The 144179-nt window shown below is 37.8% G+C and overlaps 1 protein-coding gene across 7 annotated transcripts; it reads left to right on the forward strand.

The window, feature by feature from the left end:
- The first annotated feature begins 32203 nt into the window (after positions 1-32203).
- fgfr2 (fibroblast growth factor receptor 2) lies at positions 32204-98605 on the forward strand. 7 transcript variants are annotated; one of them, XM_049481028.1, is made up of 18 exons: positions 32204-32928; positions 36208-36460; positions 48200-48466; positions 50316-50390; positions 55803-55972; positions 59301-59424; positions 67085-67275; positions 67756-67894; positions 71552-71754; positions 74459-74598; positions 77225-77346; positions 79693-79803; positions 81622-81812; positions 82456-82578; positions 85576-85646; positions 91962-92099; positions 94066-94171; positions 96804-98605. In XM_049481028.1, exons 2-18 carry the CDS (start codon positions 36280-36282, stop codon positions 96966-96968), a joined length of 2517 nt encoding a protein of 838 aa, XP_049336985.1. In that variant the 5' UTR covers positions 32204-32928; positions 36208-36279; the 3' UTR covers positions 96969-98605. The 7 variants fall into 7 exon arrangements, with proteins under 7 accessions (XP_049336985.1, XP_049336986.1, XP_049336984.1 ...); XM_049481029.1 differs by having other exon boundaries at positions 71552-71748; XM_049481027.1 differs by lacking the exon at positions 67756-67894 and adding an exon at positions 68640-68784 and having other exon boundaries at positions 32205-32928.
- Positions 98606-144179: the final 45574 nt, after the last annotated feature.

Genomic DNA, 144179 nt, shown 5'->3' on the forward strand with positions numbered 1-144179 from the left:
TTGTTGTAATATTTATCTATGTGTCGGTCAGCCGGCGGCGGGCTGGGGGAGGCCTTTTGCAATCATTTAGTCCCATGTGGGCGATGATATAATCACTATTACAAACTGTACAGCAGACAAAACTTTCATTGTTTTTTACTTTTACCAGACATGGATATACTTTAGAGTAGTCAGAGGTGAAATGAGTTTTGATGGGAGCCATGATGCTCCTGAAAGCATCCCACCCAGGAGGGAAAAAAAAACAATGCCCACCCACTCTGAAAACTGATTGGCTGACTCATGAGAATTTATCTGACTTGTGAGCAACAGGGAACCATAACTGATATGCAGTTGACGCCCACAACTTCCGGGAGAATCGGGAAGTCTGCTATATTAGATAAGTGGTGGCTCAGCAGTTGGAGCACCAGATTATTAATGACAGGGTTTGAGCTGGATTCCTGGGTTTGGGAAGCTTGGGCTCATAAGTGCCCTGGTTCTGCAGTACTAGCTGCCCTCCTTTTTTGATAGTGCCAGCCAGGGTGGGATGCCAGACATTGCGCAGAGTAAACTGCATCATTTATTTGCATAAAATGGGTGTGTCCCCCACCCCTAACTCACCATCAGTTTGTAGTCTTGTTAACAAGGGCTGTCTTCCATTGGGTAGTTGTTTTTTTTATATATAATGTTTGAATGCCAGGCTATTGTGTTGTTGGGTATAAGAGCAAGTTGCAATTGTCCTTACTGAAAAGTGTGAAGTGAAATATGCCAATAAATGATGCCAAGTTATGCCATTTTCTACTAAGAAACAAAAACTCTATTCTAACCTTGCCTTCTTTTTGTGTCTGTGTGCTGAACACAGTCAACAAGACTACACACTGATGGTGGGTTTGTGGTGAGGGACACATCCATTATGTAAATAAATGATTCCAGAAACCAACAGTTATATAACCTTTGGTTACTTTAACTGTAGTAATGTAATTAGCTATTATGTAAAAAAGTCAGTAAAATCAACTAAATTGAGTAAATAAAACCGTATGTTAAGTACACTTACTTAAGACACTCACCATCAGTGTGTAGTGATTCTCCCTGGGCTACCTTAGAAATAAATCAAGTTCCCCTTTAGTTGTAATAACTTGATGTTTTAATTTATGCTAACTTAAGTTTTCATTACCCATTACTTAACTTTTTAAGGCAACCAGTTTTCTCAAATGTTTACAGTAAGTTAATTCAACTTATCCAGGCTTACAGTGTAGTAGACATAAATTAAACATAACATATATGTCTTACTTACTTACATTTTTTATGGTAACCAGTTTCCCAAATTCTAAGAAGTCAACAACAACTTCTATCTCTCTTCTATCTCTCTTCTATTACAGTGTATGGTATATATGGAAATCTTTGTTTTTGTCCTAAACAGTTCTGCCAGGTTATGCACAGCCACACTAATGTTGCTAACACAACCTAACTAGACAACTAAAACACTTCTAGGAAAGCTACGACAGTTAACAGATGTCTGCACTGGATAGTATCACCCTGAATAAGGGGGGCAGAGGCAGGACCAGCCTACTCACCCAGTGAGAGAGAGCCTTATTATTCTGTCTAACACTCAAACTTCTGATTTCTTGACCATGGTGCTAACACTTATGGCACTTTCCTAAAGGATGAGGAAATTCCTCCAGGTTTATCTGTAGATGTGTGCATGTGTTTTGTTTGAAGCAATAAAATCATTTTAGTACTGATGGGTTTGGATCAATAGAATAGAGTCTAAATCAAGAGTAAATTTTAAGGATTCACAAATTCTGAAAGGTTTACATTTATATTTCCACACTCCCACCACTTATTTACAAGGCTTAGCTGTGCATCCTGCATTTCAGTGTTTACTGTTGAATCAGTAATATAAAAAATAGATCAACATGTAATTATACTTCAGATTAAAGGAGAAGTAAGACAATTCAAAGTTAGTTCTTAAACTTGACTTTTGTTGTAGGGAAAATTAGTATTTGATACAGTTTTTCCCACCTACAACAAAAAATGGAGATGTCTATTATTTTTGTCATAGGTACACTTCAACTATGAAAGATGCTGTAGAAACATATAACATATTAAATATTCGGTAAATAAATCTTTATTTCCAATTACAGAGTTCATACTTTTTTTGGCACACACTGCAGCTGGGATTTTGGCTCGCTCCTCAATACAGAGCTTCTCCAGATCATTCTGGTTTTGTGGCTGTCGCTGTACAACATTAAATATCAGCTCAATTCAAAGGCTAGGCCACTCCAGAACCTTGAAATGCTTCTTACGGAGGAACTCCTTAGCTGCCGGGCTGTGTGTTTTGGGTCATTGTCATGCTGGGAGACCCAGCCATGACCCATTAATAATGCTGTTAATGAGGGAATGATGCGATGCATGGCCAAATCCATCCTCCATTCATTGTGGTGAAGTCGTCCGGTACCATTGATGCTTCCACCCCCATGCTTCACGGTTGAGACGGTTTCCTTGGAATTATACTCATTCTTCTTTCTCCAAACATAGTGCATGGAGTTGATATAAAAAGCTCTATTTTAGTCTCATCTGACCACATGACCATCACCCATGTCTCCTCAGGATCATCCAGATTGTCATTGGTGTACTTCGAATGGACCTGGATATGTGCTGGCATGAGCAGGGGGATCTTGCATGCCCTGCAGGATTTTAATGCACTATGGATTAGTGTTTTACTAACATTAATCTTTGAGACTGTGGTTCTAGTTCTCTTAAGGTCATTGACCAGGTCCTCCTGTGTAGTTCTGGGCTGATTCCTGACTTTTCTTAGACTCATTTTTACCCAACAAGGCAAGAACTTGCATGAAGCCCAGGACTGAGGAAGATTGTCAGTCATCTTGTGTTTCTTCTTCTCTTTTCTAATAACTGCCCCTACAGTTGTTTGCTTGTTCTTCAGCCCATCATTTAGCCCATCCCAGTCTTGTTGCAGGTCTTCAGTTTAGTCTCTGGTGTCTCAAGACAGCTCTGTGAGGTGTCTGTTATACAGGTAATGAGTTGAAACAGGTGTAATTAATATAGATAACTAGTACAGGATAGGAGAGCTTCTTAAAGAAAAATGAACAGATCTGTGAGAGCTAGATTTCTTGCTGGTTTGTAGGTGATTATGTATTTATTTTTATGCAATAAAACGATTTTCTGCATTTTATTCTTATTTCCTGTATCAAATACGTATTTCCCCAATTATATGTAATTTTTGAAGTGATCTTTTGAGCAAAATATAATACAAATCATGATGATGATTACACAAATAAGACTGTAATAAATAAATAAATAAGTATTACATTGTAAAATTTCAACACTGATTTATAAATAAAGTTAAAGTTTTTTTTTAACTTAACATTAATCAACGTTTGAACATAATTTCAGCAGTATTGCACTGTTAAAGGCCGGTCATGTGACGGCTGGGAGATGTAATTGAGCTGAGATGTGCTGGACTGTGATGATGTAGGACAGTTTCTGGTGAATAGTAAGTCCTGTCTCTTGTTTTGGATCCTCTGCTACACTGGTGGTTCAGCAGGTGGACGTTCCTCTGAGATATTTCATTAGTTAAAGCAGGAAGAGCTTTAAGGCATGTTCACATAAATCTCTCCCTCATACCAAATCACACACAGTCAGAGCAGGCAGAGACATGCAGCATTCTACCTTTCCCACAAACACACTGCACTACAAACCAGAGAGAGATGGGGTCTGTGTATATGTGCATATATGTGGCATGTATGGAATAAATTTCAAGAATAAATAAACATTATAAAAAAGAGGGGCTATCGATCAATAGAGGATGTTAAGGAACTCTAAGCTAAGTTAAGTTTATTTTGTAATGGGAAATTAGTCTGGCAGAAAAGATACAAGGCCATTTTATTCTCTATTAAAAAAACAAAAACACAAGCTATTGTTGCCTGAATAAGCAATAGTTAGTCAGTAGTTTTATTAAGGGACTAATAAACAAATAGTAGAAATCTTCTTTATGTGTTGAACTAATTAATCACACAATTTACTTTGATTATTAAGAATAATGAAATTAATTCATTAACACAATAACTTAATGTATATAAAATTCCAATATATAAGAAGTTTAAATTTAAAGTAAAATGATAAATAAGATCATCACTATGGGATTTTTATGGGATCATATATCAAAACACATTTTCGATAAACACGCACTGTACATCCCCCCCCCCCCCCCCCCCCACACACAAACACATTTATATTACATACAGTATGTTTGGCCAAGGGCTAATAAACATTGCTTCATTTGTAAATTTGAAACTAAACAAATTTTCTACTCATATATTGAGTTTAATTTATTTTCTTTTACATTTTATTAAAAAACTAATAAAAAAAGAGTAGCACTTTTTGAAAGAAATGTAACATAAGAAAGGTAAAGGGCAAATATTAACCATGTAAGCTGTTTATATTGCTTGCAATTTAGGTGAAGCAAGCATGTGTAAAGCATTTTAATGTAAAATTGCTTAATTTTGCTGAATTAAATACAAGTAACAAAGTAAACGAGTAACAAAAATATGAACACCACACAAGGGTTAACTCGTGGATAGCTTATAGCCAAACAGATTGTATTTTTTTATTCTCTTTAACTCAAAATCTTTTAATAAAGAGTAATAAGGAAACTATGGTTTAATCACAAAAATGTAACGTGTAATATTGGCACTGCTGTGCTTATCTACAACCGCAGCACAGCAGTGCCAATATTACACATTATAACACGACCCTTAAGTGTATTATTGCTTAAGTACTAGCTGGATTGTTCAAAAAGTAAAAAAAACTGCAAAATATGAAAACATGAAAGAGATGTGCGCGAGAGAGAGAGACAGAGAGAGATGGATCTTTAAGCAAGCCATCAAATGTGCACCATATTGCTTGATTTAGAGCATGTCAGTGTGCCATTCCCTTTACTTTGATGGATTTAATTTTTAACAGCGCATCACTTCTGCATGTCTCAGCAAAGGAATGTGACCTGCTATCAGATATATTCACAAGCACCTTTGCTATTTAAATGACGCAGGGTGAAAATAAGCTGTTGGCAAGGTGTAAGATAGCAATGAGCATCGCGATGAGCCTTGTGCAGGGTTTACATCACTACATACCACTAAAAACTGCTAAAAACTATTAATACACCAGCAGGCTCTGTTGAAAAAGTGAATTACAGCAGAAACTTGGCACCAAACTTATCGTATTTTTCACACTATAAGGCACACTTCAAATGTATTAATTTTCCCAAAAATCAATAGTGTGTCTTATGTATGAATTTTATCAGTCAGGTTGTAAGGAGCAGTATAGCCACTCTGCTGGTGTACAGCTTTATAAAGAAATTTCATTGATGTTCTCAGTGACCGAGGCTGTAGCGGTATAAGCATTAGCCACTAACTGCAGGACTAGCTCTTTTTGAGTGAGTATATTGTACTTTAGTCTGCGTGTTTACTGTGTTAAAACAAGCACAATGGGATGAACCGCTAGCTGATAGCACCCTGGCTTACTGGAACACTCAGGGTCCTCAGTGTAGCGCTGTCAGGTGGCATTTACTAGCACTAAGTGCTGCTAACTGCGGATAGCTCTGTTGCTAACTGTGCTGTTGAAAATATTGGAAAACTAAGCTTACTGTAAATAAACGGAAGCACTTTACTCAACCAAACAAACAGTTTTTAGGAGAGAAATCTGTGTAGATTACTGTGTCACACCCTTGTTCCTTACTATTGTCGCTTAAAGTGCTCCTTATAGTCTGTAAAATACGATAGAAACGTAGTTAATTTGTGCCAAAAAAAATAATTACATGAACATGATAATGTTGACATCACTATAAAAAGACAAACAAAACCTTTAAAAAGTAGCCTATTAAAATAGTTAGCATGCACAGTAGGAGCACTAATAATGCTTCAGAGAAGCTTCTGTTTTTACAATGGACATTAGAGCTGCAACAATTACTCGATATAATCGAGTAGATTATTTAAATTTGTCGACTACAAATTATATCGTCCACTCTTCATTAATTTGTAAGAGTCCTGCATTACACAAAGTGCTGGGGACAGAAGCGCAATGGGAGATGGGTAAATGTCTCACTCACACAGTTTACACTTAACTTAGATATTTAATCACAAATATCAGTTTTTTCCATATTTAAACAACATCCAGTTATTTAAATGCCTTTTAAATCTCATGTTCAGCTGTTTTTATTGTTTTTAGAGATGGAGAACATGGCAGAAATAATCGTTGACTAATCGACTAATCGAAAAAATAATCATCAGATTAGTCGACTACCAAAATAATCATTAGTTGTAGCTCTACTGGACACACTATTCTTTTTATTTATGGCTGTATCTCACGTCCAGCCCGGTGGAGGTAAATATGCTGTGTTTTTCAGCACCTCCAGTAAATGCTGTGTGAGTGGTTTGGACAGGGTGAAGAATGTGTAGATGAAGTGCAGGAGCAGGCCGGACCCCCGGGGTCAGGGTCAGGGGGTTCGGGTTACAGTCTTTAAGTGACATCTCTCTCCCTCGCTGAGCTTTACGCTCGCAGTCACGGTCCCAACATCTGACCCCATTTCTCTCCGCCGCACAGAGAAACACACACTGCATTTCAGCATCTCTGTCTTATTTAAGCTGGACCTGAACTCTAACACACACACACACACACACACACCAACTCACACACTCACACTCAAATTCCCAGTGAAAGCACTGTTGAAAGCACTGTTACGCAGTAAACAAATGGTCAGCTGTGGGTCATGCATAGTCGGTTGTGTAAGTGTAAGAGCTAATCAGAAGAATGTACAGTACCATTGCATATTAATATTGAAGTCATCCAGACTATGAAGGAACACATAATGAATCATGTAGAAACTTAAAAGTGTTAAACAAACCAAAATACTCTTATCTGTTGTGCTGTTAACTTGCAGTTTCTGAGGCTGGTAACTCTGATGAACTATATCCTGTGCAACAGAGGAAACTCTTGCTCTTCCTTTCCTGGGGCGCTCCTGATGAGAGCCAGTTTCTTCAGTATGAGTATACTTTCAAAGTTTTTGAAATGTTTCAGACTGACTGATCTTCATTTCTTAAAATACTTTTTCTTTACTTAGTTGAGCACTTCTTGCCATAATATGAGTTAGAACATAGAGCTATTCACTGTACCAACTCTACCTCTTCACTACTTTACAACTGATGCTCTCAAACACATTAAGAGACAAGAAATTCAAGTAATTAACTCTTGTTTATATTCAGCACAGCTGTTAACTGAAAATCTAAATTCCAGGTGACTTTACTGACTGAGAAAATCCAGCTGTCATCTAAACAAGAGGTGCTAGTTTGAAGAATCCAAAATATAAAACATATTCTAATTTGTTAAAGTCTTTTTTCTATTTTTTTTTATATGTTTTCTTCATAGTTTGGATGATTTTATTAATCTACAATGCAGAACATTTTAAAATAATGAAAAACCACTGGAGTGGTGAATTTAAGCTGTGTTCAATCTTTTGACTGGTACATTCATATATAAAGAGACTAAACCAGTAAACATACTAAAATATACACTACTGTGTATTTTTAATATAATTAAAATGCATTAGTTATCAAAAAGAATGGCTCAACTGTGCACTGTTTCCCAACTGTTGCTGGAAGTGTTTGATAAGATCGTTATTTTTCTATTTTAGTGCAGAACCACAAAAAAAGATTTGATAGGCCAAGAAAACAATAGAAGTGATGGAGTGGCTGCAGAGTGAGGACTTTCAAGTGATGTCATGGAGAACATAATTAACAGATATAAATAGCACTGAGAATTTGTGGGAGTGTGTTGGGAATTGCATACGGGAAAAAATCCAACAACTATTGGGAGTAGATTGCACTCGTGCATGTGTGTTCAGCAATTTATTTAGATAATTTAATTTCGGAATAAATACAGTATATGAAAGGATATCTGTAGTGTGAAGTTATAGTTTTGGTGTTTTTTTTTTTTTTAGAGGATTTTAGTTTTTTTTTTCCTGGCAATGAACATGACTAAAAACAATGTGAATTTGTTTATGTAACAATTCAATAAAAAAATCTAATTAAAATCAAAATAAATGAAATGTCTCTTTCTTCCTATTGTGCCCATTTAAACAGTTTTGCTACTTATATGTCTTTGCTACTTCTAAACAGTACCAGTCCAAATTTTGGATGCATCTTCTCATTCCAAGTTTTGGTTTATTTCTTTATTTAATGTATTTCTACATTGTAGATTAATTTCACAGCGTGAAGGAAAAGCAGCAGCTATTGTTCAACACCTCCAGAAACTCCTTCAAGCTGCTGAGAAAACTGTTCCAGGTGACTCTCCCTCATGAACACACTGAGATTAAAATGAATACCGAATAATTGTCATGCAATACTTTACTGTACTAATTAGGGCAATATTAAAATATAAAAATAAAAAGGTATATTTGTGTGGTAGTAATGATGTTACTGAGGGGCTCTCTGGCCAGTGTTGAGCAGGGGTACTCCACAGGCAGACTCTGAGACTCTGGTCTGGTTCATAAATTTAAGTGAAGTGTATTGCAGATCAAGTCAAATATATCGGTACCACTTTAAAATAAGACTACCTTTATAAAATGTTTATAAATGGTTAGTAATTAGGTTGTAAATGCCTTAAAAATCATTAATAATCAGTTATTGTTAAACTTTAGAGCTTGTCAGATACTCAACGTACTTTGTCTCCTCCGTCTTACTCAACTTGCTTCTCCATCTCCATCTCCATATATTGATCAGTCAACATCAGTTTAACCATTTAACTCCCAAGTTTAATCATTCCACCACTGACTCTTTTAGTCATTTATAAACAACAGGTCATTGTTGTCCTTTCTACATATGTGTTATAAAAGATTATTAATGTAATTTGTAAGGCATTTACAACCTAATTACTAACCATTAATAAACTAATTGTAAACCATTTATAAACCCTTTATAAAGGTAGTCTTATTTTAAAGTGGTAACAATATATCTAAACTTGACTTTCCAAACTACATTTAATCTTTTCTAAACGTTCTACTACTCTTCAGTTTAAAAGAAACAATGCCTAAACAAATGTCCATATACTGTTAATTATTTAAACTATAGGTAATTAATATTTCCACTAAGATAAAGGCTGCAGATCGAGGGAATAATTGACATATGGAACTGTGGTAAACTGAGATGCTGCTGCTGTTATCCACTACAACCAACTGCACACAATCACTCAGGTGTGCTGCTGGTGGAGTGGGTGGATGCCAGTGTTATTGGATGCCCTCTTGTCTATGTTAGTTAAGTTTGGCTGTTATATTTAGATCTGCTAGAGTTACCCCATTGAAAACCTCTGGAATATAATCAAGAGGAAGATGAATGATCACAACCATCAAACCAAACTGAACTGTTTGATTTTTTGCACCATGAATGACATAAAGTATAAAACATATTCTGGCTTGTTTAACTTTTTTAAAATTACAGAGTAATTCTATATATGTTTCTGTTTTGCTTTAATATAGTCTTCAATATTAAATTTACAATGTAAAAAAGTGTAAAAAGAAAAAGAAAACACATTGAATGAGAAGAAGTGTGTTCTAACCTTTTACCGGTGCTGTGTAACTTAACATATATTAAACTATTCTATAAAATATTCTGTTTTCACACAAATACAAATATACTCTTTATTTACCATAGGAACAACTTTTTCCTAGAGCTATTTTGAGCAGATTCAGACTTTACGAAATCTACAATGAAATTATGCTTGATTGAATCATGGTAATAAGTTTTCTGAAAGTTTTCACAAATTTAACTTTCATTAAATTAATTTAGACTCTCAGAGGAGCCGTGTGTGCGCAGGTCATTCTAAAGTGATCTTTAGACCATTTCTGTGAAGTAATAAAGTGAGTGAGTGGAGTTAGAAATTTAATTTCACAGTAAATCAGTCATGAACAGCATGACTTAGATTTAATCTTGGCTTGTGCTCCTGCATGGGGGACCTGGTAACAAAGCATGGTAAAAAAACTTCTCAATGTTTTACAGTTTTTCTCCATTGGTTTGGCTCATTTCTTGAAACTGAGATGACATTCTCAAAATAACATGGACAAATTCCCAAACTAACTTGCAGTTTCTCATAACAGAATGGCATTTCTCATTGCTTTCATCACATTTCAAATGCTTTGTACATGTCTCAAGCACTTAGTACATCTTTGCAAATGGTTTTGTACAAGTAGCCTACACTTAACACAATCATCCTACATTTAGTACATTTTCCAAAAGAATGCATCTTGTTGATCTATCTTAATTGGTTAGTTCTCAGTGTAATGGTTGTTCTCTTCAAAACATGTCAGCACAATTTCATCATATAAGTCATCATCTGCAGAATAGTCTGCTCAATTCTCAAAATGAATTAAGAAATTGTAATACAATACAGAACACATATTTTGGAACATTTCATAAATTCATTACAATCAGGTGAGTAGGTAACAGATGAAAGCAGGTTTTGACGAAAATGAGTGTCCCACATTACTGGTGACCAATCCATCAGTTTGTTGTCTATTATTTTGAATGCTGGCATTGCTCTATATACAGTGGATATAAAAAGTCTTCACACCCCTGTTCAAATGCCAGGTTTTTGTGTTGTAAAAAAATTAAAGCAAGACAAATAATTTCATAACTTTTTTCACATTTAATGTGACCTATAACCTGTACAATGCAATTGAAAAACAAACATAAATCTTTACAGCGAAAAAATATAAAACAAAAAACTTAAAATCACCTGGTTAAATACATATAACTAATACTTTGTTGCAACATCTTTTGCATTTTTGAATCTTTTTTATTACAGCACTCAGTCTTTTTGGGTAGGAACCTATCAGCGTGACACATCTTGATGTGGAAAAATTTGCCCACTCTTCTATGCATAACTGCTCAAAATCTGACAAAATGTGAGGGCTTCTCCTGTGCCCAGCCCTCTTCAGATTACCCCACAGATGTTCAATGGGATTCAGGTCTGGATTCAGGCTGGGCCATTCCAAAGCCTTAATCTTATACCGCTGAAGCCATTCTTTTGTTGATTTAGATGTGTCCTTTGTGTCATTGTTGTGCTGAAAGATGAAGTTCCTTTTCATCTTCAGTTTTCTACCAGAGGCCGAAGGTTTTTGCCAATACTGACTGGTATTTGGAACTGTTCAAAATTCCGTCCACCCTGAATAAAGCCCCAGTTCCAGCTGAAGAAAAACAGCCCCAAAGTATGATGCTGCCACCACCATGCTTCACTGTAGGTATGCTGTTCTTTTGGTGACGAGCAGTGTTGCTTTTGCGCCTAATATACCTTTTGGAATTATGTCCAAAACGTTTAACCTTGGTTTCATTAAACCATAACACATTCTCCCACATGCGTTTGGTAGATATCAGATGAATTTTTGGAAAATTAAGTAGAGCTTAGATGTTTTCTGGATGTTTGTTTTGCACGGACATATGAAGAAGTCGGCAGATTGTTGTCACATGTACTACACAGCCAGTACTTGCCAGAAATTCTTGCAGCTCCTTCAGTGCTGCTGTCGGCCTCTTGGCAGCCTCCTTGACCAATTTTCTTCTTGTCTTATCATCAATTTTTGTCAAATGTCTTGTTCTTGGTAATGTCTTGTTGTGCCATGTTTTCTCCACTTGATGATGACAGTCTTCAAAGTGTTCCATGGTATATTTAATGACTTTTGTAGCCTTCACTTGACTGATATCTATGAATAATGAGATACCTCTGATGCTCTGGCATCTCTTTGTGGACCATGGCTTGTGCTGAAAGATGTGGCTACAAAAATATCAGGACAAGCCTACTAGAACAGTTAAACTTTATTTGGAGTTGATCAGAGGCACTTTAATTGTTGACAGGTGTGTGCTGACTCCAATTTAAAGTGAGTTTGAAGGTTATTGGTTAAATTTGAACACAGCAACACCCCTAGTTATAAAAGGGTGTGCACACTTATGCAACCTCAATATCTCAGTTGTTTATTTTTACTTCACCTCCCTGAAAGATTTCTGTTTGTTTTTCAATTGCATTGTACAGGTTATAGGTCACATTATAGGTAGAAATTATTTGTCTTATTGTAATTTTTTTTACATCACAAAAACCTACCATTTGAACAGGGGTGTGTAGACTTTTTCTATCCACTGTATACATCTTGGCCTGGTGCTAGTTCTTTGATGCTAGTCCTGTGATTATATAACGATGATATAGTCCTGTGGCGATCAGTGTAGAGGATGGCTCAGGCATTCTTCCATTGCTAAAGAACATATCAGATGCAATGTTGATGAGAATTTATGGCCAAACAGACTGCAGCGGATGGATGGCCAGGAAGGTGATGGAGAGAGGGGAGTGACATAGAGTAGTCAGAATGTTACTGTATTGCATTTGTGATGCTTGACTATTTTTTTACCTACTGTAATGTATTTTGTTTTGTTTTTGCAGGTTTTTGTCATTTGTATACATAGTATATTTGATACATTTTCCTTCATACATTTTCTTTCTACCTACAGTAATGTGTAAAAACGTACTTGTAAATAAAAATAGTTACAATTTCCTCAGCAGAAAGAGTGCAGTGTGTGTGGTGTGAACATTGTATTCCTTTAGCTAGACCTCTGCCATAAAGACAAAACATCTAAGCATTTTGACTTGCAGTACTTACACAATGCCAAAGGGACAATGCATTTTGGGGGCACTGATGATTTGTGTGAGAAAGGAAATCAGTTTTGACACGTGGGTAAACTGTTTTTGGAGCGATATGAGCAGTGATGAGGATCCATGTAGTTTTGCTGCACCGTCCAGTTTATTTTGACCGATGGACAAAATTAATGAAAATGTGCCAAAGCAATTGAGAAGGATCTATGCCATTTTTATGGTACTGACTATTTATATGGGAGAAAGACTTCATTTTGAAGCAAGAATGAACGTTTTGGGAGACATATGACATTTTGCTGGTTATCTGAAGTGTTGTGAAGAACTGTAAGTCTGTTTGGCCAATTTACCTTTTAGTTATAGGAATGTCATCTCAGTTTCAAGAAATGAGCCAAACCAATTGAGAAAAACTGTAATAGGAAACTGACACATATTGATTTTGTATTTTAATGCTTCAGTAAATATAGCTATTTTATTCAGCTCACGCTAATTATTGTTTCATTCAGCTTTTTATCCACTACTAGGGGTTTACCTGGAATTACTGAACAGATTGTAAAGAAATACCCCTGGACAGACCATCAGTCCTTCACCAGGTACCACACACACCCATTCACTCTCACACTCTCCCAGCTTGGGGCAATTTATCATTGCAGTTGTTGCAGTTCTCCTACTGTGTTTTTGTGGGAGGTGAGAGGAAACTGGAGTACCTAAAGGAAACCCATGCAGAGAACACCAAACCAAACCACGCTCCTCACAGACAGAGACTGGAGCAAATGTCCTTAAACTGTGGGACACTTATTACCTGCTGTTTGAAGTCAGGTAGATTCTGCATTGCTGGACTTATCGAGGTTTGAATTTTCAGTTTTTATTTCCAGGTATTTACACCTGGACCTGAACGATAGGATTACGGCTCTTACTTATAAATGCATGCATAAATAGATAGATAGATAGATAGATAGATAGATAGATAGATAGATAGATAGATAGATAGATAGATAGATAGATAGATAGATAGATAGATAGATAGATAGATAGATAGATAGATAGATAGATAGATAGATAGATAGATAGATAGATAGATAGATAGATAGATAGATAGATAGATAGATAGATAGATAGATAGATAGATAGATAGATAGATAGATAGATAGATAGATAGATAGATAGATAGATAGATAGATAGATAGATAGATAGATAGATAGATAGATAGATAGATAGATAGATAGATAGATAGATAGATAGATAGATAGATAGATAGATAGATAGATAGATAGATAGATAGATAGATAGATAGATAGATAGATAGATAGATAGATAGATAGATAGATAGATAGATAGATAGATAGATAGATAGATAGATAGATAGATAGATAGATAGATAGATAGATAGATAGATAGATAGATAGATAGATAGATAGATAGATAGATAGATAGATAGATAGATAGATAGATAGATAGATAGATAGATAGATAGATAGATAGATAGATAGATAGATAGATAGATAGATAGATAGATAGATAGATAGATAGATAGATAGATAGATAGATAGATAGATAGATAGATAGATAGATAGATAGATAGATAGATAGATAGATAGATAGATAGATAGATAGATAGATAGATAGATAGATAGATAGATAGATAGATAGATAGATAGATAGATAGATAGATAGATAGATAGATAGATAGATAGATAGATAGATAGATAGATAGATAGATAGATAGATAGATAGATAGATAGATAGATAGATAGATAGCAGAAAGCTGCCCACACAGGATGGTGGACTATTCTCGGTCCAGCAGTGACACTGAGGTGTTTAAGAACACATACATCCACTTATGCATCCCAAATAATATCTGCTCTGTGGTGGTTTGAAGAACAGGGCAAAAGACAGATAATAATAAAGTATGCAAACACAAAGTGCACTACAATTTGTCCTATATGCTCAATGGAGCTGTAAAATGGATAAAATTTGTAATGGGTGGATATGTTTGATTGGTGGAACACTGTAAACAATGACTAAAAATACAGCCACATTTCAACAGTATGATACTGTTCTTCTTAAAATATGGTAATACTGTGAATAATTTATTGTCAGTATTTTACTGTATTTAGTCAAATTCACAGTATTTTAGTGTTTTTAATAAAACAGTAAACTTCTAAAGTTGTCTTATTGAGGACCTCTTGACCAACTGTGTCACTGTGTGGTACGGCAACACTACCGCCTGCAGAGAGTGGTAAAGACTGCTGAGAAGATCATCAGGACTCATCAGCACTGCCCTCTCTGCAGAGTATCTACCACCAGAGAGTCTTCAGGAGAGCTGCCTCCATCCTCAAAGACTCTACCCACCTCCAGCATGGACTGTTCACTCTTATCAAACCTACCTCAGAAATACCCTGCACCTTACTCTCCACACTTTTCTCAGAGGCACGTGTTTACTTTACTACAAAAACGTTATGAATGCACTACTGAACTTTTTGCACTTTTTTCATATTTCACTGCTGTAGATAATCATGTGCTTACTTGTAAATAATATTCATAACACATACTGTTTTCATGTGCATATTTCCCTCCTGGATGTAAAAATTTAACACCAATTTAGTATTTATATTTAGTTAGTTTATTATTTATTGCTTTACTGTATATTTTCTTTTCACTTTTATCTTTATGCAGCATACTTGGCGAGGAGCAAAGAAAGAATTTCATTGTACGAGGAAACTTGTTTCCTACTGTGCACATGACAATAAACTCTTTAAATCTTGCAATGGTGGGCAGTGAGGCCCTTCTAACCCTTCAGAAAAGGGGTAACAATATGTAATACATAATGAGGAAATTTAATCAGGAAATATATATTATAGTAATTGTACATTTTAAGCATATATTTCATAAATATACTCAAATAAAAAACAGCAACTAATTCAAAGCATTAGTTTTGTTTTTGTGTTTTTTTAGTTGCAATAGGACGCATATCTGACTGACAGCGGTACTAACCAATCCAAACTGCTTTTAAAATGGCTTTAGCCCCCTTGTGTCTATGTCTTAACCAATCAGATTCATGATTTTCACTACGGGGTGGGGCCTAATACCCTATGGCTGTCTAACCCCTTCTCAGCATTCTGATGAAGGACCTATGCAGTGGTTAGTGGTAAAACGCAGCACATGCTGGCCTAATTCAATAGTTAGCTAACTATCATAGAATAGCGACTTCAAATGAGATAGATTTTGTGTCATATCATATTAAAAAGCCTTTTTTAAGGCTGCTCTTTAATGTGAAATTAATTCACTATAATAGGCCGCCTGACTGGTGAGTTTTTGTGTGTACTTAATGTTTTGGCTGACTTGGCGTACTGTAGGCATAGAAATGAGTGATCTTTGTTGAATGGCTGTATTTGTAGGAACATTAAGCATTAAAAAACTTTGTTGTGGCCTGTTGTACACGGTACTTTTGTCGTTTCTAGCTGTATTTGTGGGCTGTTAATGTGTATTAAGTTCATATAACTAAATCAAGACAGGGAATAGGTACAATGGTTGGACAATAAAACTGAAACTCCCGTAATTTCAGTGTGGGAGGTTTCATGGCTAAATTGGAGCAGCCTGGTGGTCAATCTTCATTAATTGTACATTGCACCAGTAAGAGCAGAGTGTGAAGGTTCAATTAGCAGGGCAAGAGCACAGATCTGCTCTAAATATTGCAATGCACACAACATTATGGGTGACATACCAGAGTTCAAAAGAGGACAAATTGTTGGTGCACGTCTTTGTGATGTATCAAGAGCCACGGTATCCAGGGTAATTTCAGCATACCACCAAGAAGGGCCAACCACATCCAACAGGATTAACTGTGGATGCAAGAGGAAGCTGTCTGAAAGGGATGTTCGGGTGCTAACCCTGATTGTATCCAAAAAACATAAAACCACGGCTGCTCAAATGACGGCAGAATTCAATATGCACCCTTCTGCCAGTATTTTACTGTAATTTTACACGAATTTTACAAGACTTTCAGCAAAAACCTGTGCTAGGACCTGAGCTCACATTCTGCTTATGCATGCAGCCCTCAACCCTTCTTCAGCCAGACTCCTTGAAGGCTTCACTCACCTCACAGACATGAAAGTAAGTCTCAGAGATAATAAAACATGAACAAAGCCGGGGGTCTGGAGAGCTGCTCATTAGCATCATAAAGGTCTGGAAGAGTTTATTAGAACAAGAGCAATTAAAGATCATGTAGAATATGTGGTGCTCCAGAGGGACAGGAACAGGAACGCATTGTGTCATTCTATACTTTACTATATTAATTAGGGCGATATAAAAATATAAATATAAAAAAGATATATTTGTGTAGAAAATAGAAGTTATGTTACTGAGGGTCTTTTTGGCCAGTGTAGAGCAGAGGTGCTCAACAGGCAGACTCTGAGACTCTGGTCTGGTTCTTAAATTTAAGTGAAGTGTATTGCGGACCAAGTATAAAATCTTTGAGAGAAAACAAAAAAACGTTTTAATCCATATAAACTTGACTTTCCCACCTACATTTAATCTACTTTCTACTACTCTCTATTTTAAAAGAAATGAATGTATGAACAGGTGTCCCAATACTTCCCAATAAGTCCATATACTGTTAATTATTTACTTTTGGAGGGAATTTGTACATATAATTAATAAAATAATAGAAACTGAAACCTTTTCTGGATATGTGTATGTCTTTTCTACTGCCTTTTCATTTTTTTAGTTTATTCCGCTGCTCTGAAATGGAAATGCAAAACCTTTTATGACAAACAGAAAGTTCAATTCTTCCTAGAATAAAACAAAAAACAACATAAAGCAATTATAAAACAATAAAGATGATTTTCATAACCTATCAGTCTTATCTTTAACAGGATGATCATGGGATGTAGGATGATATTTGGGGTTTGTTTAAAGATCTGTTTGCAGCAGAAATGCTGGAAATGTTTAACTCTGCTTCCTGCCGGTCCAGACGGAATGGATTCCTGGGTCCACGCTGTCAGCACTAATGCTTAACCTATTCACTGACCATTAGCAGACATACTGCACTTATCTTCTACTGATAGGCCTGAAAGACTGTCGGGTTTATGTCTGATTTCATACTTTTCCAGCAGATTTGCAAGTGCTTGTTTATGCAATGTGTCAGCTAAAGGCCAGAGTGCACCGACCAATCAGACAAACACCAACAAATATGAAGATTCTTATGCTCGCAGTGTCAATTTCTGAAAATGAACTGATAAACCATGTTAAAAACAAGTAGATACAGGGAAAACATTCAAGACTAGTCATTTGTGTTTGTTCATTTGTTCATGTTGTTTGTGTTTGTTCAGACATTGTACTTCCTTTACCTTTAGATATGCAGATATATATTTACTTCTAAAAAATGAAAAGTGCTTTAAATGTTTTTTTTGTTTGTTTTTAATGAATGATGCCATTCAAAAGGTGTGAAGAACCTTCAATTAATCTAAAATTATCTTAACTTTATGGTAACAAAAGTGGCACTTTAACAGCATCAATCAAAGCCCCCTTAAATTTAAAAGTGTAAATACATCTATCTTTAATAAACTCCTGAAGACAGAGCTCTTCAAAGAGCACTTACTCTCCTAACACCTCTAACACACTAACTACTTCTAACCTCATTTCCCTCTTCCCCTCCTTCACTCCTCTATCCTATTATTTCCCTTTGACCTCCTATAAGCCCTATCTAACGATGTTTTTATCTTAAACTTCTATTACTTTTGTACTTTACTATTGTAAGTCGCTTTGGACAAAAGCGTCTGCCAAATGTAATGTAATGTAACACTATATATAATTGCTATTGGTTATTTAGGACACTATATCAGCTTTAACAGCCAGCTCCTAAAACCCACATTCCAAACTTTCTTTTTTTGTGTAAATATTAACATTTGTTACACTTTAAAGCGACAGTTAGTTTGAACTCAAATAAATTAGGTCTGTTTATGTAAATTTGGGTATTTCCAAACATTACCCAAATACTTTGAGCAAGGTGAACATTTGTGGCCACATTTATATTCAGAGACCTTCAACCTAAATCAGCTCATTACTTACTAGCACAATTTATTAGCATCCCTATAGACTATTATTGGTAAACTTGTGTGTTGTAGGCTGTAAGAGCAAGCAACATTTTCTGAGCTGCTGACTCTGTGTTGGCTGTGTGCTCTATAATGTTTGCTAGCATTTTCATTCTAGATGATTTTATTATTAAAATGTAATTTTTAAGCATTTCAGATATATATATTTTACTCAAATGAAATCAAAATGTAGACTGAATACAAATCTATTTTATTTACCTAGCCATACAAGTGAAGAAGGATTAGTGGGGAAGCATATGATATAAAAAAAATATTGATTCATTTAACTTCGCTGAAAGTTTTAAGATTGATCAACAAATTACTCAAATTTAGTAAATTAAGTAAATGTAACTTATTAACTAATTAGGTTGTAAATGCCTTTAAAATCATTAATAATTAGTTATGTGGCTGTGGGTTCACTATTTGGCAAACAATAGGTCTATGTACATTTCTATGTATGTGTTATAACTGATTATTAATGATTGTTATGGCATTTACAACCTAATTAGTAACCATTAATAAACTAAACCCTTTGTAAATCCTTTATAAAGGTAGTCTTATTTTAAAGTGGTACCCACTTATTTTAGGATCCTGGCAGATCCTGGGAATTATTCATCAGTTGGAGGCCAAGCTGAAGAGAATTTCTTAACAGAGTGTCCCTTTATTTACAGCCTGGCTAGCAGCACTGCTTCTTCTATCATGCTGAGATAGCCTAAGAGATTTTTAACCTCTACTACCCACATTGCGTGAGCAGAGTGTATCGCTCACCCATTGCAGTTGACCAGCAATAATTTCCCAATCTTACGGCGGGAGTTCAAGACTGTGTGTCTTCCAGAAAGCCAGCACTGAGATAAAGTGTCTCCTGCCATTAGCCTGGAGCACAGCGGGTTGAGAAACAGCCTCCACATCACTGCAGGGTTTCAGGAAAATGCTGCGCTCTGGGTTTGCATCATGCATCTCAGAAACTCAGAAACACTGTAACCTTTCTCCTTTATTTTATTTCTTTAATACTCTGCCTTATTTATGCTTTTTTATCTTGGAGAGCTGGGATTTATCAGCAAAAAATATTAATTTATTAATCATCATAAGAATACTGTGCCTTTTGAGATATATACAGCTCTGGAAAAAATGAAGAGGCCACTTCAGTTTCTGAATCAGTTTCTCTGATTTTGCTATTTATAGGTATGTTTGAGTAAAATGAACTTTATTTTTTTATTCTATAAACTACGGACAACATTTCTCTCAAATTTGAAATAGAAATAGTGTCATTTAGAGCATTTATTTATATGCTGCTAATTGAACCTTCACACTCTGCTCTTACTGGTGCAATAATGTGCAATTAATGAAGATTGGACACCAGGCTGCTCCAATTTAGACATTAATTTATTTATATGGTCAAATTAACAAAAATGATGCAGCGCTTTTATACCTCAAATAAACAAGTTTATATTCATGACATTTTAAGAGTTCAGAAATCAATATTTGGTGGAATAATTTGTGAATTTTTATTCACAGTTTTTATGCATCTTGGCATGTTCTCCTCCACCAGTCTTACACACTGCTTTTGGATAACTTTACGCCACTTCTGGTGAAAACATTTTAAGCAGTTCAGCTTGGTGGACAGCTTTAGTGAAAACTGGCATTTAATGAAAACCTGGTCGACCCAGAGTTGCAAACTTTTTGAATTGTTGATGATGACCTTGTTCTGTTTCTATAGATACATTTACATTATTTTAATACATGTGCTGAGTTACTGAGTTTAACTGAGAGTGTTAATGGGTAAAATAAACAATAGTATAGTTCCATATTGAGAGTGAGAGTGTGTGTGTGTGCATGCACATGCATTACCATAAGAGAAAAAGAACATAAACTTCAGCATAAATAGAAGATAATCTACCCCCTGAACTCAACAGTAGGCGCTTCTGTGTTAGATCTCTAATTAAACCTGCTAACGTATCACTAGACTCTGTAAATTTTGACACATGATTAATATGCATAAAAAATGTATGATCTTCCAGATTAACTGCGTGCATTAACGCGTTAATATTGACAGCCCTATTAATTATACAATGAATTACATGGATGTCTGGTTCGTGTTCCGTAGCAACAGATGCAGTTCTGACCTTTTCTATTTGTTTTAAAGTTTAAAGTGTTTCTAATTGTAAGTTTAGAACTACACCAAAGTTTATGCTAAAAAATAAAATCTACATCATTTTATTTCTTTACAAATCTAAAAACTGAAACGTGTGTATTGCTTTGCTTTCTCTGTCCATGAGGAGCATCTAACTACAGGCATGCAAGTTATTTCAAGCGCCGGCCCAAACATTCATGGAATCTGGAGGCTTAACCCTCCAGCACTAACACACACACACACACACACACACACACTACCTGTAGCGTCAGAATGCAAGGTGTTCAGAAAGTCGCCCGGGTGGTTGTAAAGGTCAGAGCGCTAATGATGCTGTAAGGCTGCTGAGGGGAGGGGTCACCAGCTGACATTTAAAAACAAATCCCTCTAAAGTGACATTTACAGCCCATTTAAGACACAATCATCTGCCGGCATGGAACACATACAGGAGTTGGACAAAGAAACAGAAACACCTGGTTTTAGACCACAATAATTTATTGTTGTGACGGACAGTTCTGGTGGAAACAGGAGAGTTGAGGTCCACATTGAATTCTGCCGTGATTTGATCAGCTGTGGTTTTATGTTTTTTGGATACAATCCGGGTTAGCACCCGAACATCCCTTTCAGACAGCTTCCTTTTACAGCGTCCACAGTTAATCCTGTTGGATCTGGTTGGTCCTTCTTGGTGGTATGCTGACATAACCCTGGATACCGTGGCTCTTGATGTATCACAAAGACTTGCTGTCTTGGTCACAGATGCGCCAGCAAGACGTGCATCAACAATTTGTCCTCTTTTGAACTCTGGTATGTCACCCATAATGTTGTGTGCATTGCAATATTTAGAGCAGAACTGTGCTCTTACCCTGCTAATTGAACCTTTACACTCTGCTCTTACTGGTGCAATGTGCAATTAATGAAGATTGACCACCAGGCTGCTCCAATTTAGCCATGAAAGCTCCCACACTAAAATGACAGGTGTTTCAGCTTCATTGTCCAACCCCTGTATCTGTGGCCATGTCTATGGCCAGTTTATGGGCCTGTATCATTTTTGCAGGTTTTTCAGGAGAATTTTCATTTTGATAATCTCACATATCTCACTATAAATCTTACACCACTGAGGAACCATGAACTTATTGTTATGTTCACGAAAAAGGAGCTGACTTTTGTTTTGTGGTGATACATGATACATTAAGGCTAAGTTCATATTACAAGCTACATTGCTGAAATCCAATTTTTTGCTCAGATCAGATTTAGCTATTTTGATGGTTCACATTCACAAATGTAAGTGAGCTGTATCTGTGTTTAATGTGAACGAATCTGTCTCTGAAACGTCTCACATGTATATAAACGCTGCCTTCTTCACCAACAACAAAAAACTCATATTTGAGAGACGACTCGTAGCTTTATAAAGGGAAATGGATGTGTTTGTTAGCAGCTCATATGTGGAGCATTTCTTGCTGGAGTGGAGAAACAGCAAACAGCTGGTCTGAAGTACATGCTCAGGTCGAGGAGGTGAAAAAAGGCCAGGTGGTTTGCTTTTGCTGTTTTTGCAGCTATAGCTGAACAGCTGCACCAAGAGATGTGTGTGTACAAGCGAGAAGCACGTAGCGCTAATGCTAATGCGTAAAAGCAAAAAGACACATGAATTCCAATTTGACCGTTCACATTAATGTCTCATGTCCATGGATCAAATACATATCTGATTTAGGACCACATATGAAAGAGACTCAAATCTGATTTAAAGAAATCTGATTCGGCACGTTCACACAAAAAATCAGATCTGAGTCACATTGAGCAAAAAATCGAATTTGAGTCACTTCAGTCTGGTAATGTGAGTGTAGCTTATGGTACATTATGGAAAACAGAGATGTGCCAGTGACTGAACATTACCTAGACAAACATCAACAGTCAAACTTTCATTGCTATCTTGCCAGTGAACTGTCAAGAAGTGCATCCCCAACAATCTCAATCTCCTCTTGTTACGCACACATAGACACACAGCAGTGCACAAACCCATAGCATGTGCCTGTTGATGCTATGCAAACTTTTACATCAACAATAAACAGAATGAATGAGCGTGAATGAGCAGGTCAGTTTCCTCAACTGAGCAGCACTGGACACGTCTAGGTAGCTGCATCCCTGAAATAGCAATCCACCAAAGACAGAGCATACCTGGCTCTTAAAGGGAATGGCAAGTGGCACGATGGTTGGTTTATTATAAGTTGCACCCAAAACACACCCATGATGCATTTTGTGTGTTTTGAGCAGCACAGGTGTACATTTCCCGCTGTTGTGATAGCAAAGACACACTGACACAGTTGACGGTTGAATCAGAGTGCTAAAGGAGTCAAAGGGCCAGAGTCTGGGTTATTTTATTTATGGCAGTACTGACGCATGATTGGCTGATTAGGTAATTAAATGAATGAGTAGGTCTTTAGTCTTCCTAACTAAGTGCTTTCTCTCTCTGTTTCCCTTTTTGTTATGCTCTGTCGAAATTTCATGTCAATCATGTTTCAACATGCTGAAAGTTAAGAAAGCGCCAAAAGATAAAGATGATCAGCTCCGGTCCAAGAAGGTCCAGAAAGCTCCAAAGATCAATTTGTTCCTTTTACTCTCCAAGACAAATGAGGAACAGAGATTCATCCGCGTGCAAACAATCCCTTATGTTTAACAGTGATGTTGCAAAATATTTGGCTTCCAATCCACTATCAGCTTCCCTGAGATTTCACCTAAACTTCACCAAGCTGAAGCCATTTATAAAGAGTGGCCTGATCTTCACTGTGTTTCACTGAAGCCTCCTCTACACTTAATTTTCAACATGTAACACACACACACACACACATGCCATAATGTTATGGCTCATATTATAGAGCCTGGAGCATGAGTCCCAAACACACACACACACTAATTCACATTTGTTTAACATTCTGCACAGGATGCGACTCATCCATTTTAATTGTAACCTGGCAAAATGTTATTTTTATTATAAGAGAAGAATCCCTCAGGTGCTGAAGTAGAAAGACCACACTGATTATTATACAGTTCTAAAAAAAAAAATCTGAATCAGTTTCTCTGATTTTGCTATTTATAGGTATATGTTTGAGTAAAATGAATATTGTTGTTTTATTCTATAAACTACAGACAACACATTCTTTCAAATTCCAAATACAAATATTTTCGTTTAGAGCATTTATTTGCAGAAAATGAGAAAAGGCTGAAATAACAAAAAGATGAAGAGCTTTCAGGCCTCAAATAATGCAAAGAAAACAAGTTCATATTCATAAAGTTTTAAGAGTTCAGAAATCAATATTTGGTGGAATAACCCTGGTTTTTAATCACAGTTTTTATGCATCTTGTAATGTTCTCCTCCACCAGTCTTACACACTGATTTTGGATAACTTTATTGCAAAAATTCAAGCAGTTCACTATGGTTTGATGACAGTTCACAATGGTTTGTGATCATCCATCTTCCTCTTGATTACATTTCAGAGGTTTTCACTTTTGTAAAATCATATTTTTTTAGAGCTGTCTGTTGTGTTCTCTATTGTGAATAAAATATGGGTCTATGAGATTCACAAATCACTCCATTCTGTTTTTATTTACATTTATTTGCATTTTACACAGTGTCCCAACTATTTTGGGAATTGGGTTGTATCAATAATGCCCTTTCTGCCAGTTGTCTATTCACTATAGCTGTAAAAACGAGACCTACATAGCGCTTTATTGACTGCAGTGCAAGACTTATATATACCACAACCACTAATGCCACCACTAAAACACTTCTACTGGAAAATTCCCACTCCTCCTAAGTGAGCCAATCCACGAGTGGGGAACACATCCGACCACAGGTTCCTCAGCTCGGTTTACCATTCATATAAAGAGAGGGCCTTCATACCCAAAGACCCAAAGCTGGAAAAAAGAAATCCTCTCAATTTAACTCAAAGAACCACCAACACAGACAGAGGGTGAGACTTCTAGGACTGTAGATTATTTTAAGTAAGTAAGATAGAATGACCTTTGTGTATATTTATATCATTTTAAACCAAGAGTTAGATTCTACACAGCAAATTTCTGGTGTTCACAAATCTGGAGTTAAACAAAAATGTGTTAAATTGTGTGAATTTATTCTCCAACTTAAACTACAAGTTGAGTTGAGGGGAACTCTTTGGAGGTGTATCAGAGTATTTCAGAGTTTATTCCAAGGTGTTGAGGAGCATGACTGAACTCTCTAATTAGGCGTGTCCTCCAATCCCAGCTTCATTATATTTTATATGATGGTTGTTTGTCTAGCTGACATGTTGTTGGCTATACGAGCAAGTTACCATCTTCTGCACTGTGAAGTGTGACAAAGTGCTGGCAATACACTGAGAACTATAATGCTGGATTAAAGTTGCCATGCCATGAAAAAACATACACTGACATATTTTTTAAGTATTAAATTGTTTCTGTATATCAGTAAGGAAGCTTTTTGTTGTAATTTTTACTCCTAAATGTTCCAGGGTTTTAAAATATTTGTTTAATAACACAAAATTTGTTTGTATTAATTGTTAACACTGTGAAGGAGTTTATGTTAAAATGAACTCCAGCTGAGAGCTGTATTGTACTATAGATTGGATAAATATTTTAACTCCCACAACAGTTCAGATTTAACTCCTGAACAGTTAAAGTTAGAAAAGTGTTACTTTAATTCTGTCATAAAAAACTCTTAAAATGAGTTGATAGTAACTCTCAGGGAGTTTATTAAAAAAACAGAATTTGCTGTGTAACTGAAAATAAATCTTAAGAAAAACTAATACATTTAAATGTAACAGATTAGAGTAATTGTTTCAGGTTGTTCTAAAATATCTATTTTTCACCAAGTCCTGGTGTTATCACTAATACTGAAGATACAGATGATATTAAGATATTTTGTTATTAGTGCAGTTCTAGATGGCATTAAAAAAAAACAGTCTAAAATAGTTTATTCTTCACTCCAATCTGAAGCGAGCAGCTCAACCCACGACAACATTTTGCCATTTCCAGGGCTTTTGTTTTTTTTTTTAAGTCAAGCTGATCAAACAAATGGCCCAAATAAATCATAATCTGCTGTCGAGATTCAGATAAAGACAAATGGCTCACTGGTCTTGTGCCTCCCTGAGACATGGAGCTCCTCTAAACACCTAACCATTAACTAAACAGCAAAAAGACCTGTAATGACTTTTAAACCTGCTTTTAAACTCTCATCATGCAGATACTCAGAAGCAAAGATGATCTGCAAATCTTTAATTTTTTTAAAATATTTTAATTAACAAAAATCTCATCATTTAGAATGGATAATATATTTCTTAACCGATAAACAACAACATAAACATTATACAGCTCTGGAAGAAAAAAAAAAACACTTAAAAATGTTCAGTTTTACCTTTGATTTTACCAAAATTGAAAACCACTGGAATATAATCAAGAGGAAGATGGATGATCACAAGCCATTAAACCAAACTGAACTGCTTGAATATTTGCACCAGGAGTAAAGGCATAAAGTTATCCAAAAGCAGTGTGTAAGACTGGTGGAGGAGAACATGCCAAGATGCATAAAACTTTTTATGATTAAAGATCAGGGTTATTACACCAAATATTGATTTTTGAACTCTAAACTTTATGAATATGAACTTGTTTTCTCTGCACTATTTGTGTCTGAAAAGCTCTGCATCTTTTTTGTTATTTCAACCGTTTCTCATTTTCTGCAAATAAATGCTCGAAATGAAAATATATTTTAATTTGAAATTTGGGAGAAATGTTGTTTGTAGTTTATAGAATAAAACAATAATATTCATTTTACTCAAACATAAACCTATTCAGAAAGTGGTCTCTTATTTTTTCCAGAGCTGTATCTGTTTTAAGCTGTTATTTATTATTGAGACTCAGGGAATAAATACAATTACTTTGAGTTAAAAATAAATTACTTGTTATGAATAAAATTGATTTAATAGTTTCCTTAAATAAAGGTTTGTCGACAAATGCTTAGCTGTTTTTTTTTTCACTATACAAAACCATAAATGAACCTATGATAAGTGTTTTCTAAATTGTATATGTATTATTAATAATGAGAAAATTGATGCTTGTAAATTTGAAAATAAAACTTTCTCTCTGACTATTTTGCCTTTAAACATCTTGCATGTACCTGTTGCCATGCATAAATATTGCTGATGTATTTTAAAGGTGTGTTTGGGTCATTATTTTTTTAAGTGCTGTCCACAGAGTAGGGCCTTTCTACATCAAGTTCCTTTACACTCTATATAAATCTTCTATTTTACCACCTCCAAAGCATCCCCAGAACATCACGCTGCCTCCACCATGCTTGACAGATGTTATTAAGCATTGGTCATGCATCTTTTATTGTTCCTGCACCTGACAAATGTTCCTCTGTTTGATCCAAAGACCTCAAACTTGAACTCATCTGCTCATAACATCTTTTTTTTTCACCTTTTCATAAGCCATTTTTTCTTTATATTGACCAGTGTGATTCATGGTAATTCTGCCATGAAATCCAGCAAAAAAACTGATGCTGGTGTTTGACAGGTATTCGTTTAACGTGAAGGTCAGTGGACAACCTGTGAGGAGTCTTTATATTTATTTTCTTGCACAGTTGTGCATCGGGGTCTCCCACTGCATTTTTTTTTCCTTGTTAGAGCCAACTTTTACTACTTTTGAAAGGGATAAGTTACAGTATCAGCATAGTAAGATAGAGTAGTCTCAGTTTCTTTGCAAGCAAGCAACTGCTTTAGACACTTTAGATACTAAACTAACCTACAATGTTGTGCTTTCTTTTATGCTCCCTTATTAGTATAGCGTTTTTTTCTGGTTGTGAAACAAATGTGACCTTACCTTGCAGGCAATAACTATTCAAGCGTGTAAAACAGACATGCTCTTTGCTTCACTATTTATTGTGAATGATTGTTAAACTATTCAAATTTGCTATTAAATGTCTTTATTGATATTCTGTAGTACTGGTATTTGTGAGGTCCAGAAGGGTATTGCATTTCAATATTCCAGCCACAATCAGGAGAGCGGTGATCCACAGACAGAGACATAACCTGTCTCAGTTTCTACTCTCTGCAGGCCTTTGTGGCTCCCCTACAGAGCTCCTGCAGAGTCTGAGCCTGGGAAGACTAGCATGAAACCAGTGTAAATCAGGTTTGGACAGGCAACCAGGACGCTCCTGAAAGGCCCGTCCCCATCCCTTTTTTTTTTTTTTCACGCCCTCTAAACCTGTAGCTCTCCTCTCTTTTCACTCCCCACACCCTCCAACTCCCGTCCAAGCTGTCACCTTTTCTACTGAGTCTCTGATGGCTTTACTGGGCCGGGAAGGGGGAGAAAATGGAGGGGGGAGAAAAAGAAAATGAATGAAAGAGAGAGAGAGGGAGAGAGCGAGTGAGAACGGAGATGGACGGCTCCATTGACACAGCAGCCTCTCACTTTCTTTAACAGCCTTATTAGCCGTCCCTTACCAAGTGAAAGAGGACGTTTCTTTTCTGCAGGCTGAAAAAAGAAAAAGCAGGCAGGCTTTCTTAAAGGGGGAGAAGAAAAAGAAGAAGAAGAAGAAGAGAAAATAAGAGGTGAAAGCATATTAGCCACTGCTCCCTCCTCTCCCAAACCCACTACGTTTTTTTAGTAAAAAATTTTTTTGGAGGGGAAAGGGTGAGGGGTTTGTGGTGGGAGGGGGGTGGTCCTTGAAAAGGCCCTGTCCAATGGAAGAGACAGCTTGGAAAGAGAGAGAGCGAGAAAGAGAGAGAGAGAGAGAGAGAGAGAGAGAGAGAGAGAGAGAGAGAGAGAGAGAGCGCAGTAGGGGGGCCCCCTCTGTCTCTGACGTTTAGAGATCATTAATCAATCTGCCCCCACCTCAGCGTTAAAGCTTGGAGATAAGACCCCATGAAGAAACCCACAAGGCGCTGCACGTAGAGACTGTATGCTCTATGGAACATAAAATAAACTCATTCCAATCTTGGAGCAGATTTGGGCAAATGCATTGTATCCCCTTTTTTTGGCATTTTTCACTTAAGAACAAATAAAAATGATCCAAACTGAGTTTTACTCATATAGTACTATATACAGTACCAGTCTAAAATTTGGATAAATCTTATCATTCAATGTTTTACTTTTTACTTTTAATGTAGAAACTTAAAAGTATTAAACAAACCAAAATACTTTAGGTGCTCTTATCTGGGATGATGTTAAGTTACAGTTTCTGAGACTGATAACTCTGATGAACTTATCCTGTGCAACAGAAGTAACTCTTGCTTTTCCATTACAGGAGTGGTTCTGATGAGAGCCAGTTTCATCATAACGTTTTTGATGGTCTTTGTGACTGCACTTAATGATACTTTTACAGTAGTTAAGAAGTTCTTGCCATAATATGGATTAGAACGTTACTCAAATAGAGCTATTCACTGTATACCAACTCTACCTCTTTACAACTTCACAACTGATATACAGTATATTAGTCAATGGTTTCTCAGTCTTTCTTGGTTTCTCAATCTATTCCACTGACAGTAAAAACTATTTTTTTTTGCTTTTCTAAAGAACATTCTTTCTTCATTTGCAAGGTTCCCGCAACTCTGGTTAAAATTAAACAACACAATTTTAAGCGTGATTTCAACCCCAATTTCCAGTAGTGGTGAGTCTGTGCTAGTAGTCTCTAGTTTGTAGACTCTGGTATAGTGGGAGCTGACAGTTGGACTGTAAGTTGTGTAGTGTATGCCGGGCTGAGACTTTTAGTGCTGATTTTTAGTGTCAAAATCACATCGGACTTCAGTCTGACCAAAATCAAACATTTAATTTTCCAACCCGATTTTGGGAAAATGGCAAAAACAAAAAGCTTACAATAATTTAAAAGTTGCCATGAAGAAAGATGTTAAATTTACCCAGGTTTAATCTCTGCACACGTCAGCTACAAGTAACAAGAGAGATAATAGTAGACAGTACTATTGGTTCAGTTTGGGTCTGTTTTGCTGCTTTTTAAAAGAGTTTAAATGACCGACATTATGCATTAAGCAAACTGTGCATTTATTATATAGCTATAGTTTGATCACAAATGATCTCTCTATATATTTTTACTTACTTGGCCATTTTTTCACTTTGAACATTATAAAGTGCCATTACCAGCTCCCTGCAACCGATGCCTTCCCCTGAGGTTCAGAACCCCTGTGTTCCAGCCAGTCTTGTTTCAGCATGGCTGTCATGATTATTCTCAGTGACAGGCCCGTTGCAACAAGGCAAGCAAACAAATCTATTGCCTAGGGCCCCGAGCTGGCCTGGGGCCCCCAGATAACAACTGGTTGTGAATTAAATGCAAGGCAAACTATGTGAGCACCCCTTTAAATTCTGTGATGGTCAATGCAGGAAAGTAAAACAACACTGTTATTAGAATCCCCCTCAATGGAGCCCCTCCCACTAATTGCTGACAGTAGCCAGTCAGCCGTGCTTGTGATTCTTGCAGCTAGCAAAATATGAAACTTCAGTGATTATGAAGTGGAGTTATCCATCAAAAAAAGAGAAAGAGAAAACAAGCCATGTGATAAGAAAATAAGTGTTAAGTGATATTTAACACTGGATCAATGAGGCCCACACATACAAATGTTGTAAGGTAGATTAGCAACACAATATATGGATGATGTTTATGTTACCTACCAGCCTGGCAGTCAATGCTAGTAATGAACTAGAACAGCCAGTGCAACAAGTTAGTTGAAAGGGCTGATAATATGGTTACATACTGTAATGTTATATTAACAGGATAATGAAAATCTGTTTTAGATTCACTGTTTATAGTATAACATGACATTGCAATAAACATTACAATAGTTAAAGGAAAACTCCAGTGTAAAATTGACTTTTGGTGTAGTAAAACATGATAAAGCTCTTTGAAAGTTATTAATGCCTTGTTTTAAATGTCAGGGCTCTCCAGATTCTACCAATGAGGTGTGAAGCTACTATGAGCCTGGATAATGGTGTTAAAAGTGATTTATCTGCAGGGACAAAATATGCCCCATATCATTTATTCTAAAGCATGTTTGGACAAAGGAAATAAAATTACATGATCTCTGAAAGCTGCAAAAGAATAGAGGTGGCCTATTCAACAAAGGTTAGTACTCCTTATCACATTTTACTACACCAAAAGTCAATTTTACACCAGAGTTCTCCTTTAACTTTTTTAACATTTTAATCGTGATTACCTATCTACCAAATTTTGAGTTGTAATAACCTATGATAATTCTGTGCATCATATAACCAGACTGGAATAAGTTTAGTAGTATCCATACATGTCAGCTGTTCAATGCCTTCAAATTCTTAAACAGCAGAATGCTTAAACCTGTTCTAAAAGTAACATTAGAATGGGGTGTTTTTAAGTTGTATTTCTGCTAAGTGTAAACATCTGAAACTAATATTAACAGTTAATGTTCACATTTTTTTAAATATATTGGCTTTTACAGTTATTTTGCCCTTTTTTATACACTGCCTGGCCAAAAAAAAGTCACCACCCGGATTTAATTAAATGATGTGAGGTTGCTGCAGTTGGTCAGGTCTAGGTTCAGCAACAGTAGGTGCTGAAAGAATGAGGTCAGCTGACTACCTGAATATACTGAATATAGTCCCGGTTATTCCATCAATGGATTTTTAATTTCCTGATGGAACGGACATATTCCAAGATGCCATTTCCAGGATTCATGGTGCTGGAATTGTGAAAGAGTGATTCAGGGAGCATGAGATCATCATTTTCCCACATGGATTGAGAGAAAGTTCACCACAGAGTCCAGATCTTAACCTCACTGAGAATATTTGGGATGTGCTGGATGGAGAAGAGATGCTTTGTGCAGAGGTCAGACTCTACCATCCTCAATGCTGCTGCAAGATCTTGGTAAAAAATTAAAGCAACACTGGATTAAAATAAATCTTGTGACAGCTTGTGGAAAGCTTATTGGAACAATGCCACTCCAAATGCGTGCAGACTTTTAATTTGGTCAGGCAGTCTGTTAGTTGTTATGGGATAGAGGTGGGTTTACATGGTGGGGACCTGTTTTGCTTGGGGCCCCAAAATACTTTGAAACGGCGCAACTCAGTGAGCGAGCGGGGCTGCAGGTCCGAGCGCGCGCGGATGAGGGAGTCGCAGCAAAAATCAATGCGCGCGGTGTGCTCAGGCTGGCCAACAGGCGGCGTGCTTCTCGGGGAAAATAGTGCGTGTGGTGTGCTGCTGGTGCTGCTGCTCTGGGGGAGGGGTAGGTTCTCTCCCACTGGTGAAAAGTTCGAGTTTTTTTGCAGCAGCAGCAACAGGAGGAGGAGGAGGAGGTCTTCAGTGAGAGCAGAGCTGAGGGGTTTAGAGCAGAGCAGACCCGGGCAGAGCACCGCGGAGGAACCTCAGCTCAGCTCAGTGTCTGGACTCGCTCAGGACTGACTGGCGGAGGAGCGAGAAAAAACTGCAGTGAGGAAACGGATCGGGTTTCAGGGGGGAGTGACATTTCTTGAGGGGCTGGAGAGAAAGAGGGAGAGAGAGAAGGAGTGAGGGAGCTGCAAGAAGAAGGAGAAAAAGAAGAAGAGCCTGTAGCCTAAACCTGAGTGAGAAAAGCGTCTGAGAAAAGCAGCAGGAGACTGTCCGCGGACCGTGTCTAGCAGGATGTATACCCGGGCGAGGCGCTCCGTCTCCGGCTGCTAAAACTCCGCTTTACCCCCAGCCTTGGAGAACCGTGGGGGCTGTTGTTTTTTTTAGGAGGTGGAGGAAGACGAGAACGACTCTGCGGAGACGGACTTAACGGAGAAAGACAGAAAGTTCTGGGTGTTTATCGGTGTTTTACTGGAGTTTTACAGTGGATTTACTGGTTCGCTGCTGCTGGATACGGATCCGGGCTGGCAGTGATTTTGGAATAGTGAAGACTGGGCGATTCAGCGGAGTTTTTCTTATTTTTTTGAGGGGTTTGGAGCGGAGTTTGGATATATATCATCAGTCTGCCCATATGCCCCCGCCTGCCTGCGCTGTTTGTGCGGATCGGGATCCTCAAAACTTAGCGGTGAGTTTTCGGGCCGCAGAGTTATCGAGCAGCGCGCGGAGCGCAAACAGCGGCGGAGCCTGAGCGCCCGCGCGCCCGCATGTTTTTAGCGCAAGACGTGATTGAAACGTGGCTTGATGTGGACAACACGTCCCGGGCGCTCTGCCTGCCTGCTGTTTTAGTTAAGCCCAGCTACCCTAAACGTTTAATAAACGTTGATCGAATAAACGTTACAGTTTATATCTTTTAGTGTTAATGGAAATAAAATCAACATTTATCAACGTTTATTTAGCGAAAGGCTTTGAATAGTGCTATTAAGATAAACAAACGTTAAACAACCTGTTGACCCTAAATTATTGTTTAACATAATATGCCTGTTATGCATTTGTGTTCTCACTTTGACATCGAATCAACATTCATTTAGCGAAAAGCTTTCAATAGACGTTTTTTTTAGTTTTATTGCATTGTTTTTATTTTTAGTAATGTTTATAATGGAAATACAAACAGGTATTAAGTTATATAGTTAAAATCCTTTATTTTAACATTGAATCAACGTTTAATAGGCGAAAGGCTTTGAATGCTTGGGGAACTTTTACACTCACAACCCTGAAACAAAATGTGGGTTGTATTAAATCTACTTTAAGTGTTGACAATAAAAAGAAAAGCAAACTTTATCAAACATCAAATCAACGTTTATTTAGCGAACGGCTTTGAATAGTGAAATAAACTTTAAACAACCTCACTTTCGACATCGAATCAATGTTCATTTAACTTAAAAAGCTTAAAACAAAAAGCATTGAATACACTTTGATTTTTATGTGGGTTGTATTACGTGTTTTGATGTTTATGATAAAAAAGCAAAACAACCATTGTTTAACATTGAATCAATGTTTGTTTAGCTGAAGACTTAGGATAGTTGGGACACTTTTGCTCTCACACAACCCTGATAGCAAAAAAAAAAAATTGGGCTGCATGACATCTTATTTTAATATTGATGATACAAAGAAAAGCAACTTTTAGCTAAACAACCTTTATTTCACATCAAATCAACGTTTGTTTAGCTAAAGGCTTTGAATGGTCAGGACTACACTCACAGTGCTTACATGCGGCTAAAGGTGCACCTCACAAGTCATATCTATAATAATATTTATTATAATAGTAGGTTCATCATTATTATTATTATTTAAATGGCCCTCTCTGCACTGCAAGAGCAAAGAGTGTTAAAGTTGAATAAAAACAATGTTAAATCGATGTTGAATCAGAAAACGTTGTTTTTAGTGCATTAGAGGTTAACAAATAATAAAAGTTGATTCAAAAAGGGCGTTGTGTAGTTTGTGTTGGAATGTTTAGTAGCAATAATCTATAATCTTTTTCATTATGTTAAAAAGCAACTCTATTAAATTAAACAGAATTGAATGAATTTAGGTCAGAAAATAACAGTATAACCCAGTAAAACTTTGGTCAGACACAAGATTAAACATTATATTAGTGGGTGGAGACATTCATTCATCTCATTTAAACAGATTGCCCATTTACCGACACCTAAATGCATTGTTTGCATAAAAACAGGATCGTAAATCTGTGATTGTGAATGCACTGGCACTGAGTGATTGTAATGTGAAAGGGATGATGGTGATGAGCTTTAACGTCTTTAGATTATTTTCTTATAATTAAAAGCAGGAGAAAACTAGTCAATAGTTAGCTAGTGATTTAACGGCTTTGTTTTTTACGCAAATAAATTAAAAAGTACCTAAACTGTACATAAAAAAAAAAAAAGCAATGAGGGGTGTAGGGGTGGGTGATATGGCTCTAAAAAATAATCACAATACTTCAAAGCATTTTTGCAACAACAAATTTCAAGATTATACTACCTCAACACAAGAAATAATAAAGTTGTTAAAGTACATGCAGTAGAAATAAAAAAGTCTATACATTTTTATCTAATTGTAAACTTAGCAAGACACTTCTAATTTTGTATTAAATGATACCTAATAAAAATAAAGAAATCTACTACAAAGAAAGCCAATATAGTGCATGCATACAAACTGCAAACAAAAAATTTAAAGTAAATAGAATAAACTGCTTTCAAAATATCGCTATTATTTTTTTATCTTGTCAAAAATGGTTGTGATGTTATTGCATGTGATAAGATACAGTGAAATAAACTCACTGCATTTGCTAACTAATGTTGCCATGCAAAGAAATGCTAAATTTACGCAGATTTAATCTCTGCACACGTCAGCAACAGGTAATGAGAGAGATGATAATTAGCTATTAGTAGATATTAGTAGATAAAGAGCTTCTTTAAGCTATAGTAGGAAGCATAGTACAACACAGGACCCCTTCCCTTAATAACAACCAGTGTTGTTCAGTCATACATTCAGTTTGGGTCTATTCTGCTGCTTTGCTTGGTCTGTTTTCACTTAGTAAATATATTTAAACCCAATTTAAAATTCATATTTTAAATTTATTACATCTTTCAAAGTATTGCTAAACTGACATTATCAACAGGTAGTTTTAGTTTTTGCAATTAGATTTAGTTGAGTTTAGTTTAGTTTAGATGCAGATCAGACCTGTAAAGTAGTGAAACCTGTTGAATATTGTAGAACTATTCAAGTAGAATTATTACAATTGATGTTAATGGCAGTTTTAACTGTGCTATTAAATAATTTAATCACAATACTATTAATGTGTGAATTGCTAGGGGCTTTTCTGTAGGAATCTTAAAGTAAACTATTTGATATGAGGAAATACTTTAACTCACTAGCTATTACAACAGCGTTAATAGGTGAAATGTAGTAAAGTAGCTTGAAAAGTATTACTTTTAAGGAGTATTATTCTTCTTGTAAAGTACATTTTAAACTTTCTGAAAACGTGTCAAGTGCTGTGATACTGAAAACAACTGATCTGATTGACTGCGCGGTATTGTTTTCTTTTTTGTGAAGTGCGTGGGTGTAGGACAGTAGTAGTGCTGCTGGCTCTGTAGTATCAGTGCTGTGTGGTATGTGTGTGGCAGGGCTTGTTCGACAGCATTTTGACACATGGTTGGTAGCTCTCGCGCACTCTCGCATCACTCTCGCATACACACCTCCACTTGTTGATAGCATGATTTGAATGATAATGGGTTATCAGCTGTTAACAGGTAACTAACTGCAAGCTGAAGATACAGTGTACAGTGTGTTATAGAAGGTAGATTGAGTGTGTAGATATTAGAGTGTTGCGTGTTTTCATGCCTCTGTATGCCCACTCTCGTTTTGGCATGTTTGTGACCCGCCCCCTCCCTGTACTCTTGTGCCCCAGGTGATTGGAGGGGATTCCAGTGAGTGACGGGCCGAGACAGCCTGAAGTTCATGATTGGGTGGTGCTCCTCAGATGGGATCAGTGTCCAGGGGGAGGTGGAGGATAGGGGCATGGGGAGGCACGTCCGCCGCTGACGGGATGTCCGCCTGGCCGTGGCTTGTGGCCGTGCTCCTGCTGTTGACCCTGGCAACGGCATCCGTGGCACGGCCGCCCATCGTGGCTGGTGAAGAGGAGGAGGCCAGACTCAGTGACGGTGAGTAAACGGGAGAGATGGCATGGTGAACTTTACTGTTTAGAGGGGACTGTATGGAAGTGAAGTGTGCAGTGGAGTGGGGGTTTAAAAAACATAAGAAACCTGATATAATTATAGAAAAATTTGTAGAAGGCAGAATATGTTGTAAAAGTGCTCTGGTGAGAAGAGCATAATTGAAATTCCGAACACTTTTATTACTAGCTCCCTCTCTAAATCAGCTCTCATCAACTGTTCCTAGGAGTGAAGCTATTTTGTTTTTATTGGGGAAGCGTTAGGGAATGAAGGATTTCTTTCAGCAGAGCGTCTCGATGCAGAGACAGGCACAATGCCTCATTTGCAGACTTCAACATTTACCTTTTCACACGTATAAGCTAATGCATTTCACTCTGTTGGAACATAAGTTAAACCTCTTGGGTCTTCCAGAGGGGGTTTGGTTTGACACAGTTGACTAGACCTAGGTTTTTGTGAGCATATATTAAATGTTTCTGCAGAAGATCTTACAAAAACATCTGACAAGAAGTCTTACAAGAAGTCTTACAGGGCTTACACTGAGCAGATCTACCAACTTCTAAAAAATGTAAAAGTTAAAAAAGTATCGTTACATTTGACATCTTTGTATTATTGTTTTTCCTGCTTTTCAAGACTTTTTATGACATTCTAACGGCAGTCTAAAAGACGTTTTTTCTTTTGTGGCTCCACTCATGAGGTGTACTCGCACAGTTTAATGTTCTGAGCTGTGGACCACACACATACACATTAGCCTGCATGCAGTCGAAGCCCAAGTATCAGCATTTAGTTTAATGTAGAAGAAAATTCTGAGAAGAAAATGACAACATTCCTTTACTCTCTAAAATGAGCGAAGCTAAAATGAGTTGGCTCGTTTTGTTTTCTTGTGGGTTAAGAAACATTTATTCTTTATTTTTTTTACGTACTCCTCGCCTTGTACTTAGTGTGACTTGGTCAGAATCTGACTTTTTTTTTTTTTTTTTTTTTACTTTTTGTAAGTATGTAAGTATGCAGTATTTGTAACAGGTTTGTGTGTCACTGTTATTCTGAGTTCATCCTCAGCAGTGAGTTCTGGCCAGATGGTAATTGAAGCTGTGGTGCTAAATCCCTGGGGTTTTAATCACTATGTTAATTGTAAGTGGGCCTGACACGTTCTTTTTAGGATGCACCCCCATCATCACCACAGCCACCACTAGCCTATCTATGCAAATGCCCTTTTGCTCTTTAGGCTAATGGATTGTTTTTACATTTGTGTGGTGTTTTGTTTATTGCTAAACAAGTCAACAAGTCTGTTGCATCGAGTTACTAGAATTAGTTTGATGTCAAAAGTCAGAAATTAGAAAGATTAAAAAGGAAAGGTTTTTTTTTAAAGAAGATTTGTGGTTCTTTTCTCTCTCATCTTATGAGAGGAGATTATAGTTGGTCATGTGATGGAGGATTAAGTGGCTGGGGTGGGGAGTCATGTGGTGGGGATGTTTCGCTAAAAGGTAGAGCAGTCAGACAAAGGTGCCAGATCTCTTTCCATGCGCTGCCGATAACACTCGAGTAGTACAGTGCTTATAAAGTGTCTGAGTGTTGGCCTTAACAAGATAATCGTATCTGATTTAAAAGCACAAGGAGAAGTCTGGACTCAAAGGGGGCAAACAAAGGGGCATTGCTGTTTTCGACCATATGTAACGTAAACTGTCTACAGAACAGGGGTTACATGGCTAGAAAGTTACTCAAAAAAGTTGTTGACTAATCCATTATAGGGGTGGGTGATATGGCCCTAAGATAACATCACAATATTTCATGGTATGTTTGCGATAGCGATACTCTTGGCGATATGACAAAACACTGAATTAAAAAAAACATTAATAATACACTACTGCAACAAAATGAGAATTACATTTTATTAATCCATACAATATGACATGGCACACCTCTAACTGAGATATTAAAAAATACAATAATTTTATCAGATTTGTAACAGAAGTTATTGATCCAGAATGTGATAATACAAATAATATTAAGCACTCCAAATATCTCCATAAAATCCAGGATTAATGTAAAATAAATGATAATGTGCTGATATAATTTGTCTCTAGTAGATATTTAATGGGAAATGAGAACAGTGTGAATTTTTCTTTTGCTAAAAACAGCAGAAAAGTAGTAGTATGATAATTAGGGGTGGGTGATATGGCACGATATTTCTGGGTATAATATCGTTCAGGATATTCAAAAATGTTGGCGATATTATTGTGTACGATACGATATGGCACACCCCTAATCCATTAGTGGTAATTTCCATAGCTAGAGCAAAAAGAAACTCAGGAGGTTTCTAGTTTCTAGTTTAATTTTTTTGTGCGGCAAAGACAGCAGAAAGTGGCCAAATCTCTTTGACAATAAAGCAAATTCAAGCAAAACAAGTGAATTCATAGTTTGTCGTTTTTTTTTTTGTTTTTTTTTTTTTACTTCCATGCTTCATTTTGATCCGATGATGCATTGCACAATGAGTAGATGATGAGCTGTTTTTGTCACTCTCTGTCTGCATTCTTGCATTCACACTGTTCCCTACTGGTCGACCAGTTGATTAGTCTATGCAAGCCCTACTACTGAAGTTGAGTTGAAACATTATGTGTGGAAAGTGGGCGTAAACCTCACCTGTGGGGTGCCTTGGTTTTGTCATGATAGCTAAATCAGCCAGCTCACATGCACACACACCCACACACATTTACACACACACTCACACTGCTTGGGAAGAGACAGACTGGCTGTCCTTTCAGTTTAGTAATTAGCCCCTGGAGGTATGGCTTGATAGCCCCCACCCCTCTGCTCGCTGATGCCCTGTGGGGCTCAGCTCTGTCTCTGTGAATGGGTTGTAATTGTTGGAGATGACATATCAGCTCTGCCTTCTTGGAGCAGTGCAATCTCTTGCTACTTTTGTTTTCCCAGTGAGGGTGTAATTGTAGAGGTGGCGTGGTCCAGGTGAACAGGCATCGGTTTCACTGAAGGTCTACCTGATTGCTGCGTTCAGAGAGTCGTTGCGCTGTGCTGATTTTTTTTTTCTTTTTATATGAACATTTCAGTTTTTTTGGGAGTATTAACTGTTTCCCCCTTAAATTCTTTGGGCGAATGTGTTTAGAATCATGTTTTAGACATTGGGAGGCAGAAGAGGAAAACATGGAGGAAGTGTGGGAAAGCAAAAGTGTAAATGTGTAAATCTTACACATTCTGCTCTGCTATACACAGTCAGAGTCAGTGCTCTGCAGCCTCCTCTCTTCATTCCACTGGTTCGTTTGAGGTTTGTGGTTGAAACTGAAGGTTTTTTCCAAGTTTGCTGCAGAGCTGGAAAGTTTTGGGGTCACACTGGCTCTGCTCGGATCATTGTTATTTGGATTAAGCGATGTATTTATTGTAATTGGAGCTGCTGTGGCTGTTCTTCAGCGTCTGTTTGTCTTGTCCGTTCGGACAGAGAGCGAGACACAGTCAAACATGCTTTGTTTTGGTTTCAATTTTTTTAATGTAGATCCAAAGAACTTGTAGATCCAATTCTCCTGACTATTTCTTTCTGCTGATTTCTCTTCCTTCTTCGCCCTCTCTCTTTCTTTACCCCTAAAGCTCTGTCCTGCACTCCTCCCTATTGTGGAACCCGAATGCTCCTGTTGAAATTGAGAATGCTCAAAACCTGTAACACCAGTACTGTCGAGAGGAATGCATTAACAGCGAGACACGGCAGACTCTCCAGGCTGCAGGTTCTTCAGGTGTCTCGTAGTGAGGATGGAAGAGTGCGGGAACTATTCTCAGGAACTATGAGAAATCTAATGTATAAATCCCAAAGACCATGCAATTATTACACCATAGACCAATCTGCTTACTGTAGTAGAAGTGTTTGCCCATGTTCGTTCATTATGGCTGTCACGCTCTCCCACTATGCAAACTGAGGTCAGTACACATTCAGTACACAGTGCTGATCATTGTTCCTTAATGGCTGCTGTTTTAATTGCCAACGTTATTTTATGGTGCCAGCCGCTGTTCCCGATGCCATGTTGTCCTCTGTTTGAATTAGCAACTATAAGGCTCTGGACTTGTACGCGCCACCTGGATAATAAGATCCAATAAAACTCCTGTATCTGTTGATCTAGCATGACTAGCATATGCTGCTTTTGCAAGTTGTGGTCTTGCCAAAACAGGCTGAGAGGACAATTTAACAGCACATGACTTTATGATATAGTGACTTGCAATTCATTATTCAAGTATTCATACCCCTTGAATTTGTTTTTCAATTTTTTTTTCACCTCACAACCACAAACCTAAATGTATTTTATTGAGATTGTAAGTGATAGACCAACACAAAGTAGCACATAATTGTGAAGTGGAATGAAAATGATACATGGTTTTCAAAATGGTAATCAAATAAAAATCTGAAAAGTGTGACGTTCAAAAGTATTTAGCCTTTTTTTACTCTGAAACACCTGAAATCTGAAATAATCCCTAATTCAGTGCAATCAATTGCCATTAAATTAGTTACTGGGGTCCAGCTCTGCATAATTTAGTCTCAATACAAATACATTTCAGTGGTTTGTTAGAGAACAAACAGTATTATGAAGACCAAAAAACTCACCAAACAGGTCAGAAATAAAGTTGTGTAAAATTTAAAAGCAGGGTTATACAGCAAGCTTTAGGCATCCCAAGGAGCGCTGTTTAATCCAATCCTGCAAACCTACCAGTACATGGCCATCTACCCATACTGACAGATTGAGAATAGAGAGAACTGGTCAGCCAGGAGGTCCATGATCACTCTGGAGGAGCTGCAGAAATCCATAGCTCAGGTGGGAGAACATTTAAGTCATGGACTCCACAAATACAACCAGGTTTAGCTTGAGCCATTTTACTTAGAATAATGGGCAAAATATCAATTTGTTTATTAAAACAACTTGCACTAAGTATTGATGTAGTGGGGTTGTAAACTTTTACCCGACACACATTTTAGATTTTTATTTAATAAACATGTTAAAAACATGTATAATTTTTATTCCACTTCACAATTATGTGCTGCTTTGTGTTGGTTTATCACTTAAACCACTTAAAATAAAATATATTTAAGTTTGTGGTTGTAAAGTGAAAAAATGTGAAAAAAAAGTGTAAGAGGTATGAATACTTTTGCAAGTCACTTTATGTACTGCTTACGAAAGCGTATTGGTCTGAGGCACGTACGTCCATGTGCCACCCGGAACTCGCTTCCGCCGTATTACACTGTTTATCCGGCTCTGAGCGCTTTTTGGAGGGAAATCCAAATTCGAAGGCCAAAGAGGGCTCCTAGGGGCCCGGATTATTGTCTGTCGGACGGTTGCCGTGGGCGCCCCTGAGAGATTTGTGCCCTTTGGCTGGGCATGCCATTGTCATGACGATAAAGCCGGCAGGAATTAGAATTTGAAAGGCGTTGGAGATTAGAATGAAGAAGGGGGGAAGAAAAGGAGAGACAGAGGAAGAGCCTCACGATCTCAGTGGCCTATGGGAAAAAGAATGGGTGAGAAAACAAGAAAGGAGGAGATTGAAAGGAGTGATAGGGGAACCGGAGTGGGGAGGGGTGGGGCGCGGCTTGCGCAGAGCGAGGGTGTGAATAGGTGTGTACGCTTTCGAGGAAGCTCTCCTGTGTAGGATGTATTAAAGCGCGGACCGCAGCAGCAGCGTCCTCCGCTGAGCTGGAATCAGTCATGTGGGAATGGGATTGCGAGTGGTGTGAACACAACCTGAGATTGTCTCCAGTTCTCAGAAAATGTGTGATATCTGTCACAGAGTGTGCCTCAGTGTGAAAATTGAAGAATATAAACTCTGAAGCTTTTCAGGAAAAACTCAAATTATCCTCTGTCTCAGACGTGCCGGTATGAGGAGATGAAGTGAGAGGCTTGGGCATGCTGCACCATCGCTCCACTGATTTATAAGCAGTGCTCCATCTCCAAAACACTTCCCACACACAACCATTGCTTTCAGATAGGGCTGGGTTATATTGTAAAAAATATTCATTTGGATAATCTTCAAATATATAAATTATTCTTCATTAGGATATAGATTTTTTTGTTCAGTTTACATTAGAACTCAAGTTCTACTCAACTTTTCATAGGTTAAACAAACAGCTATTGTTTCTTATTGTTTTTTTTTCTTTACGAATAGTAAGCAGCCCCTTCAACCTTACATTGTACCTTGTATTTCAATTAAAGAAAAGTTCAAAGTATAAAAAAGTTCTTTACAGGTTTCTGACAGACTAAGGTTTCCCTGTGGAGCATTTTAAATGTTAAGAGGTACAATCTCCACTATCACATTTTGAAAATTGCATTAAAACACTAATTGATTCATTCAATAATTTGATTAACCTCTCAGCCTTACTTTTAGCTAAACAATAACTGATTTTAATGGGAGATAAATTGTCCCAGGATTCATAGAGATAAATGATTTTATTGTGTGTGTGTGTGTGTGTGTGTGTGTGTGTGTGTGTGCATACATGTACATAGACCTGTCACGATAAGATTTTTTTGTGTGGACAATATATGATTTAAATAGACAATATAATTGTGATTTTAGGACTATTAGAAGCCGCTGACATAATGATAATGAAAAAGCATAACAATAACACATTTGCTGCAGTGATGAACTGGAGGGGATGAGTCTCATTTCTCACAAGGCTCATTCACACGTTGAGCAGAAGCTCCAGTTGAGTTTTAGTCAGACAGAGTAAACAGCTGACCACTTTTTTTTACCTGAATCCACATGCTGTGTACGCTAAAGGTCTGTAGCTTTCCTGCTGCCGCAAAGTGGTTTTGCGTTGGACGTGTGTTGAAACAGAAGTTACAGATGTCTGTGTTACCCTTGATTAAACAAGGCCAACAGTGGCAGTGAAATGTGCAGTGTGGTTAAAAGTCTCCCCTTAAATACACAAAAATAGACCCAAAGCCAATATCGAGGTGGCAAAAATGATCAACTTCATGTTTATTTATCGTCTGTTGATAGGTTGATAATGTAATTATTGAGACAGACCTAAATAAGCAGGTAAATGTGGCCCAAATCCAATAGTTTACATCCTATGTGATGCAGGTGTGTGGTTTGTGTGGCAGTGTGAATCGCAAAAACCCTAAAACCAACATTTTCAATTCAGATTTGGGCCACTTAAATATGGGATATAGAAATTTGATAATGTAATAAAAGGCTTATGTTGCAACTTGATTTTAATGAGTTGGTCACATGCAGCCACATGACGTTGATGCAGCATAAAAAAAAATCTTCATCTTCTCGGTGATTAAACTCAGCTGCAGTCTGAATTTACTCATAGTTCCTGTGGTTCTTTCAAGGATGAAACCGAAACTTAACATGAAGCGATGCTCTTTAATTCATGTGTGCATCAGTTACACAGCACATACTGTTCAGACAGATGCCAGATATGATTCACATTTAAAAGATTGTGTGAATAGCTTGAAATGAACATCTGATATGGTCAGAAAATCAGATTTGGGCCACTTTTACTGTTTCTTACTGTTCCTCAGAGAGCCTCTTCTTAATCTTCTCACCAGTTTTACTGTACTGTGCTGATAGTTCTACAGCTCTCTGTTTTTCCCGTGAAGAATCAGGAATTCGGAAGATGGAGAAAGCTCAGGCTGGGTGAGGGTCAGGGTCACAGAGTCGTAGAGCAGGGGTGAGAGGTGAGCGAGGAGTAGGAGGAGGTGTTGATAGTGAAGAACAGATGTGCCAAAATCAAAGCAGGTTGGAGGAACAGGCAATAGAGGATGTTTGAAGAGAGCATGTCTGGATTTCTGCTCTTTAATAAGATAATAACAAGTCGGAAAGTTCAGTCTGATTGGCTGGCTTTTTGCTTCTCCGTCAAATAGGGACCAATCATGTTTGTTGAAGGATCACACTGACCGATACTGAGCAAAACATTGAAATGATGTAGGAATAACACTGTATGATCTAATCAGGGTGCTCACCTGTCTACTACTGCTTTTCTGACTTTTTTGCTTTTTCTTCAAAGCTTTACTTACCTTTATACTCTTTAAAAACACTGATGTCTCACGCTCACACCTTTTAATAGACTTGCCTGTTATCTATATACCCCAGCGTAAGAATTGGCAGTTGGGGGTAAGGGTGGGCGATATGGCCTTAAAATAATATCACAGTATTTCAGGGTGTTTTTGTGATAATGATTATGATTATAAGCAATGTATTTGATTCATTTCAAGCTCATATACTACTGCGGCAAACATAAATTAGAAATAAAATAGATCTTAATAAGAAATATGTATTGTAGCAAACAAATCTGCCATAATGCTAAAAATAGAGCAGAATATTTAATGCATGCATACAAACTGTACACATAAACGTCTAAATGATACAGAAAATGGCCCTAAAGATTTAAAGTAAATATCAAACAAAGTACAGAATAAATTGCTTTCAATAAATATATTTTCAATACTGCTGTTCTCACAATATGGTTTTTATTCATCACAATATTACTATATATATCACAATATACAGTACCAGTCAAAAGTTTGGACACACTTTCTCATTCAGTGTTTTTCTTTTTTTTCTGCATTGTAAATTAATACTGAAGTCATCAAGAATTTTAGCATTTAGGTGCTCTTATCTAGGGTTCTGTTTACTTGTGGTGTCTAAAGCTGGTAACTCTGATGAATCTATCCTGTGCAACAGAGGTAACTCTTAGTCTTCCTTTCCTGGGGCTGTCCTGATGAGGGCCAGTTTCATCATAACATTTTTGATGGTCTTTGCGACCATCAAAACTACTGAATTTAAGGTTTTTCCAAACTTTTGACTGGTACTGCATTATATTTACCTGTTCTAAACTCGTCTTCGGCTTCTCTAAACACGACGAGTCGCCTTTTCTCAGGTTCCTAATGAGGGTCCAGTTGGAACAGGCCTCGTGCGTCTGCACCGCGCTCTTTCCGATTGGGCTTTGATCGGACAATAGGAGGAAACACACGGCCAATAACGGTTAACTAACAGCACGCCTAACAGAGGCCTCCGGAAACATAAGGCTCTGAATACAGTTCCCATCAATCAGCCGCTTCGAGACCACACAGTTTAAACAGGGGGCTTTAAAAAAAAGACTTAATTATTTCCGGAGTGACGGAAAGCAAGGAAGGGGCAACAGAGAGAAAAAAAATAAGAATACAGGAACTGTACCTGTGTGGAGCAGTGAGCCTGAGAGCCCTGAGGGAACGCTTCAGAGCCTCGTGTGTTCTTCACTGTGTGAGAGAGCTGCCGTTCCCCTTCCTGCGCAGGGGCTGCGGCGCACACACAATAAGGCAGGAATGTGCTGCAGGAGAGGTGTGTTAAACGACAGGAAAGTTTGTGCGCTCTCTCCACCTTTAATTATTGCTGCCTCTTAGTAGCAGACATGTTCCGCCATGCTTCTTCAACTTCTCTGGTCTTACAGGTTAGGTTTCCATCTGGCAGTGTGTGTAGGACTGTTCCAATTCATTGTTAGTATCAGGTCCAGTATAACTAGCTGTTGCTTTGACTGAAAAGTTGGCATTAGCTGTTGTTTGAGTAAAATGTCATTTGTTTGGAGATATTTTAATCTGAAAACACAGTAAATCACCACAGTAAAGCCACACTGCTGAGGGTTGGTGGAAAGGTTCCATCAGTTACAATGTAGCCAATGTAATCAGTTTAATCCATTTAATAAGTTTAAAGAAGCTCCTAAAGAAGCTTCTGCTTTTCATTAAGAGAGTAACTGTGAGAAAGTTAACTAACTAATGAAGCTGCAGCAGCAGTGAGTAAGCTAGTGATATTAACTGTTGGTTTAAGTAAAATGTAGTTTGTTTGGAGATATTTTAGTTTGAAAATGCAGAAAATCAACACAAAAAAAAGCGTAGATATACGACAGATCCAAACCTATATCGATATCGGGTTCGATATTTACGCAGATATTACAAGATAATTGGGAATGCATTTAAATTAAAACAGTGTATTTTTGTGCATTGTTTGCTTATTGTGCTGTGTGGTATAATTCAGCATATTGATATTAATAAAATTATGTTGAATATGAAAAATAGATAATAAATATCAATATGAGAAGAGCTTTTGTATTGGAATTTGTATCTTATCAACAGTTGTGTATTGGAATTGGACCAAAGCTAAAACTGAATCATCCCATCAGTAGTCTGTTTGCTCAGTTTTCTTCTGATGTAAAAAAGGAAAATATGTACACAGACAAGCGTATGCTTATTTTCTCGTCTGAAGAAAAAAAATAAAATTGGAAAAAGTGGAAAAAACATTTTCTACATTTTTGAATGTAACATGAGCTGAATCCTTATGTGTGTGTGTGTGAGACAGCATGGTTTGGGTTACATTACAGTGCCTTGCTTTTAATCATCTGGCTGCTTTAATTGTGCAGAAAGCAGATATCTGTGTGGGTGTGCACTCATGAAGTATGAGCAGATTTCTTTCTCTTTAAACTTCTCTCCAAAAGTGTACTCATAAACGCAGAGCTCCTCAGAGACCATAATCTATCGGTTCAGTGTGCACAATAACTAGAATTTAGATTTCAGGAGTCGTGCAAAACCACAGCCCAAAACTTAAAATAAAAGATTGGCCAGACTACCAGTTACAGAAAAAGCCTGTCATCTCTGTTCAATGAAACACATGGACTTCTCTAGCAACTTTACAGGAGAGAGATAAAACCCTCTTAAATGTAATGGAAGTCAATGTAAGCTGTTATTTTTATTGTTTCATTCATCCAGATATTTTGACACAGTGTAAGGCACAGTTTGTGTGCATAACTTTATAGTATGTCTAAAAATCGACAAACTTGTAGATACTTGTGGAGATACTCTTTTGTGCGGGTGCATTTTTCCTCCTCTTGGCTTTGCTCAATCTGTGTGTATCTGTTTATCCGTAAAACTGCATTTTGTTTTTTCTTTATTTTGCACCATTACAGTTCATGAACTACATTTGTATTCAGTTTAATGCCAGGCTGGACTGTAGCATGTATCTGGTATAAAAACATATAGATTGTATTTTGGGCAGGGCAATGGCACAAAAAAGCACTTTATGTGTTTGGCCCTAATACGTGAAAAGAAAGAACAGTTCATATTGAACATTGAAGTTTGGATGATGAGATCAGATCACAGCTAGCTTGTCTTTTCTTGAGAAAAGCAAGACACCATGTGGAAAATTATCTAAAGTTATTAAAACCTGCTAGTGTTTCATTGTGCTTAGTTTCATTTTCAGCCCTAATTTGAAATTGTGGATAAAATTTGAGGTGAGAGTAATAAAAAAACCTAAACAATCAGTAGAAATTAATGTGCCTAAAGAAACACTAAATAAACTTCTGCAAAATAAATTTCTGCTAATGCACTGCTATTTGCGCACTTTCTGTTTGTGTAAACGCATGTTCAAATAAATGTTCTGTGGGTGAAGTGGTTTAATAGTAAATGGGAAGTTTTAATGGAGATATTCTTGAGGAACAGTTCTGCTTTAGTGTTTCTCTGAGTCTGGGTCTTCTATCTTTCCCAGAAATTAGATTTTCAGGGCCTCTTTTTGGTTGTTGGTTGTTATGCTGTGGTGTTTTTCTTTTTCTGTTATTTCATCACGCTCTCGCTTGTGTCTTCTCTCCCACCTGTCTCTCCTCCCGCTTTCCACTGCAACCCACCACACTCCCACTGTCTTCTCTATTTCACTCGTCCCTTTCCGTCCCTCCTGTGTCCTTTTCCTTTCCTCCTCCTGCCCTTCGCTCTGCAGAGCCGCCCACCAAATACGAAATCTCTAAGCCCACCGTGTGCTCAGTGCACCCGGGGGACCTGCTGCGGCTTAGCTGCCCACTGCCAGAGGCAGCCGCCATCGTCTGGACCAAAGACGGCTCTTCGCTGGGCCCAGACAACCGCACACTCATAGAGCGGGAGTCGCTGCAGATCCGCGACGCTACGCCGCGGGACTCGGGCCTGTACACGTGCAGCGCAGAGGGCGCCAAACATGGCGACACGCTGTGCTTCATCGTAAACGTCACAGGTGAGATGCGGCCCGGGGAGACTGGCGAGGACGGTGCTGGTCTGTTTATTTTATGTGAATTCTGTCTAAAGTGGAATTACGATGATTCAAATCTGGAAAGTTTGCGCAGTTTGGAAAGAAAGCCCACGCCTGAAGCTCCTGCTCCGTTCTTACTAACATAGTCTCATCTCTCTCATCATTTTTCTATATTTATTTACAGCTTTTATGCCCTTTCACTTCGCCTCCATGTTCTTCTGATTTCTAAGCTTTTCTCTCAGTCCTTCAACAACGAGAGCTGCAACTCCAGGCCTCACAAGTTCCCAAAAGTCACTCGTCATACTTCAGCTGTAGAATGAAGTTTAAACCCCATTAAAACCCCAGCACCGTATCAATCATTTGATACGTTGGTACAGAATCCTGATGTCAGGACATAAAGATATGTGATGCCATTCAAGTGTATGACTGTTTATAGTGTGTGCTGTTGACTCTGTTGCATCTTGACAACTGGACAATTGAAGTGCTGAGAGAATGTGACTGTTTCTACTAGTAGTAGTGGCAGTGCTAGCATTAGCTTTAGCTCGAGTACACGTGAGACCATGTTGCTGTTTGTCGGCTCTTTCTGTGCTTGTTTTTTTTCTGTGTTTGGACACAGTATTGAAACATTTCTTTACATTTCTCTTTAGCTCCTCTACTCTGTCTTTTCTCAAAACCTTAAATGGACACTTCTTCTCATTTAATCACAATAGGTTTCTCTCACAGTAGCGTAGCAGCTAACAGCGTGGCACCTAGTATTGCTAGCCCATCAGTTGAACACTTTTTTATTGTTTATTTAGTAATTCCAGTGTCCCTTAATTGTTTTGACATCTTTAATGTTAATCTATAATGTAAAGAATAAATAAAATAAATAAATAAATTATTAAAATATTAAATGAGAAGGTGTGTCTGTCCAAATGTCCAAACTTTTAAGCTGTATTAGAAAGTATTACTTCTGAATACCAAACTATTCCAGTTATAACAATTTTGGTTACATGACTAGTTAACTAGTTGACTAGTCTCTTTCTCATATTTTTAAGGTATCTATACTGTGGTACACTGGAGCATTTACATTATTTATTATACTAATTTTGTTTGGTTTAATTTGTGATTAACCCTTGTGTGGTGTTCGGGTCTGTGGGACCCGTTTTCATTTTTCATCAAATGATACAAAAAAAATATTTTTTCGAACTCAAACTCATTGGCATTGGCTCATTTTTGGTGAAAAACATATATCAAAACACATTTTTGATAAACACACACTGTACACACCCCCTTACACATTTATATTACATACAGTATGTTTGGCCAAGGGCTAATAAACATTGCTTCATTTGTAAATTTGAAACTAAACAAATTTTCTACTCATATCTTGAGTTTAATTCATTTTCTTTTACATTTTAGTAAAAAACTAATAAAGAAAGAGTAGCACTTTTTAAAAGAAATGTAACATTAGAAAGGTAAAGGGCAAATAATAATTATGTAAGCTGTTTATATTGCTTGCAATTTAGGTGAATCAAGCATGTGTAAAGCATTTTAATGTAAAATTGCTTAATTTTGCTGAATTAAATACAAGTAACAAAGTAAACGAGTAACAAAAATATGAACACCACACAAGGGTTGATGATCAGTAAGCTCTCAGAAAACCATTCTTTTTTTTGTTGTTATCAAAGAAGCTATCATTTTCACTGATAATTAAACTTTTTGGTTCGGTAGTGATAGTAGAAGCAGTAGTAATAGTAATAGTAGTAGTAGTTCTAGTGCATGATTAATGGAACCGTGAGCTTTTGGGTCAAAAGCCAAAGGAAGGTTACAGTATTCCCGGTGCTTTCTGCAGATGCCATTTCATCCGGTGATGATGAGGACGACTCGGAGCGGTCGGACGATGTCACGGCAGACGGCGGACAGATGCGTGAGTATCTGAGAACCAGGCTGGTAGAATCTGCTGTAGAGGGTCTGCTATCAGTGGTGTGCGGTCTTTGTAGAGGCTGTTTTCTCGTGTTGGCCTGTGTTTGGAATTTCTACCTCACTGAGATTTGCATATTCTTAGTTAACTGAAGCACATGCAGTGTTTCAGAAAGCTTTCTGCTCTCAAGCTCTTTCTCTTCTCCTGCCTTGCTTGTGTTTGCAGCACGTTTCTGCTCGTTTTCAGCTCAGTAATCTCTAGTAGTATAATCTGAAAGAGATAGAGGAACCATCTCACCAAGCTCTTCAGGCTGGTAGTATTGCTCTGTGGAGCTTCAGCGCAGACACATTCCTCGCATTCTTCTGCTCTCTCTTCTCCCTCTTCCCTTACTCTCTCCATCTCTCAGGTAGCTGGCCCATGAGGAGCTCATCAGCTGGCCTCATCCATTATGGAAACCACCCATCTGGTCTGTGTTATTTACCTGAAGGGAGACGTGTTTTGAATCAGGCTTGGCTGGAAGTGTGGGGAGAGTAGAGAGTATGAAAAAGAAGAAGAGGGGTGGAGTGATTCTCGTTGTGGGATTTTCAGAAGGGAAAGTGAAGCGACAGAAGTCGAAAAGCTTTCAGATCTTTTTAAATAAGTTAAACTTATTTTAAAACGTGATTCTGCGATTTTGTGCTCTCTCTTCCTTTATATATATATGGAGTCTAACCATTGGTCTGATGTTGAGGAAAACAGTGAGGAGATGTTAATGGAGGCTGAGATGGACACTACCTAGCGTTTTTACCCACTACAGAACGAGCCGTTTCAAAAACAAAGCAAAATCTGTTGTAGCACTTCTGGCGAGTTTCTGGCAAGTTTTCCAACTATTCAGAACCGACTATTAAAAAACAAGGTCGGGGGTGAGAGGCAGCGGTGGAAAGAGGAGGAGCGAAGCCTTAAGCTTTTTAACTAGCGAGCTCTGGTTTGGATCAGGACCAGTACTCGTCTGCGTGTGCTGTGGAGTTCTGGCCTTTGGCCGAGGATGGAAGCGGGGAAGGGGGGGGGGGTTGGTCAGGGGGGTTGGCGGTGTTTAGTATTGTGCTAGGGGCGGTTTCAAGCTCAGTGGTTTGGATCTGTGCCTGGCTGAACCACTGAGAACTCTTTGATATTACTTTGCAGATCGGGCCTCAGCAACACCAGGCTGAAAAAAACAACAGCACATCCACATCCCCCCCTTATATCCCCCTCTTTCACCAATATGTTTCATTTTGTCGTCTTTGAGCTCGGATATATTGGAGTTGACAACCTCAGATTCCTTTACAGTCTTTATATACAGGCCTGGATTTAGAGCACTGGAATTATGGAGCTATAATTTCACTTTTGAGTGATGGGGAGAGTTTTAAGTAGTTTATTCAAGCCATTTGGAGAATGTTTGAGAACTTAAAAAAGTTAGATTGTAGTTTTTTTGTTGTGGAGGGATTGTATGAGTGGGAATCACAGGGCAGCTAATGATAACGATGATTTCACAATACTGTGATTCTGTGATAATCGATACATCACAAGACCATTCTCTACGATGCTTCACGGCATCTGTGTTACTAAAGAGGATAAAATACTCCTAAATAAGCAAGGAATTATTGGAATTGACAAGCAATATTTTTTACTGCAGGGTTACCCTATTTATTTGATTAGCACCACAACATGGAGTAATGAAGCAGGAACTGAAGACCAAGTCTTAGGGAGTTTAGAGTGCCTGTGTTTCAATAAAAATATTCAGTATCTATATTCAGATTCAATAAGATATGATCGAAACAAAAAAGTATATCGCAATATCGATTTATTTATAAATATATGTCAAAGATAGCAATAAAATTTGAATCAGAATGATACACTATATCATGTCCGATATGTCAATATATTGTCCCACCCCTACACTTTTAAGTGCTGGGGAGAATTTTATGTAGGTTATTTAGGCCATTTAGAGAATTTTGTAGAATTTAGAGAAGTTGTATTGTAGTTGTTGTACTGTTGGGTAATTCTATTTTACCAGTTCCATTTTTTTTTTAAATATACAGTATTGTGTTAATGCTGCTGAAGAATCTGATAGAAAATATTGATATGATGTTAATGTTACCTGGGGCCGTCAGTGTATTAGATATGAAATGGGACTAAAATAGAATAAAATAAGTTTTTTTTTAGACAAAAACTTTATATACTTAAAAATCACAGCACTTGGACTAGGTCAGTGAGTAGGTGGGTGCGCGCAAACACACACACACACACACGCTATGATTTAGGAGGTCATTTGCTTTGAAGTCTGGCATGTCCGGACAGGGGGCATGGGAACTCGGCCCCACCGCCCTTCCTGTCCGAGGGTCATCTTCATCACCCGCCGCCACGGTGCAACGAGAGCCAAACCTTTACAAAGTCCCGAGCCACCGCGCTGCCATGCTGACGGAGAGATGCCAGGTGTCCTGTTGGTCTCTCAGGTCAGGAGGTCAGAGGGGAGGAAAGGAAGTGGGAGAGAAAGAGAAAGTCCTGCAGAGAGGACCAGACCCAGGAGCAGGAGATCAGGAATGTGATTATCTGTGGAGAGTGAATGGAGCCTGCAGAACGGGCTACGAGACCAACTGGCATTCCATCAGGCTAAAATCAGGCTAAAGGAAGACCCTTGTTTACTTGTGTGGTATCAAGTTATGCTATAACGTTCTGGTTGGCACGCTAGAGATCTGCCCACTTACCGCCCATATATGGAGATATGCGGTTATAGAACCAGCCCTGGTGGAGAAGCATGTTAGCAATTTCGGAACTGTGCAATTACTTTGTGTTTTGAGGCGAACTGAATGATGGAATGAATCTCCCATGAGTGCTTGAGGTACTGTAGAGGAACATGATTTTTTGACACGATAAAAAAATATATATGTAGGGATGCATAAGTATATCAGAATTATATCTGTATCGACCAACAATTGCTGTTTAGAATCATTGGATATTTCAAGCTAATACTTGCTAATGTTTTAATTGTATTTTAAAAAAGACCAAGCGACACTGGCTTTGTTAATACAATTGGCCGACACTGACAGTCCTATTTTAAAGTCTATAGGTTTAAGCAAATTGTTATTTATTTGTATAGTTTAATAGATCTATTGTTCTGTTTAACCTGTTCTGTTTAACCTGTTCTGTCTATCATTTCAATGTTTCAATTTTAAATTACTGGGCAAGTTTAAAAATAGACAAATGTTTCTGAAGGTTTATGTTTCTGCTCAATGTATGAACCAGTGATTTTATACTAAATTAATATTTATTGTATTGCAGTAGCATTTTATTTTAAAAAAAGAGTTGTCAATGTGCTGTCATATCACCCAGAAGAATATCGTTATCACAAATATTGTGCCCTGAAATATCGTCCTCTGCCCATCGCACAGTCTCTCCCAAAGTCCTCTGCCTGTCTCACAGTCCTCTGCCCGTCTCTCAGTCCTCTGCCTGTCTCACAGTCCTCTGCCCGTCTCACAGTCCCAACTACCTGTCTTACAGTCCTCTACCCGTCTCACTGTCCTCTGCCCGTCTCTCAGTCCTCTGCCTGTTTCACAGTCCTCTGCCCGTCTCACAGTCCCAACTACCTGTCTTACAGTTCTCTACCCGTCTCACTGTCCTCTGCCCGTCTCTCAGTCCCAAATACCTGTCTTACAGTCCTCTACCCGTCTCACTGTCCTCTGCCCGTCTCTCAGTCCTCTGCCTGTTTCACAGTCCTCTGCCCGTCTCACAGTCCCAACTACCTGTCTTACAGTCCTCTACCCGTCTCACATTCCTCTGCCCATCTTACAGTCCTCTGCCTGTCTCACAGTCCTCTGCCCATCTCACAGTCCCAACTACCTGTCTTACAGTCCTCTACCCGTCTCACATTCCTCTGCCCATCTTACAGTCCTCTGCCAGTCTCACAGTCCTCTGCCCGTCTCACAGTCCCAACTACCTGTCTTACAGTCCTCTACCCGCCTCACAGTCCTATGCCTGTCTCACAGTCTGTCTCACATTCCTATGCCTCTCTCACATTCCTCTGCCCATCTCACAGTCCTCTACCTGTCTCACAGTCTGTCTCACAGTCCTCTGCCCCTCTCACCGTCTATCTCACAGTCCTCTGCCTGTCTTACCGTCTGTCTCACAGTCCTCTGTCCATCTCACAGTCCTCTGCCTGTCTCACAGTCTGTCTCACAGTCCTCTGCCCATCTCACCGTCTATCTCACAGTCCTCTGCCGGTCTCACATTCTGTCTCACAGTCCTCTGCTTGTCTCACAGTCTGTCTCACAGTCCTCTGCCTGTCTTACAGTCTGTCTCACAGTCCTCTGTCCATCTCACAGTCCTCTGCCTGTCTCACTGTCTGTCTCACAGTCCTCTTCCCATCTCACCGTCTATCTCACAGTCCTCTGCCTTTCTCACAGTCTTTCTCACAGTCCTCTGCCTTTCTCACAGTCTTTCTCACAGTCCTCTGCCTGTCTCACAGTCTTTCTCACAGTCCTCTGTCCATCTCACAGTCTTTCTCACAGTCCTCTGCCTTTCTCACAGTCTTTCTCACAGTCCTCTGCCTTTATCACAGTCTTTCTCACAGTCCTCTGCCTGTCTCACAGTCTGTCTCACAGTCCTCTTCCTGTCTCGCAGTCTGTCTCACAGTCTGTCTCACAGTCCTCTGCCTGTCTCACAGTATTTTGAGGGAAGTGTCACTCTCTCTGAGATTCCTCACAGTAATAAGGTGAAGTGTTTAGCTTTCTGCAGAGAAATTGAATATGATGGTCCAGTTTTTCTTGGCAAGTCTCTGTCCTTTCACCCCTCCCCCTGTTAGTTTCCGTTTTTCTCTCTCATACTGGAAGGAAAGCGAATATGTTTTTATTTAAGCCTCTCGGTGTAAATTGCAGAGTTAGCCAGAGTTAGCCAGACGGTCCTGGTTGTTAAGCTGCTCTGGGAGTGTGAATAACAGTTTTGCCTCCTCGGTTCTGCCTTCCTGCCCGGTTTTCCTCCACACTGTGTCTCCTGTGGTCCTGTGTATACAGTGTTCTCAGTGCTAATGCTGAACTTTCAGGAGGAAAAAATAACAAAATTGTTTTTTATTTAATAAAATTTTTAATTTCACTGTTTTGTTGTGTATGATGGCAGGGCACATTGCCCAGTGCTTGTAAGTCTGGGGGTTTAAGGTAATGGGTAAAGGGTAATGCAGCAGAAATTATTGTTGACTAATCAGCTAAACAAAAAAATAAACATCAGATTAGTATAATCTGAACAACAGTAAGAAAAGAGAGGGAGCAGTAGAGGGATTTTTTTTTGGTAAACGAAACAAAAAGTAATATCTGTGTATCTTTCTCCGTATACAATACATGCACATCATTTTCAGTGATTGACTATTGTTTCAGTCCCAGTGATTGACTAACACGTCCTCTCCATCTGCAGAAGCTCCACGCTGGACCATGCCTGATAAAATGGAGAAGAAGCTGCACGCCGTTCCAGCGGCCAACACTGTGAAGTTTAGATGTGCAGCAGCGGGAGATCCCACACCTTCTATGCACTGGCTGAAGAACGGCAAACCCTTCCGGCAGGAGGACCGCATGGGGGGCTACAAGGTAGGAGAACAGCGCTGAGTTAACAAGCTTTACTTGTTTCTGTTTTTATTTTTATTTTTTTTATTTTTCAACCTTGTCAGTCCTAAAGTGAGGAAATGTTTCCATGCAGTGAACACACACACACACACACACACACACATACAAACCAGTGAATACACTAAACGCACACACTGATATTGAGAAACAAATGCCCAAAATGATGGGCAGCGCTTGGGGAGCAGTACAGATGCTCAAAAGCCCAAAAGATTCTCACTGCTTAATGTAGATGATGAATCTAAGTCTCTGAGTCTTTCACTTGTGGTCTTTTACCACAACACCACTTTTTACAGTTTGCTAGTCTGTTTTGAGCATATTTAGAGAAAAAAGAAATGGAGTAAAAACGGTTTTAGCGTTATTTTAAAGTCTGTCTGGAGCACATAAAATAGGATTAGTGCTGCACAGTAAAATTGCCAGTATTAAATCAACCATTCATTGCACATCTTGATTTAGAATGTGTCAGCATGTCAAACCAAGCAGCATGTCCCTTGCCATTCTCTTTAAGAGCCAGGTGCGCTTTGACTTTGGCGGATTGCTATTTTAAGGGTGCATCACTTCTACACTTCTCAGCAGAGGAAACTGACCTGCTTGTTCATGCTGTGTAGGTGCGCTAGTAGGTAATTTATGGGAAAAGCAATATTTTTAAGTTTCTATTCTGTTTATTGTTGATGTTAATGTTGGGTCTGTGCACTGCTGCGTGTCCCTGTGTGTGTAACACGCAGGGGTGTATGCATGTTTAGTGCACATGGAGCACTGGATAGCCAAAATAGCAATGAACGCCTAATGGCAGAAATTAGCTTGAACACACCTCACTTCCTGACCAGCACGCTCATCATTGTTGGGGTGTAAGATACCAACGAGCATTGCGATGTCCCTTTGCACAGGCTCTTTATATAACACTGCCAAATTTCCTGTGTAAAAACTGTTTATTCTAGCAAAACTGCTAAAACAGGGTGTTCCTAGGACTGTGCTACCAGCATTAACAAACAATAAGCTAAAAGCTGTGTTCTGGTGAAAGACCCTGAGTTGACCCTTTGGTTAAAGTTTAATAGATGACTGGACTTGGGCTTTGTTGGCCAAAGTACCTCGCCCACTGCCCGTTTTTGTTTGGACGATATATTGTCCTGGAAATAATTGCTATATTTAATATTATTTTCATTTTATTGTCATTTTATGTCAACAATATTATGATAATATAGTGGCATAATAATGCAGTTATGTTCTTAAAATACGGGAATATTTAGGATTTGAAGTATAAAAAATCAGTTGTCCTGCATAAATTAAATAGACAGGCCTTACGGTAACTGGCATTTATTAGGTAAGTGAGAAAAGCTTTACATGGGGTCTGAACCCATTTCTGTACCAGTTTGCTGTGTTCCCAAACTGTTGCACATGTAGGAGGCCATATTAATGATTTAGATTTTAATTGTGTTGTATGATTGGCCCCACTTAAATACATTTAAGACATTTTTGTTACAAAAATATAAAAAAAAGTTGTATTTGTAACAGAACACTTTGCCAGTTTTGTATTCTCACAGTATTCTCACTGTGTATTTTTATATATTCTTTTCGTTGTCAGAACATTTTGCGTACAAATCAAAACCCTTTTTGGTCATAAAGTGGTTCTGTTTTGGATTAGACATTTTTTAATGATGTGAAAAAAGTGTAAAGAATGAATTCTTTGTTCTGTCAGTAGTTTGTGTAAGTCAGTGTAAGTCAGTGATTACGCCGCTGACAGTGAGATGAGATAGATAGAGAGAGAGAAAGAGAGAGAGAGGGATGCAGGCAGGTTGGATTTAGAGCGTGGCCTACAGTCACGAGAGTAGCATTCCTGGGGTGGGGGCGAGAGCGGCACGCTCGTGCTCTGAGCTGTCTGTTGGCACGTCTGTATTGCTTTTCCCATGATGCTCCGGCTGGAAAGCTCACCTCACAGGCAGGCGCTGAGCGAGAGCCTGCCCCTCTGTCTGTTTCTGCCCCCCTCGCTCCTCTAGTTTCCCCCAGAGTCCTCTGCTGTAATGTCTGCTGTTACGTCTGTCTGTCCCTACTGGCTATGAAACTACTGTTGCTGTGCTTTCAGAGACAGTGGAGGCTTTATGGGATTGGACACTGTTAGTCTGGAGTCAATTTAGAGAAATGTAGAGCAATGCCACACACCTAATATGTAAAGATTTAATATTAGAAAGCATAAATACTGAGCAGATTTGGAGCCACTAACTACTTACCGTATTCGTACTATAAGAAGCACTTAAAATCCTTACATTTTCACAGAAATCGTCAGTGTGCCTTATAATCTGGAGCGACTTGTGTATAAATTCTACCTGTCAGGTTGTAAGGAGCAGTAAAGCCACTCTGCTGAAATACAGCGTTATACAATTTTCAGTGCTAACCCTGGCTAGCACTGCTGGAGCAGCATTAGCATTACCTGCTAACCTCGTTAAATGTTAGTTCTTTTGCCGCTCAGAGACGAGTGTATCAGACTGTAGCTTGCACGTTTACCGTGCTAAAACAAGCTACTTGGAACAAACCGCTAGCTGATATCGCCTTGGCTTACCGGAACACTCAGTGGTTTCTCAGTGTAGCGCTGTCAGGCAGCATTTACTAGCTCTAACCATGTATGAAAATAAACTTACTGTAAAAAATTACTGTAAATAAACGGAAGCGCTTTACTCACCCAAATAAATCAGGAATGCATTGGACTATATTCTATATTGTACTTACACTGTAAACCCACAGTAGACCCCATGTTTAAGAGAGTTTGTTGTACATAAAATTGAAGAAATTTGAGATCATTAAATCGTTTGCTACAATAGTTTAGTCTATTGGCTTTTGGCACCATCTGTTTGCATAATGGGTATGTTCTCTAGTTTCTGACCCTAGGTAAACATGGTAATCAAATGTTGTGATTCACTGCCTGGCCTCTATGTTATAGGCTGTAAGAGCAAACATCATTTTTCTGAGCTGCTAACTCTGTGTTAGCTGTGTGCTCTGTACTGTTCACTCTGAAGCATTTTAGTTTCTCCATTTCATTTTCTGCAGGGTTATTTTGAGGCTTGCTTACTGTGTGTGTAAAAATGAGTAAAATCAGTGAATCCAGGCTTACAGTAAACATACAGGCACTCAGTGAAGACAAACAACACACAGTAAAGAAAAAACAAAGATAACGCAGTAGAGGGATGCCATAATTGTGAGAAAATAATAAACAGATTCAGAGCTGCTACACACTTAGTACTGATATCAAAGCAAGGTTAGGCAGAGTAAGGATTTTTGAGTACTGATTTTTGTTCTTGTGCAGGTTCGACTCCAGCACTGGACTCTGATCATGGAGAGCGTGGTTCCCTCTGATAAAGGAAACTACACCTGTGTGGTGGAGAACAAACACGGCTCCATCAGCCACACCTACACCCTGGACGTAGTTGGTGAGTAAATGAGTGTGTGTGTGCGTGTGTGTGTGTGTTTCTGTTCCTCTTTCCCACAGGTTTATTACACAGGTGTGCAGTGCTGGAGTGGGGGTTTGGGTCAGGCAGGTGCAGTCAGGTAGGCTGGCCACAGGTCTGTTGAGGCAATGCTGTTACATGGTGCCAGCTTTTCAACAGGGGAATTTAGCAGATTTACTCTGTGCTAAAAGGGACAGTTGTGTGGGTGTGTGTGTGTGTGTGTGTGTGTGTGTGTGTGTGTGTGTGTGTGTGCAGTAGCAGTCAAAATTTGAACACACCTTCTCATTCAATTTTCTTTCTTAATTTCTTTATTTTATTTATTTTACACATTGTAGATTAATATTAAATACATGGAATTACCTAGTAAACAGTACAAAAGGGTTAGTCCTCCACAATCTCCTGATTTGAGGTGATTTGGGATGAGCTGGAGCTTCACATCGTAAAGATAAAGCAGCAAATATTGTTCAGCACCTCCAGATACTCCTTCCTTCAAGATGCTGAGAAAACTATTCCAGGTGACTCTCCCTCATGAAGACGCTGAGATTTAAGAATCTATTATTTCATATAATGCTGTGTCATCCATATTGTTCAGCTTTTTTGTTGCTTGATGGGGGGGGGTGGGGGGATTGAGCGCACCCTACTGTCTTGTTTGAGGTGTACACTTCAAAGACGTTGCCAAATAGTGAGTAATAGAGTGGGTAAGTGTTCCTAGGTGTTAAGATAATAAAAATTTGGAACACTTTCCATCACTTATAAATCACTAGTGTTATATTGTGATTAGAAGTGGGACAAAATACCAATATCACAATATGGTATATATATATATATATGTGTGATTCCCACACATAATGGTGATATATATCAGTGGTGGTATATTAATGGGCAAATACGGGGATAAAATGTTTTGGTCATTTTGCACAGCTCTAGTTCTTGGACAGTTGATATTATATTAAAAGCAAGCTATGTAGTGTAAATCCAGAATCAGCAACCCGGTGACCCGGTGATTCAGTCAGCAGATTCAGTCTGAACAAGCATTAAACGACTTGACATTGACTGTGGTCCTCGAGAATGCCGTGTATTCCAGAGGTTTGTCCAGTGTGCGTACAGAATGCTTTTATAGAGCAGTATCCATAGCAGTGCCATGAACTGGCAGTCTGAGGTTGAGACACATAAATGCTCCCTATTCAGGCCCCCTGCTCTGGGATAAGTAAAAGCAGCCTTTCAAATTGCATCTCTGCTGTTTTACTGCACAACAGTAAAGCCTGTTTTTGAGCGACCCTACTACGTCCACCCAGCAGAAAGAGAGAGAGAGAGAGAGAGAGAGAGAGAGAGAAAGGAAAAGAGAGAGAGAGAGAGGCAGCAGTGGGCTGAGGAAGGCTGAGGAACACAGTGTATATTTCTTTTACATGTTTTTGACTCTGCTCTCTATGTGACCGACCAGGGCAGACTGTGAAAAAACAAAGAGAGCCAGAGGGACAGAAAACAGCTCATCATACATTCTCATAAATTCCTGTAATTTCTCTACTTAAATTAACTTCTTTAAAAAGCCTTGTTTTAATGCAGATTAGACCCTCGGCAAAGCCTGGTGGGGGTTTTTAACCGCTGGTAATAATTGGATGTAAAAATGGTGTCAGAAGGGGTTCATTTAGTGTCGTGTTTAAACCCCGCCCACTAAAAAAAGGAACTTTTCCTTTACTCAGATTTTTATAAAAATGATAGTTTGTATTATACAGATTTAAACAATAGCAATACAATCACCTTGCTTACAGTATATATATATATATATATATATATATATATATATATATATGTGTGTTTATCATATCGCCAAGTTCTTGCCAAAACACAGCCCTACTGTATTAGGAATAATGGAGAGTAGGAGTAGAAAGAAAGCGAGTGTGAGTGTGTTTAGTGGAATTCGAGTCCCACTGACCCTCTATAGACGGTGATGTAAGAGCAGGCAGTGCTGGCCTGAACTGGCCCACACATCAAAGCCGCTCTAGGTCCAAAGTGCTGGATCTCTACAGAGTCCACTAATTATTCATGTTTATAGTGGCTTTCTGCCAAACATGACCCCACAGAATATTACACTGGATGATCTCTAATAAGCACTTCCACCTTCAGCATACACATTCTGTACCCTACATATATTCTTCACAGTGTTAATGCTTTAATAACGCAGAAGAATAATCTAAAGACTTTAACATGTTCATTTTACATCATTCTTTTGTACATGAGTGAATCATTTGACAAAGATAGCAGATTTATTAAGCAATATAACAAAGTAGCATCACAACTGTCGAGTTCAGAAAGCAGATTACTTTTTATTTATACAGAAATCTATGTTCTCTCTCTCACACACACTCTTACATTTAAATAACCATTATTAAAATCTTAGTCTTAAGTGGAAGAGAACATGCAATTCTGTTGTGATTAATCCAATTAAGATTAACACCACCAATAGTGTTTTAGATTGAATTCCTACCAATATAAATAGTTTGATGTATATTTAGTTTTGAGAATTTAGTTTCATTTGTGTATTTTTGTCATCATTTTTACAGAACAGTATTAAAATAATAAATAATTATGAACAGTTTTAAAATAATCCAGTTAAAGTGCTTAACAGTTAAAGAGTTAATTGTGAGGTAATTCAAAAATTATGTACGTAATCCTTTTGGATTGAGAAACCTAAATTCAAATGTATTTTTTCACCTGACCATAAAATTCAAAGTATAATTATTGTGCAAAGCCATTGCTACAACATAGAAACAGTAGCATTGTGAATAACCTCAAATAATTTGAGTACTCTGCCCCTCCACTCTTCCTCTCCCTCAGCAGTGACACCGACCTGTTCTAGCTGTGCTGAAGCTTGCCGTGCCAAGTCAGCGGGTTACCCAGAGTTCAGTGGTTTCGCTTGGGGACACTGGACTGGCCTGTAAAAACCTGGCTAATGACATAATTGATAGATTGCGATCCATGGGTGATCCGGGTGAACGGCTGTCGGACAAAGCGACCCGGCGTCGGCGGCTCTTTCTGTTCAGTTTGAAGGATTTCTGGCTGAAGCACTCACGCTTTTAGGGCGATAGACTCTTTTTGGAAGTATTTCAGAGTGTGAGGGGATGCTGAAGAAGCCTTGCATGATATGTTCGATTATGCTGTCAGTCTCAGCTATTGTATGGAAGTGTATAAGAGTGTTGAATTATAAACAGTTTATCAGCACACATACCTATTTAGGAAAACAGCTCTTGTAATTTCAACTATTCCACTTCGCAGCAACATTACTAATGAACAGTATTTACAACATTCTGTGTCACGCAGCCTGACTCTCCTTCCACACCTCTGGACTCCACTCCCCAGAATCCTTTGGGTTATGACGTCACCGTCAGTCGCTCGCCGTCGCCCAATCACGTTACGCTCCGGCGCTCAGACTCACCTGTGTTCTGAGGAAGATCCGGGTTATGCTCTCTGTTTTTCTGTATTTAAGGTCGCACTGTGTAATGTATCTTCGCGAGGTATTGTCGACTTATGTTGCGTACTAAGCGGTTTCTTCCTGTTCTTTGTTATTGCCTTCTCGTTACGACCCTGTTTTCGGATTACCGGTTAATGTCTTTTGTTTTGCCCTTATTGGATTTGATGTTTGGTTGGACTGTTTCTCGGTTACGAACTCGGACTGTTTATACGACTACGTCTTCTGTCTTTGGTGAGATCTTTGTTTACCTGGCTATACTGTTAGCTGCATTTGCTTGCCTGTCTGTAAATAAACCTGTGAGTACATTCTACTCGGCGTGCGTCACTCCTCACTACCTGCCGTTACATTCTGAAGCATTACAATTAAGTAATGCTAAATAGTGCTTAACTTTACTTAAACTAACATTGTAACCATTCAAAATTAAACATTATAAAAAAATGCCGCATTGTAAATTAATACTAAGGATTTTTTTAGTAACCAAAAAAAGTGTTAAACAAACCAGAATATGTTTTATATTTTATATTCTTCAAAGCAGCACCTCTTGTTTAGATGACACTTTTACACATCTTGGCTGGATTTTCTCAGTCAGCTTTATGAGGTAGAGTCACCTGGAATTCAGTCTTTCAGTTAACAGCTGCGCTGAACTTAAAAAGAGTTAATTACTTGAATTTCTTGTCTCTTAATGTGTTTGAGAGCATCAGCTGTAAAGCTGTGAAGCGGTTAATTTGGTATACAGTGAATAGCTCTATTTGAGTAATGTTCTAATCCATATTATGGCAAGAACTACTTAACTAAGACAAAAAAAAATACTTTTAAGAAATGTAGGTCAGTCAATCTGAAACATTTCAAGAACTTTAAAATTATCCTCAAAAGTGCGTTAAAGAAACCATCAAATAAGGAATGATGAAACTGGCTGTCATCAGGACCAACACAGGAGAAAAAGAGCAAGAGTTTCCTCTGTTGCAAAGGATAAGTTCATCAGCGTTACCAACCTCAGAAACTGCAAGTTAAAAGAACCCCAGACAAGAGCATCTAAATGCTTTACAGAGTATTTTGGTTTGTTTAACACTTTCTATATTTTTTAACAGTTTCTATATGATTCATTATGTGTTCCTGTATAGTCTGGAAGACTTCAGTATTCATTTACAGTGTAGGAAAAAGTAAAACATTGAATGAGAAGGTGTAAACAAACTTTTGACCTGTACTGCAATTGGATATTTGCTTAATATTTTGTGTGTTTGTCTGTCATGCAAATACTTTTTGTACAGTGATTTCTTAGTAGACCGTAGTTCTCCCAGTCGCCACCAACAGGCCTCAGTAGACTTTCTCAGCCCAGCCTGTCTGCCTGTGTCTGTGTGTCTAAAAGCGTTGGAGTATGCGTAGAGTGTGTGTGTGTGTGTGCCTTTTGGTGAACTCCCAGCCCTGCATTTCCTTCAATTTGTTTTTTTTGCTTTTTATTTTGTATTTGTTTCTATCAGTTGCTCTTAATGTTCTTTACCTCTCAGTCTCAGCTCTTTAAAGTGAAGTCCCTCCCCCTAACGTTCATGTTTTTTGAGGCTTGAGAGTTCCATTTTCAGTGCTGTCGAGGGTGGAGTATCAAATTCCATACTTGCGCACAGACTCAAACCAAACAAAAGAGTTTCTCTAGTTATTTTCTTCCCTCCTCACAGTGAAGGATGTAATTAGTGTATGCGAGACTCGAGAGTCGGTCAAGACACGGTTGAGTGTTTGTAGGGCAGAGAAAGAAGAAGATTTGTGAGAAAGAAAGCAAGAAAAAGAAAGAGGAAAAATCAAGACTGGAAGAATAAATAATAAGAAGAGACAGTAAATTCAGTAGCTTCCATTTTACTGCATTTCTCAAGTCGCTATTAAGTGCATAGGTAAGGCAAGTTTATTTGTATAGCATCTTTTATACACAGTAGCACATTCAAAGTGCTTTACCTAAACAGATTAAAACTCGGTAAAAGCAAAAAAGCATTTAAAACTTATTTTAAATAAATGAAGCATTAAAAAGCTAGAAAATTAAACATACAGCATATTTAAAACAATGTTTGAAAGTACACACAAATGTTCTTAACACTATTTGACTATATATATATATATATATATATATATATATATATATATATATATATACAGATCAGGATCAGACTGCTCGTCAGTAGAAAGCTAAAAAAAAAAGAAAAAAAGCCGAGAACACAAAACACCAGCAGACCAGAAGAACAAAAATTTGTACTGGGCCCCCCACTTTCTTTTTTTCCCCCTTTTTCGCCCATTCTCTGTTTTCCCTCATCTTTCTTTTCACTCCCCATCTGTTAAGCACCCTTTAGTCTTTCCCTTCTCTGACCCCATCCCCCTCTTTTCTCTTTCCTCTTCTTTTTTGCACCCTTTTATTGTACCTTTTCTTTAGTCACCATTGCTTTTCCACAATGCTCAATCCTATTAGCCCCTCAGCACACACACACACACTCACACACACACACACACACACACACACACATACACCATTAGTAACCTGCCACCATCTTCTGTTCAGATTCTTTAGTTTGGAACTTCTGGAAAACTGAACTAGACTAGACTATTCACATTTAACATTTTCTACACTAGACAAATGCAACATTTAAAATACAGTTTTTTTTCTGTTGCAAATAAATCTAACAGCTGATAGAAGTGCATTAACTCTTTCAGTCCCTGCATTATGTTTTTTTATTTTATTGTGTATAGTTGTGTATTTAGAACAGATTAAGCTGAGAATGAGAGCTACTGTCTGTCAGAATAGACATTATTCAGACAGCAGCATTACTGGACTGGGACTGTAAGATTGAGCTTCAGCTGAGAATATTCCCGTGACTTCCAGATAACCACAGACCCGTAACAGACCCAGAGCAGGCGAATAGTACTCCAGCGCGGTCGTTCTCTTCCCTTTCCTCCTCGGCCGCAGGTTTTTGTTTTGCCCTTATCGGCAGAGATAAGGTCCCAGCCTCTTTTGTTTTGTGTGAAGAATCTTAACAGTGGCGCGATAGCAGCACAGGAGTGGTGCCAGGAGGAGCTGAGAGTGGTGGAACATTCACACGTACTCAGACTCACTTCCTGCAGGTGTGCCACACAACAACAGCTACAGCAGCAGCAGCTACACTGTAGATTCTGCTGTTTAAATCACTGTTTAGCAGTGATACCTGGACTAAATGTAATTGAAATGCTCACAGTGGTATGAAATGGAAATTGGTATGATATGAAAAGAGTGTAGTAGAGTCAGAGCATGACATTACAGTATTAAAAACTAGAAACAACAGGCTGACAGGGACTAAAAAATAGTACAGTTATAATACAAAGATCAAAATCATCTTATATATAGGATTCTCTGGTACACTGGTATTTAACTGCAGTAAATGCAGTTGAGTGTTAATGTTGTTTAGACTCAGGATAGACTCAGCTCTGTTTTAGGGGTCTGTCTACAGCCATTTTCAAGTAATTGAATAGTTTTTTTCTTAATTATCTGCTAAAAATATGCTGCAGATACAGGGGTTGGACAATGAAACTGAAACACCTGTCATTTCAGTGTGGGAGGTTTCATTGCTAAATTGGAGCAGCCTGGTGGCCAATCTTCATTAATTGCACATCGCACCAGTAAGAGCAGAGTGTGAAGGTTCAATTAGCAGGGTAAGAGCACAGTTTTGCTCAAAATATTGCAATGCACACAACATTATGTGTGACACACCAGAGTTCAAAAGAGGACAAATTGTTGGTGCACGTCTTGCTGGTGCATCTTTGACCAAGACAGCAAGTCTTTGTGGTGTATCAAGAGCCACGGTATCCAGGGTAAGGTCAGCATACCACCAAGAAGGACCAACCACATCCAACAGGATTAACTGTGGACGCTGTAAGAGGAAGCTGTGAGAAAGGGATGTTCGTGTGCTAACCCGGATTGTATCCAAAAAACATAAAACCACGGCTGCCAAAATCCCGGCAGAATTCAATGTGCACCTAAAATAAATGATTGTGGTCTAAAACCAGGTGTTTCGGTTTCATTATCCACCCCCTGTATCTGTCTGACCCTTATACAGCACTAAGAACATTTTGGGGATTTGCAGGGATATGATTTTGGTAATTTGCTTCTAAACCTCGTTCCAATAGTAATGGATTTTAATGCATTTTCTTTGTACGTGTTTTCAGAACGCTCTCCTCATCGGCCCATCCTCCAGGCTGGTCTGCCGGCCAACGCCACCGCGCACGTGGGGGAGGACGCCAAGTTTGTCTGTAAAGTCTACAGTGATGCCCAGCCTCACATCCAGTGGCTGCATCACATCACCAGGAACGGAAGCCGCTACGGTCCCGATGGACTCCCTTATGTCCGTGTGCTAAAGGTGCGTCCAGTTCAGTTTTTTTTGCTTAAACTGCGCTGTAATTGGTTGTTCATCCCTGGTTTTGTGATTTTGTGACTTGTTAAAAAGTCCAAAAGCATTCCAAAGAATCATGTTTTAAAAAAGCTATTATTTAAAAACGAATGGAGTCAAAAGTTATGACGTAATAAGTTTCATTTTTTGAAAAGGTTCCAGGAAGGTTAGCCTGTAACATTATAAAAACAGTGTTCCAGGAATGGTAAATTTGCTGCAACAATGTTCTAAGAACATCCAGAAAACTGGACAGATTACACGTTTTAAGAACGATATGTGTTACACTGAGAAAACGTTCTGCTAACCATTTTTTTTTAGCTGGGCTCGTCCTTCACATAAACGGTAATGATATAAAACAAAAAAAGACGATGTTAACAGGTGCCGTTTTTGTTTTTGTATCTGTTTTTGTTTTCTGCCGCCGCTGTGCTGGGCCGCCGTGGCGCCCTCTAGCGCTCGGGCATAAACAGCACAGACGTGGAGGTGCTCACACTCCACAATGTTTCACTGGACGACGCTGGTGAATACATGTGCCAAGTCTCCAATTACCTTGGGCAGGTCAATCAGTCAGGTTGGCTTACTGTGCTACCAGGTAAAAAGAACAGCGCACTTTAAAACCCTCGACGGCTCCTTTTTCTGGTGTTTTGGGTTGTTTTTGGGTCTTGTTTTTCTCGTCCCGTCTCGTCGTGGTGCGTGATGGTGATCCTGGGCCTTTTTCTGGACCGGTGTGTGTCTATTTTTTGGTTCTTTTTTTTATTGTTCTTATAAACATCTTGTCAGGGTGTTCTTAAGTTTTTCTAAGAAGCCATGGAAACAAGGTTCAATTCATCTTTGTCTTTCCTTTTCCCTGTTTTTTACCTAAATGTCAATCAATCATCCTACTTAACTGACCGACTACTTGACTGTTGGAGCTGTTGACTTGTTCTCCATGGCTTCTCTATGTTGGGTGTTGGGTGTTCCCCTGTTTGCATGTTCTGCAAAGACCTGCTGGGCTCACCTTAGAGGATGTCAAGGCACCCGGTGTATTTTTGGGTATTCGTGGGGACTGGCCTATAAGGTCCCCTTTATATTGTGGTGTGTGCTTTTGATTTCATGCTCTCTTATTTAGAAAGGGCTCATCTACCAACTGTGCGATGTGTAGATGAGGTTTACAGCAAGAATCATCTCCCAGATCAGCTTTCTTCTTGGTATTTTGGGTCTCATTGGTTTCTTTGCTTCTCTTCACTGTCTGCTCATTTCCAACTTTCTCACCTTTTTCTTCACCTCCCTCTTCCTCATTCCCCTCCTCTCTATGGTCTCTTTGGTCCTTCCTGTCCTTTTCCCTCTCCCTCTCTCAGACGGCAGGTGTAAACACCACGGACAAAGAGATCGAGGTCCTCCACCTGCCCAACGTCACTTTCGAGGACGCGGGTGAATATACATGCTTGGCGGGTAACTCTATTGGGATCTCCTATCACTCTGCTTGGTTGACGGTTCTTCCAGGTATAAACTCCTCTCCACGTTCCTCCTCATATCGCTGCTGTGTTTGGTCATATCTACTAATGCCAGAGAGAAAGAGTGGGAGACATATTTTAGAGTGGAATTAGATTAGAATAGTTTACAGTGAACCTGATCTGAGATCATCTATTTGGTCTTCTGCATCGATCTGTCTGCGGAAACTAACATTCCAACAATCAGCTTAGTTTTAGGGGTGGGAATCACAGGACATCTCACGATACAATATTTTCAATCAATACTGGGATTCTGTGATACTCAATATATCACAAGAACTGAATAAAATACTCCTAAATAAGCAAATGCCAGGAATTATGGATTTACTGGCATCAGTTTCATATAATTTAAAAAACAATGTTCTTCAGTTAGATTAGGGGGGGCAAGTCTTCTATTTTTCAGTAAAAATATGGACATTTGACGCCACGTATCACTATGATTCAATAGGACCAAAACGATACAATATTTCGATACATTTACAGAAGCAGTTTTATAGTTCAGTACGTGTTTTTTTTTAAGCTCTTGAAAATGTGACTCCCACTTTCTCCTCCTTCATCTCCTCATTTTAACTCTCAGAGTGCATGCTTCATTACTGTGTTCACATGTCTGTCAGTGGCTCTGATGATTGCTGTCACTTTCTGAAGAAAGTCAAAGCACGGGTTTTTAAACTTTGTACTTTCTCAATCATCAGAGCCTGATCAGAACTCGTTGTTGTGTGTCGTGTGTTGTGTGCATCATGTGTTTGTGTGTGTTTGGTGTGTGTGATAGGTGCACATATGCAAAATTATATATAAAAAAAAAGAGTGATATTAAGACATATTTATTTGCTGATATACAGGTTTATAACTTAGGGAGAGATTAGATCACAGGTATAACTTTAAAAATAAATACAAATTTAATCTTAAATCAATGGATTTTATAGTAGTGCAGCCAGTGTCGCTTTGTGCTTTTCCAGCATACAATAAATACATCAGCAAGTGTCGTTCTAAAATATTGCCCAAATCAGCTGATACTGATGATTAAAGGATAAATAAATCATCATGAATCCCTAATATCTGTTCATTATGTTGACATCAGATACATACAGTACAGTATACTGAGCTTAATAACTATGGACTCAAGTAAACTTGATGATTCACATATTTATATATCAAACAACAGGATTAACCCAATCTAACCAGCACAGTGTCAGCTCCATCTGCTGTCAAAAAATTAATCATTGGTTAATCCAGCACAGAAAAACAGCTAACATCACCAGTTAGCCATTAGCCAGCTCCATTGTTGCCAATCCGTTTATGTATACTTCCAAATAAAAGTCCACAGGCCAGCTTGTATTTATTCTAAAAAAAAAGAATATTCAAGTTTGTTTTTTATTGTTCTGTTTTATTTTATTTGATCATAATATCTTTATTAATTAAACTTTTGATCAAAATATGATCTAATATCTAAAATCTTTTAATATTTGCTGGTAATATCTCATTTTAAGCATTTTAAGCTATGAATGTAAAAAAAAAAATATTAGAGTGTAGTTACTCTTTAAGACTCTATAATTTAAGTAGCCTAGAATCTCCTGAAAATAACTTTTGGCACGTGTGAGCATCTATTATTATAGTTTAGTAATATTTAGGTGAAAAAAGTTGCACATATAATAAACTGGTTTAGTGCTGTAACAGATATACAGTATGTACAGCATCTGTATATCTGTCGTCAGTTCACTGCATACAGTACAGGCCAAAAGTTTGGACACACCTTCTTTTTTTCAATGCGTTTTCTTTATTTTCATGACTATTTACATTGTAGATTCTCACTGAAGGCATCACATGGTGAGTTTTATGTACTTAACAAAAAAAGGTTAAATTACTAAAAAAAAACACTTTATATTCTAGTTTCCTCAAAACAGCCCCCCTTTGCTCTGATTACTGCTTTGCACACTCTTGGCATCATTCTCTCAATGAGCTTCAAGAGGTGGCCACCTGAAATGGTTTTCCAACAGTCTTGAAGGAAGGAGTTCCCAGAGGTGTTTATAGCACTTGTTGCCCCTTTGTCTTCTTCACTCTGTGCTCCAGCTCACCCCAAACCATCTGGATTGGGTTCAGGTCCGGTGACTGTGGAGGACAGCTCATTTTTTGTTAAGTACATAAAACTCCACATGTGTTCATTCATAGTTTTGATGCTTTCAGTGAGAGTCTACAATGTAAATAGTCATGATCAAATAAAGAAAACACATTGAATGAGAAAACTTGTCCAAACTTTTTGGCCTGTACTGTATATAAGAATTACGATTGTGATATCGTATTGACCGAAATTAAGAAATATATCATGATATAAATGTTGGACATATTGTCCAGCACTAGGTTAGTGTATCATTTTCAATAAAGAGGTTCAGTTGATTGATATAACCAGCGTATCTCTACTAGTGTTGAAGGATCAAGAGGAAGGAACTCCTTATATGGTGTGAAAGAGTGAGTGATGTGTGTTTATATGTCTGTGTATTTCTGTATTATGGTCTGTGTCGTGGTTTGTTTGTTTGCAGTCTGTTCATCATCTGTCTTTTGTTTGTCCCTGTGATCTCAGTCTGCTGGAGTATTTTTCCACCAATTCTTATCATTCATCAAAAAAAAATATCATCTCAAAGCCATGCAGATGGTCAACATTAGGTTTTCTTAATAAATCCAGCAAGACTCGTTCAGTATTGACTTATTAACTGTCCTGTCTCTCCATCCTGTCTCTTACCCTGACTCCTCTACTCACACTTAAGCTGAAATAGGCACCATAGAACCCAACTATCCCCCGGACTACGTGGAGATCGCTATCTACTGCGTGGGCGTCTTCCTCATCGCCTGCATGGTGGGGACCGTGGTGGCCTGCAGAGTGAAAACCTCCACAAAGAAGCCCGACTTTGGGGGGCAGCCTGCAGTGCATAAGCTCACTAAACAGATCCCTCTGCGCCGCCAGGTAACAGAAAGTAGATAAAGAGTTCCAGAACCCTTAATACATACCAATACACACACAACAATGCACACACACTGACACACACACACACACACACACACAAACACATGCACGAAGCGAGAAACAAGAAGCAAACAAGAGACTAATCATTATTTTATAATGTCATATTTTGTTAACACTCTACAATAAGGATCACAAAATAGCATCACTCCCCAAATTAATAAACATTCTTAAATGGCTAATTAAGCTAATGCCTAATGACTAGTCATTATTATTAATAATTACTACATTTTAATGCTAAAGAATCCTGTTAAATTATAATTTAAAGAAACATGAAGGATTAAGTTTTCTGCTGTAACAGAGCTTCAGCCAGTATTTTCTTATTTGAACTGTATGGTACATCACAGTAATCTGTGTGCCATTTAGCCTCAGAATCTGCCTACTGCCCAATTATTCTCCCAGTTCCAGTTCCACACCTTGGGTTGCCATGTATAGAGCACAACAGCAAACAAACAGTACACTGCCACCATGGAAATGGGTGACTATTTGGCTATTTTCCCGCTGAACATGTAATCACTAAGCTTCCGTACGGTTGCTTAGTAATTTATCACCACTACTAGTGAAGCAGACTGGCAACCCGCATGAGCTTCACACCTGGAGAAGAGTGTTTGGGGCAGACAAATCTCTTAATTCAATTTATTACTGATTTTCCCTTTAAATTCTATTTTAAAAAATTGCAATGGTAAATAATGCTGTTATATAAGTCCTGTTATAAATGTGTTACTATATTCTATATTCATAGTTTACACTTTGTATGCGCATGAATATGATGCATGACATTAGGCATGCTTATTCAGTAGCTTTAGCTTTTTTGAGAATAGAATTATAAATAGAATATTAATATTATATTTAGAATCTGAATTATGTTATTTAGTTATTTAAATTATTTGGAATTGCGAGACAATTCCAGCGGGGTAACACACATTATAGAATCCAGTGTAGAAGTTAATTATTAGTATTAAAGAGATATTCGTGTCTGCTGTAGATTTCAGTCTGTTAGTCTGTTAGTATGTGTATGTTGAATAATGCATAATCATTTTAAATTCTGAGAAATGGGAGCAAGTGAAATATCATTAAGCTCCCCTGATGAAGACGTACAGTTTGGAGTGTGAAGGTAAGGTCTGCTCTGGAAAACGCTTCCAGATGTTGGCTGCAGCAGAACTGAGGAAAGCCTGAGGTCTTGCCCTACAGTAAAATTGTTGTATGATTTGTATTATTATTTTTTTCTCAGGATTGATTAAGCAATCTCCTTTTAGCTTCATATTTAATAAGTATTTAGCATAGACTGTATATAGCTGGACAGAGCATCGTCTCTTAAAAGTGAAGCCACCACAGGTCGGGCGCCCCCTGCTGTTCGGCTGCAGAAAGCTGTGTAAGTCCACCCATCCCCATAGGTTTCAATGGCAAAACAGACAACTTTTAATCACGTTTTTTTCTAATATACTGTAATTCTACCTCCATTATTTAAATGCAACAGCTAGTGTAACCTCTGCTTATATTGTCAATTTTTTATATCCCCACAGAACTCGGTTTTTAAAACTTTATTTGGCTCTATTCAAAAAAGGTGTGGTTATTGTAAAAGGGCTGCTTATGGGCGGGACCAATAACAGACCGTCAGCTGCGCTCCGCCCCGCTCTGCAGTCTGTGACCGCGAGGCAGCCCTCAGGGGCGGGGTTATTTAAATGAGTAGGCGGTCTCTCCACAGCCTTTCTCCCTCCTCTGGTCTCTACTGCGCAGACTCTGGTCTCTGAATCGCCATAATGGCGGAAGATTTTGGCTTCATTTTCATTGAATGAATGGGAACGGCGACACGGCGTCCATCTTTATATACAGTCTATGGTATTTAGTATTTAATATTTAGTTTCTCCACTGATAGAGACTATTTTTTTTTTTTTTCCATACAATATTTAAACAACAAGGGGATGGAGAGCAGCAGACAGGCATTAAGAGTGAATGCAAAAGAGGAAAAAAAGGAGCATAAATGACCATTTCGGGTACAATCATTTTCACAGATAGAAATAAATAGGAGGAAGTGTTCAATTTTAACGCATACTTTGCAGAAAAGGGCTTAGCATGATGAAGTCGAGCAGCGGTACATTCAAGTTTTGCTATATTAAGTACATTAACCACCTAAAATGCAAAATGAATCCATGTGAAGACCAGGTGTAATCCAGTTTTGTAGAATTGTCTTTTTAGCAGCAGTAAATCCAGAGAACAATAGCTTGCACTGTGTCATCTTCAACTCCAAGTTGGAGTTATCATTCAGGAGACACAAGCATGGATTCAAATTGAATTCTATTTCAAGGTTTTTTAGACAACACTGTGTTCACATGATAGAGACTATTTAAAGGTCTTTGTGCATGCATAGGGAGAGCATAGACTGCTCTTTATAAAAAATTAAAATTACTCTGATAGAAGTGTGTGAGGTTTAAGGTTTAGGGTTGCAACTAGTTATTATTTTGCTAGTCAATTAACCAACAATGATTTCCACCACCTTTATCTATTGAAAAAAAAAAACTCATAATTTTACAAATGAATATCTGTTTGCTAAAAAAAACACGCACACACACACACAGATAATTTAATGGGGTTCTGTTTGTTATACCATGTGCCATAAGCTCAGGTGATCAGCCATCTCCTTTTCTCCATGCAGGTGTCGTCTGACTCCAGCTCCTCAATGAACTCTAGTACACCACTGGTTCGAATCACAACCCGCCGAAGCTCTGACCACGATCAGATCATTCCGGAATACGACCTCCCAGAGGATCCACGCTGGGAATTCTCCAGAGACAAGTACGTAATTTTACACCCATACTACACACACCATGAAGCTCAGCGTTCACAACACAACACTAGTCTCAAAACCCTGGAGGACAATTGTTTTCATGTTTTTAATATTAATCTACAAATTAGAAAATGAAGAAAATAAATTAAATTAAGAAAAAAACATAAAATGAAAAGGTGTGTCCAAACCTTTGACTGGTACTTTATGTAAAAGTATTTAGTGCATGCATGAAAACCGCAAACATTAAAAAAAATAAAATGATAAAGCTTCATAATTAATAGCAAAGCATATACATATATTTTTTATATTTTTGTCCCATAGATTAGTGAAACCCCTTTCTATGGAAATTTGGCTTATGTTGTTATTATTATTTTTTTTATTTGTTCCTTATTAATTATTAAGTAATTTGGTAAAACTTTACAGTAAGTGTAATTCAATTTACAGTACTTGCAGCAATAATTAACATTGTTACAAATATTTAAGTAATGTATTAAATAATTAATTATTACTTATTATTTGACACTAGTTTTTAGACATTGTTAGACATGATAGACATTATAAAATTTTTATAATGTAACAGCACCACTCCAAAGTTTGTCCACATCTCTTCTCATTTAATGTTTTCTTTTTTTTTTTTTACATTGTAACTTTATTATAGCTATACAGCCACACATGGAATTATTTATAAGTGTTAAACCAGAATATGTTTTATACTGTAGATTCTTCTAAGTATCACATTTATCTTTGAGGACAGATCTGCACACTCTTGGTATTTTAATCTCAGTGTCTTCATGAGGGAGAGTCACCTGGAATAGTTTTCTCAGCGTCTTAAAGGAGTTTCTGGAGGTGCTGAACAACAGTTGCGCTCCAGCTCATCCCAATTAAATCACCTCAAATCACCATCTCAGATCATCAGGTTTAGATCAGGGGATTAATGTGAAGGACTAACACTTTTTTACTGTTTACTATGTAAGTGCATATGTGTCCTTAAATTGTTTCCATGTATTTAATATTAATATACAATGTAGTAAATAAATAAAATTAAGAAATAAAGAATAATGGAGACATTGAGACATTCTGTTGCAAGTACTGTAAAATAATGAACTCTTACTCTAAAGTGTTCCAAATAATTTAGTAGCTATTGAATAAATTACATTTTTTTTTTATATTTCTCTCTATGACTCTATGGCAGGCCTGTTTAGACGTAGTTGTTATTCTCTGCCTGTTGCCCCCCGTGCGCTGCTGTCTGTGTCTCTGGCTCGTCTGCCGGCCGGCGGGCGCACGCCTCCGGGAGGCTGAAAGCTGTGGAATGTTAACGTTTGCGTTTGGCGTGGAGGAAAAACATAACATTGATTATCTGTGGTGGGCTCGGCCAGACAGAGGCGGCCTTTGAGAGGCGGGGGCCGGCGGGCGCTCGCAGCACAGAAGGGGGATTGTGTTACCACGGTGACGGGCTAGCCCCGGTCCCCAGCGCGGGTGTGAATGTTTACACAGCAGGGGGGCGGAGTGGGCGGAGCCTGCGCCTGTCAGTCAAAGCCTGACCTAAGGGGTACCGGGAGGGCAGGGGGTCATAAAGTCGCGGTGACCGTGAGAGGATAAGATGAAGTGGGTGGGCTTTAGTGTGGGTCAGGTGGTCCCGTACTGTCTTTCACGTCCCGAAAATCCTGCTTCTGTCTAGGGCTGCAACAACTAATTAATTAAATTGAGTAAAATCGATTATTAAATTAGTTGGCAGCTAATTTAATAATCGATTAATTGGGAATATGTTAATATATGCATATGTACAGTTGCGACCAAAGCCAACCAAAGCCAATCAAGTTAGCATTAGCATTAGCATGGACTTAAATGTGGCAGCTATACCTACTGTTCTACAAGTAGTTTTACTCAATCTGTAGTTTAAGTCAATCTAACATTATGTAAATTTAGATTTACATTAAACACTAATATTTTAGTAATGGTTCGTTTTGTGTTTCTAATACAATTACAATATTAGAACGAAGACAGTTTGGTTTGTTACATAAAATGCTGTTAAATAAATTATTGTTTTTGCCCCTTTTATCTGATTAATAAACAATTAATAAAAGGAAAATTATTCTCAAATTAATCAATTAGAAAAATAATCGTTAGTTGCAGCTCTAATCATGTCCATGTGACTTTATTTTATCCAGAAAGTGCAATGTAGCCCTCAGAAGGCTGCTCCAACAGATCCTCTAAATCCCCACTGGCATATTATAGCACCCCCCTGAGAGGGGTAACTCTATACCCCCCGCTCACACTCGCTGTGTCCCGGAGGCGAATGTCAAATGTAAGCTTGGCCACAGGTGACAAAGGGCATCAGTTTAACGCCTGAGAATTAGGCAAACAGTACAGTGTGAGATACCAGTGCTCTTACACACACACACACACACACACACACTCTAACAAACACACACTAAAACTGTGTTATCTTGCTAATTATCACTATGGACCTGGCACCACCCGAGCTTCTGTCACCAGATTAGCACTCTGAGAGACTCTAAATGAATGCTGATTGATTGACTCCTCTCTTAAAGCTGTATTTCATTCCCTTATTTACTTTTATTAACCCAAACCTCACCACTTTTCTTTCCTCCTGTTTTCTGCGTCCTCCTGCAGGCTGACTCTGGGCAAGCCGCTGGGTGAAGGCTGTTTCGGGCAAGTGGTAATGGCAGAGGCGCTGGGCATCGATAAAGACAAACCCAAAGAGGCCGTGACTGTAGCTGTTAAGATGCTGAAAGGTAAGTGCAGATGAAGAGGCATGTTACTCTGGCATTTGACAAGTACAACTTAATGTGTTTTATTTATATTGTATTGTCTCTTATCATACACTATATTATTAAAAGTATCCGCTCCCCTCTATTGAGTCTGGTGATGTGAGGTTTAGATGGAACTGCTCGGCCATGAAAACTGTCTATTCCATGAAGTTCTACACTCTACTGTTCTTGAGCTAATCTGTTTTTCTATTTTACACTGACAAAGTGAGTTGTTGTTGTTCCCAGTCGCTTCCACTGTGTTATAATATCACTGACAGTTGGCTGTGGAATATTTAGTAGTGAGGAAATTTCACGACTAGACTTGTTGCACAGGTGCTGCATCCAATCACAGTACCACGCTGAGCTCCTGAGAGCGACCCAGTAAAATTAATGATATGTATTTACAATTTGGGCTTGATAACTAAATTGTTCTGTAAACATTACTTGAAAATCTTAAGGCAACCATTTTCCTCAAGTAATTTATCAACAAGGCTTACAGTTTAGTGTAAGGTAGTGTGTATAGGGTAATTTAAATATATATTGTATTTATTATTTAACTTTATAAGGTAAATACAACGCTGGAAAAAAAGAGACCACTTAATAATCATGACTTAATGATGTTTTTTTGTGATTTTATCAAATTGAAAATCTCTGGAATATAATCTAGAGGAAGATGGATGATAACAAGCCACCAAACCAAGCTGAACTGCTCGAATTTTTGCACCAGGAGTGGCATAAAGTTATTCAAAAGCAGTGTGTAAGACTGGTGGAGGAGAACATGCCAAGATGCATGAAATCTGTGATTAAAAACCAACCAGGGTTATTCCACCAAATATTGATTTCTGAACTCCTAAAACTTTATGAGTATGAACTTGTTTCCTTTGCATTATTTAAGATCTAAAAACTACACATCTTTTTTTGTTATTTCAGCCATTTCTCATTTTCTGCAAATAAATGCTCTGAATGACCATATTTTATTTGGAATTTAGGAGAAATGTTGTCTGTAGTTTATAAAATAAAATCAGAGAAACTGATTCAGAAACTGAAGTGATCTCTTAATTTTTTTCCAGAGCTGTATATTGTTGTTTCCTCATGCTAAGTAGGAGCATGCACACAAGTTTTCACTTACCTGAGCACCTGCATTTATGTCATGTGACTAGAAATCTGATCTGATTTGAGTTCATTTGACTTTTTTTAAATGTGTGACTTGTGACTAGAGCATTCAGGACACTGTTAAGTGAAGCATTTGTTTCAAATATTGTGCTTTATATTGTGTTTTAAGCACTAAAACTATGAACACATTTCATCTTGAGATTTCAAAGTTTTTCTTTGATAGAAATGAATAAGTAAAGACTGATAGAATTTAGAATTACTGAACTGAATCAAATGTGGGCATGAGAAGATACAGAAACAGCAAAAACAGCATAGGGGGAGCAATGGAGGAGCTGCTGGAGTTGTGAGGCTAAGAGGAGGTTGAGAGGAGGCCGGGGGGTTATTTGCTGGTGGTGAATGACGCTGGTAGGGTTTGGGTCAGGAGGCCGCATAGCTGCGTCTGTGTCCAGGCCAGCTGCAGCGGGCTCACTTCACCTGCACAAAGACAAAGACACACACACACACACTCAAACACACACACAGAGCAGGAGAGGGGGAAGGGAGCGTGTGCTTAAAAAGACATTTAAAAGTAAATGTATTGGGGGGTTGACCTTCTGGCCTCTGGAAGAGAAAGCTTGGCCACAATCCAACAAAAGAAGTCACTGTCTCTTAGGCAGGCCAACTGCAAACTGCATTGTTTATATATTTTCCACTGGTTTTATAGTATATACGTTTTTACACTGATGTTTTTCTTTGTGAAAAGTTAGAAAGAGTGAGTATTATTTCTCTTAAGAAATAATAAAGAGAAAGATAGAGGAAGAGAGAGAGAGAGGAAGGAGAGGAATGCATGCCGTGCGTTTGTGTTCGGTGCGCTCCGCTGATCAGCAGTAAGATAATGAAAAGGCATCTCTCCTGAAGGTAATTACTTTAAATTGAACGAAGCGGTTTTAATTCCGAGGTAGTGAAAGGATGGCTCTGTAGTGAGTGGCTCGCTGTAACGCTATAGTGGATAGTTCCAGCGCTGAGGCCAGTCTGTCCAGTTCCACTTCAGTTCAGATTACTTGCTCTTACTCATTGGCTTATTACAGTTCATTGCTGCACTTCTTTAAATAAACACAGAATTCTCAAGCAAGAGTCTGGGAAAAAAAGAATTCGTACAGAAGAAAAGATAAAAAAAAAAAAAAGACTCAAATAAATGAAAAGACTGAATTGTTGTGTTTTTTTATTATTATTCTTTAGACGATGCCACAGAGAAGGACCTGTCTGACCTGGTGTCAGAAATGGAGATGATGAAGATGATTGGCCGACACAAGAACATTATCAACTTGCTGGGGGCGTGCACGCAAGACGGTGAGTTAAAGTCACAGACCACAATAGAGTAAATATTACCTGAACTGAACAGCTGAGACACACTAAAGAATAAGGTGAGGTCTAATGAGCATTTCAGTTCCCACCATCAGTGTGCAGTCTTGCCAGCCAGTGCTATCTTTCTTTTGTTCGCCTGGCTACAGTGTTGTAGGCTATAAGAGCAAGCTGTCATTTTATGTAGTGTCAAGTGTAACAAATAGACTGCCAGAAGGGAAAACACGGACATTTTATCCAGTACTAAGAAATAATCATTGAATAATTATTAGTTGATTATTAGACTACCAAAATAATCATTCAAATAATAATTAGTTGACTAATTGAATAATCAACTACTCAACAAAATAATCAACAGATTAGTAGACTACCAAAATAATCATTAGTTTCAGCCGTGATTATAACAGTCAGTGGTTTGTTGACTAATCGACTAATCAACAAAATATTCGTCAGATTAGTTGACTACTAAAATAATCATTAGTTGAAGTCCTGATTATAACATAGCAAGCTGTGTAGGCAGAGATTGAGGAAATGGCTTGTTAATGGTGTGTTGACTAATCAAATAATCGACTGAAAAATTCATGCTGACAGGAGGCGGAGATTAAAGGCATGGCTCGTCATGGTTCCTTGACTAATCGAATAATCGACTAATCAATAAAAAAAACTTGCAGATTAGTTGACTAGTAAAATAATCATTAGTTGCAGTCAAGATTATAAAAGGTCATGCTCACAGGAGGCAAAGACTGAGAGGATGGCTCAGTGATGGTTTGTTGACTAATCAAATAATCGACTGATCAACAAAATAATTGGCAGATTAGTTGACTACCAAAAATAATCATTAATTCCAGTTCTGATTATAACAAGTTGTCTACAGTAGGCAGAAATTGAGGAGATGGCTCGTTGATTGTTTATTGACTATTCAAATAATCAACTAATCAACAAAAATAATCCCCAAATTAGCTGACTAGTAAAATAATCATTAGTTGCAATGCTGATTTTACTATTAAAAAAAATCATGCTGACAGGAGGCAGAGATTGAGGAGAGGCCTTGTTGATGGTTTGTTGACTAATCGACTAATCAACAAAATAATTGCCAGAAGTTGACTAGTAAAATAATCATTAGTTGTAACCCTGAATACGACAAGTCGTGCTCACAGTAGGCAGAGATAGAGGGGATTGCCCGTTAATTGACTATTCGACTAATCAACAAAATAATCACCAAATTAGTTGATTAGTTGATTAGTAAAATACTCAATAGTGGCAGAGCTGATTTTAAAAAGTCGTGCTCACAGTGGGCAGAGATTGAGGGGATGGCTCGTTATGGTTTGTTAACCAATAATCATTAGTGGCAGACCTCGTTATATTATTTAACAAATCATGCTGACTAATCGAATAATCAACCAGTCAACAAAATATTTGTCAGATTAGTTGAATAGTAAAATAATCATTAGTTGCAGGTCGTGCTCACAGGAGGCAGAGATAGAGGGGATGGCTTGTTGATGGTTTGTTGACTAATCGAATAATCGACTAATCAGCAAAATAATCGGCAGATTATTTGACTATTAAAATAATCATCAGTTGCAGCTCTGTAGTTTCGTTTATTAAATAAACAATCAACTAACCAACAAACTGAATGTCAGACTAGTAAAATAATCATTAGTTGCAGTCCTAGTCCTCAGTGCACTATATAGTATACAATGAAGTTTCATGCCTTTGTTTAAAAGCAACTAAAACCACACAGTAGTTCTCACAGTCTCAGCTTTGTAGTGTTATAATGTTATTCTTCATTTAATGATCTTTCCTCAGGTCCTTTATATGTGATAGTGGAGTACGCCTCCAAGGGAAATTTAAGGGAGTATCTGAGAGCCAGGCGGCCTCCAGGGATGGAGTACTCTTATGATATAGCCCGCGTGTCTGACGAACCACTTACCTTCAAGGACCTGGTTTCCTGCACTTATCAGGTGGCTCGGGGCATGGAGTATTTAGCCTCGCAAAAGGTAAACACAAGCACACCTATTCAAATACTCACACACTAAAATTCTATTAATCAGATGCACTCCCAAATCAATAGTTTCACCTGCTTACTATTAACTTCTGATTTAAAGTGGCAGACACTGCCTGTGTGGTAAAGTAAAAGTATGCTGTATTTAAAGTCAGATTTACTTCGTCTTTATTAACAATATCTAAACTAAAGTAAAACATTTATTCACTAAGGATAAAGTCTGTCAAACTGAAGCTTTATAAGCATGAAATGATTTCAGTCATTTTCATTGTTCATTTTGGTGGAGAGGCTTCTGTTGGAGCCCAGCAGTGTAGCTACAGCACATTCAGGGGGGGTATTAGCAAGCATGCTAACTAAGCTCTCATCACGCTCTCTTTCTTGCCTGGAATGTGTGACATTCTTATCACTCTCTCACGCAGGCAGACAATCGCTTATACACGCTTATGCACACACACACACACACACACACACACACACAGGTTACACATAATGTACAGAGAGCAGGAATAGATCACAGCAAAGCTTCTCTCTTACTTCTATATCTGCTAATTTAGCTCATTTTCGTTCATTTTTGGAAATAACTAAACCTTTTTTGTGTGCTTATCGCTATCTTCCCTCTCTTCGTGTCTCTCTGACAGTGTATACACAGAGACCTGGCTGCCAGAAACGTCCTGGTCACCGAGAGCAACGTGATGAAGATCGCAGATTTCGGCTTGGCCAGAGACGTCCACAACATTGATTATTATAAAAAGACCACCAATGTGAGACATTTGTATTTTGTGTTTCTATTTGCCTTTGTTTATCACTGTATTGCATTTGTTGCAGCTTCAATCCATATTCTTCTTCTGGTTTTCATTTATTCTCTTTTCTTTATCTCCCCTTACATGAACATCTATTAGCATCAGTGCAAATTTACCTTTATACTCTTTTTACTCTCTCTCTCTTTCTCTTTAAGGGTGTTTTCACACCTGCAGTCTGGTCTAAATCAGTTACCGAGTTTGTTAACTTGGAGTGTTTTTCCCTCTGGTTTGCTTTGGTTTGGTTTAGTTTTATTTGGCTTCATACAAGGAAAATCACAAGTGCCAACAAAAAAAAAGCGTCGCAACAAACCACACATGATCACATCGTCTCTGCTGATTGGTCAGAGCTGACTGAGGCAGTAGTTGGGTTCCAGTCCAGCACTTATATTTGTGCAGTGTAAAGCTGCTTTAATCTTACACCCTGTCAACAGTGCGCATGCGTTGTTTACATAGCAACAGTGCTTGTGAATATATCTATGTTGATGGGCATAGTGGTCTGGAAATGAGGTATGTTCAGGTAAATGTCTGGTGTATTGCTATCTTGGCAACGGAAAACACAGGTGCACCTAAGAATTAATATATAGCTTAGACAGACGTAAACAGTCAACAGCATGAACGAGCAGATCGGTTTCCTCTGCTGAGTAGTGAAATAGCAATTCACCAAAGTCAGAGCACACCTGACTCTTGAAGGGAATAGCAAGAGACAAGCTGATTAGTTTATTCCACGTTACGCCCAAAACACACCCATGATTTATTAAGAGAATTCATACATGTCTTTTGCATGTTTCGAGGCACACAAGGTGAAATTTTCCCGTCATCACGATAGCAAAGACACACGCCCTAAATCAAGCTGCATGGTGCCCAGGTGATGGCTTGATTGTAGATAATAAATCAGGTAAAACTGCACCTGAACAGCTGTTTAGCTCAAACATGTATATATTTCATAGTCATATCAGATCGAGGTCGGATCACAGACTCGCCTTAAACAGGACCACGTCGAGGTTTGTATGAGACCAGACCGAGACCACATCCCCTCGCTGGCCTCAGTGCGGCTGTTTTGGTCCACACCCGAGTGCGATTACTGACTTCACACTTGCCAAAACAAACCGAACCAAAGCAGCAAACAGAGCAAAGTGCGTTTTATTTTAACCACACCAAATAGTGCTGGTGTGAAAACCCCCTCACTCTCTCTCACACTTTTTTTCTGTATTTCTTTTTGCATTCTCCTTCTCTTCTCCGGGCTTGGCAGGATCCACAGATTCCCAGGCAGAAAGCATGTAAAGTGATTCGAGCGCTCTTCACTTATTTAGGCCTCATCCCTCATCCTCACTCACTTTTCCAAGGCCCCTGTTGTCCAAACAGCCCATGAGAAAGCGAGGGGAGGGGGCTTTTGCGCATTAGCCACAAAACTAAACACATTAGCCCAGCTTTCCTCCCGTTTCCCACCATTATACTAATCTCTCGCACCCAATGTTATTCAGACTTGTTTAGACAGGCTTACTCTTCTCCTATTGGTGCGGAGATGTAAGTTTATGTGCTACAAAAATTTTACATGGAGAAAAGGGCTTTCAAACTTTGTGAAATGTGCGTTCTCAGTTAGTGTGAGTGTTTTAAGCAGTAAATGTGTTTCAAAATGATTATAAGATTTACTGTATGTCTCTTGGTGAAACCCAGAGCAGTAAAAATGACAGCGTAATCAACAGTCTTGATTTTCTACCTGGTTCCAAAGTCTCACTCTGTTATACAGTAAGTGTCTTACCTATTATAGGATCTCTTAAATTGATCTTGCCATTTTATGGTCCAGTCCTAGACCTGACTAAATCACAGCAGAATATTATATTTTTTCTTCCTTAAGAAGTTCTTTCAGACAGGATTTCGTCTATGGGGTCATCAGTAAGCTAAATTTAATGAAAAAGAAGAACTACTGTATAAGAGTGCAGAATAATATAAACTAGAAATTACATAGAAACAAAACAGCCCATGCTCCCAATGTCTCATTCTCTAACTTAGTCTATTGTTCTTTAAATTTAATTCAATTTTTTTGTGTGTGGGATCAATATTCTTGGATGTATTAAAAAACATTTTTTATATAATATTTCACAAAATGGAGGAACAAACTATTACAACAAATAAACAACTATAAATCTAATTTGTTAAATTATAAGAGTTTCAAAGATTTAGCAGAAACAAAAAAATTTCTATTTCGTAAAGAACAGAAACTTAATTTTGAGTTTGAAGTCTTTGTATAAAATGTAAAATAATGTAACAATCTAGCATAAAAATAACAAATAACACTTTACAATATGTTTTACAAATAACTACTTATGACAGTAATAAACATTGTTAAATTTTTAAATAATGTCTCAATCAATTATTAACTGACACAAGTTAAAACTGTATTAAATATTACTACATTGTAATACTTAATGTTTTGAATAATAATAAGTTGAAACATAAGGAAACGATTAATAATGTGTTAACTAGAGTCAATGAATAATTAGTTGAGATATTCTGTAATAAGTACTATTAATAAATGTACTGTTATTGTAAAGTGTAATGTAATGTAGCTATGTAACTAAAGCGCAAAAAAATATAAACAGCAAGCACAACCAATTCTTATTCATACTGTAAATACAATAAGGCACAGCCCTAATGTTCATTACGGAAGTTGTGATCTTGAAAGTGTGAGTGATGAGGATGGTAAGATGCTGTGACTCCTAAAGAAATAAAGGATGTGGTCAGCCTACATTAGGGATTATAGATACAGTAGATTATAGATAATTCTCATTATTATACCCAGGTCTTTATTTGACGCTCCAGTCTAATGAGGGGATTGGATTAGGAAGATGCTGCTGAAGTGAGGAAGATAAAAATCCCTGGGGATATTTTAATATAGAATATATCATGTGACCTGTTTGACCTCTGAACTTAAATCCGTTTTGGTGCGTGTGTCCGCAGGGTCGATTGCCGGTGAAGTGGATGGCTCCAGAGGCGCTGTTTGATCGTGTGTACACACACCAGAGCGATGTGTAAGTAGCATTTACATTAGGGGAGGGACATAATGTCAATATGATAATATGTCAGATTTCTTTTCCATGTGTCCCTTAATGTTTTTATGTTTATATTAATCTACAATGTAGAAAATAAATTAAATAAATAAATAAAGAAAAACAATTAAGGAGGAGGTGATTCCAAACTTTAGAGACTTTCCTGAAACTGACACCAATAAATCCATAATTTCTGGTATTTTCTTATTTAGGAGTATTTTATTCTCTTCAGTAACACAGATGCCATGAAGTACTGCAGATAATTGTATAGTGATATATCAAGTATCACAAAGTCACAATATCGTGACATCATTGTTAATGTGGGCATTGGTTACTTCCACCCCTGCCTTGTTTGCTCCAGATTTTCAGATTTTTTTAGTTTGATCTGAACTGAAATTGCAGGTGTGAAAGGTGCTGCAAATCATGGTCCTGCCTTAGGTCCAGAATTTGCAGTGCGAAAACACTTTTCTAGATGGTTTGGTTTCTTAGATGAATTATACAAAATTGAATCAGGCTGTGTTTACCCTGTAAACAATAGAAATAGAAAAAGAAGTGGTGTTGTGTCGAAATTCGACTGCAGATGCATCATGCAGCAGTATGGGTACAACAGATTATGCTGGTGATGCTGTATCTACTGTAACTGTAGATTAACCCTTATTAATACACATACTTTAAAGGAATCAGAGATTAATCTGTTACTCACGTTCTGCTGCGTTACATATGTGCCCACAAAAGGGAGTCACATTCTGGCAGATATTTAGAATTTGGCACAACACCTGGAAAAGCTACTTGCCAATTAATATGAAGGATATAAGGAAACTCCACCCACGTAGGTAATGAAGACTTAGAGTGATATAGTAAAGTTGAAATTTGTAAACTTAGTCACTAAACTGCAGTCTGAAACTAATCAAAACTAACCAAATGTACAGAATACCATGTAAAACAAATACTTAAACCTTTCAGGAACTTTTCAGGTGTGAAAATGCTCTGAGAGCTATCAGAGGAAGTGCAGGGACTATAAGTCAGACAGTGTGCTTCATTCACTGTGGGTGAGGGAGGGGGTGTGCAGAAGTGTTGTTTTGGTTTCTAAAAATGAGAGGGAAAAGGGCAGAAAGTCAAGGAAGTGTGTTTTTTTGTCAGAGGAGGGAAAAAGGTGGTTGTTCAGGGCCGGCGCTACGCAAAAAGCATAAGATTTCACGCTCGACTTGCGGCCAATGCCGTGTTACTAATCTGGCTGGCTTCAAAGCTCCTCGGACAGGCCGAGATCACGCCTCCCATAGTCCTACACAGAAGTAACCCCTTCTTCCCTCCATCTCTCCTAAGACCCCACATCTACCTTCACTTTTCTTCCTTTTCTTTTATTAGCAAACGTTAACGTTTTCTTAATATGAAGATCATTTTGTGACAAATTATGTGCAAGTAAGTTCAAATGCATTGAACTTGATTTTAAAAAAACTGGGGGAAGCGCCTAAGTAAACAAAACTGTAAAAAAAAAACATTTTCTTTTAAAGTCAAACAAGCACTAGATATTTATCTAGACAGATTTCTCTCCTGAAAACAGTATATTTGGGTGAGTAAAATGTTCTGTTTATTAACAGTAAGTTTAGATTTCCAATATTTTGTCTAAGGGTAAGTTTTCAGTGAAGTTTCTCCAGCACTAAGGCTGGGTGCAGCAGCATTAGCATTAGCCACTAACTGCTGCGCTAGTGGGACTATCAGCTAGCAGTCCTTCCCATGTAGCTTGTTTTATTCTATTACGTCGTAAGTAATGTTTTGTGCGACCCTTATTATAAAGTCTTACCAAACAAAAATATAAATGTTAAAGATACTCTGCTACTTTATTACTCATTGCAGTTATTTGATACTGAGCTTTGGTTGTGACTGTAATTTGTCATTTTGACATGTTTGGCACGAGCTTTAGCTACAGTAGTTAACATCTATCTAATACCAGCTCAAAGAATTAATCTACATAGCACCAACTTGTGTAGTTAGAATTAAGCTAACTTTACCTACAGTACATAACTAGTGATGCAAGGCCCTCCTTTAACAGAAGTTACTACATTGGTGTGTGTACTGTGTGTGTTTGTGGTCAATAAGTCCATTGCTTATTACATGCCATCACCCTACTGTAATTGGCTGTACTGTTAGACCATAATCCTGGAGGAACGGACAGTGCATGTACTGCTAATCCATAAATGACATCATATTTAATTGGTCATATGTGAATAAGAAGACTCCCGGGGGGGGGGGTTCCTGCTGAGGTAGCTAAAGATTATCGATTTTGTGTGTGTGTGTGTATAAGAACGTGTTTTGAATATTTTGGTATTTTGTATAATATATAATGCAGGAACTGGACTTATAATTAGGCAAGTCTTTAAGCTTCTGTAATGCAACATTAAAAACTCCAGTCTTGGTTCTGTTGCTACACTGCCAGAATTAATGTTTTTAGCCAGATCTTATTTATTTTGTGCAGTTTTAATATTTAATTTGATTGTAGTAACTTTTGTACTTGTAATTGTCATGTTCCTTTTTAGCTTCTAAAAACAATTGCTTTTTAATTCACTTTGCATAAATATGTATATTTAAATGAGTTTTTGAAGGCTATTTTTCTTTATTTTTATTGGTTTTTATTCTATAAAAGTGGGTCTCGACCATGACCATGAGAAAACTGTGGGTTCCGGGCTGAGACCAGTTGAGGACCCCTGTTCTAAGCTGTTTATTTAATTTCTTCCAACTAAGACTGCACAGTTATGTAAATATAATACATTATACACCAATATATACACATTTTCACACCTTAAGGGTTAATGAAGAGCAGGAATTTTCTTACATTTAGTGATTCCTACTTACTAAATTCTTACTAAAGGTGAAAGTGGAGTCCTCGGAGTGGTCAGATGACTGTCTGTCAGCCATCAGAGGAATCTTTAATCTTTATAAACAGTTGTTCTGCATTAGAGCTCAGGCGTGTGTGAGTGACCTGTTGGTTAAACTGTCTCTGAGGTGATTGATCTCAGAAAGGTTAGCGGTTAGCTCCCAGAGTGCCGCAGCCTGGAGTTGATGAATAGGCACTTCGTCAGGCACAAGAGCGAACAAACATGGTGGCCGGTTATGTAAACAGGAGTAAACCAAATCAGAGGCCTCTTTGTGCCGTGGTGTGGGCAGCCGCGTGTTTTGTTTGGGAACACCAAGATCTGTTTGCCATGTGCAGGGAAGCATGTGTTGTGAAATGTAGTGTTTATCTCGAAACGTTGTTTTATAAATCTATATACAGTACCTGTCACAAGTTTAGACACACCCTAAATTCTGATTTTTTTTAATGTTGTGTCATCCAAACTATGAAGAAAAACATACGGAATTATTTTGTGCACAAAAAAGTATTAAACAAACCAGAACATGTTTTATAGAGTTGGTATACAGTGAATAGCCCTATCTGATTAATATTTCAATCCATATTATGGCAAGAACTGCTCAACTAAGTAAAGAAAAAAAAATAGTTTTAGGAATGAAGCTCAGTCAGTCCAGAAAATTTCAAGAACTTTTAAAGTATCCTCAAAGGCAGTCGCAAAGACCATCAAAAATATTATGATGAAACTGGCTCTCATCAGGAACACCCCAGGAAAGGGAGAGCAATAGTTATCAGCCTTAAAAAACGCAAGATAACAGCCCCTAAATGCAAAAATATTTAATTTGTTTAACACTTTTAAGTTACTACATGAGTCCTTATGTGTTCCTTCATAGTCTGGATGACTTCATCTTACTAATATGAGATAGAGTAGTTAATAACAATTCAACATAATATAGAGAAGTTTAACATCTATAACATTAGATAGAGTAGTTAATATATATCTAACATAATATAGATTAATGTAACATTTATTATACCACAGTTAGTTCTGACCCTGCAATCTGATCTGAGGCGTTTTTTGAGTGGCATTATCAGCCAGTAATGCACTGTAACCGAAGCTCTCCATGTACTACTCCGCCAAATACAGCAACCATGCAGCACTTTCAATCCAAACAGTGCAGCTACAAACAGAGCAGCAATGGAACTATTTAAACTTGCAGCATGTTTATAACCAAACAGATCGTATTTTCTCGTCCTTTTTAACTCAAAATCTTTTAATAAACGCAATAATGGAACTGTGGTATAATCGGCTGCACAGCAGTGCCAATATTACACATTATAGCACCATCCACAAGTGTATTATTGCTTAATCTAACATCAGCTAGAGCAGTTAGAATCTAGCTTTAGCTACATCATCTATATGGGTTTTGTAAAAATCAGTGTTTTCAGTGGTACAGCCTCGTTTCCTCAGTTGTTATATGTATATGGGGTCATTGCGAGAGAGAACTTGCTCTTCTTTACTATGTGGGAAAAAAAAACATTAAGAAAGACTTCTGGCTCCACATTAACACTGGCTAGTTTGTTGTTGTGAAGTTGGGAATGTGAAAGCCTCTGCTGAAGCACTTCATCATGATGACACTATCTCCAGTTCATTTGTTGCACATATATATATATATATATATATATATATATATATATATATCACCCCCATATCTGAGATGATATGAGCCAGTATTGGTGTGTGCAGGAAAGTTGTTCCCCCGCTACAATCTTATCGCCCACTCTCCCCTCCCTACAGCGGTTTGTTTCCTGTGGGTCTAAACCGCTGTTTGTTTTGGCTCAGATAATCTGTGTCATTGTGGCAGTCCAGCGAGGACAAAGGCCAGCTTTTAGTCCGGGGCTCATTGAGGCCTGTGTCCACTTGCTGCAGGCATAGTCTCATAGCCTGAGAGTCCCTGGAGAAAAAGCCTGCATTTAGAAAGACTGCTGCAGTCGCTGCGCCCAGTCGACCACTGTCACTGATGTATTCTGTGTGTAAAACTCGTAAAACTTTGTTTAATCACTGGTTTATGAATGCATGTGTGTGCCAGTGGCTTTGCCAGTGACGTGGAAAAACAGTGGTACACTGTAAAACAAAATGATTAATGGGGTTATAACATATAACACAAGTTAATAAGTAACATTTAATTTTGAGTAAAATCCATGTTTTGTAATTTCAGCAGTAAAACACTTCAGGAAAGCCAATAAATATTACTAATCATTGTGCATCATTGTGTTCTTCTATAAGGCGCACCGAATTATAAGGCACACTGTCAGTAAACATCTATTTTCTGGTCTAATTTCATACATAAGGCGCATTGGATTAAAAGGCGCATTTTACGCAACACTAATAACTAGTAACTGGTAGTAGAAAAAGGGGTGTCGCCATGTTTTCCTTCTAAGTTCAGCAGGACACCTGTAAAGCTAAGCTTAGTAAAGTTAACAAAAAAATAAAAAATATTCAGACGAGTGCTGGATGTTAATCTACATAGATTTCTCTCCTGAAAACTCTTTATTTGGGTGAGTAAAGTGCTTCATATTATTTACAGTAAGAGTAGATTTACAGATTTACACTAAAGCTGGAGCAATAGTGTTAGTGTTAGATTTTAAGTGTGCCTTACAGTGCGAAAAAAAATGGGAAGTAAAATGTATTCATTTTATATGGGTAGAGATATATTGAAACACATATATTTGAGTAAACTTTACCTGCACTAAACAGTTGAGACACACTAATAAAGAGTAAATCACACAAAAATATTATTTTTCTTAGTTGTTCCTGACATTATTTATCTGCTGCTAAGCCCAGCTAGCACTGCTGGAGCAGCATTAGCATTACACACTAGCGGTTAACCGCTAATGCTAATTCTAATGCTCCACCTTTAGTGGAAATCTAAGCTTACTGTATATATACAAAAGCTTTTTACTCACCAAAATAAACAGTTTTCCGGAGAGAAACCTCTACCCAAATAAAGTGAGTGCATTTTATATTTTACTTTGTTATTAGAACACAAGGTGCACAGTGATTAGTAATATTTAATGCCTTTTATTAAAGAAAGTTTTATTGCTGACAATTAGATAACACGCTTCAAGTTGCTTGCTCAATTATTTTGTGTAAATATCACATAATTAACTTTATTTTTATTGACTTACCTCATGAATCAAAATGACAGGGTACAGTGAACTGAACTCAAATGACTCAAACTGGACTGAATTGTAATGATTTAACTTGCTGATCAGCTGAATTTTGCTTTTATAAAACTGTACAGTTTATATATGGTATTTATTAACTATTATGGTAAAGAATGGATGGGTTTATGTTTGTGCAGTTTGATCATTAACAGTGTTAATAGTGTAAAGGCTGCACATGAATGAGATGTATGAGTAACATGTGGTTCTGATGTTTGTGTGATCAGCTGGTCGTTTGGAGTGCTGATGTGGGAGATCTTCACTCTGGGAGGATCACCGTATCCTGGAATTCCTGTGGAGGAGCTCTTTAAACTCCTAAAAGAGGGCCACCGCATGGACAAGCCTGCCAACTGCACCAATGACCTGTAAGTTCCTGACACATTACCACATCTCCAGATCCTGAGGGTTCACATCAAGTATTTAAAAGGTTATCCCATAGCTCCAAATATCATTATCTTAAAGCAGGGTGCCACCTATCTGTGTACAGTCTGTGAGATAATGTGCAGACAGCTGTGTACATCACATCAACATCTTCATTCATAGCAAGAAGAGGCTGGAGCGGTACTGTCGGCACCATGAGTACCCCAGCAGAGATAGTGTGAGCGTTTATCAGCAGCAGAATGAAGAATTTCTAATAGCATTCATGCAGACTTGAGAAATGAATGGCATCAGATGTCTGTACTCACATTATACTATAATATATAAGAAGCATAATAACTGAAGGGTTCTATTGTGCAGCATAGTGTAGAGCATGATTTGCTCATTTCATTTTGATCTATTTTTCAACCCAGTTTCAGTCACTGCAGTAGCTGATTAGAGCTGACTTAAAAAGATCAATGGTAGTTAGGCCTGTCACAAGGACTATTCTTGCCAGCGAAGTGTACTGTATTATGTGAGAAATAATTGCAATAAACAGTATTATTGGTATTTTAAGACAATTTAATGCCACTGATATAATTATAACATACAGTGGTGCTTGAAAATGTGTGAACCTCTTAGAATTTTCTATATTTCTGCATAAATATGACCTAAAACATCAATAGATTAGATTTTTAAGTCCAGAAAGGACATAAAGAGAACCCAGTTAAACAAATAAGACAAAAATACAATACTTGGTAATTAATTTGTTGAGGAAAAAGATGTAAACCTTTAGTAAGTATCAGGTGTTTTCAGTCAGCAGGATGACATAGAGTGGGCCTGTTTTCTTTAAAGATCAGAGATCTATCAAAGTCTGCTCTTCACAACACATGTTTGTAAAAGTGTATCTTGTCACGAACAAACAAGATTTCTGAGGACCTCAGAAAAAAAGATATATTAATGCTCATCAGGCTCTGAAGAGTTTGGACGTCACCAATTCACAGACAGACACAGTCAGACAGACTAAGTACAAGTGTAGGAAGTTCAAGATCATTGTTAGCAACAAAGATCACTGAAGAGCAGTGCATGTAATATTCAACAAGGTCTTAAAGGACCCCTGGGTAACTTCAAAGCAACTGAAGGCCTCTCTCACATTGGCTAATGTCCACATAAGGAGAACACTGAACAACAATGGTGTAAAAATCAGGTTTGCGAGAAGAAAGCCACTACTCTTCAAAAACATTGCTGTTCATGTAGACAAGCCCGAAAGCTATTGGAAGAATGTTTTGTGGATAGATTAGATGGATTAGGCCAAATTAGAACTGTTTGGTTTTAATGAAAATGTTATGATTGGACAAAAGAAAACATCACATTGCAGCATGCGAACCCCAATTATCCCATCTGTGAAACATAGTGGTGGTAGTATCTGTAGTATAATTTTTGTAGTATAATAATTTTTTTGTCCCATGATTTTAATTGGGTTCTATTTATCTTCTTTCAGGATGTGTAAAAATCCGATAATTTTTATACAAAAAAAATATAGAAAATTCTACAAGGTTCAGAAACTTTTATGCACCACTGTAATAGTAGCTTAATAAAGAAGTTACACAATATAACACAGCCGGTAATGTTTATTATTAACAAAATTCAGACATTGAAATAAATAATACAGCTTAATTCATGAGGTTTCTTTTTTAAGAAAAGAGTAATGCCCAATATCGAGGTCAGAAGAAATGATTGAGTTTATGTCCATATATTGAAGGATAAGTTGATAAAGTAATTATGGTGACAGGCCTAATAGCAATCCTTATCAACTGGGGTTCAAACTTACTGAAATCTCCTGATGATACGGCCCGCACTATTTATTTATTTATTTATTTTTGGCCAAGGGTATGTGATCTGTCATACTGATTTTTTTTTCCTGTTTCTCCTCCTCCTCTCTCTCTCTTTTTGTCTCGTTGCTTTGTTTCCCAGGTACATGATGATGAAAGACTGTTGGCACGCCATCTCCTCACAGAGGCCTACTTTTAAACAGCTGGTGGAGGACTTGGATCGCATTCTCACCTTGGCAACCCATGAGGTGAGGCGGGTGGACGTTACCTCATACACACACAAAACACACACACACACACTCCAGCACATACATACACAAACACATCAGTCGTGCCTGTCCATCAGAGCCGAGCTTTACACACCTCCTTTGTAGTACTGGGATTTATCCGTTTGAGCCGTTCCTGGCTGCAGCCAGCGAGATTTTGCAAGACGTTCTAGAGGGAGAGGAGGAATGATCAGATGGGTTTTACGGTCAGTATTTAGGGTCGAGAGCTACATGCGCCTTGATTCGCTCCAGGCCTCGGCCCCTGCTCTAACGTTGCTCAATTATCAGACGTATCCCTCCGCCTGAGCGCGAGCCCCAATTCTTTCCATTCCCAAGCTGTTATCCACCATATCCGCAAGACGGAGCGAGGCATGGCACGGGATGGAAAACTGTCAGGACTTGTCGATGGGGTTTGAACTCGAAGCTCGAGGCAGTGCCAAGAGCCCCGGTCTCTCTCCGTTTTTGAACTTTTGAAATGCAATAAAGTGCCTTTTGCTTTCTTCGTGCCTTTCTTCGTCTTTCTCTCGTTCTCTCTCTCTCTCTCTCTCTTTCTCCCTTAACCCCCTCTTCCCTCCTCCATCCCCAACGTTCGCAAACTGTTCACAGATGTGAAGGTCTTTAGTAATGTGAGCCTCCTTGTGTTGAACTGGGGGAGGCCAAGCCAAACGCCATGCTTTTTTTCATTCGTTTTCAGAAACCCAAACCTCTCCTCTTCCTCTGCCTCAAATATTTCAGTACCAGCCGCAAAGAGCAAACGAGGAACTATGAAGAAGAAGCCCCCGTTCTCTCTTTCCAAAACAAGTTTAAAATGTGGGATCTATACAGCGTAGATGTTGCCTGGCTGCGTGCTACAGTGCTACAGTTCACATGCAACAGTTTTCAGCCAGATCTACTTTAAATCATCCTTCATTCACGTTACACAGTAGTCTGAACCAATCAGAATTCACGGCTGCGTGGAGGATTCAACCGTGGAGAGTTTCACACATTGAAACACTTTGGTTCCAGAAGAAAAGCAAGCAGGTCACCGTTTTCACGGGCGAACCATGGTGGAATGCTTCCTGTCACTTATACCCCCTACATACATGCTTCATTAAGTATTATTTGCACAAATATTTTTATACGCTTCCCAGTTTAGGCCTGTTTTTTTGTAAGCTATTGCCAGCTTTAACTAATGAAATTCTGCACATGCTGCGTGTTAGATTGTGCTTTCTGAAAGGCAGAAAGTAGAAGGCAGACTCTGTTCCTTGTTTTGGATTCCTCTGTTAGTAAGAGTATCTGGAAGTGTGTTTGTGTGCTACACAAGCGTCTTGTGTGCTGCTGATGTTGAGTGCACTGAAGTGCTCCTGAGGTACTTTATATTGTTTGCCTGCACTGTTAAAAGTGAATTAATTAATTGTGTGACATTTACACTAAATCACTGAGTAAGCAACTGAATGGGGAGTTTGTATGTTTAGCAGTAAAACATACTTTAGGAAAGCAGGAAAGCTCTTACTTTCTTTGGGTAGAATTCCTTCCATATTTATATTAAACAGATAAAACATTAGTAAATTACACGAAAGTCCATCTTTACTATTGGCTCATAATATTATTATTTATTGCGTAATATGTGTCCCCCCTTCCACACCTCACCTCACATCAGTGTGTAGTCTTGTCCACTAGGGCTGCCTTTCCTTTGGGTATTGAACTGTATTTTGTTTAATGCTTGACTGCCTGGTCTCTGTGTTGCGGGCTGTAAGAGCAAGTTACTATTTTATTTGCTGCAAATTGTGATTTTATGCTGGATTAATTCCCACATGTAGTGAGAATAAGCCCACAATAAGTCAGTAAAAGTCAGTAATGCTGAGTGACTAATTAATAATAAATAGAGGAAGAAATGCCTACTGTCACTCATGATCATGATTCATTTATATCACTCTATAAAGTATTAAGCAGGATTTGTATGGTCATGAAAAAACTGGAAAAGTCATGGAATTTGAAAATAGCAATTTCCAGGCCTGGATAAGTTTTGGAAAAATAAAAATACCCAGAAGGTTTGGTCACAGATCTTTGTTTCCATTTATTGATGGAGAAAATCTACTTTAAGATAATAAATACGCAGGCTCAGAGTTAATTCAGTCATTTTTAATCTACACAATGGAGCTCTGAGGATCTGACCCATATTTTATAAATAAAGATTGTGTGTCAACATTTTATCTGATTTATTTTAGACATACTATAATCAGTTTTAATTATTATTTAATTAATTTAATTATAATTTAAATATTATTTTTGGTTTTATTGTCTGGTTTCAATGTTTGCACTAATGTTTTAAAAATCAGGGAAGGAAAAGGAAAAGTCATGAAAAAATAATGGAAATGTATTGGTTAAAACATGTATGAACCCTGATTAAGTGAATCCCCAAAGTGAAGGTAGCCCTGATCAGGGAGACTACACACGGATAGTGGGTATATACAAATAAATGAGACCATAAGGAACCAATAGGGAAGATGTACTTTACCTTAAATTTTTAATATTGTCACAATATGGACTCAAATTGTTTTCAATTGTTGTTTTCAATTGTAATTTTTTTGTACAGTATAGCGTATCTAAGATATTGTCCTCTGTCTCTTTATAGGAGTATATCGACCTGTGCGCCCCCACGGAGCAGTACTCGCCCTGCTTTCCGGACACCCGCAGCTCCTGCTCCTCCGGAGACGACTCGGTCTTCTCCCACGACCCCTTACCGGACGAACCATGCCTCCCCAAGTACCAGCACATCAACGGGGGCATCAAAACATGAGCTGCTCCTGCCCAACCCACCCCCTACTCACCCTTCACCTCCACAGAGCCCTGTGACTCCTCCAACCTCTCCCCTCTCCCCACCTTCTGCCTCCACACCTCCTCCTCTCCGCTCCTGCTGGACATACGGAGCACAGGGAGGCTGGAGCCGGCAAACGCTGCTGTCTGAGGAGCGAACTGGTGTGTGTGTAGCAGTACGCAGTTTACCGCACGCTGGAAACGCACATGCACGCGCTCTACAAACGTGACCAAGCTCTTAACGTGAGGACCGAGACCCGACAATAGTGTTCACCTTCTTTTTTTATTGCCTGACTGAAAAACGAGTTCATCTTAAGGGTCCACCTCTTCCAATTTACGTTTTTATTTCCTTTCGGTTTGTGTTTCTGTTGGACTTGTGTCGGACTTCTTCAATATTTCTGCCACCATTCCAGTTTCTTGGCATTCCAGGACTCTCAGTTTCCAAGAGAAACGGAGCACACAGACTTTAAACAAGCGAGAGACTAAGCAAACTACGGCAATAAAGAAGAAGAAGAAGAAAAATAGGAAACACGTTAAAAAGGACACCTTCAACTAACAAACAAGGACTAGAAACGATGACATGACTACACTGCCTCTGGTCGATTTTGTAAAAATGTTCACATTCTGTTTTTTTATATTGATAACGCAGTTATCAAACAAAGCCCATGCATTTATTCTTACGGAGGAAAAAATACTACACGGTATATAGTGCTGGGTATATTTGTAAATATATTCAAATATGTAAAAAAATATATATATATTATATATTTACAGTGAATTATTTTTTGTATGAACTCCAGAATAATTCCTCCCTCTTTTTCACCTTCCGAGTGAAGACAGACAGGTTTTCTCATAACCTGCTTTTTTACTCATGTGTCATATTCCTATATATATACACACATACATACACACACACAAACATACATACATACGCACACACACACACACACACACACACACACACAAACTTGTCTTACTCTCACTTGCTGAGAAATTTGAGTATTTTGGCTTTCAGGGAAAGAGATAGCATGTTAATTTATTGACTTAAGTGAATCAAAAGGAGAAAAAAGATCAAGAATAACAAAGAGATAATAATAATAATAATAATAATAATAATAATATTAATGGCTGCAGTAGAAACGATAATGATTCGTAATGTTTATTTTTTTAATTTAAAGTGATATTTCAGTGAGGAAATGGTACAGAGGATTATGTGTAGTGGGTACTCGAGAGATTCATGCTTCCTATGTTTTTTATATACACAAATGTGAATATTAAGTTAAATAATAACATACATTTTATAGTCAGCTAATCCCTTTTCTTTTGTAGAGGATGTTGTTTTTATCCATCTGTTTTACTATCACCACGGTTTGTACATGAATTTGATCAAATTCTGACTGTCTGACGGAGGGGGGGAAATGTTGTTTTGCAAAATGAAGCCCACTATGGTTCTGTTCGTTCAGCTGCAGGTACAATATAGATTTTTTAAAGATGGATTTACTGAAGCGAAAGTATTAAATAAATCATACAAGTGTTCATATTTTTATACCCGACAAATGAAATGATATTGTTCTCTACAAGTGTTCCTGACAGATTCGCAATTAAAGAGGAAAAATTAAATGTTTCTGGCTGATCTTTCTTTATGTACGGTACATCTGAGCCACTGACAAGCTCTAATATTCATACTTTTATTTAACAGGAATCTTACATTTGCAATGTAATGTGAATTTATTCATACACTGCCATAACTAATCTGAGCTCATCACACTTTCCCTGAAAAACTACTGTTTTTATTAATACAGTTAACAGGCAGTAAATTACAGTACCAGTCAAATGTTTGGACACACCTCCTCATTCACTGTTTAATTATTTATTATTATTTTTTCCTACATTGTAAATGAATACTAAAGACACTACGAAGGAACACATAAGGAATCATGTAGAAACTTAAAAGTGTTAAACAAACCAAAATACTCTGTGGTTGGCTGGTAACTATGATGAATTTATCCTGTTCAACAGAAATAACTCTTGCTCTTCCTTTCCTAGAGTGGTCCTGATGAGTGCCAGTTTCATCATAACATTTTTAAGGTCTTTGCGACTGCACTTGTTTTTAGATTGATTTTTTAATTACTTAGTTGAGTAGTTTTTGCCGAATATGGATTAAAACATTACTCAAATAGGGCTATTCACTGTATACCAGCTCTACCTCTGTTCTTGCCACTGTGTCACCACAATAATTGGCATCTCCGGGGTGCTGCTCATAAGAGGCGTGGACCTATTTTTCTCTGTAAAGCTGCTTTGTGATAAGTTTTGTTGTAAAAAGTGCTATAGAAATAAAATTGAATTGAATTGAATTGAAGTGAATCTAACTGTTCACAAAACAAACATATTCTGCTTTGTTGAACACTTTTTGTTTGCTAAATAATTCCATATGTTTTACTTCATAGCTTGAATGACTTAAGTATTAATCTACAATGTTGGAAATTTTACGATGTTGAAAAAACACTGAATTTAAGGTGCCTTCAAACTGTTGACTGGTACTGTACAATATATCTGTCCTACTTACAGCACTTATAATGTTAATACAACTCTAATACTACAGAAATGTTCAGGAAAGGTTCACTTAAGCTTATTACGCATAAACACACTCAATAGTGTGTTCAACAGGTAATGTACACACTCAGTTCTTCTGAGTAAGATAAACTTTTTGTCATATTTTGAGTTATGGTGAATAGATTGAGTTGTGTTATACTGATTGGAGTGGTCCTTTTAATGAAATATGTTGAACATATGAGGGTGTTCCTTATGTTTGTGCAGCACAGCATTGATAAAGAAATCACCTTTCCCATTGGCTACTGGGATCATCTATGAAAAATACTGGCTGTGTTTTTCAGCAATTTGATCACCATCAGTGTCTAGTCATTTCATTTAGTAGACATTTGTGTTCAGCACTGAAACATATCAGGATACAGAATTGTGGCTTCAATGTTGAAGACCCTAAGAGAAAATTAACCCTTTAATAGAACAAGTACAGCTCAGTTTATTTAACAGGTGCATTGTTTGTTCCATTTAAGCATAAAAAATAACCATAAATAAACATTATTAACACAGATATTAAATGTTTTAATACAATTGGTTTCTTTAAACCATTTGAATGTACTTAACTCGTCAGGTGACTAAACTGCAAAAAGAAACATTGCTTCTTTCTCAAATAACTATAGTGAACTTATTTCATTATATCCTAATGATTTAACTCATGTAGTAAAGTTCCTACTGGTTTTAGTAAAGTTCTTATTTTATACGAAAGACGTGTATAACTAAATACACTTGATTAAATTACAACATGCCCTTTCAAGTTCTTACTTAAAGGAGCACTAACAAAAAAAAAAAAAACAGCTCATACCAGCTTAAGCTGTGTAGCTGGTCAGAACATCTAAAACCAGCTTGTAGCTGGTCTGTACCTGGTAACTGGTTTCTAGCTGGTAACTGGTTCAGAGCTGGTCAGAATATCTAAAACCAGCTACCGGTTACCAGGTACAAACCAGCTACAAGCTGGTTTTAGATGTTCTGACCAGCTATGAACCAGTTACCAGCTAGAAACCAGTTACCAGGTTTCAAAACACAGCCTAAGCTGGTATGAGCTGTTTTTTTCCAGTAGGGTTTAACTCTGTAATAGCAATAACCTTGTAAGTCACTCTGGAAGAGCGTCAACTAAATGTCGTTAATGTAAATTAGTCATTTTTTGGGGCTTATATAAAATATACTGGCCAATCTGTTCATATACCCAATGAACAGATGAATATACCCAATGAACATACCCAAGGGAATGTAGTCCTTGTTGGCAAGACTACACACTGATGGTGAGTTACTGGTGCTGGGAAACATCCATTATGCAAATAAATGATGCCAGGGACCAATAGTTATATGAACTTTTAACCTTTCTATTCAGTATAAGGTCAGTTAAGCTCAATTAAATTGAGAAAAAAACAGTGTTTTAAGTACACTTAAATAGTAGACATTAAGTAAACCTAACATATTAAAAAAATAATAATAATAATTCTTTACCTTTTTTTTAGGGTAGTGAGTTTCCAAAATTCTCTCAAGTAAAATTAACTTATGAAATTTTACAGTCTATGTATATTCCCAGCTAAAAATGTTTGATTAGTTTAACATTAGAATGTTTTTTGGAAAAAAATATTTGATGATTTTTAAGGTTCTGGTAATGTTGTCGCTGCAACATCACGTGTGTCAATAGTGTTTTAAGTTTTAGTTTTGGGAAAGTTACTTTAAACATTTGCATAATGTTAGTATTCGACTAGCTGGAAATGTTTTGTGAGAAACATTCTAACAATGTTGTGATACAAAGCAATATTATGTCCCCTGTTTTCAGAACATTCCTGGAACATTATTTCTGTTACGTTTAAGTAAACTTTCATGAAACCTTTCCAAAATATTGCTAAACAATCTCAAAATGTTTTCTATTAACTGAGTAAGATTTTAGAAAATAAGTGTGTAACTTTAACATGTCATATTACAATATTAAAACACTGTTAATTTAAACTCAGCTTCCAGCATGCAGTGTAAAAGGTGTACAGGACCTGAACCTCTCAAACTTTTTTTCCACACTGTCATGCACCGACCGGTACATTACCGTCAGCAGAACATGCTCACATTGATTGCATTCCCCTGCTTTTGCTGTGCTGCTGGAGCTTCAGTTTGAAGTAAAGGGTCGGAAAAAGCCCCTTGGTCTTACTGAGCAGTTTAAACATGTCTCCTCACGTCCACGAGAAACAACTGAGAGAGAGAGAGGGTGTTTCTCTTCTACATCCTCCCAGGAAGAAGAACCTGCCATTACTGAAGCAAATAATAGCATAACGAGCACACTGTAAAAATCACTGTAAATTATTAATCAAATACTGGCAGCTGTTAATTTACAGTACATCTACTGAAACTGTTTTAATAGTATTTACTGTATGTGGAATTACCATATATGACAGTAGAATAGAACTGTTTTATATTAAATGTATAGAATAGGCCATAGGCGTAGGAACCGAGGGGGATGGGTGGGACATGTCCCACCCAATATTAGAAAAAGGTGGATTTGTCCCCCCCAAAAATAAAATGGTTTCGCTCAGATCAGCTGTACTATTAATGAGGAGACAGGTGACCGCTGAGAAAATGGGAAATCTCTTAACGCCAATCACAGAGCCGGTTCAGAAATTAGGTTCCGCCTCTCAATCGAAACAGCCAATCAGCTTGCTGGTTTCGCGGTGTGCGCAGGAGAGTGTGCTGGTGGGGGGGAAGCTGCTCCCCCGCTGTGAGATTAAGCAGCGCGATCGGGATGCAGCAGATGATTTTAAACAAACATATGGATATACAGCGATTTTTCTAAAAGAACGGTAATGGTAGGCTAACCATGTAAACCATGTAAACTGCTATGTTTCTGATAGCTGGTTAAAAATGCACTAATCAAAACATACCAACTCTGCGCTTAATAAAATACAGCCTGTGACAGTCAGTTAGCTTAACTTTGGAATTAGCTTTGGAATTAGCTTAGTTTAAAAAAAACAAAACTATATAATGTTCAGCTTACCCTGTACGTGACTAGCTAATAACTATTTAATTTTCATTCATTTAGATTACTCAGTCAGCTAGAAGCTGGATGAAGATAATAGCTAGAATTTAGTACAACACTGGGTAATGTTGGTAGTTTAAAGCAGTTTCTTAACCCTGATCACTGCCCTAAAAATTGTGTTTTCCACCAGATCCAACTGATTAGCTAATAAACAGTCCTTTACTGAGTTTACCTGTTAAAATCTCTTAGCCCCCTATGGATCATAAATCAATCATTATGTATGTCCAGCAGTGTATTAAACACATCATACCACCAATTACTTTATTATGTGCACTTAAAGCAGAGAAAGCTCTAGAATATGCAGAACAGTGGGAATATGCAGTAGAATATGTAAGAACAGGGTTAAGAAACACCGATCCAATCTGACTTTTGTTCATTTGTAGTTTACAGTAAGAACACATGTCCTGACGTCTAACGTTTATATTAACTTCTGACAAAAATCCCTATGAAACGTAAAGTTACATTCTTTTTCATAAAAGGACACCATCACAAGAAGTGCTTTTAGTAGAAATAATTAAAAGTGCGGGACACAATGCTAGTCAGTTTGGAGAAAATGTAAATATACAACATACAATAGATAATTAATAATAATAATAATCAAATCTGTTATATTATTTTAAATATTAGGTGATAACTGATCAGTTTTTGTCATATGTATATAATTCAGACCTTTCACGTATAATTTTTTCTAGCAACAGTAAATGTAATGTGGAGTAACATGTTTAGGTTGTAAAATCACTTGGATGTAACTAATAATAAACAGAATACAGAAAAAAGGATTATTTGGGATTAAAAGTAATTCTGCAAATGTTTTTCTAGGAAACTATAGGGTGGGCTTTGGTTCATATTAGCAAATGTGTCCCCCCCCCCCAATATCAAACCTGCTCCTACACCCTTGGAATAGGCCAGTATGTGACTGGCAGCATGGTGGCTTGGTGGTTAGCATATTTGCCTGCCAGCTCTGAGGTCTTGTGTTCAAGTCCCTATCTGAGGGGAGTTTCTATGTTCTTGCTGTGTCTGCATCAGTTTCCTCCAGGAACACTGGTTTCCTCCCACTGTTGAAAAACATGGAGATAATCTAAAATTATCTAGAAAAAATAATCTGGTGTGTATGTGTTTGGTATGTATGTACGTTTGTGTGCGTGTGATTGTCATACCTGTCAAGTCTCATGTTTTGGCCTGGAAACTACCGTATTTTACCCCTTTTACCGGCCATCCTCCTGTAAATTTCCCGTATTATACGAAAAAAACATTATTAATGAGGAGAATGGATGGGAAATCTCTTAACACCAATCATGGTGCCAGTTTAAAGATGAAGTTCTGCCTCTCAGGAGAAACAGCCAATCAGCTTGCTGGTTTTCAGTGGGCTAGTGGGGAAACCCCTTACAATTAATATTTCTTAATATTTCTTTTAAAAAATTGTTTCAGTGTGTCATAAAAGGAAAAAGAACAATTTAGAAACAAGTAAATGATTTATATTATTACATTCTTACATGAAATCCATTGTTGAAATCTGTTTTGCATACTGTATTGAGGAATGGATTTACTAATAGAATATATATGTTTCTTATCCTTTAGTAAAAGCTGCATATGTAGGAACATCCACAGCATTTCTGTGCAACAAAGGTAGACCTATCTAATATCTAATATCTAATTGTAGTTTGTAAGTGGTTCACAAGTGGTTATTTTAGATGTATTGTAAACCTTTCTTAAAATGTAAGGGATACTGAACCTCGGTTGGGCGGGCTGCAGAAAATGTCCTTTATTTTTAAATCCAAAATTTGACAGGTATAGTAAATGTATGTATGACTGTGTGCCCATATATGAATTGGCCCACTGTCTGTGAATGGTAATGCTGCAGGTCGGATACCTAAATGGGTGAGAACTCAAGACATTAGCCTGTCAATCGTGTTTTGCATCAACCAATTAAATTCTTGCTCTTAGCTGTAAATCACTTTTTGCATTGACCAACTGCAGAGTAGAACGACCTAGCCGGCATTTTTGCATCAGCCGATCTACATGTTGCTACGTACCTGGTTCTTTTACCCTGCAGTCGTGCTCTCGTAGTATGTGTAACTGCAGCCTGGGTGAATGTGTGAAGAACCTGTCTGTTTTGCATCAGCCAATTGTATAAAGGAGTTTGGAAAAAGGTTAATGTTATTTCACAGTTGTAATGTAAAACAGAGGTTATCTGGGCTGCAGTTACATATACTACAAGAGCACGACTACTGGGTAAAAGAACAGGATCGAATTTGGGAGTTAATTAAGGAAACAACATCTAGAAAATGATGGAAAAGGTCATTCTACTCTACTCTTTGGTCAATGCAAAATGTGATTGATGGCTAAGTGCAAGAACTTAATATGTTGACGCAAAACACGATTGACAGGCTCATGTCTCGAGTCCTCATCCATTTAGGTGTCTCCGGTAGCAGCATTACCCTTCTTCACATTTAGGGCACTTCTGCATGCACGAGAAATACGAAAATACTCCGTTTTTCAAATACCTTTAAATCATTGGCTGATGCACAAAATGACAGAGAGGTACTTCACACTTTTGATTGGCCAAAGCAAGAAATGATTGACAGTTGATCTTTTTTGTACTAAATGATTGACAGGATCCCTGTCTATTCACAACACCATTGGTTCTCCGGGCTGCAGTTACATGTACGACCTCTGTCCTGAGTAAAATGCTGTAGTGCCCAAAGCAGTCCTCCAGGTGGATAGTTGTTTCCAGTTAAGAGTACATTATACTGCTAAAAATTAGGAAACAGTGTTGATTTTAGCCAACATTCCTTATGCAGTTGCACACACAATTATATTGTGTAAATGTTAAACAATTGACTTGGTGTGTTTGTTCATAACTTGACAGAAAATATTGTATTATGCTGATATACTATTGTCATTTACTCTTATTGGTTATCTTTCCTGTTTATATTAATGTAAGGTATGATTATTAACAGTATAAATACAGTACAATACTGTTTTAAATTCACAGTGAATTTACAGCAGCTCTTCGCAGTGCGTAATACTGTCTTAATCCATGAAACTCACAGAAATGGAAAATGATGGCACTCGCTCTGCAGGTTGTCAGGGAACACCCATTACAGTCATTTAGCTCATAAAATAGTATAATCCAGCTGCCCAGAGATAGACGTGGTCCAGTTCTGCCCAGTCGTTTGTGTTTCTATTCCTTCAGAATTATTTAAGGTCAAGGCTGCTCTTCATGTGTGCCAGGAAAACCAGCCCAGTGTTTTATTTGCAACCAAAAACCTCACCGTAAAAGCCTTACCAAAAAACTGTGTGTTTTTACAGGTGTGGGTAAAAGTTACGCTGGCTTAAGGGGTGGATTTAGGACTGACAGGCTGGTCCTGGATCAACATTTTGATCAGCAGTTGCCCACAGCGATTGGCATAGCTTTAAAAAGCACAGGTTGGGTGAAAATGCTAAAGCAGTCGATATTGAATTTAAACCTCTGGGGAGCAGAGAGTTCATTTATTCACTGTCAAAAACAGCTCATAGAATTTACTTTTAAAAATTTAAGCAACAATATGCACTCAATTTATTTGAGTTTACTCCCTATTTTGAGTAAATAACAAACAAAAAAGTAAAGTTTACTTAGTTTACTAATAGTACATTTTACAAGAGGTACATCTTACCTATTGATTCCTTATAGCAGATTTTATTTGCATAACAGATGTGTCCCTCACCTCTAACTCACCATCAGTGTGTAATCTTGTCAATCAGGGCAACTGTCACTTTGGGTATTCAGTTGATACTATGTAGGGATTATAAATATATAAAATATAATTTGATCATTATTTGAAATTTCTAATTAAGCATTACCTATTTCTAACTTTTATTCAGGGTTTACAGGATAAATATTAGCCTGCTTTCCTTCTGACAGAAATTCTCCCATAATGTGGTGAAAAAATTAAACCCAGCATGAAATCACACTTTGTAGAAAAGAAAAGGGTAACTTGCTCTTATGGCCTAGAACACTGTGACCAGTCAACCATTACATAATATGTAAGAGAACACCAGACAAGGGAAGGTACTCATACTGATGAGTGAGATAAGGGTGGGGAGACACAACCATTATGCAAATAGATGAATCTAGAAGCCAATAGGAAAGATGAATATTTTGTGTGTAATGTAATAAGAAATGGGCAACTAAAATGTTAATAAACTTGTCAGTAATAAAGCCATGCCAACAGGTAGTGCTGTAGTACTTGAGTCTGATCTTGGTATTAAACCCAATCTTAGGACCAATAGCAGGTCTTCATCTCTACCTCATTTAGAATTATTGGTTTTGTCTTGGGATGAGGTGAACTCAGAAATTGTTGTCAAGACCCGCCAAGTCCAATGCTTCCATCTAATATACCGAAAATCTGGAAAAACATTGAAAAAATTGATGTGATCTCAGTCTTGTCTCAATCTCGGCCTATACTCAGACTTAAAATATATTCTGGTCTGAGTCTTAACTTGGACTTGACTACTTAAAGTCTTGGTCTTGACTACAATACAACTAACAGGCCTGTTTAATAGTCTTCTACTAGATTCTTTTCACTTCTTGTTATCCATGTTTGCCCTTTCTGAGATTTTTGATTAAATCATTCTTTAAAAATGCTGTTTTGGTGCTGGTTTAGAGACCAACGGGCTCAGGCTCTTTCCCAAGCACTTCTGTAACTGTGTTCTTGTGTAGTCTATGCTGCAGTCAGGGTAAAGGGTGGGCCCTCTGTAAGATGTATATGAAGACTAAGGGCACCTTGTGTAATTCGTGTTGCAATGCTCATTGCTATTTAATACTCCGCCAACAGTCATATTTTGTTATCTTCCGCCTGCATTGTTTTAATTGCAAAAATAAACTGTAGAATACAGTATATCTACACTGATGGGTGTGGTGGTCTTGAAATGAGGTGTTCTGGTACATTTCTGGTGTATCTTGGCAACGTAAAACACAGTTTTACGACCACAGTCGAACATTCATTGCTATCTTGGAAGTGAATTTTCAACATAGGTGCATCCCTAACGCATGTACACCTGTGGCAGCTATGGAAATTTTTCATCAACAATAAACAGAACACAGGAGTGTGAATAAGTAGCTCAGTTTCCTCTGCTGAAAACGTTGGAAGCGTTCCGATAGCTGTGCCATTTAAATAGCAATCTGCCAAAGTCAGGTGCACCTGGCTCTTAATGGAAATGGCAAGTGGATCAACACCAGCAGATGACATGTCTCTCCAAACCATCACTGATTCACACTAGACCTCAAGCAGCTTAAACTGTGTGTCTCTCCACTCTTCCTCCAGACTCTGATCCCTTGATCTTCACTGATGGTCAGTGATGGTTTGAAGAGTCATGTCAACTGCTGGTATTGATCCACTGTGTTTTATCAAGTCCAATCTTCAACAATAAAAGAAATGAAGAACGCTTATAATAGATCACTCTGTGTGTAATACATCTATATAATATGTTTAATATAATAATATAAGTATTTGGGAGTATTTTTGTTCTACGGTGCCTCCCTTTTTTTCCTCTGCTGTCCTCATGTCAAGCGTGTGCTCCACACATCTTGACCAATCACACGCAGCTTTCAATTAATTATGTGGTGGGAAAACACTGGAAAAAAAGTTTATCTCCACGTTTTTGTGGAAACGGCAGGCAGTTGGCTAAGCTGTATTGCGTTCATCGCCAGGTGTTAATACACAGACACTCACTCACATACAGCGAAGAAGAACGCACGGCAGAAAGAAGGGGAGTCTGTGTGAGAACACAATAGGCCTAGGTGTGAAAATGAGTGACAGAAAACGTAGCAAGGTTTTTTTGTATTGTGGTGGGTGATTGTATTTATAACTGTTTAATTTATTTTAAGTTATTTTTGTGGAAGTGGTGCTATTTTGTGTTAAAAATGTCAATAATGAAACAAAATGTTATAAAATTAGGTTTAAGCTATTAATTAACTAATAATTTGAAAAAAGATATATATGGGGAGCCGTTTGGGAGCCGAAAGAGCCAACTCTCCACGGTAAGAAGAGCCATTAGAGCCGCATCTCGATAAGATAAGGAGATCTGCGCAAGCACAGTTGCCAGAACAAGCCACAAAAAAAAAACTTTTTTTGTGTATTATAGAGCCAAACACTATAAATTACTCAAAAGGTTTCTAACAGGGTTCAACCAGTGATTTAAAGTATGTTTACTAGACTTTTGGTTTAGAGTATTTTGGTCTCCTCGTTTTTACAGATTGGAGGCTGGTCTGTAAAGGGTTTGGCGCCAGTTGCATCCATCTAATCGCTCTGAAAGTCGGCTGCGTTTCTCAACTGTGTACAAAGGGTCCTTTACTACTGAACAGCCTTCAGTGACATAGTGGCGGAGAAATGCAGCCCACCTCAGCTGCAGCCGAGACTTTGGAACGCAGCTTCTAACCGCTTCCTACTTTACTCAGGCCTCCTCTGACATCTGCCAGGGGGACGGAGTGTTTGCTCAGGGCCTGGTCCTTTGGAATGTCAACATTACACACAGTGTGAGGGAAAGCGTGAACCTGCTGGTCTCAGGCCCTGAGATAAGGCTGGAGACGGGCAGGGGGTTTAGAGTTAATCAGTAGTCCAGGACTCTGGTGTGACCTGTCTAGGAACGCCACAATCTCTTATGTTTGTTATGTTTTATGTTTGAACAATGTAGTACATTTGGGTGAAGGGTAACTGTACCCACAAGAAAACGCAATATATGACATTAAAAAATTCAGTTTCGGTATATGTTTGAGTAAAATGAACATTGTTGTTTTATTCTATAAACTACAGACAACATTTCTCCCAAATTCAAAATAAAAATATTGTTATTTAAAGCATTTATTTGCAGAAAATGAGAAATGGCTGAAATAACAAAAAGATGCAGAACTTTCAGACCTCAAATAATGCAAAGAAAACAAGTTATATATTCATAAAGTTTTAAGAGTTTAGAAATCAATATTTCGTAGAATAACCCTGTTTTTTAATCACAGTTTTTATGCATCTTGGCATGTTCTCCTCCACCAGTCTTACACACTGCTTTTGGATAACTTTATGCTGCTTTACTCCTGGTGCAAAAATTCAAGCAGTTCAGCTTGGTTTGATGGCTTTTGATCATCCACCTTCCTCTTGATTATATTCCAGAGGTTTTCAATTTGGTAAAATAAAAAAAACTCATCATTTTTAAGTAGTCTCTTATTTTTTTTCCAGAGCTGTATGTCCCTATACCAAAAGTGGTGTTTTCATATATGTTACATATGAAGTGATATATTATGATCACACACATATCCTCAGAAGATATATCGGAAATACCCATAAATGCTGTGTTTATATAAATGCTGCCAATATTATGAATGCCTATAGAATTCATTTAGGTATTATATGTTGAATTCAAATATTTCACACATATATAAATGTAACTTATTTGTGAAAGTTTATTAAAACAGCATATACATAGCAGTGGGTGCAGTTCAATCCCCATATTCTCTCTGAAGCTTCCGGCTGCAGTTATTATTGAACATTATGATGAGCAAAAGTATTGGAACAAATAAAGTAGTTGTAAAGGAATAATAATTGAGTAATGAATAGAGACAACTAGGTTCTACAGAGTTCTTATTTTTCACAAGCTCAATAAATGAAATTCTATGAAAAAAGTCTGAAGTGACTTTGAATGATTTCTGTTAATACATTTCCAATTTACTGATTTAAACAAATAAAAAATCATTAATCTAAATCAGAGTAGGGTTCTCATTGTTTAGTCTCAGGGTTAAGAGGTCAATTCTGAATTCTTTTTCACCAGAAGAATCTGCAGGAATTGTGTGATGCAATCATGTCAATATTGACAAGAATCTGAAAGGAATGCATCCAGCATCTTGTGAAATCCATACAATGAAGAGCTGCAGCTGTTCTGAAATACAAAATAAAGCCAAACCCAGCATGAGTACAGTGTTCCTATTGTAATGATCAGAGTGTATTTATTGCACACCGTTTAGGTATTAATGCCATGTAAATATAAGCAATTAATTCAAAGTGTACTGTGTTTATAAAGCTACAGATGTAACTGTAATACTTTTCTTTTTTTTACATTTCCGTCTTAGTTCATATAAAAGCATAGATATCAGTGTTACGTGTTGTAATCAATGGCTGAGGCCACTTCCTGTTACTAAATAACAACTTCCTGTTACCATAAAAAAGAAAGCCCAACAACACCTCTACTTCCTGCGGAGACTTAGGAAAGCATCTCCCACCTCCCATCCTCACCATGTTCTACATAGGGACTGTAGAAGCATCCCGAGCACCTGCATTACTGTCTGGTTTGGGAACTGCAACCCCTCGGATCACAAGACCCTACAGCGGATAGTGAGGACAGCTGAGAAGATAATCGGAGTCTCTCTCCCCTCCATCACCGAGATCTACACCACACGCTGCATCCGCAAAGCCACCAGCATTGTGGACGGCCCCACCCATCCCTCACACGGACTCTTCGCTCTGATGCCATCCGGCAGAAGATACAGGAGCATCCGAGCCTCCACTACTAGACTCTGCAACAGCTTCATCCACCAGGAAGTCAGACTCCTCAACACACAAAGCCTCCACCACCAGACTCTGCAACAGCTTCATTCACCAGGCAGTCAGACTACTCAACTCACAGAGCCTCCACTACCAGACTCTGCAACAGCTTCATCCACCAGGCAGTCAGACTCCTCAACACACAGAGACAGAGCTGAACTCCACGCCACCCACCACACACCCAACACACTCACACAAATCTGAACTGAACCCCCACACAAAACACACTCACACAAAACTGAACTTACCCCCCCACCACCCTTTACATACACAAAGACTACTTCACTCTCTCATACACACACACACTCAGCACACAGAGACTGAAATCTTTATTCATATCAGCAATATTTCCTGCTACTCAAAAACTATAAACTATCTACCTCAGTAACTGCTGTGATTATATATGTTCTATATGTTACAGTATGTTACACATCTCTGCATCTTATCCTCACTATACACTTTATTATACCGTATCGGTACTGCACTGTCCTGTCTTTAAATTGTCTCATCTTTTGTATTTATTGTATTTATTGTAGTGTTATAGTTTTATGTTGCGATAATATCACACCTTGCACTTTATGTTGTCTATTGCATGTTGTTCCATGTTGTACCATGGTTCCGGTGTACCTGTACTCAGATGTAATGACAATAAAAGCCTCTTGACTGGACTCTTAATACACTAATAATTCAGTTAAACAACCTCACCAGAGTTTATACTCCATTAAGATTGAATTGTTCAAGTCCAGCTGAAAAACTTTGCTCATTACTCACAATTATGATTGGGAGTAAATGAAGTCTTGAGACCCTGTGTCCTTATATGGGGACATTACAGTACATTTCTGCTTCATGATATTTTATTTATTTTTTAAAACATTGACCATTTGGCCTCATGTAGAGACACTGTCTATACCATCTAGTGGTCAGGTAAAATTATTAAAAAAAAAATGTTTTATTTACTTACTGCAGAAAGCTACAACATGTTTTTTTTTTTGTGAAATTGGGTCCTTCTCATTCCAAATGGCATGAAACATTTTTAATGTTAAAATAAATTATTTCTCAGTATAAGGACATTGTTTTTTTTGTTGCAAAAACAGCTTCCTGTAAAAAAACAAAGCTTAGTTTTTTATACTTGTTAGGTCCTACTAATCCCAGATAGCTAGGAGAAATTAAAAATGCACACCAGGAAAAGATTTGAGTCTCAGGATGTTAAGCTATGTAATCAAAATCTCCTGATCTAGAGGCAAATCATTATCATCATTTATCTGAAGGAGGGCATTCAATCCCTTAAGCAGAGCTCAGTCACTTTTTCCTCACAAGAAATGTAGCCAGGACAGATCACTTTTTCAATATTTTGCCACTCTGGCACTTTAGTGAGCTTTTTTGATAGTGGTGTCAATCGATAAAAATATTTAATCTGATTAATCACAACATTATTCTGCGATAAACTGTGATTACTCGCACTTCTTTTTCTTAAGAAGCAATTTTTTACAGTGGATATTTACATGTAAATAAAAGGCAGGTTATGACGTAAATTGGAGTCAAACTTGGTAGCGTTAATAATTTCTGTTAAAAAATGATTACTGATTCCAAATTACACCACAGCTAGTTCTGACCCTGCAATGTGATTGGCTGAGAGGGGTTTTATGAGTTCCATTATCAGCCGGTAATGCACTGTAACCGAAGCTCTCCATGGATTACTCCGCCACATACAGGTAACCTTGCCAACAGTGCAGCTACAAACAGAGCAGCAATGGAACTATTTTATACCCAAATAGATTGTGATTTTTCTCATCCTCTGTGATATGGGACTGTGGTATTATCACAGTAATACTCTTGAGGTTCGTGGTATAACGTGTAATATTGGCACTGTCACGCTCTCGCTCTGTTTCCCTGTGTTTTCCCAGTTTCCTAGTGTGTCTCCTCAGTATTTTTCCGTCACGTGTTTGTAATTTGTAGCTCCGCCCTTTCCCCAGGTGTTCATTGTTTCATGTTAGTATAAATAGTACCATTTAGTCTATGTTTGCTGTCGATCTTTGCACCTTCCTCTGTCGTTTGTCTCGCCACGTTTGCTATAGTTTGTTCACGGTTTTCGTTACGCTCTGTTTATTTCTAGTTCCCTTTTTTTCATGTATATTTCGTGTCACGTTTATTTCCTGTCTGTTTCCTTGTTTATACCTGTATATATTTACGTATTTATCCCTTGTATATATCCCTAGCCCCGTTAGTTTATTTTCTGTTTAGTGTAGCTCTTGTTTGTTTCCCTGTTTGTTTATGTTTTCATATTTTCTCGTTATTTCCATATTTGTTTGTTTATTTATTTGTTACATATTAAAGTCTGTCTTACCCACTTTTATGTCTGCTTCCCGTCTGCTCCCATTCGTCACAGGCACTGCTGTGCTGATCTACGACTGCAGCACAGCAATGCCAATATTACATGTTATAGCACGAACCTCAAGTGTCTTATTGTTTAATTAATCACATGCATTAACGCTTTAACGCTGACAGCCCTATTTTTTAAAACATGGAGGCACCAAGGAGGGCAGTTGTGAGACACAACTTGTTACTACAGTATCGGCTGTCAGGAGACACCCGGGATAATGTCACACATCAACAAGAATCCTACAGTCATTATTCTGATGTTTCTTTTCGGATTTCATTTCCTTTGTGGACATACATCCCCTCTCCTAGTCTCTATAAGCAAGAGATTACCTGCTTATTGTCTATCCCAGCCCCCAGCCAGACCCCCCCCACCCCCCCACCCCCACACCCATCTCTCTGCTTAAGTCACTCATTTAGACACAGTGTCTATTGTGCAGGTAATTAGCTTGCAGGCTGCAGGTTAAGGAAGAATGTAATTTGGGGGGCTGAGGAATTCCTGTGCTTGTCTGCAGGTTACAGTGTAATTAAATCAAAGGATTCTCTCCGGCTGCAGCTCTAAACCTGCATCTGCCTGTGAGGACAGGAACCTACACATCGTGTTCAGGCAAGACATTCATCCGCTAATCACTCAGCTCAGTTCATCAGCTCATTCCCCTTCACCTCACTGCTTTTATATAATCAGACATGAAGAGGAAAGGTTCTGACTTAGATAGAACTTGGTATCCAGGAAAGGGATTAAGCCTAGTCCTAGACTACATTTTCCTTTTAAAAGGGAATCTCTGCCCCAATAACTCTTTTTTTTTTATCAGCTACGTACACAAAAAAAACTGATAAAGAAATACACAAGAAACACATATCTCTGACTTGTAGCTCCGCCTTCTCGTTACCTGTCCCCAGGAGTTTCCTGTTTCCTGTCTACTTGTGTATATACATTACAGGCCAAAAGTTTATTTATTTTCATGACTATTTATACGTTGTAGGTTCTTACTGAAGCCATCAAAACTATAAATGAACACATGTGGAGTTTTGTACTTAACAAAAAAGGTAAAATAGGTAAGGTAAGGTAAGGTAAGAACTACTCAACTGAGTAAAGAAAAAATACTTTAACCCTTGTGTGGTGTTCATATTTTTGTTACTCGTTTACTTTGTTACTTGTATTTAATTCAGCAAAATTAAGCAATTTTACATTAAAATGCTTTACACATGCTTGCTTCACCTAAATTGCAAGCAATATAAACAGCTTACATGGTTAATATTTGCCCTTTACCTTTCTTATGTTACATTTCTTTCAAAAAGTGCTACTCTTTTTTTATTAGTTTTTTACTAAAATGTAAAAGAAAATGAATTTAACTCAAGATATGAGTAGAAAATTTGTTTAGTTTCAAATTTACAAATGAAGTAATGTTTATTAGGTGTACAGTGTGTGTTTATCGAAAATGTGTTTTGATATATGTTTTTCACAAACACCACACAAGGGTTAAGAAATGAAGGTCAGTCAACCTGAAAAAAAATGTCAAAGTATCCTCAAGTGCAGTCGCAAAGACCATCAAAAACATTATGATGAAACTGGCTCTCATCAGGCACTCACTCCAAGAAAGGCAGAGCAAGAGTTTACTCTGTTGTACATCAGAGTTCCCAGCCTCAAATAGCGCTACATATCAGTAAAACATTGATCTTTGTGCAGCAGACGCTGTGACCCCTTGGTTTCTACCTCCACCGATGTGAAGAAATCCGAGTGGATATTGCATTTGACAGTGTGATTTATTAAATTTATTGTGTTTCATGAATGAATTATAAGAGCCTTATAAAGGCCTATTCATTTAAGGTGTTGCCCGGAATTCTTTTCACAGTTCAGCAGGGCCACCCTGACCCCGTGTTTCTGAGAGCGGTAATGGAAATCATGAACCCCAGTTGGAGACGTCTTCTGCTAATGTCTTCGCTTCCAAACTCTGGGAGGTGGCTGGACCACGGCGGAGTGCAGGAGAGAGAGAGAGAGAGAGAGAGAGAGAGAGAGAGAGAGTAAGTGAGAGAGAGAAGGAGAGAGTAAGGGAGAGAGAGAAGGAGAGAGTAAGGGAGAGAGAAAGAGGGAGAAAAAGTTCTGAAAAGGTGCTTTGTGCTGTTCTCCAGGCTGACGGAGGTTCAGGCCTGTCAGCGGTTGTGGTTCTAGGCGGCTGGCCAGCCCTTCACTGGCACTGGCAGTGGAGCGCACACATCTGGGCACATCGCCTCCACCCAGGCCAGGCCTGGTCCTCCACCACCAAGTGGGTGAAAAAACAAACCACCCCAATTCACAGAGTTTCCACATCTGAGTGCCAGTGTCGCTGGAGAGGTGCTGAAGTCCCTCTGCAGCTGTGATGTTCAGACTTGATGCTTCCATCCAGGGTGTCTCAAATTCTCACAATTCATCCAGACTATGAAGGAACACATAATGAATCATGTAGAAACTAAAAAATGCTAAAAAAAAAAAAAAAGAAAAGAAAAAAAGCATTTTGGTGCTCTTTTTTCTAGGGACCTTTTAACTTGTGGTTTCTGAGGCTGGTAACTCTGATGAACTTATCCTGTACAACAGAGGAAACTCTTACGCTTCAATTTCTAGGGCAGTCCTGATGAGAGCCAGTTTCATCACAACGTCTTTTCATGCTAATTGAGACTGTACATAAAGATTCAAGATAGTTCTTAAATTTTTAGAATAATCTAAAATATAAAACACATTCTGGTTTGTTTAACACTTTTTGTTTACTAAATAATTCCACATTTTTCTTAATAGAATGTTAGAATGGCTTTTACTATTTTTTTAAAATATTGAAAAGCCACTGGATTTAAGGCGTGTCCAAACGTTTGATTGTACAGTGGTATAAAAAATTGGGCATCCCTGATCCTTTTCATGATTTTTCTTTATAAATCATTGTTTTTTCGGATCAGCAATTTCAGTTAAATATATCATATTGATATTTGAGAAGTGAAATGAAGTTTATAGGATTTACAGAAAGTGTGCAAAAATTCTTTAAACAAAATTAGGCAGGTGCATTATTTGGGCATCCCAACATAAAATAATACATCAATTAGTAGATCCTCCTTCTGCAGAAATAAAAGCCTCTAAACTCTTCATATAGCTTCCAATGAGAGTCTAGTTTCTGGTTGAAGGTATTTTGCATAATCCTTTTTTACAAAACATATCCAGTTCAGTCAGTTTTAATGGTTTCTGAACACGAACAGTCCACTTTAAATCACACCACAGATTTTCAATAATAATATTCAGGTCTGGGGATTGAGATGATCATTCTCATGATGTTGATGTTCCTCTGCATGAATGCTTTAGTAGATTTTGAGCAGTGTTTAGTGTTTAGGGTCGTTGTCTTGTTGAAGTATCCAGCCCCGGCACTTTGCCAAAACGTTGTCCAAATGTGCTTTAGCTTTAGCATACCTTAAGCGACTCTGTTTGTGGCGTGTGCTCAAAACAGGCTTCTTCTGCATTACTCTCCCATACAGCCTCTCCTTGTGTAAAGAGCACTAAATAGTTGAACGATGCACAGTGACTCCATCTGCAGTAAGGTGATGATGTAGGTGTTTGGAGCTGGTCTGTAGGTTGACTATGACTGTTCTCACCATCCTTCTCCTCTGATTATCTAAGATTTTTCTTGTTCTGCCACTTCAGGTCTTAACTAGAACTGTGTCTGTGGTTCTTCCATTTCCTCACTATGTTCCTCACAGTGGAAACTGACAGCTGAAATTTCTGAGATTTGTGCTTTTTATATTCTTCCCTTAAACCATGATGTTGAACAGTCTATGTTTTCAGCTCATTTGAGAGTTTTGTATTGAGGCCTCAATGTTGCTGCTCTTCAGAGAAGATGCAAAGAGGAGAAAAACTTGCAATTGGCCGCATTAACCCTTTCTTATAATTGGATTCACCTGTGTAAGAAGGTCAAGGGTCAATGAGCTTTCCAAACAAATTTTGTGTTCCAATAATAAGTATTAAAGGTATTCAAATCAATAAAAGGACAAGGGTGCCCAAATGTATGCGCCTGCCTAATTTTGTTTAAAACATTTTTGCACACTTTATGTAAATCCTATATAAAACTTCATTTTACTTCTCAAACATCACTGTGTTCATCTGCTATATGATTTGTTTAACTGGGATTGCTGTTAGGGAGTGCCCAAACTTTTTGTACCACTGTATCTCTTCAGCTTTAAAGACAGATTGTCCTTTATGAACTACAGTATGTTCAAGAATTAAGGTAACAGAGAATGTTATAAGAATGTTTAGCAATGACTTGAAAAGTCAGTAACAGTAGCCTTAAACTTGCTTCCTCATGTACTTTGTGGAGTACACTTTCTGCATTTGCGTTTTTTTTTAAATGTAAATTTAATTTCAGATACATTTAAGTGACTTCAACACATTTTCAAGGCTCAATAATAAGTGAACTGAACTTCAGTCAATCCTTTCTTTTAGTAAATTTTACTTAATTTATTTTTTCTGGATCAATCCTTTCTTTTAGCAACCTTTACTTTATTTCTGATACAATATTACCAAATTACAATGACTTTATTTATACAATATTACTCAAATAATTTATGATACATATTATATCATAATTCCTGAAATTTAAATCTTTTTAGTTAAAACACACATATTACACTCTCTCAACACATGGATGGCATGTAATACATTCTTTAAAAAATTATTACATGCCATCCATGTGTTAAAAAGAATGTATTACATGCCATTCATGTGTTGAGAGAGTGTAATATGTGTGTTTAAACTAAAAATATAAACATTTCAGGAATTATAATATAATATGTATCATAAATTATTTGAGTAATATTGTATGAATTAAGTCATTAAATAACTGTTATTAAATAATTTATCTGAAATTACATTTACTTAAAAAAAGCAAATGCAGAAAGTTGCAAAACCTTTTTAAAGTAAATTTTAATCATCATTTTTTTCAGTGTATATTGCAAGACCGACTTCCAACAACTAGATAATTTAGATTTTGGGAGATTTTTGGGACAAAAATAGGAAAATAGCCAAATCCCAGCTAAAATGAAGACTTGAGGTTTTTACACTCATTGTAATCGAAAATGCAGTAAAGATCACAACAAGTCTGAGAGAGAAGTAGGCTAACAGCTAACAGTTTGGAGAGTTTGGAGCTAAACAGCACCAGGGGAGGCTATAGCTTGCTCCACGTCTCGGGCTGGAGGCTTTTTGGGGAACACAAAATGGCAAAAACTGAAGAAGTTTGTGTTGGCTGAATCGGCGTAATCAAAAGTGATTTATGGTGTTTATGTAACGCTCTGCTTGGCTGTGAGCAGCAGCGCCGGCTCGAGCTCAGCCGTTCCCATTCGGCTCGGATAAGTACAGAGCACAATTAAGGCCCTTAAAGAAAACAACAGCGATTCTCTTCCTCGCTCTTTCTTCTGCATTTTTTCTCTGGGTTTCTTTGAAGAGATTAAAACATGGCAGCCACAAAGCCATGTGAGATCAATTCCTCCTTTCCAGCCGGACGATTTGAACATACTGTAGAGCTGTAGAGCGTCTGCTTCAGCTAGCGCACGATTCCAGCTTGACTTATTAGCTGGTTAGAAAATGGCCTTCATCTGCACACATTCACGAGGAAGAGAAATGAACGTCCTTAAAATGGTGTCAGTAATCTGTGGTTTCAGAGTGAGGGAAGTGTGGGTCTCGGGCTCTCTCTCTCTCTCTCGCGCGCGCGCTGGCATTCCTGCAGTGTGTAAGAGTGAGAGAGTGTAAGAGTGCGTGTGTGTTTAGGCCTATATAAATCAACAGACTCCGCTATATGGAATAATTCATGGTGCGTTTAGAGCGGGATGAGAAATGCAAACCACATTGAGAGGGGTGTTCGAACGAGAGCGCACAAGTACGCCCCCCCAGCCTCCACCCCCAACCTCACAACCAAATAAAACTCCCTAGCTGCTGGACCAGGCCCAAACCAAGCAAATTATGGGACAAAATCTTTTATATGAACCTCAGTCACGCAAAAACACGGCTAACACACTCCAAACCACCACCAGTTCCTTTCTCCAGGAAAAGCTTCTTTACTTCCTCAAGTCTCCAGTGATTCTGCCATCTTGGAGGAGTGTGGAGAATCAGTGAAAGAAAGCAGAAAATCAACACAGCACATTTTCTGTAAGCTGCATTATTTAAAAGTGTGTTTTGGAGAAAACATGAACTGCAACTCTTTATATTTTAGAGTATTTGGATTTCCAGTTAAATATGTATTCTAATCATTATACTCTACTGTAATGCAGGGTTTTATGCAGTATCAGCAAACAGTGTGCTGTGGTCTAATGCTGCCTTCAGGTCCTCCTCTGAATCTCATATTTATGACTTTGGAGCTCAAAGAAATACATTGATTTCTGTTCAAGTGGTTTAAGTCAAAAACAACCTGAACACCCTGATTTTTTTTGGTTTACTTATAAACAGTAACTGCAAGCAAAAAAAAAAGAAACAAAGAGCAATATATGAGCTTAGATTTAAGTGAGAAACATTTTTATGTACATATCATCCATACAGATGGAAGTAAACCATAAAAAATAAACTGCAGTTGCTGTTAAATCAGCTTGATCTTTTGACGCATTCACAAACCATAAGATCAGAGTATAACATAAACCCACAGGGCCCTATCTTACACCGTGCACAAAGCACCCTGCGATGCTCTTTGCAAACTTACACCCATGCAAAAGTCTATTTTCACACACTGTGCCTGCATTGTTTAAATAGCAGTGGTGCTTGTGAACATACTTACGCTAATGCTAAACACCATTTTTTAGGAAAACTGCATTTTTTTGCTTATGATACTCCAAATTCAGATTCATAATGTGCAATTGATGTATTGCATATAAATCATTCAAATTAGAATTATAGATCATTAAAATCTTTAATCTTAAATTTTTTAACAAAGCAGGTGTTTATTTGACACTGAGAGTAGGGGTGTGTCATATCGTATCATACGCAATGATATTGCCAACATTTTTGAATATAGTGAACGATATTATACCCCGAAATATCGTGCCTTTTCACCTTCCCCTAATTATCACATACGGGTACTACTTTTTTGGCTGTTTTTAGCAAAATAAAAATTCACATTGTTCTCATTTCCCATTATATATCTAATAGAGACAGATTATATCTGTCCAGTTTCATTTATTGTACTTTAATCCTGGATTAATGGAGATATTTACAGTGCATTATTAAGATCATGACATTCTGGAATGTTTACTTCTGTTACAAATCTGATCAAATTCTTCTATTTTTTAATATCTCAGTTAGGGGTGTGCCGTATCATATCGTGTTCAATAATAAAATGTAATTCTCCTTTTGTTGCAGTAGGGTATTCTAGAAAATATATATTTTGAAATTCAATGTTTTGTCATATCGCCAAGAGTACCATCACGAAAATACCATGAAATATTTTGATATTATTTTAGGGCCATATCGCCCACCACTAACTGAGAGTCTTAACCTTTAACTGTGCTAATCTTAATCTGAACCTAAATTAATCTGAAACTCGCTCTGCTCCATATGGAAGTTCTCCACTTATAGCAGAGTCCTCAGCCTGTAGGTCAGTGGTTGGGCCTCCTCACTGCAGAGTCACTGTTTACTCCAGCGTGAAGTGTACCCCCAATTCAGAGCCAGCCCATGACCTAATCTCCACTTAACAGCTACACAGTGCTGACTGTAAACACACGCTTCAGCTTGATAGCAGACGTCTGACACCTGCTGCACTGAGAACAGTAGAGAGGCTTAGAGCACCAGCCCTCATATAAACCCTCAGACCCCAGCATTATAACCTCAGCATTATTACAAAATAATCAAAAATAATGTTAAATACAGTACTAGTCAAAACTTTATACACATCTTAAATGTAATGTTTTATCATTATTTTAAAATGTTCTGCTTTGTAGATTAATACTAAAGCCATCCAGATTCTTCAAAGTAGCACCTCTAACTTAGATGACAGTTTTGCACATCTTGGCTGGATTTTCTCAGGCAGCTTTATGAGGTAGAGTCACCTGGAATTCAGGCTTTCAGTTAACAGCTGTGCTGAACTTGTCAAGAGTTAATTACTTGAATTTCTTGTCTCTTAATGTGTTTGAGAGCATCAGTTGTAAAGCTGTGAAGAGGTAGAGTTACAGGTATACAGTGAATAGCTCAATTTGAGTAATGTTCTAATCCAGATTATAGCAAGAACTACTCAACTAAGTAAAGAAAAAAAAATACTGAAATGAGAAATGAGGGTCAGTCAATAAAAAAATCAAGACATTCAAGAACATGAAAGTATCCTCTCATCAGGACTGCCCAGAAAAGGAAGAGCAAGAGTTCCCTCTGTTGTACAGGATGAGTTCATCAGAGTTACCAACCTCAGAAACCACAAGTTAACAGCTCCCCAGATAAGAGCATGTAAACGCTTCACAGAATATTTAGTTTTTTTAAACACGTTTAAGTTACTATATGATTCCTTGTTTTTTAATTATATTTACAGTTTTGTAGGGTTATAACTACATAGGCTAAAGAAGCCTTCTGGATATAAACTATGCAGTATGTAAATTCACTTTAATCTACACATTATTTTTTATCCACATTGTTTTGTTCTATAATATTTTTTAACAATTATGTGTATTTACTATGTTTTATAAGTGACTAAAAGGACATTAATAGAGAAATAAAGGATTTATTTGTAAATATATATATTTTATGTATCTTATCTTGTCTATTTTATTTGGATTTTCTCCAAGATTTTTTGGTTTCGTATTTCCATACAGACCCAGTATAACTTCTAATGATTTACTAACATGTACAAGTTAATGCAGAGTAAATCTTTATAAATCGTTCTGTTACAGTCCAGAAACAGAGTCTCCAGACAGGGAGGCTACTGAAAAGCGATAACTTAACTTTATTCATGTGTGTGTGTGTGTGTGTGTGTGTGAGAGAGAGAGTGTGTGTGTGTGTGTGTGTGTGTGTGTGTGTGTGTGTGTGTGTGTGTGTGTGTGTGTGTGTGTGAGAGAGTGTGTGTGTGTGTGTGTGTGTGTGTGTGTGTGTGTGTGTGAGCTAACTCCTTCACATTTGCTCCACCAGTGTCAGCTCCACTGACTGCCTCGTTTCCTGCCACCGCCTGATAAGGAAAGCCAAAGTCTTTATAGGCAAGTCAGTTCACTCGGAGGCCATCTTTATAACACCACCGGGCAGTTATACCCACTCATACAAGACCAGCCTCCTGTGTTTTTAAATGTGGAGACCAAAATACTCTAAGTACTTTTAAATATGTTTTTGGTTTGGTCTGACTACTGCGCTTCCGCAGATTTCCACATTGTAAAAGGTTTGGCTCTTTTTGCTAAAGGGCGGGACTTTGTCCTTGAACACTGGTAGTACATGTAACTGCAGCCCTAAGAACCAATGGGTGTGGCAAATGGGCGGGGATACTGTCAATACTTTCATACATTAGCTAATCCGACAACAAAGTTCAACTGTTAATAATTTCTTGCATTGGCCAATCAAACGTGTAAAGAACCTGTCTGTCATTTTGTGCACCAGCTAATTGTTTAAAGGAATTTGTAAAAAGGCATTTAATGTTACCTTTTCTTTATTTCAGGTAAATAAAACATTATTAACTCAACTGTGCTGTGTGTGTATGTATATATATATATATATATATATATATATATATATATATATATATATATCACAGTGAAATTTTCTTGTTTATAATTAAAAAACACACTTAAGATTATAAAATAATGCAAATAAACAGGACATAAACAGGAGTAAGAAATATTTATTTTAATGAAAATGATGATTGTGTACTTCAAATTTTGCCTTCATCAAAGAAGCCACCTTTTGCAGCAATTACAGCCTAGCAAACTTTACGCATTCTAGTTGTCAACTTCTCAAGGTAATCTGATGTCTTTTCAGCCCATGCTTCCTGTAGCATCTCCCACCACTTGATGCAGTCTTCCTCCGTACCATACGGTCAAGCAGCAACAGGGTTCAGATCTGGAGACTGTGCTGATCCACTCAATTACAGTCAGAATTCTGTCTGATTCCATATTTCTTAAGTATTGCAGACACAATTTAAAAGTGTTTGGGTCATTATCCTGTTGTTTGATGAAATTGGCCCCAATCAGGCGCTGCCAACAGGGTATGGCATGGCATTGCTAAATCTTGTGGTAGCCTTCTCTCTTTAAGATCCCTTCCACTCTATATAAATCTCCTATTTTACCACCTCCAAAGCATCCCCAGACCATCACGACCATCATGGCATTAAGCATTGGTCATGCATCTTTTTTTTTTATTGGTCCTGCACCTCACAAATGTTCTTCTGATCCATAGATCTCAAACTTGGACTCTTCTGCCCACAACACCTTCTTCCAATCTTCAGTGTCCAATGCCTTTTCTCTTTGTCCCATCACAGTCTTTTCTTTTTATTGGCCAATGTGAGGTATGGCTTTTTCTTGGCTGTTTTGCCATGAAGTCCAGCATCTTGACACTGGTGTTTGATGGGTTCCATTTAGTGCAGCTGTCAGTTGACAGCCTGTGAGGCGTCTTTCTCTCAAACTACACACACTAAGATATTTATCTTCTTGCACAGTTGTGCATCAGGGCCTCCCACTCCTTTTTCTGTCCTTGTTAGAGCCAGTTTGTGTCACTCTTTAAAAGGAGTAGTTAACAGCATGGTTACAGCAGCCTGATATGGGTAATTTTGGCACCAAATGTTGCATATCATCACTGTCCATTTTTGTCGATTTTTAGTTTACTACATAATTTGAACAGACAAACTGTCCCTCACACTGTGCCAACATTTTCTGATGATCGGACCAATAGAAACTCTTCAAAATAACCTGAGATTAACTCTTTTTACATTGACTTCCATTCAAAGTTTACAAGGTTTTTTCTCTTTCCTGTAAAGTGGCTGTTTTGGAGATACCTATTGTTCATTGGACAGTGATGATATGGAAAACAAAGTCTCTATTGTTAAACTACAGTCAGCCTGGTTGTAGAGAGTGTGCTATTTTCACCTTGTATAAATTTACACTCAGTTCAATATACTCACACATTTACTTTCATAGACTTCACATTAAGGAGAACCGTTTGAAGTTCAGTTTTTCTTTTTTACCTTTCTGTTGTTACTGCAGGACTTTTCACTTTCACATCGTGACCCACATTACTGTTCACTAAACAAGAAAATGCAACACAAAACCTAAAGCACACCAACCCAGACCAGAGATCAGCCTAGATCACAGCAGAGCAGCAGTAAAGGAAGGAAGGGAGCGGATGCAGGGGACGGAGGGAGCGAAGGAGTGGAGTCGGTGTGAGGAGGGCAGGAGGTGCTGTGGAGAACACAGGGTGCTGTAAAATTGACCGAGAGAGCAGAGCATAATGGGAGCGAGGAGGGAGCCTGGCGGCACACAGGTCAGCAGACTGCCTCTTCATCATTATGTCGGAGTAAAGGGGGCCTCCTGCAGGGGCCCGAAACCCAACACACGCATGTGCTCTACACACGACCCAGGCCTTCCAGCACCTGGACCTTCTACTCTCTGCTTCCTTATTTTTGTTGTGGGAACTTTCTGAGATTCTTTATTCTGTAACCTGACTACAAATCACCAAGCACACGCATATGAGTCTCTATACGGTAACACAGTGTCTACAGAACTGTAACTTTATACAGGGAGGGAGGAAAGTATTTCCATTAATCCTTAGATACACACATGACCAGACCCTACACTCTATAAATTCCATAAGTGGGTTAAAAATTGGGTGTTAAAATTAATGGGCCCTATTGACGAGCTGTCAATTGTTCACCGTGCAGCTTGATTTAAGTCAGGGGGCGGGCAATAGGCGACATAGAACATCTGGCCTGTGAGGTTGTTTGTACTATAAACAACGATAATGGAAAAAATAAAATAAAATGCTTCTCTGGTGCGCTTTTGTTTAGATTCCTCCCCTGTCTCTCTGTCGTGACTTTACTTTCCACTCGTTTTTGGGCTCCCTATCTCCTTATAAGGTTTTTTTTTTTCGGGCTGTGTCCCAATTCACTAGCTGGGGCTGCGATAGTGTATTGGACTGCGACCCTAACAACACTGGTTCTAGCCTGCGTGAGGAGCGGTGTGTTTATTGATTTATTTCTTCCTTTCTTCTTGGGTTTACCTGCTTTGAATTCAACTGTTCTGCAACTGGGTTCAACAACCCTCTGGGCTAGAGAGCTACTAGTCTGTAGCACTCCATCCCATTACACTTCATTTTCCAAAACAGAATTTTTTTTGTGGCCCACCAAGTAATGGCTTGGAAAATATCTGGCCAAACTTAATTGCCAACCCCTGATTTAGGGAATGTCAGTGTATCTTTGCTATCATAACGACGGGAAATGTAAAAGTTAGTTAAACTCTCTGGATATGTTTTAAGAAGCTACAGTACACTGGCCACTCCGTTAAAACTATGTATATTATACAATAATTTTGGTCACACCTTAAATTCAAAGGATTTTCACCATTTTTAAATGTTCTGCATTGTACATTAATACATTAAAAAGTAATTCAAACTATTTAAAAAAAAAAACATGGAATTATTTAGGAATTATTCAGTAAACAAAAATGTGTCAATTCAGAATATGTTTTATATTTTATATTCTTCAAAGTAGCAACTCTTGCTTAGATGACAGTTTTGCACATCTTGGTTGGATTTTCTCAGTCAGCTTTATGAGGTAGAGTCACCTGGAATTCAGGCTTTCAGTTAACAGCTGTGCTGAACTTATCAAGAGTTAATTATTTGAATTTCTTGTCTCTTAATGTGTTTGAGAGCATCAGTTGTAAAGTTGTGAAGAGGTAGAGTTACAGGTATACAGTGAATAGTCGTATTTGATTATATGTTTTAATCCATAATTTGGCAAGAACTTCTTAACTAAGTAAAGAAAAATTTACTTTAAGAAATTGAAGGTCAGTCAATCTGAAGAATGTCAAGATCTTTAAAAGTATCGATAAAAGTAAAAAAAATGAGCAAGACGTCCTCTGTTGCACAGGATAAGTTAATCAGAGTATTTTGATTTGTTTAACACTTTTACTTTTCTGCATTATTCCTTATGTATTTCTTCATAGTCTGGAGGATTTCAGTATTTATTTATAACGTAGACAAAAAAGAATTTGAAGAATATTGAATGAGAAGGTGTGTCCAAAATTTTGACTGGTACTGAATATATTCTTTTGGCCTGGGAAGTGGCTTAAAGGAGGCGTTCGGGGTTGAAGCCTTTATGCTTCCTCCCTAAAATGAGTTTTTGCCGGGTGGGATATAACTCTACCCAAAATCAGTATAATCTGATTACATTACAGATGAAGAAAGAGAGATAACTAAAGTTTACGGTCAAATTTCTGAGCGTCCTTCCCTGTTTAGCTGAACCATCTTAGGATTTAGTTATAAAGAGCATGTTTGTGCTTACATACTGTGTGTGCATATGTGTGTATGTGTGTGTGTGTGTGTGTGTGTGTGTGTTGGGGGGAGGGTTTTTGGTTAGTGGGAAAATTTATGACAAAGGATGTTTGGGTTCCCTCCAACTCTGGGGTAGAAAAGTGTGAAATATGTGTTTGCTTTAAAAGAGCTGTTATTTTTCTCTGCATCCAAATGGCCAATTCAAACAGAACAGTACAACACACACACACACACAGACTAACACAAACTACAGTAACACAAAGATAACACAGATTTGAAATGGCCACAATTGCATTTCACATGTCTGTCTGATGTCTAGACTTAACATAGACCATTTATTTTATGAATCACTCAGCATATAAATCCAGTTTAAAGTGTGTACTATTAGTAGTGATGTATGGAAACATGTGGCATAATAATAAAGATTTACACCACAACGTTATTACAACGTTTCTGACATAACGTTCTCAGCTAGACAAATACTAACACTATGGAAATATTAAAAGTAACTTTCCGATCCAGCAGGCTAAGCACTGCGATTATGAATGGGAGATCGCTGGTTCGAATCCTGGTCATGTAGCTTGCCATCAGCTGCTGGAGCCCAGAGAGAGCACAATTGGCCTTGCTCTCTCTGGCTGTGGGTTGATGGCGCTCTTTCCCCTCATCACTCCTAGGGTGATGTTGATCAGCACAATGCGTCTGTGAGCTAATGTATTGCAACTAAGTCGCTGCATTGGAGGAGGCATGTGCTTGTCTTCACCCTCATTGTGTTGTGGCATTACTAGTAATAGGGGGATATACAGCTAAGTATCAACTGAATGGGTGGGACAATATGCTTAGCTAAATTGGGTAGAAAAACAAAAGAAAAGGAAAAACAAATCTTTAAAAAATGTCACATTCCCTAAACAAAAATTCAAAAAACTGACACAAATGATGTTGCAGGAACATTACCAGAAAGCTAAATTCCAAAAATTTTAATTGTTACATTCAGAAAACAGCCTAAGAACCAAAAGTTGTTAGCTGGAATGACTACTTTTATGATTCTTTTTTTTAAATAGCAGTGTTTTAGGCATTTAGGCAATTAGGCATTTTTTATTTAACGATAAAATAAAAATTAATACATGAAGATAGTCTATAAAGCTCTGGAAAAATATAAAAGACCACTTCAGTTTCTGAATCAGTTTCTCAGATTTTGCTATTTATAGGTTTATGTTTTAGTAAAATGAACATTGTTGTTTTATCCTATAAACTATTGACAATATTTCTCCTAAATTCCAAATAAAAATATTGTCATTTATAGCATTTATTTGTAGAAGATAAGAAATGGCTAAAATAACAAACAAAGATGCAGAGTTTCAGACCTCAAATAATGCAAAGAAAACAAGTTCATATTCATAAAGTTTTAGGAGTTCAGAAATCAATATTTGGTGGAATAACCCTGTTTTTTGATCACAGTTTTCATGCATCTTGGCATGTTCTCCTCCACCAGTCTTACACACTGCTTTTGGATAACTTTATGCCTTTACTCCTGGTGCAAAAATTCAAGCAGTTCAGTTTGGTTTGATGGTTTTGATCATCCATCTTCCTCTTGATTATATTCCAGAGATTTTCTATTTGGTAGAATCAAAGAATCTCATCATTTTTAAGAGGTCTCTTTTTTTCGGAGCTGTACGTAAATGCCCTCACAATTTAATTTGCACCATGTACCGGTGTATAAAAGCCAATACCAGTAAAATCTGTCTGTCCACAGTGCAGCCTAATCACATTACGTTTAACACACACTCATTCACTCACTCACTAGAGCTTATTATAATCTCCTACTGAAGAAAGCATCATACCTGGTGCTTCAGTTTAGACATGTACAGTACCAGTCAAATGTTTGGACACACCCTCTGATTCATCTCATATCATCTCATCGTCAACCAAGCCTATCCCAGCCGGCATCGGGCGGAAGGCAGGATACACCCTGGACTGGCCGCCAATCCATCGCAGGGCAGACAGACACATTCACTCACACACTCACATTTACGGAGCAATTTCAATCAAGTTCCAATTAGCCGTCTTTGGACTGTGGGAGGAAACCCACGCAGACATGGCGAGAACGTGCAAACTCCACACAGAAAGACCCGGGTCGCCCCAGCCGGGAATTGAACCCAGACCGTCTTGCTGTGAGGCAGAGGTGCTACCCACTGCGCCACTGTGCCGCCCTCCTCTGATTCAATGTTTTAATTATTAATTTTTTTTCTACATTATAAATGAATACTGAGGTCATCCAGACTATAAAGGAACATATAAAGAATCATGTAGTAACTTAAAATTGTTAAACAAACCAAAATACTCTCTGAAGCATTTATGTGCTCTTGGGGTTCTGTTAACTTGCAGTTTCTAAGGCTTATCCTGATGAACTTATCCTGCATTACAGATGAAACTCTTGCTCTTCCTTTTCTAGAATGAGAGCCAGTTTCATCATAATGTTGTTAATGGCCTTAGTGACTGCAATGAAGACTGCAATGTTTTCAATGTTCTTGACATGCTTGGGATTGAATGATCTTTATTTATTAAGGTATTTTTTTTACTTAGTTGAGTAGTTCCATAATATGGATTAGAACATTACTCAAATACAGCCATTCACTGTATACCAACTCCACTGATGCTCTCAAACACATTAAGAGACAAGAAATTCAAGGAATTAACTCTTGATGAGTTCAGCACAGCTGTTAACTGAAAGCTTGAATTCCAGGGGACTCTACCTCATAAAGCTGACTGAGAAAATCCAGCCAAGATGTGCAAAACTGATCATCTAAGCCAGAGGTGCTACTTTGCCGAATGTAAAATATAAAACATATTCTGGTTTGTTTAACAGGTGTTTGTTTACTAAATAATTCCATGTGTTTTTCTTCATAGTTTGGATGACTTCAGCATTAGTCTACACTGCAGAAAAAAAGGTGTGTACAATATTTTGATGACTTAAGGACCGCCATTTTGAATCCCAGGTCATGCTGCTCTCCATCATCAGCAGCCGGAGTCCGAGAGAGCACAGTTAGTCATGGCCTCTTTATGGGGTACAGAAGATGCCGTTCTCTCTTTCCCCTTATGTGCAGGTGTGATGGATCACAGTATAAACCAATAGGTTGTCAGAATAATATATGTTTATATTTCTCTAGATCCAACCACAGTCAGATTCACTATGTCTGGATGGAGGGATTTATCTGGATAGAGGTTTTTTTGAATAATGAGAGGCCGGAATAAACAAGCTGAAATGAAATAGGAGTATTGAGGCTGTTTTTAAAATGTAAGGAGTAGAACATTCAGATAATTGTGTAAAAAAGTAAGCAGTAGAAGTAAAAAGTCATCTGAAAAATAATAATTACTCCAGTAAAGTATAGATAACCAACATTTTACTCAAGTACATTTTGACACAAGTAATCTACTTCACTACATTGGAAAACTCTCCGTTACTGAGTAAAAAATAAAACGCTGGGGAAAAAAAATTGTCTGAATTAAGAAAAAAAAAAAAATGCGCCAGTGCACGGATGCTCGTGCGTGGAGTAACGAGGCAATAACTTCCTCATGCAGCTTTCAAAACATCCACATCAAATCTGCGAAAGCATGTGGTGGTAAGTATTTTTATCATTAAACAATCTGCTTGAATGAAAAAAAACATGTAAGTAGCAGTTAAATCATAGCAATGGCAAATTAAAAAATAATAATGACCTGTAAAACTATAAAATATGGTTTATAGTCACCTATATGACCATAACTTTTTAACAGTAAAGAAAAAAATGGATCATAGAAACCAATGCCACTTGTTGAATATGTTTTATGGGGTGATCTGAACAAAACTGCCTGAAATGTCCAAATTATTATGTGGAATAATAGTTCATTAAAAACGATTTAATTTATGATTTGTACTTTTTTACATCAAATAATTAAAAGTAACTATGTAACTTTTACTCAAAGTACATTTTAAATTGAGTACTTTTTCACTCAGTTGTAGTGATTCACACTACAGAGTTACGTGTTCTTGTTTTAGATGAATGGCGGAGAGGTCTGTATGTATGATTAGTGCAATTAGCAGTTCTGTGTAATCTCTCATGCCCAACCACAATCCAACAGCCCACAATTCCAGCCTCGTCTCATTTGTACTCTGGGTAGAATGTCACTCCCCCCACAGGCCCCAATAAATCCCGGGCTCCAGCGCAGTGGGATTATGGGGTGATTAGCAGGAGGGTGGTTGTGTTTCACTGGGCCTGCTGCGATGCTATCTCTGCGGCCTCCTCTGCCCATTCCGCACAGACAACATGGTGCCGCGCTTCGGAACCGGTAATGGGCCCAGCCACCACTAATAGTCTCGCTTCCCTCACAAACCAGCATTCACCACGGGCCGGGAGCCAGGGTCTGGAGGAGAGGAGAATGTGGAGAAAAGCCTGAACGAGGGAGAAGAGAGTGAGGATGTGTAGAGTATACAGTGTCCTAATTATGGAAAAGCCTGTTCTGGTGGCCAGTGGTTAACTAATGTTTATGGGATGGATTCTTGAGCTGGAACGCAGAAAGTGCTTGGTGAAAACATGCATTAACTTTGCCTCACAAATTTTAGGACCCCTAACAAGGGTTTCTCAAACAATTCCACCTCAGAACACAACTGTTTCTAATGTTACGGCATAACTGCCCACAAGAAAACAATACATTACATTTTATGGAGTTGTTTTTTAAGTGGCTGCCACAGAAAACTTGAGAATTCAGCCATAAAAAACAAAAGTATTTTTAGCTTTTTCGGACAAACAGTGTCACCATATTTAATTTCTCCATCTTAAGATAACTGTCTAAATAAGGTGCCTGCAACTGCATCGCCTCGAACTACTGATGTCTAATGTGCCTTTTTTTGTAAGTTTCAATAATCATTGGCATAGAAACCAAGACAGATTTCTTTTGTTTTTGCTTCAGATTAATATAATTTTAATATTAGACAAATATGATATGAGTAAATATACAGCAGTTTTTACATGAATATTTCATTAAGGGAAAAACCACTACCACCACCATGTTTTACATTTAGTATGATAGTACGATAGTATGATTTTTTTTCTCATAATAAATGAAAAGATCATTTATTATAAAAAATTATTTTTGTATTTACTCAGTTTATCTTTTTTCTTATATTAAAGTTTGTATGTTAATCTGAAAAATGTAAGCAATGTAAGCAAAAACAAAATAAATATCTAGGGGGCAAGTTATTTTTAATGGCACTGTAGATTTCTCAGACCCAAAACTGATAAAAAGTCATTAGGTTCCCACTCTGTCACACATTGTGCTATTTCTACATTTAACTAATTACTCACCAACACACACTCCTTACAGTCATTACTGATAATAATTTAAATAAATGCTGAATGAATTAAAGTTGATAATGAGTTTAGCGCTATTTTGGGCAGCACGGTGGCTTAGTGGTTAGCCGTTCACCTATCACCACTGGGGTCCCTATCTCGGTGGAGTTCCTCTGGGACACTGGTTTCCTTCCACAGTCCAAAAACATGTAGATCAGGTAAACTAAATATTCTAAAATTACCCAGAACAAAATAATCTGGTGTGTATGTGTGTGGTATGTATGTAAGTTTGTGTGTTTGTAGGTGGACGGTTGTTTCCTGTTGAGAGTACGCTGTGTGCTATTGGCTGCCACTTCTCACCGGTGTGTGGATGAGTGATGGGTATAAATGGTGGTTTGTAAAAATGTGATTGTAAAACATCCTTGGGTTTCTAGAAAGGCACTATATAAGTGTGACTTCATTCATTCATTCATTCATTCATTCATTTAATTTTAATTTAATTTTAACTGGAGTATAAAGGCTTGTTTAAGGGAATTATTGGCATATTTAGGGATGAGCAGTAGCCTCAGCCATTGATTAAATCACAAACGGAAATTTCTAAACCCTGCTATACACACGGAAGTGTGAAAAAGGTCATTAATACTCTTATGATTTAAAGTGCTACTAAAAACTACTGCCTCCCACTGAGGATGAGCCTGCAGACCACAAAAGACTGCTTTAAAGCCCACTGGTGGTCCTCGATTTACCACGACAAATGTTTCTCCACTATTCTCTGTCCAGTTCCTTTTGATTTCTTGTTATTTTGACGGGTCACTCTGAGCATCAATATTAACCCTAAATCAGCCATAAACATCACAGGGCCACCATGAGCTTCAAGTTCTTCATTCTTCTGAAGCCCCATCGATTTACAAACCATCCGCTTCCTCTTGCACTTCATTTCATTTCCATTCAATCTGTAGAGAAAGAGAGAGATTAATGACAAACATCATGCGTCCCTCTTTCAGTGCTACAGTGAGAACTTCATGTGTGCAGTATTTTGTCGATCAAGCTGGAACTCTGAACTCTGGCCCACAGCGCTGACCATATGGTGCCATTTCCTTCAGCTCTTTTGTCAGAGAGGCTTTTGTTTAATCTTGCCTGCGTCTGCTTAAAAGAATACATATATTTCTGTTTATTCCTCTAATGGAATTTGGATTTGTTTAATAGTGTGTGTGCGTGTAAATGTTTATGGCCATCGAGAGAAAAAATAAACCACCGCAGCAATGATTCTCAAGATTCAGCAACTCTGGCAAATCGGCTGCCAACTGTAAACAGTACAGATTTCTGCAAACGAGGTCCTGAGGAGCACATCACAACTGTTTAGTCTCGTTTTATTTATTGCAAGAATGAAGTTGCTGTGTTGCTGATGGCTTTTCTGAGACGTCTTCCAGCTATTGGTACTCTTTTTTTTGTCAACCACCCAGCTAACAGTGAGAGTTAGAATATTAGAATGTAAGAACATTTAGCAATATTTAAAAGGTTCCATGTAGCTTACAGAAATAATGTTCCAGGAATGGTCTTGAAAACATGTGGACTTTATTAGAATGTTTCTCAACATTCAGACCAATACTAGCATTATGGAAATGTTAAAAGTAACATTCCCAAAACTAGAAATCAAAACATTGACATAAGCAGCATTGAAGCAACATTACCAGAACTTTCAAAATGTTAAATAATAATAATAAAAAAAACATTCAATGAACATCCAAAAACTTGACAGAGAAAAACATTCTTATAATGTTAATTTTGATGTTCAGAAAATGTTGTACTATGCCATGGCTGGACAGGACTCAGATACTTTATTAAATAAAGCAACGATACAAGGGGTATCAAGCAAACAAGGTCAATACCAGTAAACAGCAGCCAGAGAAAATAAACAGACCATACACGGTTAACAGTCTAAAGGAGGAGGAGGAGACAACAACAAAGGGCAGGCAAAAATCATGGTCAGAAAAAAAACAGAAAATAGGTTGTAACAGATAGACAAACACAGATGAGAATGAGAAAACGCTTTGTAGAGAGGAAAACTTTCAAAACTCGGCAAGGAGTAAATGGAGTGAGGGTGTCTATATAGGGAGGTGAACAGGTGTGATCAATATTCTGGTGATTGACTTCCTGGTAGTGCTGTGCAGGTGCATTCTGGGTATTGTAGTCTGGAGATCTCATGTAAAGCTGAGTGCGGGAGAGACAGGAGCGCATACAGCGCCAGGCATGACAACTAACCAAAAATGACTGTATGTTTATTACTTTATAATTCTCTTTTTTGATTGCATAACCATAAGAAAATTATTTAACTGACCAAGTAAAAATGCTTATATGAGCTATTCCTCTTTTCTTGAGGTATAGAAAGTACAGAATGTGTTGATAAAGAAAAACAAGGCAATGCTTTTCTATTATTTACTATGTATTACGTTTATTTTTTCTTTCTTGGCAGTCTTGGCAATTATTTTATTTCTGAACTGAAAGCAGAAGCAGCCTCTGAAAGAGGATGCGGCTCAGTTTTACTGAATGCAAGCAGCTGATGGAGCAATGGAGACTTCAGAAGAGGAAACTCAGAGCTCAGTAGCTCATTCACTTATAGTTAAAGCAAAGAAACGAAGGAGTGAAGTTTCTGACTGAGCGCTCCCTCTCTCTCTCTCTGACTGAACATAACATGGAATCTAATTCATCCGCTCTGAAAGGAGACCACATCACACCCACCCAGTTTAAAATGATTCTTCCACATGATCGGTGCAATTACCAATTCTCACCAGAGAGCGCCCTAAATCCCAAAACGTATGGACATCAGCTTTAAGATAAATCTGTTTACAAGTGTTAGCGCTGGAAGTACATTTTTAGAGTGTCATAGGGACAGAGTATAAGTATACAGTACCAGTCAAATGTTATATTTAGTGTTTTTTTCTGCACTGTGGATTAATATTAAAAAAATACATTTTATATTTTAGATTCTTCAAAGTAGCACCTCTTGTTTAGATGACAGTTTTGCACATCTTGGCTGGAAATTTTTCAGTCCGCTTTATGAAGTAGAGTCACCTGGAATGGATTTCAGTTAACAGCTGTGCTGAAAGAGTTAATTACTGTTCTAATCCATATTATGACAAGAACTACTGAACTGAGTAAAAAAAATAAAAAACAACATCACATAATTAAGTAGTTTACCAGATAACGATTGAAACACGTTTAAAGTAGTGCTGTCAACATTTCGTAAAGTATAATTAATCTGAAATCATGTCACCAATTTTGGCTGCAATAGCGCCGTGCTATTGATTCCAACGCACCAAAGTCAGAGCACCCCTGCTTCTTAAAGGGAACGGCATGTGATACACTGATTGGTTTATTTTACATTACACCCAGAACACATCCATGATAAATTAAGAGAATGTTTATTTATTAAGAGAAGGTTTATTTTTTGCACCCTCACAATACCAAATGAACATCGACACACCCTAAATAAATCTGCACAATCCTCAATTGAATTGTGCGCTATAGATCGCTTAAATAGTGCCATCCATCTCTCTCACACACAAACACATGCACACAGAAAAAAAGGTGCAATTAATCACAAAATTCTGTTTTTCTGTGATTAGTCCAACAAAAAAAATATCTATTTTTAAGCCATTTTTACAACTTTCCACTCTAATCCATGTGCATCTGAAAGCTACAATAAAGACTGTGCTATCACATTACTAACGTTGCCTGGGATCCCACCTCATTTCCTTCCACAACCTTTAAAAGACCTGCAGCACCTGGTCTACCCTCGACAATGATGCACCAGTGAGCTTGCTGACCCCTGAGGCCAGCTACCATTGGCTAACCCGGATCGAATTACCAAATAAGGCCGAGCACAGACAAGCATAATTCAGAGTTGCAGTAAATGGTTGATCAATGTTCCATACCATCAGATAATGGCTGAGAGAGTCCTTTGGCAGATCTAACTCGCCGGCCCAGTCCAGTACAATAGAGTCCGGTGTCACCTTGGAGTGCCCCCGGACAATCAGACCATTTAAAGTGACCACCAACATCAGCGGATCAGTGTAATGAAGAAGGCCCAAGGGTCAGCACAATATTTATCTGGTTAACTTAATTTTACCGATGACCCCCCTGGCCCGCTGCAGATCAGGTGTGCTTTAGATCGCAGGGGCCAAGAGTTTGAATAGAATGTAAATGAGAAGCAATGATATCCTGAGATAAAGATCCTTAAACCAACATAAGCAGTACTTGTTTAAAAGAGTAATAAACAGTATTGACTGATTCCCAGACAGTCCAACTCAAGGCCAATAGAATGTAACAGTAATACATCAATTATGGGTTAATTGATGAGCTCTGTGATGTAAAAGTGAAGTCAAGGTCAAGAATCACCTGCTAAAGAGGTTAAATCCAGATCTTACTCCAGATAAAACCTTAAAGGAAGTCTAATTAGAAGATGTTGTGCTGCCTTACGAGAAATACAGCTACTCCTTAACCAAATCTCCTCACTGTTCGATCTGGAAAGGGCCAGCATCTATCAGAGCAGGTCAGAAGATAAAAAATATTTACTACTGTGATTTGTTCTGTGAATCATCAGTCATGTTTTAAAGGAGACATTGTATTTTCACTTGAGTCTGGACTGCCCCTATAAACACTCCAAGCTTGAAAAAAAAAACGATCCATTCATCCATCCTTTTCTATGAATCAGTTGAAAGAGTTTGGTGTAAGGAATCATATGCTTCTATAAGTTGTTAATTCAGTTAAAGATCCACCATTTTGGTCATTTTGGTTGAGAACATCAGACAGTACACAGCAAGGTTAGCCAGTAGACTTTGTCTGAGGGAGGGATCTGTACCTATTGTCTGTGACAACTTAGCAAATGAGGGAGATGTGGGTACTTTCAAATAATGAGTTTAGTGTGAACTTTTGTTGTGAAAGTACAAGTTACAAATACAATGTACAAAAGTACAAATACAATGTGAAATAGCTTGTTCTTGTTTTTCCATTTAAAACAAGCTAACGTGTGGTAAACGGCACAGCATAAACATGGAATGAGTGGGACTCTTTTAAACTCAGTTGGTAACACTTATCATTGGTACATTAATTTATTGTATTTATGACAGAATGACTGTACTAATTATTAATTGACACTAGTTAAGACATCATGGTCCAGACTTCCAGGTGTGAAACTGGATCATGCACAGCAGTGCTGCATTTTGCCCCATATAAGTTTATGCCAGACTCTGCCCTCTTTGTTACTCTCCCAAACCTGGATATCATTAATCAACCGCTTTAATAGCTATGAAACAGCATAATGGTTTTGTCAGTATAGAACATTTCCAGTCTTATTTTCATGATATGGCCGTGGTCGAGCCAGCAGTGTAACATTTGCATTAAATAGTGCATAATATCTTCAGTATCAATGCTCTAACAGCCAGTCTAATTACAGGAAATAGCAGGGTGCTGAGGGGCACAGGCGCCCTTACAGACGAGTATCAGATCCTCCGCTCCCTGAACCCTATAGAAATGCAGTTCACTGTAATGACTGCAGGAAGTAGAGCACTAAATTATAGTCTTAAATGCGAAAAGTGCTATGAAAACTGGGGCCTCAACACATCCCACAAAATCACCCAACCCCATTTGCTTCAGTATCATGAACAGAATCTGCAGAAAAAAAATGCCTGTAAGCCTGGATAAGCTTCATTTACTGAAATAATTGGAGGCAATGTGTTGCTCAATTTTTTAAGTAATGTTTACTAAAACTAGACTTAGAACTTGTATTTACTATACCTAAATTGTAATTTAATTTAGTTTATTTTTATGTTTATTTGTTTTATCAAGTTTTTTATTACGGTAAGATAAACAAAACTGATTTGTATTTGGTCTTCTTCTTGATTCCATTTAAATATAACACAGACTTGATATACTCATAGACAATTAGATATAATAAATATAATAGATATAATAAAATGCTACAGAGTGAACAGTATAGTACAAAACCAATGGAAAAGAAGTTGTCTAATATATATAGTAAAATGAACATTATTGTTTTATTATATAAACTATCGAAAACATTTCTCCCAATTTCCAAATAAACATATTGTCATTTAGAGCATTTATTTGCAGAAAATGAGAAATGCCTGAAATAACAAAAAAGATGCAGACCTCAAATAATGCACAGAAAACAAGTTCATATTCATACATTTTTAAGAGTTCAGAAATCAATATTTGGTGAAATAAACCAGTTTTTTAATCACAGTTTTTATGCATCCTGGCTTTTTCTTCTCCACCAGTCTTACACACTGCATTTGGATAATTCTATGACACACCTGGTGCAAAAATTCTAGTAATTCAGTTTGGTTTTATGGCTTGTGATCATCCATCTTACTCTTGACTATATTTCAGAGTTTTTTTTAATTTGGTAAAATCAAAGAAACGCATATTTTTTAGGTGGTCTTTTATTATTTTCAGAGCTGTATATATATATATATATATATATACATACACACAATACAGTATATACATATGAATGGAACTGATAACATACTGTAATTTATATATTATCAAAAGAATTTCAGAGGGATTAGGGTCTGGATCATTTCCGCCTCTTAATAACAGTTATAAATTAATGGTGGTGTCTTAAATATATGTTGTTGAAAGATTTCTCTTTAACAATAGCAGCAGTCATAGACAGAAGCACGGGCCTTAAAGGCACACCAAGAGTTCACCTGCAGACTGCTATGGCACTGACATTTGTGTTTTAGCTGGGTTTTTTTTTTTTTGCAATAGGGGAATCAAACTCCTGTAAAATGTCTTGGCTGCACTGTAAAAGTGAAATTAGTGAGAGGCAACTTATTGTACTAGATTTTGAGTTTTGAAGCCACCAAACCACCAAAAGGTGAACAAACTATTTTTTATAAACATCAGGAAACACACTGAAAGTTTTCATTCTGATTTATGCCACTTCAGTATGTGATACTAAAATGTGATACACGTCCGATTCAGGGCAGTGTGTCTTTTTACGTAAAGAAGAAGAAAAAAGAATGTGTGTAGACCATAGACTGTGTATAGCTGGACAGAGCATCGTCTCTCAAAAGTGAAGCCACCACAGGTCGGGCGCCCCCTGCTGTTCGGTTGCAGAAATCTGTGTAACTCCACCCATCCCCATAGGTTTCAATGTTAAAACAGAAAACTTTCAATCACGTTTTTCCAGTATACTGTAATTCTACCTATATTATTTAAATCCAACAGATAGTGTTAATTTTATATCCCCACAGAATTCATTTTTAAAAACGTTATTCAGTTCTATTAAAAAAGGTGTGGTTATTGTAATAGGGCTGGTTATGGGCGGGACCAATAACAGGGGCAATAATCTTGGGGGGCATGTCTCTCTTGTGACAGTGTCGACAGTGAAAATTTAACAAAAAAACTAAAGACCTGGTTTGTCTAAATATGCACTTTTTCAGTGAGCTCAAACACCTTCTTGGTGTTATTTCTCCTTCATACACTATACTGCCTAAAGTATTCACTCATACATCTAAATCATTGGATTAAACTAAGCAGCTAGGCATGCAGACCGCTTCTACAAACATTAGTGAAAGAATAGGTCACTCTCAGAAGCTCAGTAAACTCCAGCGTGGTAGTGTGATAGGATGCAGCACCTGTTCACCAAGTCCAGTCTTGAATTTTCACAACTCACTAATAAATATTCCACAGCCAACTGTCAGTGATATTGTAACACAGTGGAAGTGACTCAGTGGTCAGTGTAAGATAGCAGAGTGGGGTCAGCGGATGCTGAGAAAAATAATGCACAGAGGAACCAACTTTCTGCAGAGTCACTACATCACTACACACCTCCAAACTTCATGTAGCTTCAGATTAGATCAAGAACAGTAAAGTGTAGAGAGCTTCATGAACTGGGTTTCCATGGCCAAGCAGCTCCATCCAAGCCTTACATCACTAAACGCAATGCAGATGACTGAACACTTTTGGCTATATAGTAATGTACAGTAGCTCTTGAGGTTCTGACCAAAATGAAATCAAAACTTTACATGTATGTAAGTTATGCTGCTCTCTGCACAGTGTGGACTGTTCAAACTGATGTCAGATATGGTTGCATTAAAAAGATTGTGTGAACAGACAAAATTAAATATCAGATTTAGTCAGAAAATCCAATTTTTGCCAGTTTTACCTGCTGGGTGAACATAGTCTTAATGTCAACAGAAAAAAGTTGATGAATTGTTTGTCCCCCATATAAATTCACTGTCTTTAATTTTTTGGAAGTTTTGGTCTCTAATCATTCATCAGAAATGTATTGTGTTTTTTGTACTACGTAATTAAAATTAAATATTAGACTTTTTTGTTTGTGGTCCAATAATAATTTCACTAGAATTTATGTGATTTTGGACAATGCTAAAGGTTCCAGCGTCTGCTCCGTGGATCTGGGAGGTTGTCCTGCTGCATGTGAGGCTAACCGCTTTAGTATTGAACGTTAAGGCCTGCCTCAGAGGTCCTCAGTTTAGCCAGATGACTGCCATAGTAAAGCACAGGCTCCTGTCATGCTCCAGAGGTGTCATCATTCTGTCTCCTCTCAGCATAAACAGGAAAATGTAATAATGTCTGTACTGGGTCTGTACCTGAGAACAAAAGAGGCTCTCGCAGGCTGTCGGAGGGACCTGGCGCCCGTGTGTAGTTTCTCTCAGGGTAAAAATAAAAAAAGCATTCATTCTTGCTCTATTACAGCCTGTACATATTTATGTATGTGTTTATTTAATTTAGCTTTCATTAGATTTTTTTCTTTACCTCACACTCTTGCCTATTCATAGAAAGTCCATTACATCAGATGGTGAGATCACACACAGCGCTGTTAAATTTATTTTATGTGACTCGCTAAAACCTGCATGAAGTCCAGAACCACCCGTAGACTTTGGCTGAGAGGCTTCCTGAGTCTTTCTGTTTAAATATTGCTTTATTTATTTCCTTAAAGTATGCATCTTGTTTATTTGGACATTTTATTCTTTACTAATACATTTCATATACAATACCAATCAACTGCATTGTTAATGTAAAAGTAATTCTCATCCAGTCTATAAAGGAACACATAAGGAATCATGTAGTAACTTAAAAGTGGGTTTTTATCGGGATGCTGGTAACTTGAGGATTCTGAATCTGGTAATTCTAGTTAACTTATCCTGTGCAATAGAGGTAACTTTTATTCTTCCTTTCCAGGGGCGGTCCTGATGAGAGCCAGTTTCATCATTACGATTTTGATGGTCTTGGCGATTGCACTTGAAGATAACATGTGATTTAAAATATGTTTTTTCAACCAGTGGGCTGTGAGGCACTGTCTAGTGTCTAGTCTTCTACAATAAGATGTTGCTTTTCGTCACCGTCCAATGAAAAACAATTCTCTCCATTTTTGTTGATTTTTAGTTTACTAGATAATAAGAACAGACAAACTGTCCCTTACATTGTGCCAAAATGTATTTATTTATTAACAGACCAATAGAAATACCTCAAAATGACCTGAGATAACCTCTTCATACATTGACTTCCACTGAAAGTTTACAAGGTTTTTTCTCTTCCCTGTAAAGTTGCTGTTTTGGAGATACTTGTTTTTCGTTGGACAGTAATATTACACTCTGATGTTTTAGTATTGTTTTTTCCAGGCATATGCCCTTAAAAAATAACTTAACTCAGTCAGGTTATCGTTTTGCTTTGACTCAGTTAAGAGGTAAAGACTATAATATAGTAATATATTCATATATTAGAATATATTAAGTTTATTCTACTTAAGTTATTCACCGTAATGACGTATTTTAATTTACTCAACTGTTCATGTCCAGCTTTTTAGGATTAAACAAGTAGTTTTTTTAGAGCTTTGCACAAAATTGGTTCTTTTGATTGTTGTTTTCATTTTTCATATTTATTTTAAATCTGCCAACACTGATACATATATATATATATATATATATATATATATATATATACAGTATATATATATATATATATATATATATATATATATATATATATAAACAAAATGCACATGCAAGAAAAGGTAGCTTAAGGTGACAGACAATATACACAAATGTAAAGTAAGGGGGTAGACATTGTCAATATGTAAATAAATGGTGCCAGGAGCCAATTAGAAAGATGTATATTTTACAGACCAACATTGATGAAAGAGCCTCTTCTTATGTACACTTTACTGAAAGTTGGGTTAAATCCTTTCCTTTTTAGTTTTCAGTAGTTTAAAGTTGTTTGAACGCCTTTTATTGAGTTTGACTGACTAATTTACTCAACATCATGATAGTAGTTAATATGACTAAAACTCAAAATCTACATCCTGGCATTTGTGATCCTCCTGCAGGTCCTTCTCTGAACATTCTGCTGGTTTCTCAGCCTGGGCTTTAATAATGAGAGAGAGAAATGAGGATGATGATGAGGAAGAGAGGGAGGGGCAGAGGGCATGGCAGTAGGGCTAATGCATCTAGATTAAGGGGATTGACCGGGCTTTGTCATCCTCCAGGTGTGAAAACAAACCATTGGGGCAGGGGGAGGAGTCTGAGGGCTGAGGGAGTGCAGGGAGTGAGAGGGGTTTAGGGAGGTGAGAGAGGGGTCAGGTCCTGCGCTAGAGCATTCAAATCTCCCTAATTACTGAACAGGGGGTGGAGGAGGGGGGGTATGGTTAGAGAGGAAAGAATGACACAACGACATTTTTTATTTATACATGATATGTGAACACTGAAATAATGGCAATATTTACATCAATTACACAGGAAAAAGCTGTTTTGCACTCGTGTATATTGCACATTAGGTTAAGTTCTGCATCTAGTAAGTGTAAAATGTGTGTGTGGTCTACTGGGGCAGTGCTGGTTATAATGCGCATAAGACATCCATATGAATATGGGTAATAGGGAAATACTGTATGTGAAAAAATAAAAAGCGTATTTTAGTCCTACAACAGTTTTATGCAACATTGAAAACTAGGTCTGTCCATCTTAAAAATAAAGTATTTAGCACAATTTGCTGTGATTAATCACATTTATCCTTTTTTAATATGGACACAAACATTTAATATTGGATATTTAAAGGTTTAAATAAAACAATCAATGTAAGGTCATCACAATGGGATTTTATTTAATATTGAAATGTTTTATTTTTATTGTATCATTTTTACTTTGAACACAGATTGTACTTTTGTCTCCTTCAAGTAGCTGCTGAGTTTAAATAAAGCCACAGCATCAATACAGAATACGAAAATTAAAGAAGGAGAAAAAAGGGGTCAATTAAACAGAGAGGAGAGAAAAATGGCAGCTTCACAGAAGCAGCTACACATGTATAGTGTGTGTGTGAGTGGGAAGGGGGAGAGTATTCATATTTATTCAATATTTCTATGGCGACATTATTTATTAACTTGCTCCCTCCAGCTCCCTCAAATTATTGGACCCAGTGTATCACTCTGCACTGAGGTTCATCACTGGAGATCCATACAGAACTCATCACTGTGAGCTGTATGCAAAAGTTGGTTGGCCATCTTTAACGGTACGAAGGGAAACACACTGGTTGATTTTTATTTATAAGACACTCTCCGGTCATTTGCCAGAATACATCACTTCATTGATGCATGTAAAAAACTGTAATTATCTGACTCGATCTAGTGATTGGATCAGCTGCCAGGTTCCAAAAGTTTTTAGTGAACTGGGAAAATCTGCTTTTAGCTACAGTGCACCAGTGAGCTGGAATTCACTACAGGACACTCTAAAACTCAGCTCACTGGTGTCACTCAATCATTTTAAACTATTAATATCTAACCACCTTCAGACAGCCTGTTCCTGTTCTA

This window comes from Astyanax mexicanus, chromosome 7 (genome assembly GCF_023375975.1).
Source record: "Astyanax mexicanus isolate ESR-SI-001 chromosome 7, AstMex3_surface, whole genome shotgun sequence".
NCBI lineage: Eukaryota > Metazoa > Chordata > Actinopteri > Characiformes > Acestrorhamphidae > Astyanax > Astyanax mexicanus.

Coding starts and splice junctions, on each gene's coding strand:
- fgfr2 (XM_049481027.1), top strand. CDS start 36,280: ATGGGATCAGTGTCCAGGGGGAGGTGGAGGATAGGGGCATGGGGAGGC. Junction 59,425..67,084: donor CTACACCCTGGACGTAGTTG/GTGAGTAAATGA, acceptor ACGTGTTTTCAG/AACGCTCTCCTCATCGGCCC. Junction 82,579..85,575: donor ATTATAAAAAGACCACCAAT/GTGAGACATTTG, acceptor GTGTGTCCGCAG/GGTCGATTGCCGGTGAAGTG.